Here is a 144179-nt window from a genome sequence, read left to right on the forward strand (position 1 = left end):
ATATTTTTAAAGTCAATTCATGGCAGAGAGGTACATGCAGGATATTCCAAAGCAAAATATTACCCAAAGAAGACATACTTGTTTGAATTTACCGCTAGTTTGCCATGAATGACATTACATATGCAAACTGAAGAAGAAGATGTAGGTGTCTCAGCCTCTGAATTATGCAGAAATTTTGAAAAGTCAGTGGAATTCCCCTTTAATCATGCCTCTCATTTCCATTCGATTAATCAGACAATGTACAGACCACTTTTTACCTTAACATGCTTTTACACCATGTAAGTCAGTTCAATAACGGCAGCACTGTTAGCTCTTTAATTTCCATGTAGGAATGAATTGAACTGCTCTTGACTTCTTCACATCTTTGCAAACATCTTTTCTGTTGTTTTTGTCCTCTTTCTCTGAGGTAACCGTCATCTGCCTGCTTTCCTTCTTTTGTTCCCTGAGCATTCTCCAGTTTGGACTGTACATAATAAATCCATATTTCTTGAACACACCCTGCTTTTTCCTAAAGAGTCTTGGCAGTGAGGTCCAGGAAAAACATGGGAGTGGTCATCGGGAAAGAGTGAACAAACGAAAAACAGAAAAATTATTTAATCATTTTGAGCATTTATATTCCCTCTGCTCATCAGCCCATCTGTACCTACTTACAGCGCTGTGAGGTCAAAGAGAACGCCTCTCATCGTCTCTCTCTCTTTCTCTCTCATCTCCTTCTCTTTTTCTCTCACTGTTTCTTTCACTCTCTTTTTATTCTCTCTTTATCTCTTTTTCTTTCTCTTAAGATATCTCTTTCTCTCCCCTTCACTCTTTCTCTCTTTTTTCTCTTTCTCCCTCTTTCTCTCTCTCCTCTTTTTCTCTCTCCCTCATTCTCTCTTCTCTTTTTCTGTCTTTCTCTCTACCTCATCTCTTTCTGTCTGACCTTTCTCTCTCAATTCTTCATTCCTTTTCATTCTCTCTCTCTCTCTCTCTCTCTCTCTCTCTCTCTCTCTCTCTCTCTCTCTCTCTCTCTCTAACATTCACAGTGCAGTGTTTGTGTTAGAGGGTTCTGGGTTGAGCTGCTCCTCCTCATTCTGCTCCATTCCGACAAATGATTAATGATTGTCTGCTACACAATGAAGTTTTAATAAGAATCTCCATAGCCAGTGTGGGTTCACCACTTTCTTCCCTCTCTCCTACAATCTTACCATCTTTCTCTTTCCCTCCCTCATTTTTTCACAGACACACATTATACAGTGTGAGAACACAGGATCATAGACACGTCTCAGATCTCTACTTTTGCTTTTTTTTGCACTGTAAAATCATTTGAAAATGTCAGATTCCATTTACATTGATAAATGGACTATTAAAATACTCAACATTTAGCTACAAGTAGATACATGTAATAATAATATGACCTATATAAATTATGTACATATAAGACTTTATATGTAATAATAATGTTGCATATATTATGTGTATTAGGGGTGCGGGAAAAAATCGATTCTTAGATGCATCGCAATGTGGGCGTGAACGATTCTGAATCGATTCACAAACGTCAAAAATCGATTTTCTAAATATTTAATTCTGTCTGTGACAGCACATGACAAAAAACACTACTGGATGAGTGAGAAATCCGACCGGCTCCCTCTGCATTAAAGCCAGGTTAGGTCAGGAGTCACAACTCAGATGATAAGAAGAGCCATTTTGTCCTTTCAACAAAAATCAGACCACCTTGGGAGCCACAACATTTAATGTCCAGTATGTGATGATGTCCTAGTATAGACTAAACAATATAAACGAGAGCACAGATTTACTTTGCTCTGCTTTAAGTTTCGCCTACAGCCGTTTTCCTCTCATTTTCGCCAGGACACTTTTCCTTAAAACTAGAACAGTTTCTTGTAAAATGTCTCTCATCGTTCGACTGTTTTACGAGGCTGAAGTCGCTTCTTATTCTCCAGCTTCGTGTTCGAATTTACCCGTTCCACCTTAAATTCTGACTGAGGCGCCGAATGTAAATGCGACACCATTTAAGATGGAGTGAGAAAATTCGGAAGAGAAGCGACTTCAGCTTCACCACTTTTTAATGTTTGACAGTCTCTCGATACAGATTTAACTTGCCAGGAAACCAACTGCGCTGCTTATAAATGCGAATAATGCATCGTTGCTATGTGACCTGCAGTCTGCACGCCAATTCTCAGTCGTTGCGAAACAGGGGTTTTGCGCAATGTTGCACACGTCACATCTCGAAGATATATTACTGCGACACAGCGACACCCCCCCCACAACGAGACCAAAACCGAAGTTATAAAGTCAGTAAAAACGGGTAGGACGGCTGTAACGCGCTGCGTGGACATCCGTTACCACTGGATCTTATTCCACCGTAACTGCGCATTTTATCACAGATGAGCAGCAGCAGCGTCTCATGTGCTCCAAAGGCAGTGAATGAGAGCCTTGTAGTTGACTTGCCACATCACTTCCACTTGATTTATTAATAAAAGATATTGGAAGTAAATTCATAATGGATCATTACAAATACTTTGCTTTAAAACTACCAAGTCCTCACACAGTGAGAAAATAGAAATGATGTATAGAAAAAAAAGATGCATTGAGATGCATCGATAATCATTTTATAATCGCGTCGCAGCCCTCTGAATCGTAATCGAATTGAATCATGAGGTGCCTAGAGATTCCCACCCCTAATGTGTATGTTAGTAACTGTATGTAAAATGTCCCATATTGTTGCTGTCCAAAAGATTTACCACTTTTTTCAACCATTTTTGTCAGTTTTTATTTTTCTAGATCGTTTGAACACAACAACTGTCCTTTACATTGTATCAAAAATTTATGATGAACGAACCAATAGAAACACTCCAAAATCACTTACAATGAAACCTTTGTACACAAACCTACATTAAACACTAAGAAAGTTTTTGGTTTCTCCTGTGTGTGTGTTTGTAGGTGTGTGTGTGAATGTCTCTATGTAATTATACACCGATCAGGCATAACATTATGACCACCTCCTTGTTTCTACGCTCATTGTCCATTTTATCAGCTCCACTTACTATATAGGTGCACTTTGTAGTTCTACAATTACAGACTGTAGTCCATCTGTTTCTCTGCATACTTTGTTAGCCCCTTTTTACCCCATTCTTCAGTGGTCAGGACCCCCATGGACCCTCACAGAGCAGGTACTATTTGGGTGGTGGATCATTTTCAGCACTGCAGTAACACTGACGTGGTGGTGATGTGTTAGTGTGTGTTGTGCTGGTACGAGTCGGACATATTACTACATAACAGTAAAAAACTATTTTAAAAAATGGTCCAGTGTTCAGATAATGCCTTGGCTTTAAATACAGGGTGTTTCTATTGGGAGGTATCTGTCCCAAAGCGTAACCCCTAAATTCCAACTTGTGAAAGTTTTTAAATGTCATTTTAAGAAATATATAGAAAGAAATATGTTTGAGGTTGAAATATTTAGATTTATATGAATTTAATTTAAAAAAAAAAAAAAAGTTTTAGTATGTACACTGAGCCTTATTTTAGCTATGCTAAAGCTGTGTTTGGTAGTCATGTGCTGGCTAGCATTTTTGAGTTATGCTCAAGATTAGCTGAAACTGTCATTACTGAAACATTTAGTAAAGTTTCAGCAGTGCTATGAATGTTTTTATAGTGACGAATGGAATGTTCAATCATGTGTTTTAATAAAATAAACACAATTAAGGTACCGAGTCACTCAAAGCAAAGGTCTAAGGTCCAGGTCAGTTAGAAGTAAAAAATGTTTTTAACCCTGACTTTGAGCCATTTTGGTAGAATGATCCATATAAGTGAGGTCTTATATGTCGGTTTTTCTAGGTCTGATCTGAATCCTAACCTCAACTTCAGGAGCCAGAATTTAATTTTGCTCTTTCAGTTTTATACAAATGAGATGTGCAGCTTTTATAAAAAGCTATGTACAAAAGTCAGGGCCACTGTGTTGGATCTTTTCTGATTTTTCTCCTGAAAGTGTACGAACATACACACTTCACACACACACACACACACACACACACACACACACTATCCATTCTCTGAGCTCATAAGTCTTCTAGATTTTCTCAGTCTGCAGCTGTGATGGTTTTTCCAGGTTGCCAGAGAGCAGAGCACACAGAAAAGCCCACTGAGACTTGATTCAAGGTTAAGGTTCCAGTACAGTGTGTGTGTGTGTGTGTGTGTGTGTGTGTGTGTGTGTGTGTGTGTGTGTATTTGTGTGTTTGTGTGTGTGTGAGAGAGAGAAAGAGAGAGAGAGAGACAGTGAGAGAGAGAGTGCAGAAAAATCTCTGGGGTCCTCTTCAGACTTTTACATTCTTGAAGTCAAACAAGCCCTGTGAGTGCTCATGTAGTCCCTCATCAGGTTTACTCGCTCTTTCAAACAGTCTGAGGGAGACAATAAACCCACTGTTTCCTCAGGCTGCTGTTAGAGCACCTTGATTTGGCCTCATTCAGCAGCACAAACTGTAAACAACAGAGCATCTTACAGAATCAGCTCTGTTAGATACTTAATCACCACATCAGATATTTAACAGACATACAGTCTTAAAAACAAAGGTTCCTAAATGGTTCTTGGCTTGGGTGTAGGATTCTAAGAAAAAACTTTAATTGGCCTATTCATGCTCCGCCCACTGATGCATTCTGACAAGCCCAAGGGAAAGTTTTCATCCTCAAATGTTGCTCTTTGACGGCTCAGGAGACTTCATGATCATTCTCCTAAAGTTCCTTAAAGGAAATACTATTAGACAAAAAGGCGACATGAGATACTTCTGGCCCAGATAAAACCTCCATCTAGAATGTGGAATGTTTGAGTTCATACTGAGGATCTATCTGTCGAGTTCAGCTGCAGGTAATCATTAGCGTTAATACTCTTGACAAATCTGAGCATGTGTGACTTTACTGGGGTCTCTACAATTTGAGATTTGGAGACATTAGATTACTGGGCAGAAATATCTGATGAAACATAATTGTCTAGGATAAACTCCAAAGATATTAAGTAGATCATGTTTTGATTTTTCTTGCCTTTAGGAGTTTTACAGAACCATGACAAAAGTTCCATTTAACCAAATAAAATATTGAAGCGCACTTTGATAAGTTACTATGTAATGTTGAGTTTTGTTAACAAGCTGGATGATGTTGTTGTAGCCCATGGTGACTATTACAACAATGGCAGACTGTTCAGCCATAAATGTCAAGAAAAATGAGACAAACTATATGATAATGCTAATTTCTGCTAGCACCCCTATGGGAATTCTAATAGCATGTTAGTATTAATCTAATGCTGGTGAACATTTAACAATGAAATAAGAGTGCTGCAACAATAATTAGAGTTTTAATACAACAATCATGATGATTTTATTAAATACAAATGAACTAAAATTACAGATATGTATTTTTTATCCCCAGAAACCATTAGGACTTCTGTGAAGGCCTAGAAGGCCCTCAGGGTTCCCCACTGATTGTCGCTAATCAGAATGAGAGAGGCTGTAAACAATGATGATGAATTAGCCACTATGCTACTGTTAGCTCGACACAAAAATATCCAGTCTGCATATCCAATCTTAACAGTGTGACCTGTGACATGCATACAAAATAAATATCATTCATAATTTATAATGCACTCTAAATGTACATGTTGTGTTTTTAAAAAATGAGTTTTCATTTGTTTTAAATGAGATTTTTGCCAACATACTGTAAATCTTGAATTTTTGGCAGAGCATGGATAAGTCAATTGGTATTATAGCCTTTACATTATGCAAAGGTTCCTAAACTTTCAAACAGTTCTTTACACTCGTATACTCTATTTACAGAAAGTTCTCTTTAAAAAAACGCCCATTGAGAGGTCCCTATGGGAACCAAAGTGGTCCTTTTGTGGTGTCGCTCCAAAGAACCCTTTTGGCACCTCTAAATGTACTTATGTACAATCCATTTCCGTTCCTGAGCCAGAAAACATGCCGGCATGCCTGGTGTAAGACTGATCAAGCTCTGACGAAGCTTATATGGTTTGAAATGCCCGAAACATTCAGCAGTCACCTTGTTAACAAGGGTCATGTTACACCAACACTGGTGAGGGGTCACTGACTTTCCTCCATGAATTTAGCCCATTTCGCGCGAAGGCACTGTGGTGGTTTGTTTGAAATGGGGCCCAGCTCTGCTCACTAATCTGAACCATACGGACTGGAAATGGGGGGACGAAACCCACAAACCCACACGGACCACTGGAGCTCATTCCATCCCTGCCTGTTGCCACGGCAACTCGCCGGCACCAGGCTTGAAGTCAGCTCATTCCTGAGGTGGTGATATCATGGGGCCGTGCGCCGCTTGATTGGCTGTGGAATGCTGTGGTTTTGTCGGTGCCGGAGCTGCATTGGAGAAGGGGCAGTTTTGGGAGGAGTGGGGGTTGGGGGTAGTAGAGGGGTGTTGGGGTTGGTGCTACACCCTGGAGTGGCCACAAATGAAAACACTCATATAAACTGCAAATATTTCAGTCGTGTCCTGAGAAAAGCAAATGACTAACAGGAAGATGAGGATGTTTTTCTTCCAGGAATGATGTGGTGAAAGTCCAAAACCATTTGGGCCTGGTGTGTGGGCTCTGTGTGTGTGTGTATATGTGTATCATATGACTGCCCCTTATTCACCCATGTGACCCCACATGACTGCAGGTTTGCATGGCTTCAGTAATGAGAGAAAATACGGAAAGATGGAAAGCAGGGTGGACGAGGAAACGGAAATACAGGGGGTTTACATGGTGAAAGAGAGGGCATTACAGAGTATTTGTGAGCGAATCAGTAGAAGAAGAAAAATATAGGGGTATTGTGATGGCCTGAGAAACACTATATTTAGTATTTCAGAGAATGGCCACATCGTTCTCAAATCTGTTAAAGGGCTCCAGAGACCTGGAAATAGCCATCTTCATTGAGTACAACTGAAATAAAACCTAAACCCTATTTTGAATTGTGTTCAACTAAAAATCAGAAAACTGGGATCTCACTGTTTTTTTTGCACTGAGAGCTGTGAAGCCAATTCTAAGGTTCTGGGATTCAAACCTTGGAACTTGGGAAACTTGGAACAGCAGTGAATCTTTGTAGAAGTGGTTGGCCACCAAAATTCCTCCAAGAGTGCTGCGCCGACTCATCCTGGAAGTCACAAAAGAACCAAGATAAACATCTAAGGAGCTGCTGACCTCGCACACCCCAGTTAAGGTCAAAAGTAAAACTAACACAGAATGGCATAATAAAAACATCATACCAACAGTCAAACATGGTGGTGGTAGTGTGAAGGTTTGGGAATGCCTTGCTGCTTTAGGGCCTGATGGAACCATAAATTCTGCTCTATACCTGAAAATCCTACAGAAGAACATCTGGCCATTAGTTTGTGATCTGAAGCTGAAAAGCAATTGGGTAATGCAGCAAGACAATGATTCACCACACAAGAGCAAGCCCACCTCTGAACATCTCAAGAGAAATAAAATTAAAGTTTTGGAGCGGCCTAGTCCAAGTCCCCATTGAGATGCTGTGACAGGACCTTAAACAGACAGTTCATGCTCGAAAGCCTTCCAAAGTGCTTGAATTAAAGCAATTCTACAAAGAAGAGTGGACCAAAAGTCCTGCACAGTGATGTGAAAGACTGATCTGCAGTTGTATGAAGCATTTGTTTGCAGGTGAATGTGGCACAGTTAAAACAGTTATTAAGTGTGGGGGGCACCTACTTTTTCACGAGTGACAAAGGCATTGCAAAACTTTAAAACAATCATTTAAAAACTGGTTTGTGTTTCTTCATGTTCTTTTTGTGATATATTACATTCTGTATGAGGAACTGAAACCAGATCACAGTCGGTGTGATAAATATGAAACCTAGAGGACATCATGGCACTGTAGCTATAAGTTATAGCAAATTACTGTAAAACCGCAAAAGCAAATAGACAGGAATTTGCATCGTGCTCGTCTGCTCATCTCCCTGTTTTATCAGCAAGGGGTGTTACAGTAAATATTTGGTGAAATATCGATTAATAATAGGATATGAAGGCCTGTTAACTGTTTGATATCTCCTGCTGTGACGGATACAGCTCTATTCTGAAAGTAGCCTATATTAAAAGTGAATGAAAATGCTCTCGAAAGTGTTCATACTGAATAGAGTTTAAAGGTTGATCAATACGTCTCTGACATTAGACATTTTAAAATGCATTCACTTCAGTCACAATTCAGTATTTTTATTATTCAGATCTTTTTTATTTAGGATTTGTACTTTTTTTTAAGTGACAGCACACTTAAGAGAATTTTAATTAATTAATTTAATTTATTTTTATTTCTTTAATAAAACAGTAAGTTTCGTTTTTCGTTTTCTCTAGCATTAGAATAATTTGTATCAATGAATTATCCAAAGGAATAAAAAACTCATGTTACACATGAAAGAGGGATTCCACCATTTTTTCAAGCTTTCTGAAAAATTCAGTCGTTGAGCTGTAAACAGAATCATTCAAAGTGGTTTGATGTGAAATTGGTCATTGTATAGAAACTTATAGACTCAGACGTATTTACAGTGGTGGTGAGAGGAACCAGGAGTCACAATGTCCACAACACAAACCTTTGCATTTTATTCAATATCCAAAACCACCAGTGAACCTACACGTGTCTTCTGAGTTTTTATATGTAATGATGATGATGGTAAAATAGTGGTAAAACATTGTATTTGTAACATTTCATGTAATAACTTTCTCTGAAGGAGCTCTTAGAGGCATTAAGCTATTCAGACGTCTGGTTCCTATCACCACCACTGTGAACAATTCTGACTTAGCACGTTTCTTTAGAATGGAGCTTGATAAATAGTGGAAAATCTGAAAAAATAAGACTATTTTGCCTTACGATGACCTACACATACCTCCCCACAATAATATAATTGATTAATTGATTATAATAAATTGATTAAAATACATATTATACCAAAACCTTAGCATAAAACAATGTGTCTAACACCAGGTAGCATGTATCTAACCATTTTATGTAATAACCTTCTGTGAAGGAGCTTGCAGTGGCATTAAATTCTTCAGATGTCTGGTTCCTATCAACACCACTGTGAGCAACTCTGACTCTTTAAGTTTCTCTGTAACTGAGCATTTCACACCAAACCACTCTGAATGACTTTGTTTACATCTCAACCATTTAATTACCTAGAAATTTTGAAAAATCAACAGAGTCCCCCTTTAGAAGTCCTAGTTAATTTCCTGAGCATCGGTAGGACAGCGCCGCCTTGTGGAAGAAGACACTGACTTTGTTCTGTAAGGTTCGTTTCAAAAGACGAACCGTTAAAACAGACCGAACTAGAATGCTGGTCGGCTTTTCTGTTCATATCCGCTCCTGACACGAGCTGGGGTTCATAATAAAATAAAAGGTCCTTTTAGTTCATCTGAGCTCTTGGCCCAAATGTATGAAAGTATAGGCCGATGTTTCAGAGCCCTATCTAGGGTGTGAGTCTTGCCCTGTGTAGGGCACTAGGGGTAGGGAGCAGGGAGCCGTTTGACACCCGCCCGCGTTTCTCCGCCGAAAAGAACGAGGAGCGCGTCATGACTCGGTCGCACGTGGCTCTGAGTCCGCAGTCACATGACTGTTATTTCCTGAAGTCTTCTTCGTTGTTACGGTGCGATAAAAAAATCGCTGTATTCGCCCGCAAATCTGAAAAAGCAGCGCCGTCGGTTTAACAGAAGAGCCGAGCGTCGCCCACACAAACAGCAGGACTCTTAAAAACCGCCGTAAAGAAGCTGTTAGAGCCTCTCCGCTGCTGAAAAAGTAGAAGAAGAAGGAGGCAGCAGCGCTGACTGTGTGTCTGTGCGTTTGAATGCGGCGCAGCTCGAAAACAAACCGAAACGTCGAGCTGAGTAAAGCGGCAGACCAGGCTGTGGTGACGATTTCAGAGGCGGTTTAAGGCGTGTGTCAGTGTGAGCGGACAGCAGGGTCAGCACCTCAGTTCTCCACATAAAAACATCAGGCGGACAGGTTCGTTAGCCCGCTGTTAGAGCTGTCAGAGCCTCCTCCACACTCAAAATGTCAAAGTACACTAGTTTCCCGGAGCCCAACGACGACCACAATCCCTTCCAGGTGATGTTTTAGCCGTTATTTAGCACTTACAGTGGCTACAGTGAAGCTTTGTAAAATAGAGGGTTTTATTAAGTCTAATTGTTTTTCTCTTATCATGTTCACAGGATCCTTCAGTGACACAGCACAGCAGCAACACAGACTACCCCACTCTGGACCTGTACAACCCCTTCGACACCAGAGCACCAGGGGTAAGAGAGAGAGAGGGAGGAAGCGACTGAGGGAGGGAGAGAGAGAGATAGAAATAAAGAAAGTGAGTGAGAAAGAGAGAGAGGGGAGTGACTGAGAGAGAAAGAAAGAGTGAGAAAAAAAGAAAGTGAAAATGAGAGAAGTGCTTTCTCACAGCTCTGCCTCTCAGCGAAGGCCGTCTGTGAGGAGGAAGCTCTGAGAGATGTCATGAGACAGTCGCCACTCCCCTGCAGTCTTGTATATCGGCCCAGGAGAGCAGCAACTATCACATATTTTCATTTCCTTCTCAAAGTTTAGAATTTTTTATAAGAATAGGGAAAACTCAAGATGTATTTCCCTCAAATGAAATGGAAATACATCAGTGGGGAACAATTATTCTCAGAGCAAATGCATAAAATGCTATTTTGAGCGTTTGTCAGTTATCAGCCTAAAAACTGAAGACAGCTTTTCGGTACATCAGAGTGGGCCACAGTTGTGGATATTGTCAGGACTTAAAAAAACACATTACCTTCAAAGTTTATGAAAAAGAAATCATAATCAGTTCTGTTTGATGTTAAAGCATCACAGTGTGTAGAATGTATACAAATAATTGATACAAAGTTTTTGAAGTGGCACCAATTTGTCTATTCTAACTTACCACATGTGCACTAGGCAAAGGTAGGCAGCCATCCAGGGCCTTCAAGAGCCGAAGTCCCCATGAAACTACAAATTAGATGCACTACATGTTGATGTTACATAACCTATTCTAAAAAAATACACATAATGAAAATAGTAGGAATTTCTGATTGTTATGATTATTTCAGTCATTTTAATGCAGCCCCACTCTCCAGTCATGGTTATAATAGACTATTCCATTTTGTCAAATGTTGGCACAACTATGTGAAGACAGGCTGGTATGGAAAAAGGTTATTCAGTGTGGTTGAGAGGGAAAATCAAATTAAATTATTCAAGTGCAGAGGAGAAATTCAGACGGTTTGTCACTTGACTGCTAAACCTAACTTCATGTGTTCAGTGAGAACAGAGTGCTACACAGGTTCAGCACACTGTACATAATGCTAGTGTTAATGTTAGTGTAGGTAGATACAGTGTTGGGGTAGATACTCAGAAACTGAGCTCTTTAGATTTCTTACAAAATCTTGTGGGATTATGTTATTTATTACTTGTTGGATGTATTAATTTCTCTCTATTCATTATTTTTACCAGGATTTCTCACTATACTGACATAATTTTGCATGTTTCAAGCATTATTTTTTAAAACAAGCAAAATTGTCTGCCAATATAGTGAAGCCATTTTCACTTAATGAAAATCCTTAAGTAAAGAATGACCTGAATTAAGTTAAATGACCATATAATATTCTTACAACAATCTCAAAATGAGAAATATTAGGTATATCAGCTAGATTTAATATGAGGGCACTTGCCAAGATATCATTTTTTTGCAGTGTGGATTGTGGCACCCAGAACCACAACTAATTTAAAAATGTGCATCCAGGAGCCCCAGAATCACTAAATCCACATTGTAGCTTTGTAAACAAAAAATCCCATCTATCAGATAAAAACCAATACACAGAAGCACGCATGCTTGTATAAGAGCAAAAAGTCCCAGTTATTTGAATCGCTTTTTTGTTTTCGAACATTCATAATAATAGAATTTATCCAATTGTGTCAAATATTCATTTGCAATCCTACACTTATTTTTGTTTTACTTTCCCAAACACCAGTTTTGAACCTTAGCCTTTCACAATACGATTTTTCTTAGTACTTACATCATTAGTACTAAGAAAACTAAATGTTTCAGTCACATGTTTTTAATATGGTAGTTCCCTACAGACGACCAGCAGATGTTCGACTTTTTAACAAATTATCTGGAAACTAAGTTGACACATATTGGGGATACATTCAGGGTTAAGTTTGTGTAAAGGGTTACACTTAATAAAGTCTGGTACTTTCATTTTAAAGTTGAATGCAAAAGACAAGGTGAGCATCTACAGTGAACTGAAGTGTTGTTTTATTACAGAGAGAGCATAATTAGGCCTGTTTAATTGGATTTAGTGCAGTGCATTGTGTAAAACGAATAAAAATATAAAAATGTTCTTTGTTTCGACAGTATTTTTAATCTGGGCACCACTGGTCCTTTTTTGTCTGTTCCAACTAATCAAACCTCGGAAGAACTAAACATTGTAATGCAAGAAAATGTCTTAAATTATATAACGTTTCTCCATTTTGTCCACCTCTACAGTCAATGTTTATTGTGCTTATTTAATGTTGAAACATTTAATATACATTTGATAAGTGCTGTAAAAATAAAATTGCGAAACAATTGCACAATATGGATGAATGTGTTCAATGGATCAGTAAATTAGTAGATTTTTTTTTTTAGGCTTTAGAGTCATTCTGTTGTTCCGTTCCATGATTGTAGTTTGCACTGCCTGTTTGAGATTTTGCCGTGCGTGTGTGCATGTTGGGGGGTTGAGGGATCTTTTTAGGTTGGGCCATAATGGGGGCACCGTTCCTGTTTAAGGCTGAAGAACAATCAACCACAGTGAGCTGCACTACTGATTTTGCTCATTCCATATATCACTCACTTGCAGTCATTGTAATATATCTGATCACAAGGTTAATAATTTTGCAACTGCCATATTTGGACATGAAGACTCGTGAGAGTTGAAAAAGTTAACAAGTCCCCTGCAGTGGGGTTCAGAAGCTTAGTCCCCCAGAGAGCATTTTAGTGATTTTAACACAAAAATAATACATTCTGGTGCACTCTGAGAATAAAACACAAGGAAGCAAATAATTACTGTAGTATGATTCACTTCATTGAGTGTAACAGCTATGTCCGTACAGGTCATGTCAAAACCTGTGCTGCTTTCAAAGTGTTTTGTTGTATTTATTAAAAAAATATTGTTAACTTATAGCTAGACTTGGGGGGTAAAGCAAAAATATAACACTGCAATACTTCAAGAAGTTTTGACAATACACAACCTGTCATGATATGTATTTTTTCTGACATCTGATTAGCTGGAACAGTCAGTTCCACATCTAAAAAATGTGATTAAATATCATGAATCCAATGATTTGTATTCAAGGTTTTCACACTGTGCTACACAAAATCCACTTAAAAAGACGGTTTATGCTCTCTTTGTAATCAAACAGGCAGTTGGTCAGTGTTAAAGTACTGACAATATCCACAATATACTCAGAGAAGCATGTTGTGACGTACTGTGACATAATTTATCATACAATAATAATAATTATTGACATATTGCCCAGTTCTGCGTACTGCTATTACTTTGTAATATATAGATATATGTATTTATCGGTAAAGATGTTGTTGATATTTGTAATCATGTGTGTTTTTTTGCTCTTTTTTCTACATGCTATAGCCTCCACCTCCTTATGAGGCCACACCTCCATCTGCACCACCCCCGGCTCAGACTCCACCCATCAGAACCACTCCCACAGAACCCAGAAATTATGGATCCTATGGCACACAGGTACCTTTACAGCCACTGCTTACGTGTTTAGTAGGAGGATAAAATTCCAAGCCATTCATACAATTCGACTGCATATAGTGGATATCACATTTATTGAAGAATTTAGTTTATTGTTAATCTCTGTTAGTATCTTAGCTTATTCTCACATTTAATGTGGAGAGGAAGCAATATTTAGAGTCACTGTATTAAGTGTGCTGTGCAAAAAGTGTGATACAACTCTTTTTCGTCTGTTGAGAAATTTAACAGAAGCTTCCTAGCTGTGACTTTTAAAGTTCATTACTTCTTTATGGATAGTAACAGAAAAAAGTGAAAAAGCTTAAGTCTATTATTAATTAGCAAACGGTAACCTATTAACCGGCTCCTCTCTTTCTGAAGCAGTCTGCAGTGAATGCCACCACAGCGGAGCTCCTGAGGAAGCAGGAGGAGCTGGAGAGGAAAGCAAAGGAGTTGGAGAGAAGGGAGAGAGAGCTGGACTCTCATGCTCGCAGCACTGGATCGTGTGAGTGGAGGAAGGGATAAATGAGAACAGAAAGAAAGTGGTACCTTATTTCTTGGTGCTGATTAGACCACACCAGGGCCTATACAGTTCAGTAAAGTCCAAGCAGAATGAACGTTCAGAGATGTAAAGGAAACAAGGGGACTAGTGGGAAAGGTAGAACAAGGTTATTTACTCTCATTCCCTCATATTCATTGAGTTGCCAGTTTATTAGTTTCACCTAGCTTGTACCTGCACGTATTGGCCATTTGTCAGTTACACTTACCGTGAAGGTGTAGCCCAAAGCCCATTTGTTGCTCCACAGTTTACCTGCCTCCTTCTATTCTGTCCATCAGTGGAAAGGGACCACCATAGGACCACCTTTGACCAGATATTATTTGGGTGGTGGTCCACTCTCAGCACAGCAATGACACTGACAAGGTAGTGATGTGTTATAACCCTAACATTTTCATTTATTAGCTTTATTTCAATGGTCTTATGTGTATTTAAGGAAACACACAAAATGTTTCAACCTTAAACCACTTTTGTTAGCTCTACTGTCATCAGTTAGGATCAGGGTCGGTCGCATCCCATTTTAGACTCTGAGCTATTTTGTGGTTTCTAGCAAAATGCATAGCTATAGTTAATGTAGCCATCTTCCATCAACAAGAAATCTGTAAGATGTGAGCTACTCAGTGCTCCTCACTGTATTGAATGCTGTGTGTGTATTGGTGCCTCTCCACTTGTTGGTTCTTTAGTTATCATTTTACTCCCCTTAACACAGCTCTCCACAACAACTAACAACAGCTTTTGGAAAATGGGATGTTCATACCCATCACTGTAGCTTTAGTAACTCTTCTGGAAGTAATATGTTATTAAGTTGGCTTAGCAGCTCTAATTCTGGAGATGCAGCTGACAGTGCCATCTTTTTGTATTATTTTATCTTTTATATTATTAAATATAATCACGGAAGATTAGAAGCTCCAGTTTCCGGCTTTATTAACTTTAAACATACATACCTGTTTTTCTTTTTAAAGATGATCCAAAGATTCTGCTGTATTTTAGTGTTCTTTCAATGGGTGTGTGCATTGTACAAAACACTCCACAGTATAAACAATGAAAAATGAAAGTGCACACCATTCTGAAGTTGCACATGCTCTGCCCTGATCAGAACTTGTTTGACATGAAGAACAATGGCAGTGTGTGAATCTCACATATGGATGGAATGAAAATATTGATAATAGACACCTTAAGTGATGCCACATGGATCCAGAAGGGATAGAAAGGGGGATGTTTTTTGTAAAGGATGGCTTTTTTTGACTGGAGTGGATGGCATCCCCTTGCATCCCCCCTTATATGGAGCATTCAGAGTGTATATTGAGTATTTTAGAACAGCTTAGAATGCAGTTCAGCCAATCACATTGAGAACAAGAGAAAGACCAGTTTTTTAAAACTCGCAAAGTTGATCTGTATGTTAGGTGTATCTAATAAAATGACCCAGGAGTGTAGATTAGAAGTCTGCAAAGGCAAGAAGTAGAAACCTGAACCCGACCTGAACCTGCTCGCACAACAGGCAAGAGGAAAGATCTGCTCTAATCCCTTTACACCAATCCAACAGATCTCCCTCATCCATGGTGTGAGTGATTGATATAACGTTGAAGTTCATCCCCGGTTTTATTCAGTGGTCTGTTTACACACTTCTCAAACTCCAGTATTCTAAATGTAGCTGTACATTATAACGTTACTTGAGAGAGAGAGAGAGAAAGAGAAAGAGAGAGAGAGAGAGAAGGGGGGGGCATGCAAGAGGGAATATGAACAAGACAGAAAATTTATGAAGACTTATTCCTTCAAAAAAAAATCATTAATTAGAAAAAACAAACCTAAGCCCAATGCGAGCCTGATGTTCTAATGTGGAAAAGCAGCCAAAACCCAGCCTGAAACCTGTTCTTTTGTTGGACCCCAAACCCCTAGTGTAGATACAAGGTGGGTCAACCTACATACATGCAAACTGATTGCAATTACTAGCAAAACCAGCATGTCTTGTGTTTTGGATGCTGGTATGCTGGTCAACCAGCATAATCATGGTAACCAGACCAGAATAATGTGCTGTTCATTTCAGCAGCGTTCTCCAGTAGCTTTCGAACAATGTTGATACCAACAGTCAGCTTCCATTTATTTTTCATCTGAAATTGATGTAGAACACGTTGATTTCTGTGAACTGTCATAACAGCTATGACAGCTAAATGACCTTCTACAAATTACATCACAAGTAGCAGTCTTCGGGTTCCAATCACTTGTAGCTTACAGAGCCCATAGATCACAAATAATGGGGCAGAGTTTTTACAATCGATTAATGATCTCAAAAGACTAAACTTTGCACATATTGACCTTGATATGGTATATAGATTTAAAAAATAGATTAAAATGTCTGGAAAACAGCAAAATATTTGCAGGTGACTTGCATGTCCAAAGATGTTGAAGTCAGTGAACTAAACAATTCCACAGCAATTACCCATGTATTTTATTCTCAGAGTGCACCAGAATTTCATATTAATCATTTTCTCCAAAGAGTGATGCTGCAAGGGTTTTAGTTTATGAACTATGCCACCTTTTTCTGCTCATGAGTTTTCATGTCTGAATCTATTAAACTTGAAACTCAGTATATATTGTAGAAAGAAGAGAGATAAAAGGAGACAGGACAGTTTTGCATATGTAGAGAGATGCAGGTTATGGATGAGGATGGATGATGGCTGAAAGAGTAGAAAAGAAGGGCTGACCTGAGGCTGTCAATGAAAATGGCACTAATGGAATGATGCTTTCTTTCCTTTTTTAGCTCGTCAGAATAATTGGCCTCCTTTGCCCTCTTTCTGTCCGGTGGGACCCTGCTTCTATCAGGACATCAACGTGGAGATCAACCAGAGATTCCAGCGCATCGTCACCATCATGTACTACTTCTGGATGTGTAAGATACTGTTTATCTGTAGATTATCTGAATGTCCAGTTGTGTCTTTTCATGGAAATTTTTGAAAGTGTGATGCTTCCATCTCATGTTATTGCACACTAATGATATTTTCATGCACCAGTAAAATCATAAAGCATCTGAGCTTGCAATAACTCAGATGTACCACTAGAGGTCTAAACATGCAGAGTTACTTGCAATGCATGAACATTTGTCACATTTAAACTAAATGTGATGTTTCATAAAGGCTAATCATATATTCCTAAATTCAGTATGTCTGTCTTTGTCTTCATTGATTATTTAAAATCATTTTCTGTAGTTTTAGACATTGTTGTGTTGCTATTGCTCTTATCATACTCCCTCACAATTCCTGATCACTTCTTTATTTGTCCCCCTCTCTCTCCTTAAAGTTTCAGCTGGCACTCTGATCTTTAACTTAATATCCTGCCTGGCTTTGTTCTGTGTGGATGTCCAAAACGGAGTCGGGCTGGGCCTGGCCATCCTCTGGCTTGTCCTTTTTACCCCCTGCTCCTTTGTCTGTTGGTACAGGCCTGTGTACAAAGCCTTCAGGTATGTACCACCTAATTTTCTTTTTGCAGACATCATAAGCTATGTTTCCTTTGACTTTTTGGCCAGATTTGTCTCAACTTGTGTTTCTTTGGGTTCCCTAACTTCCCCGTAATCTACCAACAAGGAAATCTGTTTTATTTTATTTTAAATATTTTCTTCCAATCAGAACAGTTACACAAGAGATCACATTTCTCTGCCATGTACATTTGTTTGAGCACTTTCCTTTTAGAAAGGCTGTAGCCATTTCTGGACATCTCTCTCTGTAAGTGCTGAAAAATGTCAGCATTTCTTTTAAAAAAAACTCCCATCTCCTCTTTAGTCCAAATTTCTCTCACAACACTAAGTTTATGCATAAATGAGTTTTTGCAACATTTTGGTTATTTAGAGTTTTGCAATATTTTGGGAAAACAGAAGACATTTTTATAACGTGAAGATTGGCTTTTTAAAGCATTAAAACTGAAAAAAATGTTTTTGAAATTTAATTAAGACTTAACAAGAATTGCATTACAATAAATTTGATGCAAACTGGACATTTGCAGAGGAAAAAAAGGATGTTGAGATATTTGCCACAACTGCCCTGTGATGGACTGGTCACCTGACCTGTCCACAGACAGATATATATATATATATATCTGTCTGTGTGTGTGTGTGTGTGTGTGTGTGTGTGTGTGTGTGTGTGAGTGAGTGAGTGAGTGAGTGAGTAAGATATCTTAATCAGTGGATCTCTCTGTCTCAACAGGAGTGATAGCTCTTTCAACTTCTTTGCATTCTTCTTCATCTTCTTTGCCCAAGTGGTCCTCTATGTCATCATGACCATTGGCATCCCAGGCTGGGGCTTCAGGTGAGCTGAATAATGCAGGGCAGGATCCAAGTGTGTTTCAGAATCTGCCAAACTGTAATCTTAGTCTGGTTTCTTTTACTACTTTGATCCATGTCAGCTGTCATTATTCCTGCCTTATTCATCACTATCTCTCCCTCCCACTCTCTTTGTCAGTGGATGGATTGTGGGTCTTTATGCACTAAAGAAGCAAGTGGCTGTAGGGGTGATCATGTTGCTGAATGCTGTGCTCTTCACTGCCCAGGCAGCCATGGGAGTGGTCATGCTCAAGAAGGTAAAGTGAAGTCCTGGTAAGCAGGACTTTAAAGATTCTTTTAGGCATCAAGGTTTTTGTATCGAGGCAGTGTTGACTGATCTCAGAGGTTTTGGGAAGCATCTACCAAACTTGGTATTAATTTTTTTTTGTGTGTTTCCTTTCTTATACAGTGCTTTTTTTTTTATTCTCAGTTTGTTTCCAGTGTATAATCATATCTGTTTCCCTCCCCCAGGTCCACTCTCTGTATAGGCAGACTGGAGCAAGTTTCCAGAAGGCACAGGCTGAGTTTGCCACCGAGGTCTTTTCCAATCAGGCTGTGCGCCAGGCAGCTGCAAACGCCACAACCTCGGCAGCGCAGGGGGCCTTCACTGGAGCCCGGTAGAGTGGAGGAAGAGAGTGGAGGAAGAGGGTGGAGGAAGAGGGTGGAGGAGGGTGGGGTGCGGGGAGGATGAGAATGAAGCTAGAGGGCTTAAAACAAACAAGTACAGCCAATAGAGAACATGGTTTATTCCTACAGTCCAGCTCTGTTCCAGACGTTTATACACTTAGACGAAGCCCTTCTTACTTGTATATAAGGTATGGATACAGTAGATCAGGGTGACATGTAATAACAGGATAATGTCCTTTATTAGCTTTCATAGCTGTGCTGGACTCTCATTTCTAACACAGTTTGGTGTAGGTGCAGATTTAGGAATTCTCATTTCTGACATCACTGAGGCTGATAAAACGGTTGATCGGGAGAGGAGAAAGTAACCAAGCACCTGTATGTTGCCTTAATGACAGAACAGTAATTGGCCACACTGTTCTTGGACGAGGCCTCCAAATAAAGAAAGGGAGAAGATACAATCAAGTATTAATTAAAGGCCATAAAGCAGTATTGTGATGAATATTCTTACAGTAGTTTGGGTCAAGGCCGTTAAGCAGTATGAAAAATGAAAGCAGAGCTGTTTGAAAGCTTGGGAGAAAAACCACATATACTATAGATTCATAATTCAGCTTCGTGATCACACAGTTATGGTGGATGGCACCACCAAGATCTGGATCTCGAGTTGTGAAAAAGCACTGAGTTTAAACCTGAGCTGCGCAGTGCACGCAAACACACACACGACTACTTGCGACATCAGTAAATCTACAGTATGTAGTGTAGCTTAATGCCTTTGAACTGCAGATAAAGAAACATAAAAAGTACAGTAAAGGACAGTGCAAATATGTAAATAGGTATTAAAAAAGCCACATTCTCTAAGATTGAACCGTCTTTTTCAAGGAATTTCTTTGCTCTACAACCTGCCAGAATTAACCTAAGCTTCACTTCTTCTTTTGTGTAAAAAACTGTGGGGATTTTTGTTTTTTTGTTCCAAATCTTACACAATGCAGCTTCTACATGTATTAATTAAAGAGAAACGATGGAACTAAACACTGTTGTCATAATGCCTTGCTCCTGGTACTGACATTGAAACTTTTATTTGCCGAATATTTTGTGAAGCTGTGCCAGATATCGTGTGACCTAAAAGTCATTTTGACTGGATTTACCTTTTCAAAATGTCTTGCATGTAAGATGCATGTGACTGTTAACAGACCTCCAATTGCCAGCTTTACAGGTGTTTTCAGACTCCAAAGATGAAGCCTTAAAAGTCGTTTGCAAAAAGTACCAGTTCTTTCTGAGTATATAGTGGAGGGTAAAAGGAACTACTGTTTAACAGTAACCAATTAGCAAAACTCCTAAATGCTGTAACTTGATCTTGATTCATACCAGTGTAGCATGGGTGGGACAGTTTCAGACTGTTAGACCAGGAGCAAATCAAACTGCCATCAGTCATGCACCCAGGCTACTGTATATATATATATATATATATATATATATATATATATATATATATATATATATATGTGTGTTCATAAACACTAATATTTGCTGTCTTTCTTTAACTTTCACAGAGAATGCCAACCTAAAATTTTGCGTAATGCCAAATGTATATCTCCAAATAAGTGTTATTTTTGGGTGTTTTTGATATTGGTGCTGTAGACTGTGTTCTTGTCATGTTTGTGAGTGCAGTTAATTTGTTTTAATAAAATTAATGAATATGCCTCTAATGTATTACTGTACAGATACAGTATATGGCTGAAAATATGCTATTAATTATTGACTTCAGGTGTTCAAAATCAGGCACATAGCTATGAAATCTCCAAACACTCACAGTAAAGTGGGTCATACTCAAGTGTTTAGTGACTTGAAACATGACACTGTCACAGGATGCCACCTTTGCTACAAGACAGTTTGTGCAGTTTCTGCCCTGTTACATCTGAACTGGTCAACTGTAACTGCTATTATGGTGAAATGGAAGCATTTAGGAGCAACAACAGCTCATCCATAAAAGGGGTAGACCATGCAAACCCACAGAGCAGGGTCACTGATTGTTGAAGCACCTGTCCTCTGGTGCATCACTTGCTACAGCATTGCAAACTGCCTCTGAAGGTAACATCAGCACAAGAACTGTGGAGCAGGAGCTTCATGAAATAGGTTTCCAGGGCTGAGCAGCTGTACGCAAGTCTAAGATCACTACGTGCAATGCCAACTTCACTATCTGGCAGTCTGATGGACGAATGGGTGTGGCAGATGCCAGGAGAACGCTACCTACCAAACTGCATGGTGTCAACGGTAAAGTTTGGTAGAGGAGGCATAATGGGCTAGGGCATTTTTTCAAGGTTTGCACCCTTTAGTTTCAGTGAAGGGTAATGTTAACGCTACAGCATACAAAAACATAGATAATTATATGCTTGCAGCCCTGCAATGGACTGGCGACCTATCCAGGGTGTATCCTGCCTTCCACCCAATGACAGCTGGGATAGGCTTCAGCACCCCACTGTGACCCAGAAGGATAAGCAGTTTAGATGATGTGTGTGTATGTATGTATGTATGTATATATATATGTGTATATATATATATATATATATATATATATATATATATATATATATATATGTATGTATGTATATGTATGCTTCCATCTGTGTGGCAACTGTTTGAGTAAGGCCCTTTCCTGTTTCAGCATGACTGTGCCCCTGTGCACAAGCTGAGGTCCATAAAGACATGGTTTGATGAGTTTGGTGTAGAGGAACCCCAGTGGCTTGCACAGAACCCTGACCTCAACCCAACTCAACACCTCTGGGATGAATTGGAATGTCATTTACGAGCCAGGCCCTCTCATTTAGCATCAGTGTCTGACCTCACATAAATGGCCCTCAAGTGGTTTTTCTGTGTCATCAAGCAAAGAACTCTTTTTGGTTACTGTTATCTATGAAAGGGCCCATATACTACATTTTTCCTCTTCCACTTATAACATTTGTGTGATTTATGTACCAAAATTATCATGATTCCTTTTTCTTGACAATTTTCTAATCTCTCTCTGTCCCTTAGAATTAAACAGGCTGTTTTTGTTACTGCACCTTTAAGAATGATTTAAAATAAATGAGCTGTGTTGTGATTGGATGCCTCATTCAAAACACACCAAAGTTGAGCCAACACTACAACATTTAGCCCGATTTTAACCGCAATTTTCATTTGCCAACCAATTTTTACAATCTGAAGCAAATTTTCCAGGTCAGAAGCTTGATCGGAAGCGAGTGAAGGTGTGGATAATCTGGTAGTGTGATAGTTGAAATGAGTCATTCTTTAGCCTTCCTACTGAGGCCTTCCTAGAAAGTCTGTAGAGAGGAGATTACTGCTACTCAGTAATGTCTTCTGGGTTTGTCAAACGCTGGAGGACGCTCCCAAACAGTCCAAAATGAATAAGTTAATGGAACATCAGAGCAAAATCAGTTTGTAAATGCTTAAAGGTTAACATAAAAGAAATTCATTCATTTCTTGAACACAAAACAGTATAAAACATTTTAACACCACTCTTATATTTTTGAGTGCTTATGAACTCCAGTTATGGGACTTTATAACGGCGCCTTATGTACGTTCATGACTTCAGAGTACCAACTTCACTGAGCCAATAAGCTGCTCTAATCGCTAACCAATCAGCACTCAGTAGCAGTAAAGCCAACCAGTCAGCACTCTGTAGCAATAATGCTAACCAATTGGCACACAGTAGCACTAATGCCAACGAATCAGCACTCAGTAGCAGTAGATGTTTGACTTTTACAACTCAAAATCACGAGTCCTGTAGTGTGACATGGTCAGTGATATAACTGAATGAATGAATGCAACAGCCAGTGAGAGGGCTGGAAGAATGGAGAAAAAAAACACAAAGAGATACATATGCACACCATGTGTAGCGCAGAGATAGAGGAGCTGCCAGATGAACACAAGAAAATAATCACTCTCTGAGTTTCAGTACAGCTGCCAGTGCATAGTAACTATTTCTTCAGAACCTCACAGTGATATCTGTGTTTCTCAACTGCATATTCATCCTCAGTTTGCATTTTTGTTATGCTTCATGTGGGTGCAGAAAAGCATGAACAGGTCTGGTCCAGTTTAGCTTTGTTTATGTTGTGTGAGATTTGGGATTTTGGGGGGAGATTTGTTTTTTTTTTTCATAACCAAAAGCCCACTGCATGTGTAATACCGTCTTTTTTCTGTATTGTCTGGTGTGCACACCCTCACAACAAAAAGATTCTGTAAAACACCAACGTATGTATATGATGTCCTCTGATTGCAAAATCTGTTAGTATTTTAAGTCGTGTAGCGTGCGCACAGCTTGAAAGCAGAAACACTCCTTATAACTTTAATGTGAGTGGGCGGGGCTAAACTGCTGTAGCCTGAATAGGTGGATACATGTAAATGAGTTAGATTTACATATTGGCAGGGCTGGGCAGAATACTTTGAAAAAGTAGTGGTGACTGAAAACTGAATACAGTCTTCTAAATATATTCAGTACTGTATTTCATTACAAAACATTAAAAAGTAACGTATTCAAAATACATTTAGAATACATATTGTAGCGACCTGCTACTGGCTGGCACTGCCTCCAAGACAGTCAGGAGGTGTGGCCATTCAAGTGGCCACATGCAGAGGCTCATGGTATGCACACACACTCCAGAAAATGACTTAAGTGTCTTTTAAATGTCATTGTTTGTAAGTATAGAGGGGCTTTGTGCGTTATTTATGATTTATTGTGTCTACTCAGGCTTTAGCAGAGCTCAGTAACACTGAGATTAATAACTGATCATCACATTGGTTTATCAGTCTACTTTAGGCTTTAGCAGAGCTCAGTAACACAGATTAATAACTGATCATCACATTGGTTTATCAGTCTACTCAGGCTTTAGCAGAGCTCAGTAACACTGAGATTAATAACTGATCATCACATTAGTTTATCAGTCTACTCAGGCTTTAGCAGAGCTCAGTAACACTGAGATTAATGACTGATCATCACATTGGTTTATCAGTCTACTTTAGGCTTTAGCAGAGCTCAGTAACGCTGAGATTAATAACTGATCATCACATTGGTTTAGCAGTCTACTTTAGGCTTTAGCAGAGCTCAATAACACTGAGATTAATAACTGATCATCACATTAGTTTATCAGTCTACTCAGGCTTTAGCAGAGCTCAGTAAGACTGAGATAATAACTGATCATCACACTGATTTATCAGTCTACTCAGGCTTTAGCAGAGCTCAGTGACACTGAGATAATAACTGATCATCACATTGATTTATCAGTCTACTCAGGCTTTAGCAGGGCTCAGTAACACTGAGATTAATAACTGATCATCACATTGGTTTATCAGTCTACTCAGGTTTTAGCAGAGCTCAGTAACACTGAGATTAATAACTGATCATCAAATTGATTTATCAGTCTACTCAGGCTTTAGCAGAGCTCAGTGACACTGAGATAATAACTGATCATCAAATTGATTTATCAGTCTACTCAGGCTTTAGCAGAGCTCAGTAACACTGAGATTAATAACTGATCATCACACTGATTTATCAGTCTACTCAGGCTTTAGCAGAGCTCAGTGACACTGAGATAATAACTGATCATCAAATTGATTTATCAGTCTACTCAGGCTTTAGCAGAGCTCAGTGACACTAACATAATTGATCATCACATTGATTTATCAGTCTACTCAGGCTTTAGCAGAGCTCAGTGACACTGACATAATAACTGATCATCACATTGGTTTATCAGTCTACTCAGGCTTTAGCAGAGCTCGATAACACATTAATTACTGGTTCATCACTGAGTTATCAGTCTACTCAGGTTTAAGCAGGAACTTGAGCATTTGTAAAGAAGTTGTTAATTGAGTTCTTCTGTATGGTACTTGTATGGTACACGCTATGTACTCTGTTTTTAACATAGTTAATAAACAAGTACTGATGGTGTTCTTTTTTGAAGAAGTGGTTAAGTATTCTAAAAGTATTCTCAAATTGTAAAAAGTGACTCTGAATACTTCCTTTACAAAACGTAACTTGGACTGAGTACAGATACTAATACAGATCTGTATTCTGAATGTGTATTCCCAATACTTGTATTCCATTACATCCCAACCCTGCATATTAGTCTTTAGAGCGAGGGAAATTCGGTTTTCCATGATATGGCCCTTAAAAAGTGGCAAATTCTGCTGTGCGCTCATTGAATTGGATGAGGGCTGAAATGTGTGTAGTAGTGGTTCTCGCTGACTGCAGGAGTTGGAGCTGAGTTAGACTTTGGTTCACAGGCGACGTGGACTGATGCGACCCCGCTAACGGTCGACGCCCCCCTGAATCGCGTCACACTTCTGTGTGTGTGTGTGTGTGTGTGTGTGTGCTGTGTGAAGATGGCGGAGGCCGCTGAGAGTCCGAGACGCAGATTTTTCTGTCACTGCTGTAAAAGTGAGGTGGAGCCCAAAGTGCCGGTGAGTTCTCTCTCTCTCTCTCTTTCTGTGTGTGTGTGTGTGTTACACACACACTGAGTGTTCTCTCAGATCTGACTGTGTGTGTGTGTGTGTGTGTGTGTGTGCGTGCGTGTGTGTGTGTGTGTAAAGCACAGCGGATCACTGACTGACCGCCTGAACATTCACGTTTCTAACCCGTTTAAACTCCCTGTCAGAGCCCAGACACTGTGTTTATCAGTGATCAAAGCTCTGCGCTGATCATTAAAGTGAACAATCGGCTGTATCAGGGTGGTGAGGTGGTCTCTGTCTCTGCTCGGGAGCCATTGGTGGTCTAAGTTTGGGAGTGACATCGTGTCCATATTTAGCGCGGACAGAGAGGCGGTGAGCTGGGCGACTGTGAGTAAGTTCACGAGGGCGAGCCGTGTGTCCTTCTTTACTCTGATGCGCTAAACCGACCGATAAGGCTGCCCTGCTTTAAAGCAGCTGTTTTGACACCTCTGAGCACGCGCACCTTGTGTGAAACCCGCACCACGCCCCCTAAAGCACGAGCACTACTGAGTGAGCACTCACTGTAGAATTAGCACCCAGATCTCGGGCCAGTCTGTGCAGTTCTCTCCTGACACTGTGGCCTGTGGAGATGTTCAGTATGTGGAGCATTCTGCTGTAGTAGGACAATGAACTATACAGACCTTAGATATTTACAGGGATTATGTTATGATCTATTTAAACTCAAGGCATTAATTGAGATGGTAATAAGCTAAATATACACAAAATCATCATGTATAGGGTACTTTAGGTTGGGAGGTGTCTGTCCCAAATCCTAACCCCTAAATTTCAACTTGTGAAAATAATGCTTACATTTTGTACATTTTTAAATATCTTTTTGATTTATTTTAAGGTGAAGTTGAAAGATTTAGATTTATCATGAGTTTAATAAAAAATAAAAATGCTGTCCCACGTCACTACTGCAGGGGTCGGCAACCCAAATATTTAGAAGAGCCATCGTATCCTTCCAACAAAGATTAACTCACCCTGGAAGCCACAACATTTTATGTCCATTTATTAAAATAACGTTTTACCCTCTTGGCTGTAAATATGTCTCAGCATGTGCTAATGTCCCAGTGTAGACTAAAAATCTAATATAAACGAAAACGCAGACTTACTTTGCTCTGCTTTAAGCTTTAGCTCAGCTGTAGCCACTTTTCTCACATCTGTGGCAGGAAACTTTTCCGCAAAAGTAGAAGAGTTTCTTGTAAAATGTCTCTCAACATTCACTTTTTATGAGGCTGAAGGCAGTTTCTCATTCGCCAGCTTCTTGTTTGAATTTTCCCATTCCACCTTAAAAGGTGCCTGAGGTGCCAGAACGTAACTGCTGCACCAATTAAGGTGGAACGGAAAATTCGAACAAGAAGCTGGCGAATGAGAAGTTCAATGGTTTCTCGCTGCAAACTAAACATATCCAGAAACCAGCTGGAGTGATTATAAATGCAAATAGGTCCATTTGTCTCAGAATTATTGCTGTTCATCTTAAATCTTTCTCTTTTCATTAGCTACTAGCTAGACAAGATTGATGCTGTAGTGACCAGCAATCTGTACACCAATCTTCAGAGGTAAAGGTTGGTGATTTAGCAATTATACATTCCAGCATTTAAGACCAGTGTTTAAGACCGATCAGCAGAGCTTTATTCTACTGCAGGATTATATTATTTTTACCTAAAAATCTAATTCTGCTGTGGAGCCGCAACAGGGCAGCAAATGAGCCGTGTGTTGCTGACCCGTGCACTACCAAAACACAAATGCTGTGTCCAAAATGGTCCCCTAATCACCACATTAGAAAATCTAGATCTCTATATAGAACACTATTATAGAACACTATTATAAAACAGAGTTTGTGATGGTGGTAACACTACGTCGTACGCGTTTGCTCATTATCGTTCGACAGCTATAACACTGTAAACATTATGCCACCAGTCCATTATAACCTCTGAGTTTGACTGCACACATGAGAAGAGCTTTCCAACATCTGTAACACCTCGGTGGAGACGCTGCCATTGTAGCTAGGCTCGATAGTCCTTCTCAGAGAAGTTGCATGTGAATCTTCAAACCAAACTATGCAATGCATTATGGGCATCCCATATCCACTAGGGTAAATCAGTTTTACATTACTTAATGCAGTGCATTGTGGGGTTGTTTGAGTGCATTGAATCTTCTGCACTATGTTTTCAGAGATCACCACAAAATGGAGGAACCTCAAAATAGTTCACTCCATAACGAATAGGGCGCAGTTAAAGAGTTTTAGTCCATGGGCGGAGCTTATTTTAGCCACACCCCTGCATTTTAGAGCAGGAAGTGAGACTGCATCCCAGTCCCTCATAGCCACACGTTGAGCAGTTAGATCCCATTGTTTTTAAGTAAATGTTTTAAAGTTCAAGAAACTTATAATCATTTAGACTCAACAGTGATAAACTCAGAAATATTGAACTTGGTGTTATTCCATAAAATCGTTAAAAATAATTTTTTTTTACCTGCATACTCAAGATATTATGATTTCTTAAAGCTGGTCATGCTAACTGGACTTTAATAACATCACAGAAAAAAAAGTCATAAATCTAATGACATACCTGACAGAAGTGATGTAAAATGCTTTATAATTGTTTTCCCACAGAGAAACATACGTGTAATTTTAGATAATTTTTATGGACTAGTGTAGTAAATGTCTTCGGTGTTATCAGTATTAGCTATAACACCACTGATTGTAACACGACTGAAAAAATTACTCAAATCTGAATGCTCATATAGCTCTGAGACTGTCCCTGTTTTTATGATACGTGTTTCATGGTATGCCACAATATGAATGGAAAATGTGTCATCATTTCAGATTCTGACGATTTAGACATCATCGTAGTTTGTACAATGCTAATTGTACCTTATCCTCTTAGTTCCAGTGCAACATTAAAAAGTGAATATTCAGCTACATTTTAGTGTAAAAAATGTTGCTGGTTTAAATGTGAGTAAATGGCAACCTGCTGACCATCCATACAGGAATATCTGTGCCCCAGGTGTGAGTCTGGCTTCATCGAGGAGGTGACTGAGGACTCCAGGTGAGAGGTTTCCATTGTGTAATTACTGATGATGTTTCTATGGCAGTCAGTCTTTATTTTGTCTGCCCACACAGGCAACATACTTAATAAATACAGATGGCTATTGTTGTTATGTTGTGTTTTTCATTCAAAATGAATAAATGTTGTTCTTTAGCATTCTACAGAGTGGTGGTGTTGCTAATGATGGAGTATCGGGCAGTGATGGCATGGCCTCACAGTTTGCTGAGGTAACTTTCTTTATCTTCTATGAATAGTTCATTTTCCAACTGTCATGTTTGAAGAACAAGGACAGTTATAGCAGCATTATCTTGATGAGAACTAGGCATTAAACTCTTGTGATCATCTATGACAGCTACCAAGAGCCAGTTAGCATTAAGCTGATAAGATCATTCAAACTGGTCCCACTTTCATTCCTACCCATTCTTACTCATAATCCCTTTAAATTGCTTACAGCACCACACCTATAAGGAAATTTGCCTACAGAGCAGTAAGAAGCCTGATGCGTTGAGCAGGAATGTTGTACCATGTGGAAATTGCTGCATTGTGCAGTTGCTGCCCTTTCCACCTCATCCCAAAGATACTAAACATGGTTGAGATCTGGGATCTGTGCAGTGCACTGAAGCAATGAAAACTTGCTGATGTTTCTGGAACCATTCAGTGAAGAAACGTAACTTGCAGTATGGTGAATTTCATTCTGGAAGTGTCAGTCCGAGTGAGTATAAACAGTAGCCAAGAAGGGATAAACTTGGTCAGCAGTGATATTCAGATAATTAATGCTGTTCAGACATTCATATCAAGGGCTCTGATGTGTTCCACAAAAACATTGCTCTGCCATCACTGGCCTATACTGTTGATGCCAAACAGGATGGCTCCATGGACTCATGTTGCTTGAATTCTGATCCTTCCCAAAAGGAACCCTGATTCTTTCAACCAGGCAAATATTTTCCACTCCTCAGTGGTTCAGTGTTGATGCTCCTGTGCCCACTCAACATGTTCTTTGGCTGCTGTAGTCTGTTCAAGACAAAGTTTGATAATTGCTATGTCCTGAAATGAGATTCTGCACCCCAATGTTGAATTTGAATGTGGTTTCCTGATTGAGGTCATCTGTTTGCTTGAAGCTCCACAACTTGTTTTTGTCCACAGGATTGCTGATTACTGGTACTTTTTGCTTTTGCTTTTGCTTTTCGTTAAAACTTTGAAATGATTGTGCGTGAAAAGCCCAAGATGAAAACTGTTTGGGAGATGTTAAAAAGGACTACACCACATTCACAATCAAGTTAATCAAGCTGAATCTTACAAATGATTTCCTGCCAGCTCCATTATTATAAACTCTGTGGTAAACACAGATAAAAAAGGACACAAAAACTGTCTTTACGGTTAATTATGTGAATCTCAAACTGAAAATATGAGAGAAAATTGACCTCTAATTGAAGTAAATTTAGTCTAAGTTTTCTTAAACTAAGTTTAAGAATTCTTTTACACAACATGTATCATAATTATTGGCACCCTTAGAGATTTTTATAGATAAAATGTGACTGAAGCATGTTCTCTTTTATTTTTCACTTTTATTAAGTCCACCTGAGTGTTCAGGAACTTTCAAGTGCTCATCCATGACTTCCTGCTTCACTGAGGTATAAATATGAGGTTAAGATTAGAGAATACACAAGTTAGACTAAAGTGTTTTAACCTTTATAAATCAGGCAGTGGCAACAATTACACACCTGAAAATGCCCATCTCAACTGTCGGGGCAATAATTGAGAAATTTAAAACTACCAGAGCTGTAGTGAACCCACTACAGAAGAAGAAGCCACAAGTGTATTTTGCTGCCATGCACAATGAAGAGGATGGTTTGAGAGGCAAAAGTCATCAAGTGCCTAAAACTACAATTAGATGCTATCTCCATACCAACTGTTCAGTAGTTAACGTAAGCACCTGGAGTTCGCTAGCTGCTGCTGAAACTTTGACTGGAATCGGTTTCCAAAAATAGAGCTCTTGGTAACAAACACTCAAGGTAGGTTTGGTTTAAAAAAAAAAGAATAGTTACAGAGAAAATAATCTCATCCTCCTAGTATGGTGATCTGTTTTTCCTCTAAAGGCCTTGGAAACCTTGTTAGGATACATGGCATCATGGCCTCCATGAAGTACCAGAAAACTGTAGATGAAAATCTGCCTGCCTCTGCCAAAAAGCTTCAACTGGGTTGTGGTTGGATCTTTCAGTAGTATAATTATCCAAAACATACATCCAAATCCACATAAAAATGGTTCAGTGACCACAGAATCAAGCTTCTGACATGGCCACCCCAGTCCTCTGTCATTAAATCTTCCTGAAAACCTGTGGGGCGAATTAAAGGGAGTCTATATAGGAGAAGCTCATGGAGATATTCTGTATTGTATTATGTCTCAGATTCCTTGCTCTGTGTTCTTGTTGCTCTGTAGACTTGTTGCTGTTATGTTGGCGAAGGGAGGCTGCATAAAATGATCAATGCAGGGGTGCAGGCAAAAATTGTGACACCAAATTTTAATATTAGTTTTTATTTTCCTTGCCTAAAATTACTTTGTCAGATTTTTTTCTCATATCTTCAGTATAATATTGATCTTTATTTGATGCTTTGGTTGATCTTTACCTTCATCCTTTCATTATCAGTTGTGGCAGCTGCTCTTCATGGAACGGTCTGCCCTCCTCTCCGACCCCACTATCTCAGGCTCAGAACCACTCCATGGCAGTTCTGCTGTGCAGACTGTAGTTGCTGATCATCCACCAGAGATGTTGAGGCCTGTAGCTGGTCCTGAAGGGCCTTCAGAAGCCACAGCTCCTGAGCAGGTGCCTCAACAGCTCAGTCAACGGAGGCACTCTCGACCAGACCGAGGACCAGCAGTGGAGGGGTGGGTCCTGATATGTTGTAAAATGTGCTACATTAACTCTCAGTATTGATTCGTTCAGCCCATTATACACCATGCAGAGTTAAACACATTTGAGCGCTGTAGGAACTAATGAACCCCTGGTGATTTTATTGCATTGTATTTCTGCCCAGGATCCGCATCTATAAAGAGCTATTCCTGTTTCAGGTGATTAGATGAAGGTGTTCATCAAGATTCTTTTTTTTTTGCACTTTATCTGAGACTAAACAAGCGATCCCAAGGGCAGACATGCTTGCTAACTGCTTTTAAGGCTTAACAGAGGCAAGTTTTCTATTGCACAGTGAGGATCTGATGAGTACATAAACCATGCTAAACTTAGATGAGGAGGATAACCAGAGCTTTGTCTGCTTTTTGTTCTGTCCAATCCCTTAATTACCCAGATTACATCAATTACCAGGCTCCCTTAATGGCTGTAATCATTTACTCTGCACTTTACTGGGGGATTTAACAAAAATCCACAAGATTAGTTTCACTCTTGGTTTAGAGTTGCTCATGCCACAGCCTATATCCAAACTGCCTTAAGAGCTGACCTTTTTTCTGTTTCTCTTAAGAATTGTTCAGCAGTTCTTGGCTGGCCTGTTCGCCAACTCTGGTAGTATGAATTCCCAGTCAGCATCATGGTATGTAGTTTTACATATTTCTTTTGTGTGTGTGTCTATATTAGAGGTGTCATTATCGATTATATTAGTAATCAAGTAATATACCAATTATTTTGGTAGATAATTGAGCAATCTGGGATTTAATAAAGGCCAAATGGATTGAACAATAACAAACCCTGTACAGACTTTCCAATATTCCAGAATACTTTATAGGAAAAAGTTTGGATGCCTTAGAAATGTATATAGAGACCACTCTTTTGTTTATTGAATCTCTGTGTTGCATATATATATATATATATATATATATGTGTGTGTGTGTGTGTGTGTGTGTGTATGTATATATATATATATATATATATATATATATGTATATATACACACATAGGAAACATCTTTTTAAATTTGTAAAATTTATAAATGGTCATTTACTACTCTACTACTATTTCAAGTAATTGTACTATTTTACAAGTACGATTACTTGAAATGTCTATTGGTCTGATTACAGTCCTGACTAAAGTTTTGTTTCTCAGGTCTGGAATGTTGCACTCAAACCCCGGAGATTATGCCTGGGGACAAGGAGGTTTTGATGCTGTCATTACACAGGTAGGTGACGTCAATGCTGACCACATCGACAGATGCGATGATGACCTCAATCTCATTTCCCGCACTCCTCAGCCCTTTCACTTTCCCCTTTAAAGGGGACTTGTCCCTCTTTTATCTTTTCCTGTTATAACATTTATGTGGTTTTATATTTCACAATGAGTCATTATTCATTTATACACAACCATTTTCCTACTTCTCTTTACCCCTCAGAATTAAACAGGCTGTTTTTGTTAATGTGCCTTTAAGGCTGAAATGTAAATGATCTCTTTTCTGATTGGCTAAACTAGGGTGTCCACACGTATCTGCAAAGGGCCAATGTGCAGGCTTTCATTCCACCAATGACATGACCGATTGTCTGACTGAGACCATTTGAATTAACAAGCGGAATCAGGTGAGCTCCTTCTTGTTTGGAATGAAAACCTACAGGCACATTGGCCCTTTGTGGTTAAGACTGGACACCCCAGGGCCAAGCAATTGTGCCTCATTCAAAAAGCATTCCAGACTCTTCAGAACACTCCTTATAACTTCAGTGTGGCTGGGCTGGCTGAACGACTATAGGCTGAATAAGTGGATATATGTGTAAAATGATTTTCCATATATATAAACTGGTGAGTTAATGCTACTTAAACAGTGGTTAAAGTTTAACAGCAGTTTTGAAACATTGACAATGTTGACATGCAACAGCAAAATCTTTTATTAAAGCTACACTATGTACATTTTGGAGATTTGGAGACCTCTGTGGTTGAAATGTGTAATTGCATGCAGTGTGATGGAGAATATTTTGTAACATTTGGTTGTGCTTCGGCCTCTTACGAGTGGATGAATGTGATATTTGCAAGATCGCTGAAAGAGAATTAAAAGAGAACACAGTCAAAGCTTGGCGCACATCATGTTTTCTCAGGATGTAAGTGAATTATCTATTAGTGTCATCAGCTCTTCAACAGAATAATGTTGACATTGTGTATGAGCCCTAAACATGGAGCCAGACCTTCTTTTTGTGCCTGTATGTGTGACGTTAATACATGAAGCTATACAATGAGGTCCGAAAAACACCTGCGGTATCCAACCCTGATAATTTTTTCAGTTTTTTTTATTCACAAGATTTACAGACCTACAAGAGTTTGATGTATATTAAAATGGTTTGTAATAGGTAAACTGCCAAAAGCAAGAACAAACCAAAAACATCCTCAGTGGACATCACACCTTGCATTATAATACTACATGATCCTACATGAATATGAAAAAAGAAGAATCCCCTGGAGCCCCCCCCCCTCCCCGCCCAGTTTTGTAATATTTCAGAGCAGTGAAGTAGTAAAGGTAGGGCAGTTCATTCTGGGAGGTCAAGGCTATTTTTGTCCAAATGGGACAAGAAAGATAGAAAGATATTTACTTTCTTCTTTCAATTTTAATAAAAAATCCTACATAGAGCAGAAGATGTTATGGGCCCTTTAATCCCTTGAAAAAGTATTGATTATGTAAGTCCCAGCTAAAGAGGTATGGTCCTCTTTTTTATGTTGTCTAAAATGGCAAGAATGATCTCATTTTCTGTTCCTCTCCTGCATCCCTTTGTCCTGCAGTTGTTGGGTCAGTCGGAGAACGCTGGTCCACCGCCTGCAGAGAAAGAAATGATCTCATCCCTCCCTACCGTCCACGTCTCATCAGAACAGGCTGGTGAGTTCCCATAATCTCCTGAGTCATCACACACAGCACCGTCCTTCAGGCCTTACTGTGTCAAAAAGAAAAAAAAGACCCGCCCACATATTTCTTGACGGCTTACCAGAAGGGATTTTCCAGCTTCTGCTGACTTCTGATAGTCTCTCAAAGGCTTGTAAGGCTTGTAGAGCCAGTCAGTGTGAATTGGGGGCGGGGGGTCCTTAGGAGTGAATGCATTGTTTGTAGTGATGCACCGATCTGATCTACTGGATCGGTATCTGCAACCATACTGACCTGATTAAACGGCTTGGATAACAGTCAGACTGTTTCAAACACATACCGTGTCTTAGTCATTATACAATTGGAACAGCACATTAGCAGTAATACAACAAGTAAGATGTGAAACTGCTTTGTCACACATGGGATTTGTTTCTTATCTTATGTAGGGGAAGCAGGGCACAACTTGTTCTGGTTCTTGCTATATCATTTCAGAAGTATTTGAGAATGATTCATATTTTTGATACAAACAGACTGCACATCTATAGTACAAATGAAATTGTATGAAACAATTCAGCCTAGAAGGTGCTAGTATAAATGTTGAAACTTACCATATAGGCGGGGTGAGGGGCTATTTGTAGCAGGTTCTATAAAAGTCTGTTAAATTTAATGGAATTAATTCAGTGCTGTATTGCACTGTTTGAACTAGAAATGTTTTATGAAATAGTTGCATCAAAATAGATCCAGCTAATATCAGAATGATACAATTCAAACAGATTTATTTATATGAGATTAACAGTAGTGATGTATCTGTGCATAAAAACATCCAAAACGTGAAGTGTTTTGCATTTATACGGTAAGCTAATGCTGTGGTTTAGTGGTGGTTGGTATGGGGTACTGTGGTTCAATCCACCGCCTGGGCAAGCACCCTACACTATACCAATAAGAGTCCTTGGGCAAGACTCCTAACACTACTTTCGCCTACCTGTGTAAAATGATCAAATTGTAAGTCGCTCTGGATAAGCACGTCTGCCAAATGCTGTAAATGTCAAAGCAAATGTAGTTGTATTAAAACTACGCCACCCGTGTGGAGGCTGTAGCCTAAATAGCTCTTAATGTAAGTGCAATCAAAGCCACCAAGAGGGTGAATAAAAGCATAGGTGCAAATTCTGTGACTTAAACACACTGATGAGGTTGGTATGAGAAAACAAGAAGATAAACAAAATCATATCAGTTTATACTTAAACTGTGGAACTATATAACATTCACATTCTCCCCTATTTATCATTTTTTATAGTTAAAATGTAATGTGCAGTTACGTGAGGTACTCAGACTGTAAACTGGAGAAAAATATCCCTGCTATCAGATCAGTACTCAGTATCGCTGATACCCTGAGTTGAGGTATTGAAATCAGTATCGGGAGAGTAAAAGTGGAATTGGTGCAGCTGTTATTGTTAGGATGCCGTATTTAAATGTAAATCTTCCTTCAAATGGAAAAACATCTCACTGCCAAAGTGGCTGTTCTTGCTCCCCCTTGCTTGTCCTCTCTATCTCTCTCATGCCTTCTTGTTCTCTCTCTCTCATCTCATCCCCCAGCATGTCGTCTGGAATGTCCCGTGTGCAGAGAGGAGTACTCGGTAGGGGAATCGGTCCGACAGCTGCCCTGCCTGCACTGTTTTCACAGTGACTGCATTGTGCCTTGGTTACAACTGGTGAGAGCCAAGTGCAGCAGCTTCCAGACTTTTCATATCTGTAAAAAAGAAAAAAAAAGGGGGGGGGGGATTTTAGCCCAGGCTGACTGCATTGTTCTTCATGGTCTTTATCAGTTCAGTGCCTCTTAAAAGCTCCCGAGGGTCTTATCTGGTACAGCAGTACAAAGATGAGTCTCCCAGTCTTGGCATTTGAATTGCAGTTGCGAGTCTGATTACTGCTCTGGTGACACTCTTTGCCAGTGTAATTGATGTGATAACATACGCTGTCTTCTCCTCTGAGCAAGTTGTTTTTTGCTGCCAACTGTTCCTGGGCATCAGTGCATAGGTTTTAGTCTAGTATCTAGTATCAGGCCTTTTTCACTGTATCAGTAACACCAGTGACTCAACTAATTAAAGGCTTGGTCATTGACAATAATGGTAACACAAGTTAATAGTAAAGGTTTTAAGGAACCACCACAGCACAAACTAATGCAACCACAGCACAAACTAATGTAATGTGACATCTGCTGTTGTTATGAGATAATCAACGTTATTCGCTTCATCTATGACAGGGGTCGCCAACCCAAATGTTAAGAAGTGCCATTTTTTCCTTTCAACAAAAATTAAACCACCTTCTGAGCCACATTTCATGTCCATTTTATTGAAGTAACATTTTACCATCTTGGCTATAAGCATGTCTCAGTATGTGCTAATGTCCTAATTTAGGCTAAAAAATATAAATTAAAATCCAGACATACTTTGCTCTTACTTTGCTAGCATACCTATAGCCACTTTTCTCGCATCTCCAGTAGGAAACTCTTCTGCCAAAGTAGAATAATTTCTTGTAAAATGTCTCTCAATGTTTGATTTTTTACATAGCTTCTTGTTTGAATTTTCCCATTCCACCTTAAATGGTGCCTGAAATGCCAGAATGCAACTGCTGCACCATTTAAGGTGAAAGGGGAAGATTAGAACAAGAAGCTGCAATTGAGAAGCTGTCTTCAGCTTCATGACTTTTTAGTGTTTGGCAGTTTCTCGTTGCAGATTAAACATATCAGAAAACCAGCTGGAGTGATTACAAATAAAAAATAAGTCCATTCATCTCTAAATTATCAACGTTCACCCTAAATCTTTGTATTTGCCTTATTGTTAGCTACTACTTAGGTGAAATTGTTGTCTGCGTTGCTGTGTGACCAGCAGTCTGTGCACTAACCTTCAGGGTTAAAGGTTGGTGCATCAGCAGTTATGCATGCAACTCCAGTGTCAAGACCATTTAGTGTTAAAACTGTGTTAGATCGATCAGCAGAGCTTTATTTTACTGCAAAGGAGGATTATTTTATTCTAATTCTGCTGTGGAGCCGCAACAGGGCAGTAAAAGAGCTGCGTGTGGCTCTGGAGCCACATGTTGCCGACCCCTGATCTATGAGTTTTCATAACGATTTGTCTGAAAGGTGTATAGTGACGTCTTTTAAATGGTGTTTACTGTGATTGACTTTTTATTTTGCAATTAATTACTATTGGGTTTTCCCTCAAGTAATTGGTACAAAGTAACATATAAGTAATGATTAATGAGATTACATTTTCCAGAAAGTATTAAGTAACATAATCCCCATTACATGACAACAATTATTAAAACACAATTATTAAAACAATTATTAACTTGTAATGAATTACTTTTTTGAGCAACACTGGCAACCACACTCAAACTTTGTGGTCAATACTAGAAAATTAAGAGTTTTAAGTCTTCAGATCTACATTTTGAAAAACCCACCTTATTGGTTCACCTTGTAGGGATACAGTCATCCATCAGTCCTTCATCAGTGGTCAGTTTCTAGTCACAGGACACTGTTGGCAGGATATTTTGGTTGGTGGATTCTCAGTCCAGCAGTGACACTGAGACCAAAAAAACTTGCTGATATACTCATAATAGTGCAACACACACTAGCATGTTGGTGTCTGTGCTGTGCTGAGAATGGTTCACCACCAACCAGATAATATCTGGCCAGTGTTGGTCTTATGGAGGTCTCTTTCCATTGATTCAGTTGTGCAGCAACGGATGAGCTACAGTCAGTAATTGTAAACCTGCAAAGTGCACTTACATGGTATTATATGATTAGTAGAAGTATCTCATAATATAACCAATGTTACATGGTATCTAATAAATTGGCACCTATACCCTTTGTCCACAGCATGATACATGCCCTGTCTGTCGCAAGAGTCTGAATGGTGAAGATTACAGCCTCCAGAGCCAGCCTGCACCTCAGGAGACCAGTACTCTCACCATGGAACCCTACAGGACCCAGCATTTATGATGATGTTTCCTTATCGTCTCTCTTTTGCAAGCCGTCCACCCGAGAGAGACATAAAGCACTCCAGGGGACACCATTTGGACTCACTGTTTGGGGAGAAGTCTCTGAGCGATCTTTCTGAGGGGGTCAATAAACCCTGATTCTTACTGATATTATGCACAGCAATAATGCACACGATCACTTTTTTCTAAAGTGAGCCTACTGTATGTATTTTCTGACAAGAGAAGCTTACATTTGTACAGCTCAACATGGAATTAAATTTTCAAGGAAGCCATCCTTAATTTATGAGTCCATGTTAATAACAAGTTGAAAGACAAACACATATTTGCTGTTAGATTTTTCAGAGCCCATAATGTTTAGTGTATCCCAAAAAATCGGCATAACTCACATTGCTTTACATGTGAACGGCTACCACTTTGGGAGACTCTGCAATCTGCATAAAACATGAAGGAAACAGCTTCAAAGAGTGAATGATTTTTGATCTTTGAGAAATCTATTGTATTCTCAGGCAGTGTCCTCACTGAATGTATCGACTGATTAACTCTATCAGATCTATTTTTGGTTTAGTTTAAGTAATTATTATAACGTCTTCATGGTCAGCGACTCACAGGGCCTAGTTCAAGTAGTCTGTCCTTGATGAGCTGCTTATATTTGTCTGTTTGGCTTTGATTAGTCTTATCTTGAAGCTGATGTGCTGATAATTCCTGCAGTTTAGCTCAACGGCAGAAACCAGAAAATATGAAATTCAGGACACAACAAGCTTATACAGTATTTTTAAGGAAGTATACAACACCTTCAAACACTGTACACCTATTGTTTCCTTACTCAGGTTTTTTTTTACAGATCTGTTGTACTTCTCCTGCCTCAGCATTATCTTTGGACATAACAATGCTCAGGACAAATCCTAGGACAGTTCACTAAGTTTAGATTGAGAAAGAGGAGAATTTTCACACTTTAACATTATTCTTGAACATCATGTCATAAGCTATGGGGAACCGCAACCCAAAATGAGTTTATAAAAATAAATAAATAGGAATCTTGGTGGTGTTTGTCTTGTATGTATATATATGTCTGTATTAGGGGTCACATATCCTATCCACAAAGGGTCAGTGTGGGTGCATGTTTTCATTGACACCTGATTCGACTTGTTTAATCTCTTTAATCAGCCTTCAAACAATTGACCAGTTTTATGAGGTATGCTCCTGCTTGACTGGAATGAAAACCTACACCAACACTGGCGACCCCTGGTGACCCCTGGTCTATATGTATAAACTTTTATTTACATTAGTAATATTGGACATTCATTGCTGAATGTCATAGTGGCGGCCCATTCACAAAAAGAACTCCACTGTTGAGAATAAAACTGGTATACATTTCTTGCATGATGTTGGGTGGCATCACAGGGCAAATGACACCTGTTGGAGCTGTTTTTTGTTTGATGATAAATTTCCTCTTTTGAAAAAAGGGGGGCTTTGTGTCTCCTTTGCTTTGTTCTGCTTTGTTACAGTTAATAGCCAACAGCTCCTCAAAAACAGTCCATAGAAAAACTGAATTGGGCTAATTTGCTTTACAGCGTCTGCTGCTGAAATATGGTAGTGGGATACACATCATCTCCATGAATGTAATAGAGCTGTTGCTATGATTATATGAGTTATTGAGTAATGCAGTGATTATTTTGAGGAATAATCAAGTAATTTTCATAAGCTAAACAATAAAAATAGGCTTAACTGAAAAGTAAGGTAGAATTGTTCACTTAAAAAGGTAAAAAAAGTCTTTAAAAATGCTTAATATATAAATAAAACACTGCAAGACAAAAACGCATTGTAAGTCATTATATAGCTGTGTTTACTCTAGAAATCTTTACTATATAAGCAGCCTGAGTACCACTGCTAAAGCTCTGTGGAACTTTTGATATGTTGTTTGCGCCAGCTAGTGATGGTTCTACACCAGGGTTCAATACTACTTAGATCGGCTCTACTTAAACATGGACATCTGAAGCATTTTGAAGCTTGTAGCACACATTGAAGTGGCTTAGTCTTTACTTTGTATGTTGTACTTTTATAGTGAATCTTTATTGGAGTAGTCTGTTAACATATTGAGTTTAGACCTTGTTAAATGAACCCTTCTACGTTACATACACTTTTACTTTGTTTACATGTAACTGGTAACACATACATGCATTGGTGAGATCCTGCTGGTGTGGATTTCCTCTTTTTCACAAAAGGCACAAAAAGGCAACTTGAGTACACAAAGGCTCCCCCCCTTGTGGAGAAACTTAAGGATGCTAAACATGGCTTTGTAATGATGCGTGTATACAGTTTTATCATTCAAATTGCAAAACAGTTACTAAGGCAATAAATTTTTAATGATTTTTTGTGAGTGATCAGTTTTAATCAAGTAATCGTGACAGCCCTAGTGTGAAACCAAGACTCTTTCCACTTTCCTTTGCCTTAGTACCTTCAATTCTCCTGCAAGGTTTTGATATCACACATTTAACCCATCAAATTGCGTCACTAGGAGTCAATACAATATAAAATCCACATCACAGAAAGTTAATTCAGGAACCACAGGATACATTAGCTTAACTGCCTTTTTTATGCCAAGTCCCTCTGTAATAAGAAAATAATAATAATATTATATAACTATAGATAATATGGAATGCTATAAAGTAATGTAAAGGAACGCTCACACTGGTTTGTGAGCTTGTCATGTGACCAGCGGTCAGTCTTTAATAGCCAAGCAAAACAAAAATGCTATTTAAAACCTAAATGCTTAAGCCTAAATTCTCTATAAACGGGCTGATGTCAACATTCTTAAAATATAAATTTAGAGAAATACACTTGATAACTGGGATATGAGTCACAGCTGCATCATGTACCATCTGTGGTTGGGTGAGGTCCTTCTCTGCTTTAATTATACTACATATCAGCCAGTCGGACGGTCGATTATTTGGAAATAAAGCCTCAAGCACAAGCAGCAGCGAGTACAAAGGCCATGCCCTTTGAGATGTATTGCATCTAAAGACACATACACAAACAGCTAGACTTCACGTCTGGCTTCAGATTACTGTAAAACTTAATGTCATACACTAGGGGTGCCCAACTCCAGTCCTTTCCCTCCATTCACCTCCTGCGCGGCAGATGGGCACTCCTGTCATAAACCATTGATGAATGACCTTTGACAGCTGACTGCCATAGGTTATATAAAATGGGAAGATGCTTTCAATTCCTGTCATCACATGGTCCAGCCCAAAATATTCCTGACTTCAAAAGTAAGTTACTATCTGATGCACTGTGGAAGTGGTTCTCAAACCTGTTGTGAATTGAGAGTATGTGGACCATCTGGGGGTCCCTGGGGACCGGTTTCAGCTCTATGGCACATACAGACTGTTTTGTTGTTACACTTTTATAACATGAAATCACATATTCAGTTAAATACAAAAGTTTGAACACCTCCATGTTTTGTTGATTTGTCAAGTGACAGAAATCTTCTATGGGAAACAAACTTAAATATGGCATTTTCTGGACATTTTAGTGCACTGCTTCTATCATTTCCTGAGTTTAATATATTGGGGAAAATATAAAATGTGCCAAAACTTCTGCACAGGCCACATTTTTTGTCTGTTTCTTTTCCCAATATGATACATTCAGCAAATAAATAATATTTGTGCATTAAAATGTGCAGAGGTGTTTTTCTATAGAGAATGTGTTCACTTATTGTCATTTAGAAAACCAACAAAACATATAATTTGACCAGAGGAGCTCAAACTTTGCATACCACTGTATTAGCATGCAATCAGTGCTAATGAATGTGGTTATATTGAATGTAATCTGAAATAAAAAAATAAAAAGCATGTCTCATAGACAACAATTGAAAATTAGCCAACTGACTAACACTGGCATATTTACCTCTGTGACTTGTCCTTGATACAGAAATAAAAAAGGCCTGTTTTAAAACTGAGCATTAAGTGATATCTCTGTTTAACATGAAATCTTTGAAAAGTCTTATTCACATAGCACCACAATGGCCCCAACAAACTTACCTAGGGACAGATCATGGTCTCTGTTATATGGAGTTATATGAAGTGTTTCAGCCTGGACTGTGTTTGGAATGAGGCATAACACAGGGCAGCAAATCAAAACAGAGCTCATTTACACATATCAGTCTTAAAAGCAGCCTGTTTAATTTTAATGCTAATGTAAACATGAATTATGTATCACACACACAAATGTTATAAGCTAATCTCAGAGGAAAAAAAACAGAAAAATGCAGAATATTTGCATGATATGGGCTAAAGGGTTTTTTAAGGGGATTTTATTATTTAAACATGACATATTCAAAGACTATTTGTACATCCAACTTTGGCATCTGTGGTAGACTGTACCCAGTCTTTCAGCCCCCTTGAGCCTTGTGGTCTGTGGTCCCCTGAGGCCTCTGGCAGTCAGAGGAACCTGCCCATACAGAAATCAGATATATGGCCATATATGGACATACATCATAAAAAGTCAGGCACCTACTTTAAATTATAGGTACATATATATTGTGTACATATATGTAAGCATCAAATAATGGTCATATATGCATGATATATGGATCATACATATATGTCTGATAGGTCAGTGAATTCATATGCATAATATATAGATTATACATCTATGACTGACACATGGTTGAATCCATTCCAGTGTAGTTATAATTGTTACTATTAATATTATCTGTTTGTTTTTGAATATTAAACTATTTAAATTTGCTAAATTTCCTTGGGATCAATAAAGTATCTATCTATCTATCTATCTATCTATCTATCTATCTATCTATCTAAATGTGTCAGGGAACAATATTTTGAACTATTTTTTATTGGTTTTATTGCATAGCTTACAATGTGCACATTTTAGAGTTTTGTTATGTAGCTATTATACTAATTTTCACTTCATTAGAAAGCATGTTGAAGAAACAAAGACGCATTACAACCTTATACAACATGACACTAACAAATATGAGAAATATATGCCATTCATATATGAAAAATGTTTTCTGTTATATACTGTTACATATATGTGTGTTACACATAAATATTTGTATATATTGATATAGGCTGAAACATGTCCTGTATTTGAAAATGGCCCATGTTTGAATAGATGTCACACACATGTCTATATGTCACTAATATAAGTTGGATATAAGGGAAATCCACGTATGCTAATACATGTCATATATTTTAAATGTGTATATAAATTTCCAGATATTTACCATTAACTATTTGCTTTTGAATATTAAACTATTTAAATGTGTCAGGGAACAATATATCGATTGCTTTTGTTTTAATGGTTTAATTGCATAGCTTATTTACATTTTAGAGTTTTGTTATATAGCTATTATACTAATTTTCACTTTATTAGGAAGCATGTTGAAGAAACAAAACATGCATTACAGCCTTTACAACATGACGCTAACATACATGAGTAATAGATACCATTTGTTTTGTTATACATTGTCATATATAGATATACGTGTGTGTTACACATATATAACATTATAATTACTATAATATTTGTACATGTTTATATATGGCTGAAATATGTCCTATATTTAAAATAGGTGTCACACTGATGTCCACATGTGACTAATATAAGTTGAATATAAGAGAAATCCACGTATGTTAATATATGTCATATATTTGAAATGTATATATTTCCATATAATAGATTTCCGTTTGGGCGGACAACGTGTCCAATGGCCCGGTCAGTAATCCACATCTGATCTGACCATCTTAACTGCTCAATAACAAACAGGTAGCACGTTCAGGTGGATCAATGTGGAAAACAATCCTCGGTTTTGGCTCCAGCGTCCCGCCTCCTGATCGCGCGAGCCAATAAAAAAACTCGAGCGTGGAGAAAAAACATCAACAGAAAAAAGAGCGGTTTCGCGCAGCCTCGCGACGTTTCTGCTGCAACGTTTAGTATCAGACCACTTAACGGGCAGTTCAACAAGCCCTCCTCAATCCTGCTACAATTCCCACGGGAGTCTGGATATTTCACTGTGGGGCAACAGTGACACGGGGCGCACGAAAACACGACCCTCCTAACGTCCAGAGGCGGCCATCGCGCTCCGTCCTCCTCCCTACAGTGAGAAAGATGAACATAAACAAGCGGACATTTTGTCGAGTCGAGCCGCAGCTTAAAGACATCCGAGCTTCTGTTTTAGGCTAACGCTAAATAAAAAAAACGCAGCAGAAAGTGGAAACACCAGTCGACATTGTGCCCTCCGTCCCTCCATCCCTCACTCCCTCCCTCCTCCTTCTCTCTCCCCCTCCTCTCCGTGTCTGCCTCCCTCCCTCCTTCCCTCCCGCCTCTGACTGGGAGAATGCCCGTGTTGTACTGACAGAAACGATACGGGCTCAGCAGACATGGAGGCCCGACTAACGCCACAGGCCCGCTCGGACACCTCTGAGCTCGACTAACGCGCTCCCCGGAGAGGGAATACAGCGACATTTCGGGAACATTAACGGGTAACGACTGTTCGGGCATGCACAAGAGGGAGAGGACGAAGAAACCGAGGGAGAGAAAGAGAGAGAGAGATCCATTTCGGGTTTCTGTTGATTCAACGCAGCCGCCATTTTGTTGACAGTTGGTGTTTTTTAATAACCTGTGCGGGGCTTTATCCAAACAGCACTCGATGGTCATTCCGCTTTTGTTCACGCCTCGGGAGACGCCAGCATTTTATTACTGCCCGTTTTATCGGCGTCCTGGGTGTGAAGGAGCACTTTGGCTAAGCTAACGTTAGTCGAGTCCCACCACAGTGGGCGCCTCGTTTAGCTAACCTACGTACGTGCGGACCGCTCGCAGTTAGCCAGCTAATGTTAGCCATACCAGCAGTGTGTGCCACTGACAGGACACGGCGCCCCAGCTTCGCTCGAATGTTTCTTCCTAGCAGGCTGTACATTAGATTTATTCCTTTATTTCAGTTGTAAACTGAATTCCACTGTCCGTGTGGCTGTCGTATTCACGGGCTACAGCCACGTTGCTGGAAAGCCACCTTACCCTCACAAGCCAAGCCTGAAAAATGAGAGCTTAGCTCGCCTGTAACGTATCGTTAGTAGAAGCTACATAGAAAGTAGCGCAGGGTTTTTCGTGCTGCCCACCTCACTGCAAATTAAACGTTGTCTTTGCACAATGAATGAATTTTCGTCCAGCGCAAGACAAACAGAGGCAGAAGGCATGGCTCGCGCTGCTGCGTATCGCTTGCCATGTTTTCGTTGGCGGCAGTTTGACGTTAGTGTATTTTCCCAAGCAGCATTAGACTCTGTCTATTAACTGGCTATTTAGGATAACAGTCCGTATTCCTCTATAATAGGACTCAGGCTGGGCTCACTGGATGGTGGCTGTCCAGCCGTGTTACTAGCTTCGTTTGGCTCATAAGACAGGCCGAGTGGAGATAAATAGGCTCTATTTCCAGACTCAAGAAGAGTTTTATCTTATACGTGGTTGCCGGGGTTTGTTTTTCTCCACATTTTTGATATTTTTTTTTCCCTTTCTGTCTTTTTTTTCTCGGGACCTCTGCAGTTTCAACACAGATTTCCCGAAGGAACCATGTTGGTCCGCACGAAGAGTGGATTTTGATCCGAAGTAACGTTATGTGATCGCCGTTTTAGACCGTTAATCACGGTGAGTTGTGTTTTCTTACGTTGCCTTTTGCTGTAAAGCTCTGTAAGGTTGTGGGAGGTAAAGCTACGTTCATGTCTTGTGGTTCATTCGATGTCATGGAATGTCAATACAAAACGCAGTCAGGATTTAGGATCCACATGTTTGTGTTTGTATTTCTTTTTTATGACTTCCTCGGCTCCTGCCAGAACTAACGATGGAAGTTAGCAGCTAGTCTCTCATTACTGCAGAAAAGAAGGTGTAGCCAAATTGCACAGCTTGCTGTTTTCATTCTTGAAGTCTGTATTCAAGATCCAAGACTTTTATTAGTCATTTGTAACAAGTAGGCTGTGTTGGAATTCAGACTGGCAGCTCTCTTGAGTTAACAGAGAATATGAGCCGTGCTAAAAGTTCTCCGGGGACAGATGCCTGTTTTTTTTTTTGTTAGCTGCAGTTTAGAGGTAGATATTCACCGTGCTTTAAACTTACTGCTAAAATCCCTGCTACTGTGAAGTTCTGTGGGGCTCATAATGTTCAGCCTTGTGTGTTTACACAGTGGTTTAAGTGGCTTATTTACCAGCGATTTGAAACTGTTTTTTTATTGACAGGCAAGGAAATTGAAAGGAACTTGAAAAGTGTTAAACAATAATGTGATTGTGCACCTGTCAGTGGTTTGGTGCCTCTGTAGTAGAACAAGTCATCCTGAAACAACCTCAGTTATAGTACGGGTCACTGCACGTGCACACTCGCCCCAGCCCTGTGTTGGCTGGTTTGCATGAGAGCAGAGAGCAGCTTTTCCTGACTGACCGCTCAGCAGCTGATAAGGGAGAGTCTGTCTGGAACCTCTAAGCCACCCCTGACCTCTGACCTGGAGCGAGGTTATTTGCTGCCAAGGAAGCAGGAATTCCCACCATCTACACCAGCGGCTCTGCTTAGTCTCCTCAAGCAGATAAAGACATGTTTTCAGTTTAGATCTCAAGTTAGCCTGGTCTCAAATGGATTGCTGATTGCCTCATTATTATTTAAAAAGAGCGGCGTTACCTTTGGAACATGTTGCAGAAAATGCATGCATCAGCTTTGTCCAGCAGTAGTACTCTTTACATTGTTTGTTTTAATGGGGTTCACTTAACTGACTGAAACTAAGTGACATACTCTGTGAAAACGTTCTCAGAATGATAAATGATAAGGATGCCACTGACATCTGTCCTCATTTTTCGTTGCTTTTCAGCATGCAGCGTAGTAAGCAATTAAGGTTGACCTCATAGCAAAAGAACAAAAAAATCAGTTTCATCATTTATGCACAATGCTGCACAGAAGAGGGAGTAATAGTTAGAGGTAGTTGGAGAAAGAAAGTGTCACTAAGTTGTTAACTGCGTCTCCTCTGCAGTGTAATCAGTGGCCTTTTTTTCCTCCATCATTTTCTCAGTGCCATCTGGTCACCTCCAGCCTCACAGTATGTTGATGAATTCCTGGATCTGCAACTCCTCCTGTGTGTCTCAGCCATCAGCATGTTTTGTTTTAGACCTCACTTCTTGTGACATTTACAGTGGAAACAAGTGGATGTGGTCTGTAGTGGAACATAGTCTATCAAATTAAAAAGTCTCAGCAAGGCCAGCTGCAGAAGTTGCAGGGAGGAGAGGGACTAATGCAGTGAAAGCCAGGTTCCACTTATAAAGTGCAAGTGAGAAAAAGAGGGAGAAGTTGCAGTATGGCTTACCTTTGTTATTGTCTTAGCTAAAAAGCATTGGTTTTATTCTTTGTATTAGGAAGCAGTGGAATCTGTGCTGAAATATTTGCTAATAGTATAGTATAAAGTGTCATATTCCACAGACAGTATGTTTGTAAACTTATGGTCCTACCAAAGAGGAGCAAAAACTACAGTGATTCACAGTCTGATGTGTCCTGTTACGAGTGTTTGTTTGCAGCTATTTTTCAGTATGTAGGTTTGCTCATGCTTTTCCTTTTTTTAAACAAAAGGAGCGTATGAATGTGAATGAATAACACTAACAAATAAGTTTGTAAGACCCTGAACACTTAGGAAATAGTGAAGTGATTGTCACTGAGGGAGGGACGGACAGAGGAAAGCGAAGGAGGGAGGGAGCACTGGAGAAAATGTGTTTTCGATTAGCAGGAACACAGCGACTCTAGTTTGACCGCTGTACTGTGAGCTTTCCAAGCGAGCAAGAGACGGAGGAAAAGGAGAGGGAGGACGGGAAGGTAGTATTGTGAGGGGGGAATGTAGTTAAAGAGAAAGAGGGATGATGTGATTGTGGCGGGCGGTATGTGAAATGGGGGGATCATTGAGAGAAAAAGGGGGTTGGGTTTTTAGAGATACGGAGTGAGTAATCGTAGTAAACATAGAAATGTGGGCGTGGGGAAAGTCAGGCAAGACTCCAAGTTCTGGACCACAGTTTATAGTGGCAATGATCCTGCAGAAAGTAATTTCCCTGCACAGAATGCAGTCACTAATGAAAGTACGTTTTTCCATCAGATTTCACATAGAGCTTTCCTTCTGCCCAGATCAGTAAACAGCCATGCTCACAGGCATACGATTTAGATGATCCAAGCGCTCTTAATAGACTCTTTGCGCTGCCGTTAAGCTGTTGGTCTCAGTGGGGCATGAAGAAACCGTCTGCATGCCTCTTCTCTCTTCTTGTGCCTTTCTCTCCGTCTCTTGCTCTCTCGTTTTGATTGGCTGTCGCAGAGGGTTGGAGAACGCGGCCAGATCCTCTGACTCCCAGAGGGCCGTATGTGCTTAGGTCACAGCTCTGACTCGCCTCTCAATGACTTCACCCACAGAAAGCACCTGCTCTGGGCAAGCCCTGTGCTAAATCACTCTGTAGCTGGAGAGTTGGGGGGAGCATGAAGCTAAGCTAAACATGCTAATGACCGTGCTGCAAAATCAGATTTGCTAACCTGACATTGTAGGTGGGTGCTATGGCTGAATTGTGTCATGAGATTTGAAAACATTTCCACAGTGCACACTTTGTGCCATGATTTTTTGATCTTCAACAATTTAGAACAGATACGGTACAATTATTTTTCTTTATTTGCTGTTTCACTCTTGACACATGCAATCTCGTAACAATATGGCAAAACTTTAGATAGGTATGCCCCATTTCCAAACCTCTTTTTAATGGAACAGGCAGTTGGTCAGTGTTAGCAATGTGTTAATTATGTCTTTGATATGCACAGAAAAGTCTGTCGTAACAAAATTTATTGTTATCATGAAATCTTATTGTGAAATTGCCTATCACAGATAAGAATGCAGGGGTCCAATAATGTCAATACAGTATGAACAATTTTGTTTCGAACGGCCGTGTCTTCTGAGCGTCTCTAATTTTCCCTCTTTCATGAAGACTACTATCTAAGTAGGGGGTGGGGGGTGCTTAAACTGCCATCATACTATAAATTTGCAGTTGACATCACCTTGTAAAATCACTGTAATCACATCTGGACTGGAAGTGTCATAACAAGAACATTCCTACATTTTGTTGTATTTAGCAATCTGTACACAGATGTAAACAGTAAAAACACAAAAGCAAAGGTAACTGTGTCAGACAGGTATATGCTCATGAGTTGTAGGCAATTGGCATGGTTGGGTGGCATGAGCAAGAGTGCTTAGTCAGGCAGCTAAGCAGTTATGAAGCTGCCAAACTCATCTACCATAAACAATGAAAACTATAAGATATTTCAAACCGTTATTTCATGTATTGATTGTACTCCAGATAAGTGGAATGTTTAGGTGACACTGGGCTACAGAGCTAAAACATCGAAATTTTGTGCATTTTACTGCTTTTGTAAGCTTCTACAAATAGGTGTTACATTTCTCTGTAATGCTAATCCAGGTGGATTTAGTCCAAATTTCTACATTCTATAAATGTTGATGTATTGGCATCAGTATCAGCATCAGCAAAAATGTGCATAAAAAAGATCAGGTATAGGCAAATTCCCATATCAGTGCATTCCTAAAACATAATGTTTTGCTCTGAAAGTCTGTGATGCAAATTTGGTAGTTACAGCAGATTCTGTTGAAGCAAATGTAATTTTGCTTGTGGTATTTTTCTGACAAAAGCTAGTGTGTATGCTGTCCAAGCACCCACATTCAAATGTTTGGACTTCTTTTATGAAGTCACTTTTGGGATTATTTGTTTTTGAAAATCAACCCAAATCTTGACCTCAGAATTCAAAATTGTATTGAACCTGACAATATGTGTGTTGTTACAGCCTAACTGACTGACTAACTGACATGCAGACAATCTGAAAGTTTGGTTTTGTGCTGGCGGACGTTTAGTCATAATTTGCACTAATCTACCATGTGGGCTGTTAACTGTTTGGCCGATCTGAAAAGTGGTGGAAGTGTACAAAAAGAAATGATGATATGATTTTATCAGAGAATAAATGGTCACTAGCATTCTGCTTAGAGGATCAGGTCAAGTCACAGAATTGTCTAAAAGTGAAGTACAATTGTGCAGTTGTCCTCATGTGCGCATTTTACCAAAACAACTATTTGTAGTGCCTGGCTTGCCCTCATTACCAAGCAAATTTGGCTAGCGACAGTGGAACCAGGCTAATGAGCTGCCAATCCTCTGGCTTTGTTAAACACTGGAAGATGATGCATAAAATATGTGAGTTACAATGGGAAGAATAATCTACTGTGTTTGAGTGTGGTTTGGAGGGTGAGGGCAGTCTGAGCATTGGCTATTTTAACAAAGTCAGCAGTTGTTCAGAAAGTTTGCCTAAAATCATTGTGATAGAGAGCATCCAGGCCACCAGAAATTGCTAAAGGGCAGGCTATTATGAGAGATGTTTAGGTTTTTAGGGTTTCCATGTTTCCTTTTCCATGAGGTCTGCCTTTGACCCTGTGCATTATTGTGTGACAGTTTGCTCACTGGGAAAGTCATCCTCATTCAGGCATCAGTTTTGGGGTTGCTGTTATAGTAGGAGTTAATGTGGGTCTCCCTTTGCAAGGTGGCTTCTTTGCCACTTTTGCACAGTCCCTGTAAATCACTGTGGCTGCACATTGGATCTGCTATGGTTGCAGCTGGACTGCTTAAATACTGCTTGAGACAATTTGCCTATAACTTGGTTTCAGAATACCTGATAATTATTTAAATAATTTGATAATTGACTTACTGGAAGGTTTGAAGTTATACCTTTCTGATTTAGAGTACAATGTTAGTTAATGCGTACGTTGTGGGCTGGTAGGCCCTGCCTAGAGTTAGGGTTGGGTGATAAAATGATAACGTTAATTATCGCGATAGAACTTTTCCTCGATAGAGCGATACGACATGTTCGATATAATACACCATTCTCACACTTCCACGTTCTAGCGAAAGTTTTGGAGGCGTTTTCTACTGCAAGGAAAGTGACACTACTCTGCTGTCACCAGGAGAGGGCGCACTTCCGAGTTTTTCGACATGATTAGTGAGGGAGGGGGCCACGAGTAAGATGAGTCTTTAGCAACGGCTGAAACGCGGAGATATACATTCCCTGTTTGAGTGGAGCGACCGGTGATCTGTTCTCCTGTGACCGAGTGTGAGTGACGAGGTCAGTGGTGTAACTGTACTGTCCTACAGCGAACTCACCTCTTTCCTAACATCCTAACCAGCTTTAGCAGCGTTAAATCACAGTCACAATCCTCACAACTACAGCGCTGTTACAGCACTTGGACAGCCATATTTAAGTATTAGTGTATTCCCAAACAACAAAAGTGAAAGAAAGAAGTGGGTTCATGTAAATTACAGCCCTGATTTAAACGAAAGTAAACTGAGGAAGCTGTGAGGCATTGGAGAGCGGGAGAGCACTAGCATTCCAGGCTAGCTGTTTTTTAGCAGCTGGCTAACTTGAAGCAGCGCTCCATCAGCACCGCTTTCAGTTTAAACGTACCTAAAAAGTGGGCTCTGTTTGTCTGGTGTTAGATATTTTGCGGTTCACCACTTAAACTACTATGATAGTATAGAGAAATCCAGTCATCGCTAGCTGGTGTCTGTGAATACTGAATACAGTGATGTCATTTGTAATGGGGTAGCCGAGCGCTCGTCACCAGCTAAAAATAATCTGTTTTCTTTCTTAAATTATGACTATTACAAAATAGCCATGCTTTTCCAGCTGGTAAAAACAGCTCACCAGACACTTTTTCCCCACTCTCCCATGACAGATTTGTGAAATGTTCCACTGTTTGGCGAGTGTTTGTCATGATCTGACCATAAAGGATAGTTTAAAACAGCAATTAACCACCCAGGAGCAAAAATCAGCCTTCAAACTTGAAAGAATTAATGATTTGACATTTATCGCGGTATGTATCGATATCGAACAGTATGAATTTTGTTTATCGTGATAACATTTTTGGCCATATCGCCCAGCTCTACCTAGAGTGCTAAATGTGAACAACACAGGAATAGTAATACTGTCAAAGAGTCTATATTGTAAAATGAAATGAAAAATGTTGAATATGTTCTTGTGAGAGCAAAGTCTACATGGTAAACACTCAGTGTAGCAATAGGCTCAAGAATATATAGCTTATGAGACCCTAGGTGGACCATGTTTCATTATAAATTGTAGAAATTTGTGGTGACCCATGTTTGTATGAGCAAGCAGCTGAGTTAATTACTTGATCTTTAGACGTTGGTTAATGTTGTCCAGTGAAAATGAGTTTGTCCTTTTGAATTCCCTACTCTGTCTTCATTTCTCCAGTTTGAAGGCGAAGAGGGCTGGGCAGCCAGGAAAGGACGACATTGCTGCAACCCAACAAGGATTTCTTCTCAACTATTATTACACCCCCCTTCCCCTTCCCCACTACCCCTTTTCCCCCGTCCTACTGGACTTTTAAACCCAACTGTATAACTCGTGAGCACATCCTGTCTTGCTCAACCTTCCCTGCCAATGGATCAGAGGACACAGGGGGGGCCCACCACGCCACCCCCTCCCCCTGCAAATGCTGTGCCGGTAGAGCATGAGAAGGAGGGAGTAGGCGGTCAGAAAGAGGATGAGGAAGACAAGAGGAAGCGTGAGAAGGAGAGAGAAGGGGTGCCAGCCAACCTCTGCAGCCCTGAGAGTGGCCCCGGTGATCAGCAGCAGCAACAGCAGTCTCCACAGTTCTCTGTCAAAGAGACTAGCTACTCAGAGGGCAATGTCAAGCTTAAGATAGGACTACAGGCCAAACGAATGAAGAAGCCCCCTAAAATCCTAGAGAACTATGTATGCCGGCCAGCCTTTAGAGCCACACCCAGACAAGGGGCCAGAGGAGGGGGACGTGGCAGTCGTCGGGGAGGATCCAGCGATGGCAGTGGCAACACCCCTAGTCCACCTCATATTAAAGAAGCAGAGAAGGGCCCCACCATTAACCAAGGAGCACCACAGTCGTCAGGTGTTCCAGCTGCTACCGCACCCACACCTTCTCTTTCTCCACCCACTTCCACCAGCACTGCCCCTCCTATGAATGGGAGTACGCCAGCTAAAAGGGTAAGTGGGCTCACTGTGTCATCCCAGAGTGGGATTTTGATTATGGAGTGGGAAGTGGAAAAGAGCTATGTTTATTGGATCTCTAAGGAAATTTAAAATAAAGAGACTGGAAGGAGTTATGTAACAAGCTTTCTGCTACAGGCTCTGCTTAACAGAGCCAAACCAGCATTTAGGAGAGGATCTGTTGAACTGTTCAATTTTCCTGGCTTATATGCATTTCGAAAACTATTCTATTTTGAGATCTCAGATTTTTAAAAAATTGTTTTCCCAGAATCTCTGACTAATTTTTTATAGTGTCTGTGTCTTGATTTCTCTCTCTCTTTCTCTTCTTTTTTCTTTTATCTCATTTCTCTTTTGTGTAGATATCTCATCTTTCTCCTATATTTCTTTGTGTCACACAAGTTTTTAAATAATTACCAAATAATAACTGAGTAATAGTTATGAAGTGTGGTGTTATCTCCATCATGCAATAATGCACTGTTGTGCTGCTGCTGCACATCTTAATTTCATGTTGATCATTCATTGGTGTTTTTTCTAAACTAGGGTCCACCAAAGCTGGCCTGCAAGTCAGAAGGAAAGGCAGATGTAAAATCCATTGCACCTTCAGAGAGACCCCTTAATTTGCACCGCTCTGTAACAGACAGCAAATCACACTCCTCTGGGAAGAAAAGCCTTGTACCCCAAACCAACCCTACAACCCCTTCTCCACCAGCTCCTACTCCCACTGCAACAACTCCACAGGACCCCAAGATGGACAGCGTCACGAAAAGCCCTCAGTACACTTTCACAGATAACCAGAAGGAACAAGAAAGAGGAGCTCAGAACTGGGGTACACCTACAGTCACTGAGAAACTTGCGCAGCTCATAGCCACTTGCCCACCTACTAAGTGTCCTAAGCCCAAAGCCCGTAAAGTGTCCCCAGCTCCAACACACAGTAGCTCTCCCCCATTAATCTCCAATTTGCAGCGGCCTGAGCGGAACAGGAATACATATTCCAGAGCGGTTCATCTCGCTCCGCCTCCACCTGTCTCACGGCCACCAGGCCGTCCATATGGCTCACGAAACAAAGATAGCATCCTGGAGAAGTTATCTAGCATACCCAGAAAAGAGGAAGCTGATGGACTTTCAAAGGGGATTACAGGCAACAGCAGCCCCACCACCATTCCAGCAGTATCATACAGCAACAACCGCTTTGCAAACACCACAAATGATAGCAACGACAACAATAACAGTAATGGAGTGAAATCACAGTCCCGTCTTGGGCACTGCCCTGCTCATTCCTCTGCACCTCTTTCGTCCTCTTCATCGTCCTTGGAGAGAATAGGGAGTGGGAGCAGCCACCAGGGAGTGCCTATGTCCCTTGGTTCACGAATCAGAGTGAGCCCATTACAAACAGAGGAGAACACTGAGAGAGACAAAGAGCGGGACAAAGACATTGATAATCCCAGAGACTTAAGCAAAGGTTCTTCCCCAGTAGTGTCAGGGAAGCAAGACACTAAAGAGAAGCTACCTGTATTGATACCTCGAGGTGAGAGAGGAAAGAGCTTAAGTCCAGCCAAAAGAAGTCCTGCTCAGGAATGTTGTGCTAGTGGGGAACCTAGCCCTGCCGAATCCACCAAACATGCTGCTTCTCCTTCTAACCCTTCTGGTACTAGCAGCAGCCCAGCACCACCTTGTGATGAACTTGAGCCTGCATCTCCTGCATCACCAGCAGAACAGGACTCAAAGCCCTTGAAAAAGCGACGAGGTCGGCGACCTCGCTGGACTAAGGTCGTCAGTCGCACACAAAAGCCAATGCAAGATGTTGCTTCTAGTCAGCCCAAATCCATCACACCACTGGATGCAGGTCTTGCTTCTTCGACACCCATCCGCAGGCCTGTGGGAAGGCCTCCCAATGCTAATCGTGTACCCCCCGTTGTCTCCGAACTCTTTGCACCACCACCCAAGAAAAGGGGCCGCCCTAAGTCCAAAATGCCAAGGCTTGATGCCCCTGCGCGTGGTCGCCCGCCTCTCAAGGCAGCTCCCTCGAAAGTCTATTCCATGCTTAAGTCCAAAGAGGAACAGGATCCCCCTGTCTTGCACCCAGAGGTGGACCTGAACCCTCCTAAACCCATGCCAAGGAAACGAGGGAGACCGAAACGCTTGCCTCCAACCCTGCCACAGGAAACCCAGCCACCAACGCTAGCTCCAGAGTCAGGGGATGCCGCAACAGGTGACAAGGGCTTTCGCACCAAGGGCAATGGACAGCTCATAATGAAAACGATCATAGGCAAGATCAACAAGATGAAGACGATAAAGCGAAAACGGTTCCTTAGCCAGATCCTGTTGGGATCAGGTTCAGGAGCTGATCAAGATATTACTAAGAACACAGGCATGCCAGGAGCAGTGGCATCTGCAACACAGTCTCTCTCAACACTTGCTGCAACATTCGGTGGAAAACTGGGACCTCAGATCAATGTAAGCAAAAAGGGGACAATATATATGGGTAAAAGAAGGGGTCGCAAGCCAAAAACTCCTTCCACCCCATTGCCAGGTGCTCCTACACCACCACCTGAACCTTTCTTGACCCCAAACACCTCCTCCCCTCACCACTCACACCAGGCTTCTCAGGCTTCACAAAACCAGCAGCATCAGGTGCCCCCCTCTGATATCTTCCCTTCTCCATCACTTTCCCAGTCCAGTGGGGGCCAAAGCCCCATCAGTGATGCTAGCTTTGTTGAGCCAGGCTCAGTGCACTTCATGTCCCACCCACACTGTAGCCACTCCCATCAGAGCCACCACTCATTTTCCTTTACCCCACCAACTTTTTCAGCACCATCCCCTCGTACCCTGGGAGGTACCACCTCTGCACACTCCTCTCAAAAGAAGCCTTCTTGCAGAGGCCATCACCATCACCACCACCACTACCGGCAGCACTACCATTACCGTAAACTCTCACCTCCCAGGCCACTCTTACCCACATCCCCTGCACCACTTAGTGAGTTGAAGGAAGCTACACCTTCCCCTGTCAGTGAGTCACACAGTGAAGAAACTGTGCCAAGTGACAGTGGCATTGGAACAGATAACAACAGCACCTCAGATCGTGGTGAGAAGGCTGGGAGTGCCAGTGGATTAACTGGGGTGGGAGTCCCACAGGGTATAACTAGTGGCCTACTGATACCTGGCTTGATGGGTTCATCAGTGGGTGTTGGAGTAGGGCTTAATCCCAGAGGCAGTAGGAGACATTCATCGTCAGTGCTTCTTGATCGACCCTCGCCCACACCATCCCCACTTGGAACAAGGTCATCACCTGACCCACGCCGGCCACACCCAGTGGCTGCTCCCTCAGCGCTAGTTGGGCACAAAGAGAAGCACAAGCATAAATGCAAACGCCGCGGACATGGCTGCCCAGGCTATGACAAGCTGAAAAGGCAAAAACGCAAACGCAAGAAGAAGTACTTGCAGCTGCGTTCACGGAGACAGGATCCTGACTTCTTAGCTGAGCTTGATGAGATTTGTGTCCAGCTTAGTGAAATACGAATTTCACACCGCACACCTGCCCTTCGCTTGGGCAGCAGCTTGGGTCTGGGTGCAGGCCCAGCTGGCACAAGTCGTGGGGCTGGCTTGGCTAGTGCCAGAGCAGGCAGTAGCATTGGTAGTGGAACGAACCCCCCACCGCATCATTATCTACATAGAGACCTTCTGCCCACCATCTTTAGGATCAACTTCAGCGGGTACTATTCTCCCCACCCAGCCTACCCTTGTGATTCTCTGCACTATGTTCGTAAACCCGATCTCAAGAAAAAACGTGGAAGGCCTCCAAAGCTGAGAGAGTCAATGTCAGAGGTGCCTTTTGTTCCTGGGCTAGGTTTCCCCCTTTCCAGTGGAGGGTTCTATCACCCTTCTTATGGTGTACCATATTCCTCTGCTCCTCTTGGACTTGGTTATTATCGGGGCTATCCCCCAGCCAGCGCACTATACCCTCACCCTCACCACCAGGCTCCTCATTCAGGCCCATCCCACCATGGGCACCATTCTCCTTCCTTCCCCCCTCCTCCTCCTTCATATGTTCATCACCATCACCCTTCCCACCTACTACTTAATCCTTCTAAGTTTCACAAAAAGAAGCATAAGCTTCTAAGACAAGAGTATCTAGGTGGGGGCCGTTCACCAGTGCTCTACCCAGCTATGTCCTCTGAACTGTCATTTGGTTGGCACCACAAACACAAGCACAGGCATAAGCATCGTGACCGCTGTGGAGATGAAGAGGGTGATGAAGGTGCAGGAGCTGGAGGTGGTGGAGGAGGAAGAAATGGAGGTGAGAGCATTGGGACAGGACGAGGGGACCGAGGGAGAAGAGGAGGGAGTCTGGAGTCTCTCCAGCGGTGTGGATATGGTCGGGATGGCTCAGCTGATTCCAGTGCTAACAAGCAGGCAGCTGCCACCTCTGGCAACTCCCCCTCTTCTTCTTCATCCTCTTCAGCAGAAAGGTACAAGCGTAAAGAAGCCTCTATGTCCTGTCTGGGGCCTTCACGGCTGTCTTTGGGCCGAGGGAGTCGGGGACATCACCCTGTTGACTCCTGGTTCAGGATGGGCAGTTCTGATGTTGATTACTCCAAGCTGTCCCGCAACCAGATCCTTGGCCAGGGTGCATTCTCTGATGGACATGTGGAGGACCCTATAGGCTGCTCAGACAGCGAGGAGGAAGATCCCACTTCAGCTAACGAGGAAGAAGATTCGGGCTCCCACCACACCAACCTGTTTGCTTCTGCCCTCACTCGGACTTCCCTTAAGGGCAATCGAGGCAGGAAAGGTGGGAACTCTGAGGGCTCAAGCCTGATACGATTGGACAGGTCACAGAGAAAGGATCGCTCCACATCTGCAGAGAGGAGAGAGTCTGGTGAGTGAGTTTAATGGATTACTGCTGATGTTAAACCACCAGTTCAATAATGATTAATGTGCTTCAGGTAGTTCGTATATAATAAGATGATAACGAAATGTAGTATGCTGTAGTTCACCTAATTTAATGTTAAGTTGCGTTGTAGTTTTAAAACATTGACAAGTGACCGAATGCATATCAGTGCTTGAGCCTTCTGAGGTGACCCAAATTCAGTCTGACATTGTGAAGGTTACGGAATTAATGCAGTAATATGTAGCCATATTCCAAATCTAGCTGTTACTTGTGTGTCCTCCAGAATTCTTTGCTGTAATTTGATTGGACGATAGCCTTCTTTGCCTCAGTGCTCTCCACATGCTGATGGCTAATCTGTTATTGAAGATCAGGCTGCTGTTGGCTGTATTGATTTCAGTGCAAGACTGTCATCTCAAAGAATCAGACAGTGTGGTTGACATCTCTCTGCTTATATCTGCAGTTTGCTTTCAAACATCTAAAGCCCAAACAACATGAAATGCCTCCCACAGCACGAGTGCTGCACCTTGCTTTAAATAGCAACAAGAGGGAAGAGTAATGGCTTTGCGGCAATGCCAACACTGCACTCCAAAGCTCTTTTTAAAACACTGGACTTGGAATATTTAATTATTTTGGTTGAATTTGAATAGACCAGAATGGAGTGGCGCATAGAATCCACGCAAACTGACTTACACCTGCTCAGTAATGCTGAACTAGGTGACATAGAGAGCTATGGGTAATGATCCAGGCTATTCATGCTGACTGAGATAAATGAAGTGTTTGTGTGTGTGTGTGAGTGTGCGCATGTGTGTTCAGGCATCTATGTGAATGTGAAGGGTTTCTTGTGAGATTGAATGTAGTGTTGTGTAAATCCAGTTGAGTTGTTTCAGGATTAGACTGCAAGATGCTGGGTCATCCAGTGGTCAGTGACAGCACCTTTGAGCTGTTGTGGCTGGAATAGTGTAGGTCAGAAAGGGACAGACTATGATTGGGTTTGTTAAAAGACGAAGTGGTATCTTTTAGAGGATGTAATAAAGAGAGACTGAGTAAACGTCTTCGAGTAAGTGGCAGAAGTAGTGATGTAATAATGTATTTATGTGTAAGGCACTTTTTTACTGCTTCATTCAGAAGCAGAACTGATAGTTAAGCTAAATGGTTCTATGAAACTTTTTGTTGTTGTTTTTTTTATTTTTTACTTTTAAAAAAAATATATTTAACATTCATATACTTCTCTACCTAAAATTGTGTTTTTAAAATATGGAAAATAAACTTAATCCGTTATTACATTTGCATTCCTTAAATATGCGCAAATTAAAATAAAACTGCAAATAAATGATACAACAGGAATCAGCTTCACATTTTTCCCTTAAACCTAAAATATTCTTAGTTTTTAATAAGGCTGCAGCTGATGGCGCCCCCTTGTGAAGAATTTGTAGCCTTTGAAACAAACTGTGAAACGTGAGTGAGTTCCATGTAGTGCTTTAGTCTGTAAAAACAGTCAGAATCTGGCTGCAAATACAAATATATATGGATATTTTTATTTCAGTGTAGGCCTGCACAAACAAATAAATATGTGTTTCAGGCCCTAAAAGGCTCTTTGTGAGGGTGCAGATGTGTTGTTTATGCACAATACTTGAGAATGAGTGAGAATAGTCATTGTGTTGACTGGTGAACTCTTATTGTGATAACGCCAAAACTGTTTATCCACATAGAGAAATGCTCACACAAGAAATATCACAGACTGGTTTGTGAGGAAAAATTTTCTTCACACCCATAAAACTTTAAGTGCTTTTTTAAAAGTAGTCCATAACTACAGTCAGACTACTAAACATACTTTATTTAGCGGTCAAGCAGTATGACATATGACAATGGTAATGGTCGCAGTATCTTGTAATGGTAATAGTACCTACCAAGACTTGCTTGCGGCATAGTTATGTCAATATTATGGATGTAAAGTGTTACCAGAAATTATTTATGTTCTTTAAAGTGTCACGCTTTTAGGTGTGTAGTCAAGTGTGTAGCTTTACAGTTTTTAAAAGCAGTGCCGCTCATAGCAAAAGGAACACAGCTTGCACATAGCAGTTTATGTGGCATTTTTGTACACACTGAAGTAGTTCCATGTTACAAACAGTTTATCACTGTGCAGGTTTAACTTCATAGGCCAACATTGTGTTGTGTGTGTGTTTTATTCTCTTTTATAGAGGCATTATTGGTGCTCATCATTAGTTTTTATATAAGCAGCTGATTTTTTTTTTGTTGTTGTTGTTTTTTGTTTTGACTGTGTTTTGTCATTGTCATTGTACATCATTATAAGCAACAAATAAAGATTTGGGGTGCTATCAGTTTAGGAGGCAAACACAGCAGTAGGGAAGAGAAACTTTATCAGAAAGAGAATGAGACTGGGGGGAAAAAGCTGTTAAATGTTGTACTGGGAGTGATCGAAAGCAAGATAAAGGATGGATAGAAGGAGAGAGTGGAACATAATAGTCTTGGTAGACACTGTTGAAATGAGTGTGAGAGTTAATTAAAGAGATAATGGAAGAAAGAGCGGGATAGTATGACGTACACACATGCACACATGATTGTCGTCTTTTTTTGCCGATTCTGCAAGAGCAGAGTCTGTGTCTTCAGCCTTTTTAGGCTTTGGACAGTAATCATTTGATATTTTTATCAAAAAATAAATGATAAAAATTAATTATGAGCAGATAAATTAGGTAGACTCTATATATATATATATATATACTTAATTCGTCATGCCACTCCATATTCTTCATGATAATAGCGTTACATCATAAGAACATTTTAAACGATTGTAAGTAGGAATGGGAGTATGGCTGTTTTATAAGGATTGAACTGACCAAAGTATCAGTTTGTCTTTACATACTGATGCAGAGAACATTATGTAACATTAAAACACCCTTTAAAGCAGTGCTGATTTTTTTAACCACTCCTCCTCTTAATTGCAGTATGTGAGAAATGTAATAAAAACAAAAGATTATGCAGGTTTTAGACCATATTAGGCTTGTGTAGCTATCTATTAAAATAGGATTACTTGGAATCTGTACTTTGCAAAGTCTTAATCCTGTCACTTGGAATTCAGCTTTCAAGTTGTACTGTCATATGTTTAGAGGAGCATGTTATATTAGTGTAAGTTTGTTTTGATATGACATTACAGTGCTTTTGGATGCACAGGATTATTGCTGGGTTGAAATGTACTGTAATTTTACCACTGGAAAAGAAAGCACTACTCTATTACAGGATGACATCTATGTCACCTTTGAGCAGTCCCAAATCAAGCACAATTTGCCACTCTTCACCTCTCATCTTTCGTCTTTCGTCCTCGCAGGAAACTCTGGTGTGCAGACGCGAGGCAGCCACTCGGGCACGCCTGAATGTTCGGAGTCTCCTCTCCATCGACACCATCACCATCCCTCCCTGTCCATCTCCCATGCCTCCTCTTGCTTGCCCCACTGTGGTTTGGAACAGCCTGGGGGTGGAGTGGCACCCCATCCCTCCAGCCGTCAAGCAAGTCCCTCCACGCGCCCCTCCCAGCCTGCATGCTGCCTGGACTCCTCCCCCTCACGCCCCTCCCACCGCTCAGCCCCGCCTCCACCCAAGAACAACCTGCATCATGTCAACAAGATCCTCCGCGCCAAGAAGCTGCAGAGGCAGGCGCGTACAGGCAACAATATGGTAAAGAAAAGGGGTCCGGGGCGCCCCCGTAAGCACCCGTTGCCCTCTCCTCCCCCATCTCCGCTGCCTCCAGCCCCCGAACCGGAGAACCACCCGCCCCCTGGTAAGCACAGAGTGGGCTGGGAGGGAGACACGGTGATTGATGCCATTGAGTCCGTTGTACAGGGTCAAAAGCGAAAGGGCCGGAAGAGGAAACACTGGGAGAGAGAGCGGGATGACAACGAAGAAGATGAGGAGGAAGCTGAGGAGGAGAGAGAGGAAGAGGAGGAGGAGGAGGAAAGGCCTGAGGCCAGAGAGGAGGAGGTGATGGCGAGAGCGCGAGCAACAGGTGGGACGGGATGGCTGACGCAAGAGCAGTGTTTTCAGAGGTATGCAATTTTATTTATTTGTTTATTTTTTAATGTGTTTTAAGGCTGAGCTCATACAGTTGATTTTCATTCTGCAGTTAATGAACTGACTTGAACCTTCAGGCTCATGTTAGTAGTCCCCAGTGTTTATGGTAGCCATTTTGCGTTTAGACCAAATCAAATACTGATGTGGAAACTTGATTGTGTTTACTTTCCAGTACTTTGGAGGGAAAATCTGATGGCCACTCCTCCCCAGAACGCACAGGTCAAACCCCCATACAACAAGTTCCACCCACAACAATGACTAATCAGCGGGAGAAGAGACCTGCTAGGCCGCCTAAGAAGAAATTCCAGAAGGCGGGGCTTTATTCGGATGTTTATAAAACAGATGAGTATGTAAAACACAGAAAGACACTTTTTTTCTTTGTTTGGCAACGTTTCTGTTTGTCTAAAAACACCAAACACCAATTTCCCTGTCTCTTTATGACTTTCTTGACCCCCTTAATTCTCTTTCTCCCTTTCTGTCCCTCCACCAGCCCTCGTAGTCAGCTGCTACAGCTAAAGAAAGAGAAACTGGAGTATATTCCAGGTGAACACGAGTATGGCCTTCTTCCTGCTCCCATCCATGTTGGTAAGTCTGTTTGTGCTATAACTACTCACAAGAGCCTTGTGCTTCATTGATTGCATTGCTTTCATGCTAAATATATGGTTAACAGTCTGCTTGTCTTTGTTTACCATGTATTTTTGGGTTTGAAATGGAGATCAGTCTGTTTTTTTGTAATCCTCCTTTTATGTCTAGCCTGATTCAAACAGGTTTTGAAAGTATTAAAGACAACCTGCATTCAAAAACTTGGTTTTTAAATAGCTAATGCTACAGAACATGCCTGTGCTATCGAAGCTAACTTGTTTGAGATGTTTGGACTGTACAGTTAGACAAATCAGAGAAATAATGGTGGTGTTTACAATTACAAAAGTGTCATTTATGTTCCACATCTGTCTAATAAACTGTCAAATATGGTGTGTAGAGCTCTCGCAGTAGCAGGTAGCAGTGTCTTGTCGTAGGTTTGATTCCGGCTCACTGAAGCTCCACTGTTACATTTAGAGTAAAGACTTAAATCTGAGGGGGTGAACTTTATATTTTGTGTGTGGCGCTGTTAGCTAAGCTATTCCTACCCCACTATACTGTCCTCATTACCCTTGGAATCTAGCATTAGTTTAGCGAGCAGGCTAAAAGAGCTTCACACACTACAGCATGGACTCGATTCCAGTTCACCTATGCTTCACTGAGGTTGGATGATTGAGATTTAAATCTGAGGGCTATGTTTTTATATGTGCTAAACTAAGGTACTTTTGCTCCATTGTGCTGTCCTTGTTAGAACCAGTAGCTAGCATTAGCTTGACAAGCAGACTAAAACAGCTTTAGACGCTGCAACACAGGTTTAATATCTGCAACTTCAGAGGATAAAGACTGAAATCTGAGCAACTGACTGGTGTTGGAGTGACAGAAAGACAATATCTAATCTGTTCTGTGGTGTACTGAGCTAAATTATTGGTCTGCTGGCTAGCACTAGCATAATCAGCTTCACTGTGCTTTCCTTATCACTGTTTGACATTTAGCAGTTGCTGTTTGATTTTGGCTTAACACTTGGGTGACGAAATGAAAATCTCACTAGTTTATTTTCCAATTGTTAATGTTACAGCAGGAGCTTATTTTACTTTCTGCTGTGCTCCATCTCAGCTTTGTTGTGCATATACATAAATCTTTGCATTTTTATTGAGTGTTAGAATTTAGTGAGAAGTATTTACCAATTTATTATTCAGTATTGCCATTTTTCATCGTTTAAATTGTGACTATAGGATTACTTCAGTGTTCAGCTCACGCTGGACATCCATTAGTTCAAAGTACCCTCAATGCTTACTCTGAGCTCTCTCATCATTTGTTACTTCCGCACATTTAGTGACTATTAGGTTATGACATGATTGGTTGTGGACTGGACATGTATTCAGTTGCATGCGATGCTGTGTAATACCGCAGCCTGCAAAGTTAAATGAGCAGTACATTATATCACCCCCAGCCTGCCTATTATTAACTTCTATCTCTCTTCTCTTCTCTCCAGGGAAGTACTTGAGACAGAAGCGCATTGATTTCCAGTTGCCTTACGACATCCTGTGGCTTTGGAATCATGACCAGGTATCTTGGTAGTGCTATTGCCATTTGTTTAGTAGAAGTCAGTAAAGCTAATTTGCTAATTTAAGCCAATTTAAATGAGCTAATTAAAAGCTAATTTAAACTTAATTTGTACAGTTGTTAAATGTTAAGATTGTCATATACCAGTGATGAGTTTAGTAACCTCTCACTACTCTTTCCAGCTTTATAAGAGACCAGATGTGCCTCTCTACAAGAAAATTCGATCCAGTAAGGAGGTTTTTCATTCATATCATTCATTACATATTTAGTCAGTCTGCAGTAACCTTCATCATTGGTTCTTTAGTTTGTGGGTTGTCTTTTATTATTCATACCCTTTAATATCGTCCCTCTTTAGATGTATATGTGGATGTGAAGCCTCTCTCTGGCTATGAAGCCACTACGTGTAACTGCAGGCACCCTGAGAAACACAACGATAAGGGCTGCTTGGATGATTGCCTGAACAGGTAATAGCACTTGATGCTATTTAACAGGGCTTCATTTAGAAGGCTTTTGCCTCCATCCCTGTTCACCAGACTGGTGCACTTACAGTTAATGAACACAGTCAGTCTGTTCTGTAAGTTTGAAAGGTTGTACGTTGTTGAAAGGTACTTTAAAAGACCCCATGATGTGATTGTATTCTCTTCATTATAGGTCAGTTGTGGAAATCTGAAAGTAGTGTAAGGTAGACTGATTGTGTGATGCCTCTCATTATATTCAAGTTAAGAGAAGGACAATATTAGGATTACAGTAGTATGCAGAAGTTTTGACAGACCTTGTCAAATTGTTTTGATAATTTTCTAAGTGAAAAAAATAAATACACATCCATTATACGGAACACATTTCTCAACATTTGATTCTCAGTTACTATTTGCTGAATTTAATATATTGAGGAAAATAATACATCAAGTGTTGCCTGTGCAAAAGTAATGTCAGATTTTATATTTTGTTTTATTTTTTCATGTTAAACTTTGCAGAATTTGCAGAGAATTGCCACGTTAAAGTTTCCTGTAGAGCATGTTTACATCAGTTTCAATCCATAAAACGTGATTTGAGCATGTGTATTTAAACTTTTGCATACGATCATATATGGTGAAACTTTATTTTTTACATCGCATTTCTTCCAACTCTTAACACTATATCATCATCTCCCACATGGTGTTCTCACCCTCTCTTTGTATTCTCCTTCTCTTTTCTATCAGGATGATCTTTGCTGAGTGTTCTCCAAGCACGTGTCCGTGCGGTGAGCAGTGTGATAACCAGCGCATCCAAAGGCATGAGTGGGTGCAGTGTCTAGAGCGCTTCCGGACAGAGGGGAAGGGCTGGGGCATCCGTACGAAGGAGCCACTTCGTTCTGGCCAGTTCATCATTGAGTACCTGGGAGAGGTGGTCAGTGAGCAGGAGTTCAGGTTAGCCTCATAGTAAAAGGGTGGACTTGAGTCCACCAGTTTTTCAGAAATCTTTATGTTCAGATGGGATGATTCGTTCTCTGGGTGTTTTTTGTACCTTGTTGAAGATTTAGGAATGTTTTATGAGTAATGTTTTATGCCCTCTGGATAATAGCATCTGCCAAATGCCAGAAATTTAAATGGGTAAATCCATCTCGTATCACGAGATTTTAGAAAATTTACTTTTCATGCAGTAGTATCATTGTGCGTAATGCATAGTTTGCAAAATTCTAAGCTTATATATTCTGTAGTTTTTGAGATGTAGAAAACAAGTGCTGATAAGTCTGTATCTTGTTTAAAGTTACATTTTTTTAAACAAAGTAATTTTTTAATCACGGTTTGAAAATTTAATGTGTTTCTTATAAAATTCTTGTCAGTTGGAATTTAACTACGTTACTCTTTAAAACTTAACAGCAGTTGTGAATGTTTAATCTTTAATACAATTAAAACAGTTATTTCATTGTTTATATTTAATATGCGATTTAAAACAGTGCAGTAATCTTACCATTCATGCACTCTCTTCAGGAGTCGAATGATGGAACAGTACTTCTCTCACAGTGGTCAGTACTGTCTGAACCTGGACAGTGGCATGGTCATTGACAGCTATCGCATGGGCAATGAAGCCCGCTTCATCAATCACAGCTGCGAGCCCAACTGCGAGATGCAGAAATGGTGAGTTCAACAACAGCCTTAGATAACTCGGCACTACCTTTAACACCAAGTTGTCATGATCCCTTTTGACCCACACATAAGCATAAGTAAATCAGCTTGACTAGAAGTTTTGAAGTACAGTTAGTGTTTTTTTTTTTATGTTGTGACATTTTGTTTGTAAATTTTGACCCTGAGGTGACTGCAGTGGAGGTCGATTATATATTGTGAATGGTGATGATTAGATGAAACGTAAACATCCTCAGGAGTAGGGCAGTGCACTCAAGATGTAGGTCACAGACCCAACATCTGCTTGGTACCAAAGGACATACATGTCCACACCACACACACACACACACACACACACACACACACACACACACACACACACACACACACACACGCAAGTGAGAGAGCTTTCAGGCTAGGTGGTGGTGGGTCATCCGTCTTGTCATGGAAGAGCAATTATGTATAGCTGGTAGAAATGGGTGGAGGACACAGCTGTGCTGCCCACTAGATATGCATACCCATGCACATTCTCTTACTTACACATACAGACACAAAAGCCATGCTTGGCTATGACTTCAGCCCTTTTTGTCTCACATGGTCTTTTATCAACTTAAACCAGCTGCAGCTTGGGAAGTATTACATAAAATTTCAGTTTAATGGTCATAATGCTTCTTGATCATTATCTTTTTACTCAGTCTCTTTATCTTGTCACAGTTACTTTCCATCTTGCTTGTAATCAGATTCACTTTATTAACATGTCAAATAATTTGAAGGCATTACACAGATGAGATGGTTGATAAGTGATATTAACCAATGTCCTGTCTCAGGTCAGTGAACGGGGTGTACAGGATTGGTCTGTTTGCTCTGAAAGACATGGACAGCGGGACAGAGCTCACCTACGACTACAATTTCCACTCTTTCAATACAGAAGAACAGGTGTGTTTGTCGTTTCCACCACTCTTGTCACACATTTGACATGCGCAATAATATGAAGCACTCTAAAGAGTCGGGATGGGCATGGTTATTTAAATATATGGATATCCGAAGTCATCATACTGTAATTTACACAATCAGGTATTTAATGCATGTGAAGTTAGGGAAAAAAGAAAAATTATGTAGCATCTTGTAATTTATAAACCAACTCTTGTGTGAGCTATATATGGAAAAAATTCATACAAAACGTTATAATTAAGTTGTGTGATGCAATAAGCAATTGGTAAATCTTCAAGTGATAGTATGTTAAATCGCATACCTTTTAGATGTTAAATCAGCTGAACGATCAATAGTGGATCATGCTCTGCTTTACATGGCCCAAAGTGCGTTGATACCTGAACGTCACACCTATATGCGCTTGTTGAACATCTCATTCTGAAACCATAGTTATTAATATGAAGTTGGTACCTCTTTGCTGCTGTAACAGCCTCCAGTCTTCTGGGAAGGCTTATTGCTTTTTTCCCGTTGTACCGAACTTGTACCAAACAGTGATGTCCAAACTGTGGTGGGAACTGACCCGGGACTCCTGCATACCATTACACCCCTAGTAGCCAGCTTCGCAGCTTACCTGTAGTTGCTCCTAGATGTTTCCACTTTACAAAATCAGCATTTAGAGATGATTGGGGAAGCTCTAACATGGTAGCAATTTGATAAACTGATTTGTTATAAAGACAGAGCCACATTAAAAGTCACTGAGCTCTACAGTACAATCTATTCTACTGCCAGCATTTGTCTGTGGAGATTACCTGACTGAATACTTGATTTTATGCAATGCGTGTGGCTAAAATAGCCAGTATGTTACATATAACTTATTAAAGCACTCAATAATTAGGAGTGGTGTCCACATACTTTTGACCCTGTGCAATAAGTGATTGTTAAACCTTAATTCATAATAGAAAACGCTGGGATATCTCATTACTTTTTGTTTAAAAATGCACATATTCAAATCGAAAACCTGTTAAAATGCCCATCCCTACTGTTAATATGAATTTTCACTGATTATCTGCCTGTCAGTGTTTTTATTTAAAATTTGATTGTTTGTGGTGTTGTTTTTTAATTAGTTTGTCTGTGAATTCATGCTGTCTTCCTCATTCTTCATTTATGCTGTCATTAATACATAAATCTCTTTTTCCTGTACAGCAAGTTTGTAAGTGTGGCTCAGAAGGCTGCCGTGGTATCATTGGCGGCAAGAGCCAACGAATCAACGGCCTACCTGGCAAAGCAGGAGGGTCAGGGGGCGGTGCCCGGAGGCTAGGCAGACTGAAAGAGAAACGAAAGTCAAAGCACCAGCTGAAAAAACGGGTATGGGGATTCTTTGTGAGTCTTTGTGGATGGGTCATTGAGGGCAATTATTATAGTTTTCTTGTTATAAACAGTACTAAGCACATTGTTTAAAACCATTTATCTGGGCAGTGAGTGTGTATTTGCTTGCAGAAGCAGCATATATTATAAAAATAGATGCAAATAAGCATAAATGCGCTAAAAATATGTGGTTAAAAAATTAATAATTTCTTATTTTCAAAAAAGTGTTTGATATCTGATGCTCTCAGCCATCACATAGATTTCACCAACTCACGTGATTTAACATAATGAGGGATTGATCAGCCCAGCCAAACCAGTTATTGGATGTTAACCACGTATAATACTGGGCTGAATTTAGGAGAGGTTCGAAAATGGTTAAACAAACACAGTGATGTGTCAAAGCAGTTTCTTCTATTAATGCTATTTGTATTTACTGTATTGTTAATGTTTTTCTGAGCAAGTAAATGCTTACTGTCCAGATAAATGTTGTTGTTTTCAGATGCCCAAAACTTTTGTACAGTACTGTAGTTTCAAAACATAGTAACAATAAGACTGACTCTCTCTCAAACACTCTGACAGGAGGAGGAGTCTAGTGACAGCAGTAAGTTTTACCAGCACCTTCTGATGAAGCCCATGTCTAACAGAGAGAGGTAGGTTACCACACATAATAACATTCAGTTAATCTTGTAAAAAAACAAAAAAAAAAAAAAGTCATACATTCACATCCACTCCACTAGAAGCAAACGTGCACAGACTCTCATTTATTCATGCTTTTCAATAGCGTTTTAACAGATGTTCAAATGCAGCTGCATATCCCAGCTTGCTTGATGAGGGCTCTTCCCGCTTGCAGGAACTTTGTGCTGAAGCACCGGGTATTTCTGCTGCGGAACTGGGAGAAGATGAGGGAGAAACAGGAGCTGCTGAAGAGGGAGGGAGAGAGGGAGCGGGAGAGGGAAAGCACTAGCCTCTCTCCGTATGCTCGCTGGGGAGGTGTCATCCGCGACGACGGCAACATCAAGTCAGGTGTGTGAGTGTTCATGTGTTGCACCTAGGTCACTTCCAGAGTAATGTACAGCCAAAAATAATAAGTAAGTACTTGTCATTCATTATGCTTAATTATCAATAAGAATTGCATGCATAATTACATAAAGGGGAGAGAGGAGCGCAGTCTTTGCAGAATAAAATATAACTGATAATTTAAGTAGTTCAGCAGGCTCAAGTAGAATGTTTTTGGTTGTCTTCTTTTATTCCCATAGCAGCCTAAGCTGTAAATTTGGTCAGATATTTCTCAAGATCCATAGAAGGTTTTACCATAAAAGTTTTTTTTTTTTGATCATACCTGTTTTTTGATTTCTGAATTGTGTTTGAAAGTCACAGAAAGCACACGTTTTTATTACTCCTTATTTAGTAATTCTCTTGGTGGCTGTAATATCCACCATTTTGATGCATGTAAGTAACTCAGAGTGAGAGCTAGCCATGCTAAAGTACAGCCTCCACACAGCTGGTTTAGTTGTAATGCAGTGAGAGAAGTCCATACTCTTCCATACAAATACAACGTCATGTAAATAAGATATATATTACTGATATTTTCTCTTCTGCATTGTAGGCAGAATTAATTTGCCAGTGTTTGACGCAGCTTCTTTTCAGTTATGATATATAATAGTGTATGTATATAGGTTGGAAAGCTCAACGCCGGTTTTTCAATGCTAGTACAAGTAGTTTTAGCTCAGTGAATGGGCGTTTTTTGAACTTTTTCTGCTTTTTGAATGTTCAAATATTTGAACACATCACATGTGATAATTGTATTCCCAACTTGAAAAAAACAAATTGTGTTATGAATAAACACAGATGCACAAGAACTTTGAAGATGCTCTGATTCCACACCAACATAAAATAAAGCATGAGATGCTCACTCGTTTTATCTGATTAATGTACAAACGTTCACCTTTGAGTGGTCTTTTTACCCATCCAGAGCCGAGCTTGCTTGCTTTACTTCCACACGCTAGGTTTAGCTTAAACATGAACAATTGAAGCGTATGATACATTCAAACAGTATATTATTTACTTAGTATTCTGCTGTTGTACAGTTTTAGACTCTATAGAGTTATTACCTTTTTACGTGTTAGTTGTAGTCCTTGGTGTGTTCGCGTGCAAATGTCTAGAGGCAACAAGAGGCGACGGTGAGCACTATTTCTTAACCATGGTCTTGGTGTGTCCCACCTCTAATGAGTCAGGTGTTCATAGCTGGCAACTGCGCGCTTAACAAACATTTGTTTCCCCACTGGTATTCGAATGGCTTTTTCATTTCCAAATATTTAATTATTGAAGTTATCAAATATTACCAAATATTACGTGAAGCCCTAGCATATATTCGTTACCAGCTGTTTGTCAATATTTTTCAGTGGATGTCGCAAAGTTTTCTAAAACTAGATCAAGAAAAAACAAACACTAAGTGGAACTAAAATTTATTTACGAGAAACTAGGCTCTTTTGCTTTGTATGCCAAACTTGAAGTATGAAACCTGTAATCTTAGATTCTGAGCTCCGTTTTATCTCACATGTAAACGCTTTTTATCATTTGAGAAATATTGCTACAGTTCGGCCTTTTCTGTCTCGTTGTGATGTAGAGAAACTTGTTCATGCATTTGTTACAAGCAGAGGCGATTACTGCAATGCTCTGTTTACTGGGCTTACAAAGAAAGCAATCCATCCTCTACAACTTGCACAAATGCGGAAGCACGGACCCTAACAAAAACAAGAAAAGAGAGCTCGAACTACATTGACTACCTGTATCTCTTAAATTTTAAAGTTCTGTTACTAGTTTTTAAGGCTGTGAATAAACTAGTACCCACTTATCTCACAGAATGTCTGCTTATGTTCCAAAATGTGAGCTTAGATCTGCAAATACTGGCCTTCTGCAAATACCTTCTGTAAAATACAGAAAACGTAGAGAGGCCTCTTTCAGTTATTCTGCTTCTGAACTGTGGAACTCAGTTACATCTTTTATCAATCAAGCTTGGTACATCCTTTTTAGAAATATCTCTTTAATTTTGCATTTAATTAAAATTATATGTTTCTTTTGGTATTTATCTTTTTTAATTTGATCTATGTCATTGCCTCATATGCTTTTAATTATTCCTCAAAATATCTTATTTTAAGATTAAGCTTTATAACCTGTCTTTAAAGCACTGTGAGCTGCCACTGGTATAAAAATGCTCACTAAACTAATGAAGATATTATTATTTGAAATGGTATATCTTATTGTATTTTGTTAGAAGTGTGTGTGTGTCTTGCTTAGCCTACTTTTGTTTTTATTATTTATTGTTACACAAATTTATCTCTGTGTTTCAGATGTGTTCCTGACACAGTTCTCAGCGCTGCAGACCTCTCGTTCAGTGCGCACACGCAGACTAGCTGCTGCTGAGGAGAATACAGAAGTAACCCGCACGGCACGGCTTGCTCACATCTTCAAAGAGATCTGCGACATGATCACCAGCTACAAGGGTCAGGACACATACACACAAATGTGCACCATGTAAAACTGTGCCTGGCTGTAATCATCAGTAAGATTAATAAATATAAAAACACTTTTTTGCATCATAGACACACACACACTCTTCGTTCTTTTACATCACAGTCTTTCAACACCTCTAGCTAATGTGTTATCTCACTGTTAATGAGTGACTAATGACAATCTGTCTCTGTGTCGTTGGCACATACTGTCTCTGACACATACACGCACACATACGTACACACACAGCATTAGAAGAGCTGTGGTTTTGCTTGTGGGTAGGCCTGCTGAAACTGGGTGGGTTCGGATTGAGACTAACTGACTTGCTGCTTTTGGGAAACACGTAAACTAATGTACAGCTTTACGGAAGCACATGGATGAATTAAAAGGCCGTGTCCTGAAAAACCAGATTTCCTGATTTTTTCTATTAATAAAAAGAATTTGATGTTGTGTCAGAAAACTGTTCTCAAACCGTACCATTCCCTACTCAGTCCATACAGTCCATATACCGAAACTAACCTACAAAAACCCCAGCCCAGTTTTAATTTATTGTTCCTATGTTCTCATTGGAACCAGCACATTTACATATGTGTGCATATTTAGCCTACAGACATTTAGCTGTCAGTTATAAGCAGTGTTTCAGCCTGAACTGCTTTTTGAATGAGCCACAATACAGGGCAGCCATGTCTTGGTATCAGCCAGCCCATATGTAACTATTTCATGTGATAACTCTCTGTGAGGGAGCTTTTAGAGGTGGACATCTGGGGCCATATTACAGAAAATTCCTGTTGTCTTAAGTTAAGATCTGACAAGTCAAGATAAGATGTTTTTAGATATTTGTGTTACAGAAGCAAATCTTACCTTTTATTTAGAAATGTTATCTTACAGTATCTTATCTCAAACTAGGAAATCTTAATCTACTTGATCAAATTTGGTGATCAGCTGTCATATCTGTTACCTAGCAACCGATAATATGTGCACAGCTGATACGTAAACATGTAATGAAAATAATATTAAAAATGTAAGTTACAGCTACCATTACGTATGTAAAAAGGGTCAAAACCAAACCAAAGTTCAGATTAAAGATATTGTGAGTGTTCCCCCTTGCTGTTTATCAGAGTTGCCACTCCACAGTTTCAGTTTCCATTTCCCGAACACTTTAGCCGACCGTGCTACTTTGTTCCTTCTAATAAACAGCCATAGTTCAACTCATTATTTACCACCATCCTTGCAATATTTTATTTGACGAGTTTTCATCAACATTAACATAGAAAGGTGATAAGATGGAACGGTGGAGATTGTGTCAGCACTGTCTGGGATTTTTAAAAAACAGAGTTAGAAAAGAAAAACTCTCAAGTCTCACAAGTGAAATCATTGTTTTGCAATATATATAAACGTAACATGTAACAATGTTAACTATGCTGCCTGTAATAGTTGCCTAAAAACGATATAAACAAACAGTTAAAACAGAAGTTAGGACACTACTGGTGCTGTCTTAAAGTTATGACAGAATTTGGGAAATTTTGTGTAGTTATGATGTTTCTGTAATACTATTTTCTTATCTGGAGTTAGGATAAGTTATGAACTTGAGAACTGTTGTTCTGTAATAGCTACTGTCGTAAATTCATTTCTAACTAAAGACACTATCATGGTGACTTAACTGATAAGATTTCAGAGTGAAGTTGTTTCTGTAAAATGGTCTCTGGTTTCTATCACCACCACTGTGAACAATTCTTACTTGGTTAGTGTCTCTAGAACGAAGCAACTCATATCAACTCTGATTAACTTTGTTTACATATTAATGGTTTTTTTTTTTTAATGGATGGAAGCTGTATTTGAAATCGTTCCCTATAAGTGAAATAGTGCTCTATGTAATGTGCCAGACGTGTGATGAATTCTTAACAGTTAATCGTTCAGCCATTTTATCATTATTCCCCAGTCAGTTTCTCAGTGAACCATTCCAAACGCATTGCTATCAACACGGGTGCAAAATCCGTAATGATGGGTTTGCACAAAATGTGCAACATGAGCATCCCAACATTTCTTTAAATGGGGAGTGTGTCAGTATGACACAGGCACTCACTACCTGTAAAGCTGGACAGGTTTAGTTCATTAAAATATGACAATATTTCGACTGGTTTGTCATACAAGCACATTTGCCAACATGCACTGCTAATTAGAGAAAAAAAATGATGATGCTGTTTACCACACTCTGCAGCAGGCTTTATATATCTCTCTATGATAAACATGGATACAAAATGCTAACGTTGCACTGTTCTGTTATAGTTCAGATAGGCAGGTGCTGGATTCCTTTGTGTAAGAGCTACTTTAACTGAAAGGCCTCATGAGAGGGAGGGAGACTGCATGAAGATGGTGGCTTCATATAGATTCATCTGAACAGTCATTTTATTTTTTGACAACCATGCTGACCTGCTACAATTATGAAACAAGACATGTTTGACTTCACCTATTATTACAAGCATTGAAATAAATCATCATGTCCCCCAAACACACACACTCACACCTTGTTCTGAGAAATTTTCTCATTCTCTTTCTCCTTTCTCCATCTAGATTCAGCCGGCCAAACGCTTGCTGCTCCCCTGCTTAATTTGCCTTCTAGGAAGAGGTATACTTTTGATCATTTACTGTTTTAATCTGCTCTGTTTGATCACTGTTGTCCTAAAATAGATGCATGGGGATGTTTTTTGGGTTATTTAGCCTGTTTCTTGATCAAACATAATATTCAGTCTGGAATACAGTATCTTGTCTTCAGTATGAAACTTACAGAACCCATTAGTAATGGGCAGTGTGGCCAAAAAATGATATATATTTCTATTTTTTTTTAAATAAAAGACATTAAGATGCTCATGTAAACCTCTTTTTGTAGATTAACAGTGGGATATTATTTTAGGATGTCCCTTCACTTTTAAATAAGAACCATGTTTAACAACCAGAGTGAACCTGAAATTTGTTAAATTTTGTACAAAATAGTAAAAAGGAAACTGAACAATATGTAGATAAACCTAATTCAGTATTGCTTTAATATACTAGCCCTGTGGGTCTGGCAAAAACATTAGTAAAGGTTGTTTTACATCTTAATTTCTACAAAGCTGAGCTTGGCTTATTCACCAGCTTTTTGTTCAAATTTTACTTTCCCCCTTAAATGGAGCAGTTTTGATATTCTAACACCTGTACAGGTGTCTGAATGTAATTGATGCATCATTTAAGGTAGAATTTAAATAAGAAGCCAACTTCAGCTTTGTTGAATTTCTCAAGTCATAGTACCAGCTGTTCCATGGCTTTTTGCTTGCACAAAACCCAAGAACTTGGTTTGATGCCTCTGAATGCTCCTTTTCGAGTACCAGAGTAAACAGAAGTGCTTAGATGTACATGTTAGGCTTAGGCTAACCCCTAAAGTCCACCCATTCCTTTATGCCTGCTGCTTTGAAAACAAAGCAGACTACGCCAGATAAAAAAGAGTAGACAAGCAGAAGGTTGATCGAGGGATTGCTGTGTTTTGAATTTTCTTTTTCATTTGAAACCTGGGGGCGGCACGGTGGCGCAGTGGGTAGCGCTGTCGCCTCACAGCAAGAAGGGCCTGGGTTCGATTCCCGGCCGGGTGACCAGGGTCCTTTCTGTGTGGAGTTTGCCTGTTCTCCCCGTGTCTGTGTGGGTTTCCTCCGGGTACTCCGGTTTCCTCCCACAGTCCAAAAACATGCAGTCAGGCTGATTGGACATGCTAAATTGCCCCTAGGTGTGAGTGTGTGTGTGAATGTGTATGTCTGTCTGTCTGCCCTGCGATGGACTGGCGACCTGTCCAGGGTGTATCCTGGGATAGCTGGGATAGGCTCCAGCACCCCACCGCAACCCAGAAGGATAAGCGGTTTAGATGATGGATGGATGGATTTGAAACCTGGTAGAAACATCCCTGGTTTTGCTATTTGGCTAAACATGCTAATGTGGTTTACATTGCTTGTACATCTCGTTGGCTCCGTTTGGTATAACAGTTATGACAAAAGTCATATCTGAGGAAGAATTTCAAGCAGTGTACTGAATAAAACGGTGCTCCCACACCCACTGCTAAGACCCATACAGAAGCAGAGTAGGTCAGTAATTAAAGGAGTGAAGTGTGTTGGAGTAGGGGAACACAAAACTGCAGTGAACCAAACCTAGAAACAGTGCAGTAGGCAACACAAAATCAGCACCTTAACCTGAATCAGCTGTAATAAACCAAACAATCAGAGATGTACAGTCACAGTGATGCATGAATCATTATCAGTTTTGATGTTTTGGTGGCTTACAAAAAAAAAACATATATATATAAATGTGTGTGTGTGTGTGTGTGTGTGTGTGTGTGTGTGTGTGTGTTTACAGGAACATGCAGTATTATGAGAAAGTTTCTGACCCTCTGGACCTCAGTACCATAGAGAAGCAGATCCTCACCGGACATTACAAAACCGTGGAGGCCTTTGATGCAGACATGCTCAAAGTGTTTCGCAATGCTGAGGTCAGTCTGACGCCAGCAGCCTTTTTTGTGCAATATGGATGTATTCATTGATACAAGAGAAAGATCACTGGCAAGGCTGCTGACGTCCAACCTCATTCATTTCTCTCGTGTTTGCTAGTTGAAAAAAGTGTAAATGGTATTGCATGGCCTTGTAATGCATTGCATTGCTTTAGTCTCAGTTTCAACTGTTGTGAGTAAAAACAATGCAGTTTCAAATTGGTATGGAATGAAATAGACTGCGTAAAACTCATCCAGTAAGAAAAGACAATTATTGGCAAACATAGCTGTTCCCCAATACCCTTTGGCAGCCACAAAAAATTTGGTTAGAGGTCTGATCTTGCTACACCATTAGTTTTTAGGGATGCACCCACATGGAATGTCAGGCCAATACCACTAACCCATAATCTGGCTTTTTTCCAGTTTATAGCAAGTTTAGACTATAATATATGAAGTTCAATAAACGTAAGACAGGTTATGACTCTCTAAAGACAGACCATTGATTAACTTTGCATAGTCATAACATTAACATTCAGAGTACAGGGTACATTCAGAGTAAGTACATTGTATGAGTGTATTGCAGTGGTGTTATCCACTGCTATCCAAAATGCCATTACAGTAGTGACATTTTGCGCATCACTGTTTTGGCTACATACGTACATTACATATCTGCTACCAATATACTGTGTATTGTTAGTGTTCTTTTCAGTTGAGTTCATTTTAAAGTTTAGTCATATAACATTTATTAACATTTAAATGTTACATAATTTCTATGAGTTAATACATTACTCTGTGCTCTCTTCTCTAAAGAAATACTACGGCCGCAAGTCATCTGTGGGTCGGGACGTGTGCAGGCTGCGCAAGGCCTACTATGGCGCACGGCACGAGGCCGCTGTTCAGATTGACGAGATTGTGGGCGAGACAGCCAGTGAGGCGGACAGCTCCGATTCTCTGGAGCGTGACCACGCCCACCACCATCACCATCATGGGCCTGGTGGCCATGACAAGGACGACGATGTAATCCGCTGCATCTGTGGCATGTACAAGGACGAGGGCCTCATGATACAGTGTGAAAAATGCATGGTGAGTCCTGCTAGTGTACGGCATTATTCTGTCATTGGAGTTGCATTTATGTGAAACAAGACTAGTCAAGCTTAGTTTTGCTGGATCGCTATCATTTATGACAGAAGTGTCTATGGTACAGTGTGTATACATTTCACACAAATTCATAATGGTGTGTCTACTGCTATGTCCTGACTGAATCTATGAGAACAGATTTAGCTCTCTAGCGCTCTAGGTCTAACTAGCATAATAACCGACTGTTGATAGAAGCGTATCTGTCAGACTCTACAATGGTTTCTACTCATGCCCTCACTCATACTCTCTCAGAAATGTCTACAGTTACTCAGTTTTATGTAGGATCAAGCAAAATGTGCATTTTCTTTTGAGATTTTAAAAATGTGAGCCAAAACCATTTGTTCTCTAACTGCTAGTATAATTGCTAATAGCGTTAACTTTATAGCTTTGGAGCTAGCCTACTTTAACTTGCCAAACTCTTCACAAAGTGATAATTCACACAAACGTCTAAATAAATGTGAAGCAAACTGTGCATTTCCTCTTGGGCATAAAAATATGAGCAAAACCACTCATTCTATAGCTGCTAGTATACATACTAATAGAACTGGTAGTATACTTACTAATAAAGCTAGCATTATAGTCTTGGGGCTAATTAATTGGAGAACTCTTTACTGAGTGATTATTCTAAAAATGGCAATCGACATATGAAAATAGGGTTCCTTTTTACATTCTGATGCATAAATTGGTCATGAACCAACACTTGGTGATTTTATCCTCACCTGGAAGAGTTAAAAATAGCTAAATGGAGCTGCTTATGCAGCAAGACAAAGGATGGGCTCCCATTGAATTCAGACTCAGCTCAAACTCAAAGTACTTGTCGACGTGTTATTTTACATGATGTTAGGTCATTGTTTTTGTAAGATTCATAGTGTGTTTCTGTGAATGCATTTCTATTAATTTATATGTAAGCTTTACACTGGTAGAGTTCGGACAGTATGAGAGTGACATTTATGCTGTTTGCTGTCGGGTGTCGACCAGAGGAGGATGGGTTCCCCTTTTGAGTCTTGGTTCCTCTCAAGGTTTCTTCCTCTTGCTCTTCAGGAGTTTTTCCTTGCCACTGTCGCCTTTGGCTTGCTCATGGGGGCTCAGACCCAGAATTTTCTGTAAAACTGCTTTGTGACAACACCTGTTGTAAAAAGTGCTATATAAGTAAACTTTGACTTGACTTGACATTTAATGGTGTATACTACCAATTACTGTTTGACATGAGCAATGCATGTGCATTTCTACAATGGCAGTCAGGAATGCTTGATCTGTCACTCAGTCAGTGACCCAGTAAATGACATTGACTCTTGTAGGTTAGTCGAGAAGTAATGGTAAGTAAATGATTTGTGAACTGGAAGCAGTTAAGTTTTTTGTTTGTCTGAGGAGGGGTCTTGCCCTTAAGCAACTAAAGTGCTGTCAGGGTGTCATAGGTATTTATAAAAAAAATTAGTAGAAATCCTGTTTTGTATCCAGTAAATGGAGGTTAAGGTTGGTCTACAGAGCTTGTTGGGTAAATAATGTACCCAGTGTTTTCTAGGAGCTTACTTGTGTTTTAAATATTAAAACAATATATATTTTAATTCAAAGTTGTCTTCTGCCTTTTATTTAACTGGAGTGAACAAATGTTCACTAGCTGTTTTTTGTTATTCATGTGATATGGGAGTAAAGACTGATTATCAAACAGTTCTCCTTTCATTCCTGTGTGCTTGTTCTCAGGTGGCCCATGTAAACGGAGCAAATAACCTGCTAATGATTGATAACCAAGCTTTGCTAATTATAGGCCAGTCAAAGTCCTAGACTCACAGCTAGACCAGATAGTTAAATCTAAGGTACTATTTTAAGGACAAGCAGAGAAAGGTCATCCGTAGGTCTCAGGAGCTTTGGCCAGACATGTAGTACTTAAGATTAATTAGCATTTGTAACATTTTTGGAGATCCTTTTCTCGGCTTAACTGAAAACTCTTTTTAGAATCTTTAACTGTGGGTAGGAAAGAGGAATGTGACAGCAGCCATAAAATCTGTCCTCTTTTTTTTAACCTTCTCTTTCTCCCTTTCTCCCTCTGCTAGGTCTGGCAGCATTGTGATTGTATGCGTCTGGAGGCGGAGGTGGAGCATTATCTTTGTGAGCAGTGTGATCCTCGCCCAGTGGACAGGGTATTTAACCTTTTCACCCCTGTTACCCACGACCCTGATCCTTTTGCATTCTTTGACCCTGACTATCATTGCCTCTGCCACAAAAAAACCTACTGAGTTGTATGAACTGAGTTGCTACTAAGCTTCTTTAGTACTTAAGTATTAAAAGGACATTCAGTAACACTTACGACTTGCTATATAAATGTGACATACCATATAATGTGTCTTCCTCATTTCCTTTGTTGTCTCATGTTTTTCTTCTTACCCAATAGGAGGTCCCCATGGTGCCTCAGCCCAGTTACGCCCAGTCAGGCTCCATCTACTACATCTGCCTGCTCCGAGATGAGCTGCTGCTACACCAGGGTATGTGTGTGGTTGTGATTGTGTGTACGAACATACAGGTGACAGATCTGTTACGAACTGATGAATTACATCACATTATATCACTGTAAGCTTTTCTGAGCATTTTTTGAATATCAGCAGTACTTAAAGAGCACTGACCAACCATGCCTCATTAAAAAAGAAAATATTTAGGCCTATTTTAATTTGATTTAGTGCAGAGCAGCATGTGAAACATTGAGTAAAATATTTTAGTATTAGAATAAATTTTTTTAAATGCTGTAGTAGTCATTCCTTTTTTTGTCTGTTCCAACTTACCAAACCTCTGAAAACAGCATATTGCGATACATATCTTGTATCGTAAAAATCTCTTAAATTATTGTTACATTTTTGCCATATCGCCTACCCAATTATAACCCTTCCGTATGTTTCACTTCTGTATGTCTGAGTGTGGTTACTGAATCAGTGTAGGATGTTGAATGCATATCTAACCTGGTGAAGATGTGAAGTACTGATGTTTTTTTATAATGGTTTTTGACACATGCTTATTTTTTCTGTGTTTGTTTTGTGTTTGCGTTTAACAGGTGACTGTGTGTACCTGATGAGGGACAGCAGACGCACTTTGGAGGGCCAGCCTGTGCGCCAGTCCTACCGCCTCCTGTCCCATGTCAACAGAGACAAATTGGACATCTTCCGCATTGAGAAGCTCTGGAAAAATGAAAAGTAAGCTCTTCAGTTCACGTTTATGGCATTTTGCAACATCAGACATTTGCTCCGATTAAAAAAAAAATTAGCTACAGAAGTTTGTTGGTATGTAGTTCACTGCAAACTACTTCGATTCTATAAAGATAAACTTTCAAAGAGGGGATTTAGAGACCTCTCTGGTGGAAATCTGTAATTGCATGCAACGTGCAGAAGAACATTTTGTAATGTCGGCTGTGCTTCGGGCCCCTTCCCTGAGTGGTTGAATCTGAGGATGATTGCTAGCTGGACCTTCTTTTTGTGCCTGTGCATGTGACAATAAGACATATGAGTTACGTATGATATGGTCTTAAAAAATCCTGCAGCATCCTCCAGCATGAAGCCTCTGACTTTTAAATGCCTTTTTCAGGTTTTACCAGGTGGCTCACAGCAGTGCATGGACACCATATTTATCAAAAAATAAAAGAATGTTAAAAAAATTAATCAAAAGCTTACTTTTTGGTACTTTTTTGCTTTTGAATGTGATGTCATTTTCCTTCTCTTTCTCTCTCAAAGAGGTGAGAGATTTGCCTTCGGTCATCATTACTTCCGCCCTCATGAGACCCACCACTCGCCCTCACGCCGCTTCTACCATAATGAACTGTTCCGAGTGCCTCTCTATGAGATCATTCCTCTGGAGGCGGTGGTGGGCACGTGCTGCGTTCTAGACCTGTACACCTACTGCAAGGGTGAGACACACTTTTCACTCTCAATAACACACTGACTTACAAAAATAACCTAAAGAAACTCACTTGCATATTGGCACGTTTGTGCTGGAGTTAATGTACTGTGCTTACTGCCAGGGTGGCATTCTCTCCTTTACACTTTCTCAGTCACACAGAATACCAATACCAATGCCAGAGGGACTCTTCACTGTTATACGAGAAGAAGTCATGCCTGGCAAATATTTCACATGCGTGCAAACACACATTCTTTTACACTTTAGTTCTCTGACTTTGTCTCTCTCTGAACCTGTGCGCTCAGGTCGGCCGAAAGGTGTGAAGGAGGAGGATGTATACATTTGCGATTATCGATTAGACAAGTCTGCGCACCTCTTCTACAAGATCCACCGCAACCGATACCCAGTCTGCACCAAACCCTACGCCTTCAACCACTTCCCTAAGAGGCTAACACCCAAGAGGGACTTTTCGGTGAGTAGGCACTTTCCTGGCTGTATGAAAGTTCTGTTGATCTTGATTTAGTGATGTGATGACAGTATGAGTCAAAGATTGACACAAAAGATACTCAGTCATACAGTGGGCTTATTGACCACTGCTGAAATAAAACATTGCCATTCTTCTGATGGTCACCTTCTGAGACCACTATTCCTACGTAGACCTTGTTTTTGTCAACCCAGCTTGACTAACCTTTTGGGTTGGATTGAGTTTGAACATCATTTTGCAAATATTTGTTGGACTTGGTTTCAAAGTTGGGCTTCTAACATCCCATCTCTTAGCATTAACAGATATTTGGCCTCCATCTACCTCTGCTTTGGGTTTTCTCCTCACTTTATTCTTCCTGCTTACTTTTTATTTTATATAACTGCGCTGGAGGTCCATGAGGCCAGCGTAAAAACAATGCATTATGTAGTTTTTGTTTTTATATTTTATATTTACATTTTTGTGATTAAAAAAACTTTTGCAATGATGTTCAATTAAACTGATAAATCAGCAGAAGTGCAGTTGAAACTTTTAATATTTTAGATAGCTGACAATTAGAATGTTGATTTCCCCCATTTTGTTTATTGAAGATCTGATGACTGTCATTTCTCTACACTGTGAGATATTTTAGCAGGTGCTGTCTACATTTTTATTCAGAGTTTTATTCAGTCTGGTTTGTGGTGGTTGGGCTTGGGGCAGGTTCAGACAGAATATAGATGAACTTCAGCCCAGTTCAGTCTCATGTTCGCAGCTCTAAAGTGCCCTCTTGATGACAATTTCAAGTGTTTTAACTTGCTTTTTTTCTTTTTTGCAAACCTGTAGAGAAATTGAGGTGCAGTAGATCGTCTTAGCCTGTTAGGGAGACCCTGTTTATAAATATGTTTAGTAGGCCAACATTTACGACAAGTTGGGAGTTGAAACACACTTATTTAGGTATAACCATTATACTCAATGTCTGGCCCATGTTGTACTTGGTGTAGGTCATATAAATGGTCTTTTTTCATGAGATCAAGTTATGTTATGAACTTTATTGGTCCTACAGCAGAAATTGTGATTTTGCTGCCTAATTATGCCTAGTCTGGGAGTAGAGCAGCACCACCTGAGGCAGTGGAGATTAAGGGCTTTGCCCAAGGGCATAACTGGGTATACCCAGTGGCCTGGAATTTGAACCTGGAACCTACTGGTTGCTGGCTCGCCTCTTCGACCACTAGTAGCCTATTAAACAGAAAAGCTTAAATGTTTTGTACACTCAGTGTATGTACTACATATGTTCAAAAATCATTTTTTCACTCCACAGCAATCAGTAAGTATTTGCAAATGTGTCTTAGCTGTCCTTTGCCCAAAAATGGTCACGTCAGTCAGGTTCATAACGCCAAAGTCCTTGTAAGAAAGTGTGTTAACTCCAGCATCCATCTTGGCAGTACCTGCTAGCATTTTTGGATGGAAAGAGTCCTGTAACTGAAAGACACGTACATGTTTCAAAAATATATACTTGAAATCGCTGGTAAAATCTGGCAAAATTACATAAATATTTTGTAGCATTTGGCTCAAATAATGCACAAGAAATGTGTTGTTTTTTTCTTTTTTTCCCCAGGTTGTTCTGACTACTGCACGTGTAGTAGAGTGGCTTTTCCCATTTACACCTTTAGCACTAAGGAGATTGGCTCTTTTTATTGAATAGCAGGACTTTCTGTAAAACAGCAGCCATGTTGAGCATTACAATCTATTCCATTTCATTTTCCAAACAGTGAACTGTCTCTCCCTATTATAATATCTGATATCCCACCTATACAATACACATATAGTCTTTACCACAACACTTATCACACTTCACACCTGTCACCTTTTTTCCTCCTCTGACTCGCATGATCTCATGTCCTCGTCTCTTCTCTCTCTCTCAGCCTCACTTTGTGCCAGATAACTACAAGAGGAACGGTGGGCGTTCAGCCTGGAAGAGTGAACGGTCCAAAGGGGCAGCAGCTTGCGATGAAGACCCCTCTCCCAGCGGATCCTGTGACCAGCTGTCTGTGGCCTTCTCCAGAGACACAGAAGAAAGTGGGGGAAGAGGAGCAGATGAAGAGGTGGACAGAGCCCATGAGGAGGACTCCTCTGCACTGACCACGCTAGCACCACCACAGGAGAGGAGAAGAAGCGCAGAAGAAGAGGACGAGGAGGATGACGAAGAGGTGGACGAGGAGGACGAGAGAAGGGAGATAGAGGAGGGCTCCACGGAGAGGGCAGGAGGCACAGAGACGGAACCTCGCACCTCTTCATCGCTTTCTTCTTCACCCCTGCATCCCTCTATCCTGGGAAGAAAGGAGGCACAGAGGGAACGACTTAACAAGATACTACTACACCTGCTTCATCGGGCACCCAGCAAGAATGGTGAGAAAGAATTGTTGACAAAGTTCAAAAGACAAGGATTTGGAAACCCTATTACTAGTTTATTATGTACATCCACCTTGTACCTATACTGGTCATTTTGTCTGTTACTCCTACCATATAGGTGCACTTACTGTATTATTATTGACTAGTCCATGACGTGATAGACCCCATTTACGTCTGGTCATTTCATGTTACTTGTATCTGGGTTGTAACCTTTTTGACCACATGCATTTGCACTTGCTAATCAAATGTCTCCAATTAGGTTGAAATCCAATTGCTATATGATGTGTAATATGCAAATCAGCTCATATATGACCACCAGTCAAAAAAACTCACACGTAAAAAATAACAGCTTTTGTCTGCTATTTATTTCCTTACACTGGCTTTACACCAATATTTAGATAAGAAGATAACAGGTTAGAATAATTAGCCTCGTATATTAGTCATCGTGGTCATGGATAATGCGTATTATAACGTAATGAATTGTAGTGGGACGATGAATAATGAAGAAGCAAAGTAAAGATCAACTAAAACCTAATTTTAACTACCTTGGTCCAATAAAGGCTACTGAGTTAGTACTATAGTGGGAATTTTATCCCGAGATGCAGAGTGCAAAGGGAGGTGCGGTCAAAGTGTTGGGAGAGGCAGATGCATTGACCCTTTATAGCATCTCAGACCACCTCCTGAAGTGGTCTGAATGATCAGATCTGTTGTAATCTTTTTTTTAAATGTGTCTTGGGGATATTTACACCTACATTTCTATATGGATAAGTTTGTCTAGATATAATCTTGATGCTCAATGATCAAGCGTAAACAGGGTCAGTGCTCTGCAGAAAAGTAGGTCTCCATGAGGAGGGTTGGTGACCAATGCTAAACATGTAAGGAACCTGTGATTCAGCTCATTAGCTTATTCACAGGCGCCTTGTTGGCTGGGTCATGTGTGTAGAGGAGGGAAAATGCAAAAACGGGGTCGTCAAGACTGGGAGGTGTGGGACCCCTACTCTACTCCTTCATCAGTGGTCAGTTTCTCACCACAGAGCCACTATTGACTAGATATCTTTGGTTGCCCAGTAGTGACATTGAGTAATTATAAACCTACAGAGTGCACATATGTGGTAGCTGATAAAATGGTGTGCAAGTACAAGATAGATGTACTTAATAAATTTGACAACTACATGTACAGTGAAAATCTGTCTGTTTTTTCAGCAGTTTAATGCACTTTAAAATCTGTCCTACAGCGATAGACGTGACTTATCTTCTTGAGGAGGGCTCCGGCCGTCGGCTACGCAGACGGACGCTTGGGCTGAGTGACTTTGTGAGCAGGAAGTGATGTCATCAATGCTGCCTGAGGAGCACATCCCCCTTTTTCTTGCACAGCAAAAAAAGAAAAAAGAAGATATGCAGGAGGGGCAACAAAACAGCAAAAAGAGGGAGGAAGGTATGAGAGGAGAGACGCTGGGGGGGCAGTAATGTCCCTGCATTTCATACTTCAGTCCTTCTGTTCGCTCTCTTTCTAAAGGAGGTTAAAAAAGGAGACTAGCCTAGCCTAAGTGCACAGGACACAGCGATGAGAGAATCCTGTTATCACCTCGATGCGTTAAAAAAAAGTACGATGCAAAGACTCAAGTGTCAAGGACGCAAATAAACATAGGAACATATACTCCAGGCGCTTTAAACTGAAGAAAAAGAAGAAAAAAACTATTTAAGCCTTGAAATTCAAATGAACTTTCATGTATGAACTATGAGCTGTCATCCAACGGTCTTACAGTTTCTAAGCATCACCAGAGGTCAACGTTTTCGAGGCAGCACGTGGTACTATATACATTCTGAGGCCTCTGTGAATGGACTGGTCAGGACATGTAAGTGGATTTAAAGAGAAGACTAGGAGGACGGCGCCCCCTGGCGGTCGGTAACGGCAAACCCACATTTATAGAGAACTGAGAAAGAGAAGGAGGAGGAGCGACATAGGAGGTGCAGTGTAGCGCACATTGACACTGCCCGTGGACTGGGAGGAGTGGAGAGCGAGGAGGAAGAGAGCAGCAGAGAAAGAGCAATGGCTAACTGCACTTTTTTTAAAATTTGTTTAACAACACGGACATTGTTCGCTCCCAGAGGTGTACGTACGGACGAGACACACTAACACTAGACGCAGTATTGAATAATGCTGTGTGATAAAAGCAAAACAAATGAGTATATTCTCTTTTTTTTTGTTTGTTTGTTTGTTTTTCTGTCATACTGTAATTACATTAGGAATGAAACAGGGCGGCTGAGGTTGGGGTGTTCTGTATTTTGCAAGCTCTAAATTGTGGGCTATGGGAAATGCGTGATGGTTAACTTAGTTTAGCTTCTGTCTATGAAAGTGCGGAGATTGGTCCGTGAAGCAGCCAGCCCTGCCCCGTTTTTGAGTGTTTGATTCACCAGCTCAACAGGATCGTTAACCAGTGGGGGTGCACTGACTTTAACTGTAACGCCTTAGAATGCCATGGTCTTGACCTGTGAGTGTGTGTGTGTGTGTGTGTGTTCGTTTGTTCGCGTGCTGGCCCACTTGTATGTAACCTGTCAGAAAAAATTTGTCAGACAACATTTAAAAGATTAAGGGCTTGACGGCAGTTGACAAAATTGGTGAGATATAACGCATCCTGTGATGTCACATTTTCTGTGGGAAGTTGGGACGAGTGCGAGCGCAGGAGGGATTAGAGCGTTACTTTTTATTTCGTCTATCATGTTTTTTCGATGGCCATGGACAACATTTCTCAACTAATTGTAATGAGATTTTTGCTTATTCTTTCCCCCCTGCATCAGCTTTTTTACACAGAGAGATATTCCTGCCCCTTTGATGGACTGACAGAAAAAAAAACAGAGAATAAAGGAGAGATATGGGGGGAGAAAACTGACAAAAGAAAGGAAAATGTATAGTGCCAAGCTATGTATATATACAGACAGGAATATGTGAGAGTTGTCTCCAAAAGCAATATCTTGATAATGGATTTTGTGTATTGTATTGTACAGGACTCAACCCTATATGTATTATTATTATTATTATTATTATTATTATTATTATGATTATATTATTATTATTATTATTATTATTACTATTATTATTATCATTATTATTATTATTATTATTATTATGCCATTTGTATTGATATATTTGTTCATTTAAGCTTGGGCTGGAGGACGAAATGGCTGGCGAACGTTACGTACATTTCTGGTCAATGAGCAGGAAATGCAACTGAAATCTTAAACTCACAAAAAAACAAGAAGAATCCCTGAACTGACAGAGGAACATGGTCAGATGAACTCGAGTGGACATCACAGTGACCCCAGACCTGACAACTGTCATTGTAATTATTAATTTTTAACATTATTCTAATTATTATTATTACTTTTGAAGGGGGGGAGAAAGGAAAAAAAGCTACCCCTCGTTTCTTGCTGCAAAGTGTTGAACACTAAAAAAACAAACCAACGTAAAAATGTAAAAAAACGATATTTTAGATGGAAACAAAACAAAAAAAAACAAAAAGAGAAAAAAGAACCTGTCAGCTGAATATCATGTTCTTAATCTCCTTTTTCTTTTTTTTTCCTTCAAATTGGAAAAAAATGGTTCCTTTTTTGTGATAGCGGTCATAATTATGATGCTTGTATTTCTTGTATTTGTGTGTTTTTGTGTGATTTGTTTAGTTATTTTTAGACAATCACAAAAATAACATGCAAGCATTGTATATGGACAGACTGACAGACATTTTGTGTTGTGTACAGTTTGTCAAAACTTCTTCCACTCTGGTTAAAAGTTTGTAATTATGATTCTAAAAGTCATGAAAATGCTGTTGGTTTTTACTTTTTTTGTTTTATATTCTATTTGTTTTGTTTTTTTGTTTGTTTGTTTGTTTTTTAATAAAAAGCACTACATTGTTGTGAATATACCTGCCTGTTGCTCATACATTTAGCCAAGAATCATGTGATAGTTCTTTACTAGGTCATAACTATTGATACTCAAGGTATACAGTCAAAGCATATTTTAATTGTATGGATAGTCAATTAATACATCTGCAAATAAAGTGAATTTTAACTATTGAATAGAACATTTACATTGTGTACTGTTATTTGAATTACTCAAAGTCCTGTGCTCTGATCTGTGATGCAGCGTTAGAGGTGTCTTGTTCGTCTGTTTCAAGTTTTCTTACGCTCACTTTACCTGGTCTATACATCCATTTCATGTGTGGACAGATGTTGGCAAAACAGTTTGGAAAAGCACATTTCTACAAGATGTTTCTTGGTTTTTAATGTTAACTGCTAAATTAATCAATGCTTAGTTTGGGGAAAAAAGCCATAAAGTCCTCCTTTGTGGGTTTTGGGCTAACAGCAGCAACAAAATGGTTTCTAGTTGTTTCTTTTTTTGTTGAAGCGAGTTATTAAAAGTTCCACATATTTTTCAAAATTTTTACATAATTCAGTCATTTGAAATATAGGGTAACTTGGGAGAAAAAAGCCCCCACCACCTAGAGCAGGGGTGTCAAACTCAGCCACTAACTGGGCCATATTAAAAAATCTCAACAAATCTGTGGGCCAGAGAAAAAATGTTATTTCATTTTTAATTAATGTTATGCTATAATTCCAACTAACCATTGTTTATTCAAAATACGCAGAAACTTCAGCAGTAAAATACAGGCACTTGTAGTAGACCTTGAAATATTACATGAATACTAGAAAAATTAAACATTTAAATGTCCTCAGGACCTAGATCTTTTAAACCTACCTTTTTGCCTAAACTAGACATCTGGCATCCTTTTTTGCTGCAAGTTCATTAAGTCAAAATTTCTGAGCTGCTGAGCTGATGATAGGTGTTTATGTTGGTTGAACTGCAGCTGAAATGCAGCTAGTGGTGATATGACTGGTGTGAAGTTGTGTAGAATTGTGTAGAATTGAGGTGTAACTGCTGTCCCATAGATTGCTGTTGGGGTAGGAGAGTCAGAGCGCACATTACATTGCAGTGCATGCTGGGGACTGTAGTGCAGCGCATTATGAAACGGGCTAATATTTATAGAAAATGAAAGCACTTCTGCAGGCTGGATAGGATTGTGTCACGGGCCTGATCTGGCCCGCAGGCCTTGTGTTTGACACATGGGACCTAGAGTGAGACGCCCTCCCCCCTTTTTCTGTTCTTATCAAATGTGACAAAATTTAATCTCATAACAGGTTTACTGAACTGTTATGCTTGAAGGAGTTCCAAATTTTCATGCGTATAACTGCACTACTGGAATTCTTTCCCTCAGTTACTTTTTGGGATCTACTTGTTTGTTATTGTTGATGTAAGCGTTTATATAAAAATAGTACAGAATAGTTTGTATGTATGTATGTACATACACACCGACCAGCCACTTCATTAAAACCACCTTGTTTCTACACTCATTGTCCATTTTATCAGCTCCACTTATCGTTCTGGTGCACCTTGTAGTTCTACAATTACAGACTATACTCCATCTGTTTCTCTGCATGCTTGGTAAGCCCCCTTTTATCCTGTTTTTCAAAGGTCAGGACCCCCTTAGCGTGTATTGTGCTGGTACGAGTGGTACGAGTGGATCAAACTGTTTTTAAACACTGTGTCCACTCAATGTCCACTCTACCTTGTTGGTCTACCTCATAGATCATCTTTACCCATTCCTGACTGATAATGCACACAAACTTTGGTTCATGCCTTCATTATGTCTCGTATTGATTACTGTAACTCCCTCTTCGTTGGTCTCCCTGTAAAGTCTATTCAAAAGCTACAGTACATTGAGAACCCCGCAGCCAGAGCTCTTACCCATGTTAAGTGTTCAGCTTGCATCACTCCATTCTCTCTCAGCTACACTGGCTACCGGTCCTGTCCTGTATGAAGTTAAAATTTTACTTCTTACTTTGAAAGCCCTGAATAACCTTGTTCCTCTCTACCTCAGTGAACTCTGACCTCTTACACTCCCTCTCGCTCTTTCAGGTCTTCTTGTAATAAATTATTTGTCCCACGCACCAGACTTCCCACCTGAGAGGTAGGTCCCTCAGTGCCATGACCCCAAACTCTGGAACTCTCTTCCTCAATCTCTCCATGACTTCTCTTCTTTTTTTGTTTTTTTGCAGTTAGGAAATATACCATCCACACCTCTTCAATCATTGGAACTTATCAATTGAATATTGAATATTTTGCATTGTTTTTATATCCTCACAACTTGCAAAGATACATTATTATATATTTATTGACCAATAGGTCAAACATTTTGTAAAAATCAGAAGACAGTTAATGCAAGATTTGCCAGAGAGTCTTCTTAGCGCAGGTAAGGGGGCATCATGCCCCACTTCACCTGTTTTCCCCTAAACAAAGGACTTCAGAGTGGTTTGATATGAAATGGTTAATGATAAAGAAATGTTGTTGACTCTGATGTCTTTACAGTGATAGGACTTTACAGTGATGTGTACTATTTCGTGTGTCTCAGCCATCAGGCAATGTATTCACAACCTTTTCATGTAATCACTTTCTGTGATGTAGCTTTTAGAGGTATTAAAAACCTTCGGATGTCTGGTTCCATTCTCTACCGCTGTGAGCAGGAAGTTTCTCTATAATGGCACATTAGAAATCAAACCACTCTGGATGACTCTTTTACACCTTATAAATTGAATCATCCAGAATGCCTTTTTTAATGCTCCAGGGAGCTTATAGTGGCCTATCTAATTGTTTTTTAACTCCTGATGACTGTATTCAGACTGAATAAGCCACTCCTCTGTAACGTATTTAGACCAGATCCGGTCGGCTTAATACACTCACTACGCACGTTGCGTAGGGCCCCACAAATAATGCGAGGGCCCTGCTTCCCTCTCGAGTCACAGCTGCTTATTGTTTACAGCTTTGATGAGAGAATGAAGTAAAACTATCCATCCGGTCACGAAAAAAGTGACCTGCAGGAACAGCAATCAGGTAAACTTGTGTTCTCTCTTAGTTTGATGTCAGCAAATGTGCTGTGCTTAACTTTGACAGTATTTATGCTAATGTTAATATTCACTTTTCTTCAAGATTACATAGTAACATATTCAATAAATATTGTTTGTTCATACCACATTCTGTTCTGTATAGGTCTACTTATTCTTAGACAGATGGAGCAAACTGTTTTACAGGAAGGAGGATTGTAGAGGCAGCACTGGGGTGTCAGGTGTGACTGTGTGGAAATTGCAAATGGTTTACAAGGATCACGGGTCAGTTAGGAGGACCTTATATGTAGACTAACGGCTACAGTAATTCTTTCAGACTAGTTCTTGATTTCAGTCTTGTCATAAATATAAAGTCAGACTGTAGGGGGCGCCAAAATCCACCAAAGCGCGCCGGCCTCGACGGGTACTGCTGTTGACAAGGTAACCACATCAACAAAAATAACGTTCCTGACGCCTCAGTTATTTAGACTATTCTTTATTTCTCTCTTTAGTTGCTTTTGTTCTAGAAACTGCGGCTGAAAAAGGATGAAAAAACGAACGGAAAAGCTCACCAAAGAGAAAGGAGACTCTGGAGTTGAGGACGACGCTGTAAAGAGTGCAGGTGGCTGGATTAGGTTAGGAGTCAGTTAGTTAGCTAACTGTTAGCGTTATTTAGCTTCTCTTTTCTTTCAGATTTGCTGTGAGATGCAGATATTTCTGTATGTATCCAAGATTAAGTTAAATGAATTTATCGTTGATCAGCTGCGTAAACAGGAACAAATGTCATCTGTTTATATTACTGTCTGTCCTTCAGGGCTGAACATACAGGACAAATTCCCAGTCCAAACCACAGGTTAGGTGGAAAGCCTTGTGCTTTTTCTTTTGAAGTGGAGTTTATGGAAGCTCGTATATATATATATATATATATATATATATATATATATATATATATATATATATATAGCCATTTATTAAGTCGAAATTATGAGAATGTTTTCCATAATAATGACTTCTAATAATGACATAATTATGACTTAGCATATCATAATTATGAGAAAAGTTTCTCATTATTATGTGGCACTAATTCATTATAGTGAGATATTAGGCCCAGTCCCATTTCTTATTTTTACCCCTACCTTTTCGAGTGTCACCTGCCCCCTGTGTTACAGGGGGAAGTGGTTGAAATCTTTCCCACGAAATGGGACAACCCTGAAATAAAAAAGAACATTACTTCATTAACAGGCTGCTGTAGGCGACCCAGCCAGTAGACTTGAGTAGTGGTAAAGTTCAGCAACCTCATATGTCTTTAGGAGCACGGGTGCGACAATTATCTGTTATCCCATCCTTAATTCTTTGGTGATGAAGCTGAAGTCAGCTATTCACTAGCTTCTTGTTTGAGTTTTCCCGTTCCACCTTAAATGGTGCAGCAGGTCTGACACCTGAGGTGCCAGAACAGGAAGTTTTGCTAGCTAGCTACCAAGACATCAGCACGCTACTAGCGATTTTTTTTGGTTGTTATGAAGAAAAGGACCAAAGTACATTGAGACGACATTAAACTAAGATAATACAATGGTTATCGTAATTTTTAACTGAGAAAATACTTACATTTGTGGGTTTCTTTGCTCGCTCGCGCAGCCATCTTGCCGGTTTTCCTTTGATTCTCATAACACTCCGTTTGGAGCGTGCCTCGGGACATCCTACGCCTAGGCGTGAAAACAGCGGGGTAAGGGCTAAGTGGTAGGGACAAGAAGTGAAATGGGATTGGGCGTAAGTCATAATTATGGAAATATCATTATTATGACTTATTAAATTACTGAATATTTTTTCCAGTGGCGGAAAGGCTTCCATGAGTCTTGCTATACTTGCTCTAACTACGTTTCTGGTCACTCTTCAAAGATGACTACCAGTGCTCCGGCAATTTGGAGATGGACTTCCCAGAGCTGTGTGCGTTAGCTGGCATGAATGAAACCCCCCTCGTGAAGCTGAGACAGCTGACAGCAGCGTCCCCTTCTACAGACAGCGGAGCAATGGGTATAGATTTTGGGTATAAATCAGTTTTCCCTTCTTAAAACATTAATACAGTTCTGGGTTACGCCTGCACTTAAAACGGGAATTCCACCAAATTTTTTAAAAGTTCTGCTTAGGAAAGTCATTGAAATGCAAACAGATTAATTCAGAGTGATGTGAAAGGATTCACTGTAGAGAAACATACTGACTCTGATTCTTTACAGTGGTGGTGAAACCAGGAGTCACAATATCTACAACACAAATTTTATTTACAATCCGAAACCACCAGTGAACAAACATGTGTCTTCTGTGTTTTTACATATAATGTTGATGATGGTAACAAGCAGTGTAATTATAACTGTTTAAGGTAATAAACCTGAAGGTGAGGGAGCTTAAACACTTAAGATGTCTGGTTCCTCTCACCACCACTCTAAATGATTCTGACTCAGTAAGTGTTTCTAGAGCTGTGCACTTCACATCAAATCACTTCGAATGACTACATCTGAACTATTTCATTTCACTGGAAATTTGAAAAATGAGAGGAATTTCCCTTTAAAGCACACAGTAGGTATTTTTCAAGGTTACATTGAAATTTATTCACAGGGGAAAGTCAATGATTTTTTCAAACTTTCTTCACAGTTCAATTGTTGAGATGTAAACAAAATCACTCAGAATGTTTTGGTGTGAAATGGTTCATTACAGTTCAAGTTCTTTACAGTGGTGCTGACAGGAATGGTTTTTGATGTTTACAATGCAAATATAGCCAATTTGTTTACAATCAGTGAGGCTACATTTCTTTACTTTTGATATGTAATTTTGATAATGGTAAAATAGTGGCAAAAAAAGTTTAAGTGGGGACTATTTTGCCTCCTAGCGCCCTCCATGCCCTGCATGTAATGGAGCAATTCACTGCTTTGAATGGCTGTTTACATTAGTGAGTTAATTATGCAGACATTTTTAAAAATCAGTGGAATTCCCTGTTGAAAGGGTTATTGTGACCTTACATTATTTTTTGGTCACAACATGATTTACCTCAAGAGTACTCATCCTGAAGACACTTCTGCAGAGTTTAGTCCCAAGCTTAATTTAAACATCTAATATTAAGATGCCCTAAAGACCTTGATTGGGTGATTTTGATTAAGCTTGGAATTAAACTCTTCAAAAGCAGAGTCTCAAGGTCTTTTAAAAAGAATTGAGGGTTTTTCCACTTGTACATCTACATGTCTTTCTGGCATTCTTTATTATTGCTCTGGCTGTTCTCCTTATTATGTGCAAAATTGTCAAGGCTGTTGTGTAAATGGAGTTTAATTAATCAAATGAATTAAATCAAATTTCTCTGTTTAGAGGACAGTCAAACCCAAATCTCGCCCAGAAGCCCTGTCACAACTTGGTGTCCTAAACCCTGCATTCAAGTAGAGATGGAGAATGGGGACTCTCAGAGTGCAAAGAAAATCATCATATCTGGTAAAACAATTAACTCCAAAAAACTAAACATTTACACAAAACATCACAAATACAGGACTGTACCATTGTGTGGGCAGGATTGCAGGAGAAAAAATTGAAATACAAGGTTCTTGTATTGTTCTGACAGTGTCATTATGTTAGAACAGTAATTGCTGTGTACAAACAAACAAAAAGACAGATAAAGTAATGCACTATGATTTGTGTTGCTCTTTAGGTTGGCAGGTGGATGAGGTGATGGCTCAAGTGCTGAGTAAGATATTACCGTCACTGAGCAATTTACAGAGTCTAAAGTAAGTAGTTGAATGTATGGGTCTGATAAATGATTTGTGTAAGTAAATTAGTATGTAGACTACACTATTAAATATAATACGATATACTGACAAATGCAAAAGTTTGAACACCCCTGATTAAATTACATGTTTGTTGATATCCTAAGTGAAAATACACGATCAAATACATGGCCAAAAGTATGTGGACAGCTGACCATCAAACCTAATTTATCCCTTTCCAAAACCATGAGCATTAATATGGAGTTTGTTGATGTGTTAACATCTTTTCACTTAAAAAATCGACAAAACACGTCATTTGACTGGGACTTGTGCACGACTGTATAATGTAATATATTATGTACTGCATGGTGATGTATTTTACAGGATGTGGCAGGCCAGACTGACTGATCGCATTTTGATCTCCTTGAAGAACACAATTTCTATGTGCTCAAACCTCAGGTGACTGATACAGGAGAGTGACTGTGTATAGAGCCATACTTCAATTGAAATGCTTCACTGTACAAAACAAAACAAAAAAATGAAGTATCAAAGCAATGCTTGAGAAAATATCAAATTCAAATTTAGCTTTAAATACAAGAGGACCTTTAAATACAAGAGTTTCATTATCCAGCATCCTGGACTTTTTCATGTATTAAGCTTGACTGAAATCCTTATGCTCTGCGCTAGCCTGCTGTGCCTGTTACATTGAAATTTACAAGATTGCGTTTAGACGTTTGAGACATGATTTTGCAATTTAAAGCATACACCAATGAAAAAATCTGGTTTCAAACAGATATACTCAAACTTCTAAGTGGTTGTTTTGTTCTGAACCGCATCCATGGAGCACCTTGAAAACAACTTAAATCGTACTCTGTCATAATATTCATGCATTTGCCTTGGAAACTATATGAAAAAAGCCCAATGTTCTTTTACCTTCTCTCTTTTCTTGCTTTGTCTGCGGTAGGACAGTCATTTTGGAGGGAAACCCAATTCCAGAGCAAAGTTATCATATTCTCATTGGAGAGGACAGTATGTAAGTGTTTTTTTTCACACACTGACTGACATAATTAACTCAGATATTAAAAAATGGTCACATGCATCTATAACAATAAAGAGGGGCTTATCGATACAGACCTCTGAGGATGTGTCTTTATATTGTAGTTGATAAATAAGAGGTTTTGACAGTAGTAGACTACAGTGTGTCTAGCTGATGTTGTTATTTTATAGTGTTGAGCAGCCCCATGCACTGACATTTTAAATTGGAGGGGTTCAAGGGGGAAAAAGGGCAATTTGAACATGAGTGGCCAGATTAATGAAACTCAGTACAGATTAATAAAAGATGGTACAGTGTACCATCATGCAAAATGTGCAACATGATGAATAAGAAAAAGTCACCATGGTGGTGAATAGCAAGCCGGTGTTTTTAATGTGGCTTTATTTTCACCGGTGTCCTGGGCAAGAGCCAATCAGAATAGACATGTGAATGACCGCATGCATATTAATGAACCATGTCAAATGATGCTCTTGTTAGCTGCCAAAGGAAAGAAACCAAAGAAAACAGAGCTATGAATTTTAAGGGAAGAAGTGCTGACAAATAGTAGTAAATTGCTTTCAACTTTGTTGCTTAATGAGAAAATATTTTTAGTATAAAAAGAGACCTGTATAAAAAAGCAAATTATAACATCTTAAAATTTATTTTTTAATTGTAAGAATTATATTTTAACATGTAATCAAATAATTATAATAATACATAAAGTAAATGTCATTTTCACATGTGTAAATTCTACATTTGCAAAATTTTGTAAAACTTGTAAAATCCATTGTAAAAAACTACTTGCAATTAAATCAATTCAAACATATTTAGAATCTCAACGTGTCAGATTACTCTTCACTTATTACAAGCTAAACCTTCTTTCCACACTCAGGAAGGGGATTTTCTCCTCTGTTCTCCTACAAACAGCAGTTTTAAACATAAAAACATAATAGTCATCAGTGGTCTGTACACTTGGTACTTACAATACTGTTTCACTGCAAAAGCTGGCCTTTGTCAAAATGTTAAAGCAAACGTCTGCTTCAATGCATCGAGATGGTCAAAGGTAAGACATAAATGATTCTATAGCAATTTTCATATCTGCTGTGGCAGTACACTTTAGCCTGGGATAATTAGGTTTAGATTTTTACGTTTGCTGTGTTGTTTTTTTCTGACTTTGTACATCTCAATTGTCTGATTTTAACTCACTTACGTTGTCTTCATTGGACCCTCTGTTGAAGTAGTGTATAGTTATAAAAGTAGCTTAACTTTTATGTCTATGTGACATCAATTAAATACACAAGGGTGTTAGCTTGCTTGTAGCATGTATATTATTGTCTTTGTATTTTGATTAGTAAATGACCTCATAAATTAGAGGACACTTCGCAGAAAAATATGCACAGGACAAAACATACTGACTTTGCAGCTTATGTTTTTTCCCACATGGTGCTATAGTGACAGTTTTCAAAATAGCATTCATTTTTTCTTTAAAGATAAATGGCTTATTTGGGCATGTCATTGACTATGATGCACATGCTCAGAGGTCTGTAGGCTGCTCAGCTTTTGAACCACTACATAAATACTGTTTTTTGCTTTAAAACTATACCAGCGTTCTTCTCTGCCACTGCTAGGATAACGCACCTGTCATTGCGGAACAACTGTATAGGAGAGGAGGGAGCACATTTGATTGGCTCAGCACTCTCCACAGCACATTCTACCAACAAGAACCTCCTAACACTCAACATGGCCTTCAACTCTATTGGTGATGGAGGTGCCATTCATATTGCACAGGTGCTGAAATTCAGAGAAATCTAAAGAATGCAGCATAATGACAGCACGTCTGTAACCATAGGCACAAGTCACAAATCACTACCTTTATTCTTTACCTGCAGTTATTTATGTCTGTTCTGAGATTTATATGTTGATCAATCTTGAATTTTGTATGTTCTGTTTTGCAAGCATTCAGTAGTTGGTATCTGTGTCTTCACTCTAAGAACTTTATATCTCCTCAAATGGCTGGAACTACCAATGGGTCCAAATGTCTGTTACTCACTTTGGTGGCTTAGAGCTATACAATGTAAGATTTGGGGATTTGGGGATTCCTCTTTGGTGGAAATGTGTAATTGCATGCAACATGTGGAAGAACACATTGTAATGTCAGTTGTGCTTCAGACCCCTTCCCCGAGCAGATGAATCTGATGATTGCAAGCGCGTTGAAAGAGCGTTCAAAGAGAGCTCAGTCAAAACTTGGTGATGTGTAGGTGAATGATCTGCTGTTGTCACCATATCTTCATCAGTATAATGTTGATTTGAGATCTAAACATTGAGCTGGACCTTCATTTTGGTGTGTGACGTTAATATGTAAAGACGTGTAAAGATGTATGACATGGTCTGAAAAACTCCTGCAATATCTAGCCTGACATCCCCAACATTTAAATTAATATTTAGTGTTATTATTTAATGCTATTTCTTTCAATTTAATGCTACTTTTTCAGTTTTAACAAGAACGTACATAGTGCAGCTTTAAGAGTAACTCTTACAGGGTCTCCCCCTCTGGGGACACTCTTTAGATTGGCCTTCATCTAAAATGGCTCATTCCAACTCTTGCACCTCCCTGACTCCACCTCTCCATAACTACACACAACTACAGCCCATTTCTAGGACATTAGCATATATAAACTCCTTTGTTTGGCCTGCTAGTTGCAAAATCTCTGTGTCCTTTATAATTTATAATAATCTTGACTTTTTCTTTTTAAAATCTTTTTTAGGGGTTGCGTCTCAACCGCTCTTTGTTGTGTCTCTCCCTGGCCAACAATCATATTACAGATGCTGGGGCGATCTGTTTAGCTGAGGTACGTCTTTAAATATTCTCATCCCTTTATGAAAAAAAAAAAATATTGGATTCCTCCTTCCACACAGAGTTAAAGCAGCTATGCTAGTTAGCTATCTAGCCACTTGCTAGTCAGAACACAGCAGATGTATTTCTGCTCACGTAATTGTAATTGGATATCCAAAACGCATTGAGGTTACACTCGTGTTCAATGTGGTCAAGATTCTGACCACCTCCGAATGTGGTTTGAGTAATTTGACTGTAATCTGCCCACAATGCATCCTAGAGGTGTTTACACCTGGCATTTCATACGGTGAAGTAAAATCTGAATGTTATCTGTTCACAAAAATGCCTGCTAATGCGGTGTGTAAACAGGTGTCATGGAAAATAACTAAATAAATCAGAAAACTGAAGTTTCAGAGTCACAATAAGTGCTCCAAAGTAATATGTTTATTGAAAAACTCCTGGAAAATACCCAGAGATTTCTGAAGACAGACCAAAGTTACAAAGGGTTATATATTCCCCAAGTAGGCTGTTGCTATTTTTCATTGGTTAACAGAGAACAAAGAAATTACAATTCATTGGTTACAACTAATTTTGATATGAATAAATATGAAAGCGTTAACATATATGCATAATTAATGACAAGGAAGGAAGCTCTTATATGGTCAGAAAGTCCTCACACACCTGGTCCCTTCTAGAGGATTTTTTGTCTGTACCCTCAAAGCCACTAAACAATCATTTACTGTAACCCCTGTCAGCTAGCTAGGCCTCAGGAGAGAAAAACATGAGATAAGGCCTGGGCAAATGTGAGGAGTAGACCGTTTGTCCCCTCCTTGCACTCAAAGAACAGTGATAGTCCACCCTAAATTTTCAGAGTAACATATCTATCATCTTAAGCAAAGACCACCGCTAAGAAGTAAGTATATACCTTCTAAAAGCATACATCAATCATGGCCATATAAGTAGAGTGACCGGCTATAATAAACTCCACACATGTACACCTCTCAAAGGTAAAGCTTTGGTCACCAAAACCACACAGGCTCACTAACTCTATCCCTCTGTATAGGTGATTGGCCCCTTTGCTCTGACGCACGAAGAGATTGTTGAGAGAAGGAGGCAGTTGATGAAGAGGGACCAATCGGTAAGGAATCACACGACATTGTCATTTCTGATTTGTTGTATGGTATGCTTAAAAGGGGAATAAAATATTATGCATAATTCAATCTTTAAAACAAAGTCATTCAGAGTGGATTGATGTGAAATGGTTCATTATAGAGAAATTTACCAACACAGATTTCTTTACAGTGGTGGTGATGGTAACCAGGCATCTCAATGTTTACAGCACAAATATAGCCATTTTATTTACTATCTAAAACCACCAGTAAACCTACACATATCTTCTGAATTTTTGTATGTAATTCTGCGGATGATAAAAAAAGAGCTAAATCTGAAAGAAAATGTTTTCTTTGGGGACTGTTTTGCCTCACAAGTACCTGTCCACCATGAATGTTTTAAAAAGCACATTTTAAGCCAAAATCTTATCTCAAAACTATTGTAAAACAATGTCTCAGGTAGCATATCTGTAACCATTTCATGTGATAACTTTATTTAACAAAGTTTATAGAGACATTAAACTCTTCAGATGCCTGGTTCCTGTCATCGCCACTGCAAACAATTCTGACTCAGTAAGTTTCTCAAGAACAGAGCATTTCACATGAAACAATGCATATATGTTTACATCTTACATTCATCTGTTGGATCTATTTTAGATAGAGATTTAGCTGACAGTGTTTTTCCTGGTATCAGTCAGAATTAGGGCAGACTTTTCATCATCTGTCCCTCACCTCAGCCCCACTCCACACAAACCAAGGCCTCTTTGGTTTAGCCTGACCAATTACCCACGAAAGAGCTATCTAGCTAGCTAGCATTTTGGTACCCACTGTCGAGTTAATTTAGAGTTTGCAAGCATTACCAGGAACTGTCATGACTTCACTTTATAGTGGTGAAGTAGATTGTGTATTAAGGGTATCATATTACTTTGTTATTCAGATATAGATGGTAAAACGATGGCATTATGCTAATGTTGCTTGAGAGGAGTTTTAAATATTTGATATAGTCTACATTTATATGTAACATTGATGATCGTAAAATAGTGGTAAGTCTAAAAATATTTTTGCCACACAAGTACCTCTTCACCATGAATGTGTTTTAAAAAGTACTCTTTAGAACTGAATCTTATCTCAAAACTGTTGTAACACAATAGTCTCATGCATCAGCCAGCGTATTTGTAACCATTTCATATAATAACTTTATTTAAGGGAGTTTTATAATGGCATTAAACTCTTCAGACACTAATTCCAGTTACCACCACTGTAAACAATTCTGACTTTCATATTTTTTAATAACGGAGGCTTGGTTATTTTCTTTAGAACGGAGCAATTCACATCAAACCACTCTGAATGATTTTTTACCACATAATTTCATTATGCAGAAATTTAAAAAGGTGGAATTTTGACCAAAGTTTTTCTCTGTTGTTTTTATGATGCCAACATTTCAGAGCTTGATTTGGTCAGATTTTCAAATCATATTTGCCCTGCTATTTGTCTGCTGTCTGTTAGCTCAGTCTGTTCTTTTCTCTCTCTGTCTTTCCTCCACCATACTCTCTCATTCCCCACCTCTCATTTTATTTAGCCATCTCAGTTAGGCATTGCAGACTCTAAATGTGAGCGCCCTCTCTCCATCCCTAGCAGCTCATCACTGGAACAATGCAGTAAAGGAACCAAGAGTGCCTCTAAAAAAAAGGTACTGTCTGTCTGTTTCTCTCATCAGCTTGTTTAATTCTTACTGTCCCTCAAAACTCAATCTAGCGAGGTATCTTAGCTGTGTATTCTAAGGCTGTTTTTAAAGGGGTTGTCAAATTATTTATTCCCTTAATCTGTTTATGCCTTTAGCAATATGTTCATACATAAATCTAGTCTAAATTGACTGTCGAATAAAGTATTTCAGTTTCAAATTTTGATTGAAAGATTCTTGTACTTTTGTGTTTTCCTCTGTTGGGAAAATCAGAATTAGCCTCTTTAGTTCAGCCTGATCGATTAGCAGTGAGAGAGCTAGCTATCTAGCATTTTGGTGCCCAGATTCAAGTTAATTTAGAGTTTGCAAGCATTACCAAGGACTGTCATGACTTTACTTTCTAGCGATGAGGTAGAAGGTAGAGTCGATATAGCGTATATCTTGATAGAGCACATTGAGGGCAGCCCTTTTTCCTAGCTAACACAACCATTTCACAAGTTGTCAACAGTAATAAATACCATGCTGTCGGCTAATTTATGTCAGGGTTGGGTATGCTTTTTTTTCGGAACATAGCTAAAAGATGTAAACATCAAGAGAAGGCTACAATACTGCTCTCCACCTGGCAAAGAATTGACTTGGTAAATTATGACCATTACATTTCACTTATTCACAGAGACTTTGACTGTTAGTCAAATCATGCTATCCCAGCAAATACTTCTTTGAATAGCAGTGATGTCTGGTCAGAGCGAGCATCAAACTCCTTTGTCTGTTTTGTCCAAGGAGACTGTGTTTTTACAAGCCTGGACCATCAGAAGGTGCCCAGTGGTTGAGAAAACATGGGCTAATGCACCTTTAATGCCTTAAAATCCCAGGCTTATTACATACTAAGGCTTATTGTTCAGTAACTACAGGGACTTCAAGGCAAACTGGCTGAGCTATTCTTAGGTTATAGAAGTGTGTAACAAAACTTTGGGCTCACCATTGGGTGCTGGCCATTTAAGAGTTTAATGGATTGTCACCTATCATAGCCACCTTGCAATACTATAATCAAATGCTGACTCATTTGTACATGCATTAACCCCTTAAAATCCCAGGCTTTTTACACACTAAAGTGTATTACTCAGTAACTACAGGGACAAACTGGTGGGGCTATTCTTAAGTTATAGAAGCGTGTAATAAAACTTTGGGCCCACTCGCAGGCCCTGGCTGTTTTGGAGGTTAATCACACCCCCAGTTGGAACCTAACTTTACCTTCATAATCCAACATCTCATGTAGAATTAAAGCCCAATTTCTGACAAAAAAGCTACAAAAGATGCTGGGTGTTGGCACAACGTAGTGTCTGAATCCCATCCCTCACACAGTCCTGATCAGTTGAGTTTTTAACTGAATTATAGTTCATAACTTACTTTTAACATTTGCAGCTAAGTTGACTTCACCTTTAAATATAAATTCCATAGAAACTGGTAGCAGTGCATATTGGATTTTTCTTTAGAATGTTTTGTGATGACTCAATCAAAGATGACATTTGTTTATGCTTCTTATCTAACCAATCTGTGGTGAGAAATGTAAAAAAAACCAAAAACAAATTCTACTGTACATTACTTACCTACTGCAATAACAATAACAATAACTGCCCTATTACGCCTTTAAAGAGCCCATATCATGGAAAAACAATTTTTTTCAAATAATGATGTTGTATGCAACATTATTAAAGGTTTCGTCCATACAGTCCATATATAAAACAAACTGTTTTGCATTCATTGTTTTCGTGATGTCACAAAAACCAACACATTTACGTATATCCACTGATTCAGCCTAGTGTGGCCCAATTCAGAACAACCAGTCAGAATGGAGTTCATTTACATATCGTTGCTGGAGGACAAAAACCTTGTATCTGCAAAATGTTACATTTTCAGGAGATGGAAAATGTTGTGGAGGATTTTCTGAAACTTCTGTAGCTCTAGTGAGTGAACTGTGTGTCCTGTGCCTTCAGTCACAGTAAACTTAGTGTGACCCATAAGATGACAACCAAATACCGTGTAGGATTTCCATACCTTTCTGTAACTTCCTAAACAGATGGCTCTCATAACAATGAGACGATGTAATCCCAGCCAGGTATGACCTCAATGACCAGTTATTTTTTAATGAGCGCATCTCTAGAATAGAAATAAGGGAAGATTTTTTGAGCTAAGGGTTTGGAAAATGGCCAAGAAGAATGATACAGCTCATTTTCAGACAAAGCTGGACATGGCCCAAAATTAATATGCTGACTAGGACATAATGGTAGTCAATAAGGTCAAGCACTTTGAGAATAAATGGTTCCCAAATGATGCAGAGATGAATGAAATGGAAGGGGCAAAGGAGGAGAGCAGGTGAACCCCTCCTTTGCCCAGAGGTGTATAAAATTGATGTATTTCCTTTGTGTATGTTAGTTGCTTCTCAAGAACTCAGATTAATACTGTTTTTCTTGTAAAGGCTTTCATTTTAAATAAACTTAGGAACAATTCTAACACTCCTCGAATTTCAGAGTTAATGTGAAAAGATTTTATTTTAAGCAAATTTGGGTATTTGTATTTTTCCATTTGTCATGAAACATTCACAAAAGGAAAAGAGCTGGGTGGTCTAGGGCCTTTCCTAGATCGGGGCCTTGTCGTGGCGGAAGGGCTTGTGTGATCTAGGGATCTTCAGAGCTGAGTTGTCAGGAGCAATATGCTCCTGGTAGGGTCTCCCAGGGCGAACAGGTCCGGAGTGAAGACCCAGACTAACTCAATCCAAAAACCCTCCATGAAAAACGGACACAGAAGATCGTGTACCCTGCTTCATTTGGAGAAGGCTTACGACTGTGTTCCCCGAGATATCTTGTGGGAGGTCTTCCGGGAGTTTGGGGCGCCGGGGTTACTACTCCGGGCCATTCAATCTCTGTACGCCCGGAGTGAGAGCTGTGTTCGTATACTCGGCATTAAGTCAGCACCTCAGCACCTCCAAGTCCGAGTCCATGGTCTTAGCCCAGAAAAGGATGGCATGCCCACTCCAGGTAAGGGAAAAGGACTTGCCCCAGGTGGAGGAGTTTAAGTATCTCGGGGTCTTGTTCACGAGTGATCTGGAAGAGGGATCGTGAGATCGACCGCAGGCTGGGACAGGCGGCAGCAGTAATGCGGTCACTGTACCAGACTGTAGTGGTGAAGAGGGAGCTGAGCCATAAGGCGAAGCTCTCTGTTTACCAATCGGTCTACATCCCAACCTTCACCTATGGTCATGAGCTGTGGGTAATGACCGAAAGAATGAGATCGCGAATACAAGCGGCGGAAATGAGCTTTCTTCGCAGGGTGGCGGGCTACATTCGGAGTAGAGCCGCTACTTCTCCGCATTAAGAGGAGCCAGCTGAGGTGGTTCGGGCTTCTGATCCGGATGTCCCCTGGACGCCTCCCGGTGGGGGCGTACCAGGCACGGCCTACCGGAACAAGACCCCGGGGTCGTCCTAGGACCCACTGGAGGAATTATATCTCCAAGTTGGCCTGGGAGTGGCTTGGGGTCCCCGGGAATGAGCTGGAGGAAGTTGCGGGGGACAGGGTCGTCTTGGATTCTCTGCTCTCCCAACTGCTACTGCGACCCTATCTGGACTAAGCGGTTAACGATGATGATGATGATGATGAAGAAAAGAGCTGGCATTTCCAAATTGTCTCAATAAGTGAAAAAATAAACAAGAAAAGCAAACAGATTTAGTTAAAAAAATTAAGTACTACACTTAAAAAGAGGGTTCTTCCATGAGTTCTAAACAGAACCATTTCATGCTTAAATGGTTCTTTGCATTATGAAATGACTCTTCAGTCTGATGGTTAATTCAATGTATTTGGTTCTATATAGAACCTTTTTGAAAATGGTTGTCCAGTCTTATCTCTAAAGGGTAAGTGTGCTCTTGCTTGGTTAGTATGAAAACCTGCAGCCACACCGGCTCTTTGCTGATAAGATTTGGCACCCTGGTATGAGCAGTCACTGAGCCACCAGGGGGCCCAGAGTATGTAATTTTTATTAATTTATTTAATATTATTTGTCAGAAAGTCCAAAGGTGCTCCTGAATCGTTTCTTTTCCTAAATTAATTAAGTCCCAAATCATGTTCTTTTCATGCATACAAAATGAATATTACTAGATTGGGTGGAGTGTGGGCCACCACTGGTAGGTTGACATTTAGGGCTCCCAGATGTTCAGAAATGGCCCTGAGTGACTTTAACATGTTTCCTTGCAGGATGCTCCCAAGAAGGAAGAGAAGCCAGCAGCGCTTCAGACAGCATCCACTGCAGGAAAAAAAGAAGTGACCAAGAAAGGTAGTATGACTTAGATACATTCTCATCTCCATTAATTCTGAACTACATCTCCTCCAGAGCTATGTTGAGACCGTTTGACTGCATCTCACATCCAGTCACAGCAGCTTTACATAAAAATATCCTACCGTTATCTTTGGCAGTCACACTTGTTGGATAATTTACCACAGCATAACTCAAATTTGTGAAGTGTTTTTTCTCTAACAGTGTTTTAAAAATCCCAGACTCTGCAGACACAATCTCCAGCGTCCCCTCTTATTACCTTTGTGAGTTAATGTTGATAAAACTTGTCAGATAAAATGTTAAAGTGATGGTGGTGAATAATGAGGAGACTGAGCTGAACATGTTTCTGCTTATTAGGAGGAAAATCATTAGCACGGTCTGCTAAAGTGTTTGGGAAACTGAAACTGAAACTGTGGAGTGGTGACACTGATAAACAGCAATAAGTGCTGAAAATATTCTTAACTTCAAGTTTATCACACTTTAGTTCTGTGTGACCTTTTTTATATCAGTAACGGTAGCTAACATTAGCTGTCTGGCTAACAACCTTGATTATTTTGATTACATGTTTACGTTTCAGCTGTGTGCTGTGTGTGAGTGGTTGTTTGCTAGGTAACAGACATGACAGTTGACTGTCCACTTCAATAGAGTAGGTTAAGATTTCCTAACTTGAGATAAGATGCTGTAAGATAAGATTCCTAAATTGAGATAAGATTTGCTTCTGTAATACGAATTTGTAAAAATCTTATCTTGACCTGTCAGATCTTAAGACAAAAAGATAGGAAGCTTCTGTAATACAGCCACTGATGTCTAAATCCTGGCACCAGAAAAGGATAGAATAGACTTAACTTACATATGACTAAAACATGATTAGGTGTGCCTAAATTGGTTATTACAATTTTTATTATTACAAAGACGATAAAATAAAGGAATTAACATAAAAAATAAAGGATATGTGTTTTGGGGGAATCTCCAGTCACTCCATTCACTCCTCTCTATCAGGGATCATCAGTTTCATGGCTGTTTGCATGACATTTAAAAGGTGTTAGAGTGAGGACATATGTTCCCATATCATGCATGAGAACAAGTGTCTCTTCATCTCAGCAGTGGACATGCTGGGGCCTTTTGCACACCAGTCCCCATGACTCTAGCCGCTCTCTATTATGTCTACCATGGATCACAGAACGGAGTCTTCATAATCTCATTAATCAGCCTTCTTGCAAAGGTCTTCAGCATCTTGTCTTCGAAGGCAGGGTTCACCAGAAGCTTGCCAAGAATTTCTCGAAATATAAGACATGCACAAGCGTATAATTATTAACCAGAAAAAAAGATTGCCGTTCCCACTATTCCAGAGACAAGGTTTAGGATTCTAATGCTGTGTGCTGATGCTGTGGCTTGGTGATGAGTCCCCTGTCTCCAAGGACCAGGCTTTTCCCGTCTCACACAGGGTTCAGTCATCCATGACCGTCTTCCCTGTGCTAAAGTTGAGTTTTTCAAAACAGGAGCTCCTCACAGCACAGCAACGACATTACACTGCAATCTGCAAGTAATGTGCCGCACATCAAGAAAGAAAAATCACAAAAATCTAATATAAAACTACATAGATATGATAGAGGTGTTAGCTGTCACACTGGGTCATTCTAGCACTGTTAATGACAGACAAACACTGAAGAAAAACAATTTCAGCAGCCGGTAACAGCTTCAGTTTCTATGTCTATGCGTTTGAGCTATCAAAACAGTGAACACTCAGCAGAGCAAAATCCTTTGCTTAAATTGCTGTTTACACTCCAACAGCATTGACTCCAGCCTCATACAGCTCTGCTCCTCCAGATCTAGAACCAGTGTCCTTAAAAATGCACTGTAACCTCAGCTGCAACACATCAGTCCTTATTTCACATTAAAGATGCAGCACAGCAGAAAGGTTAAAGTCCACCTATTCAGGTGCAGGAAATGAAATGGGTCCAGTTCAGTTGATGAAGTGCGTAATGACAACATGCTGCAGGCCCCACGCAGGGGAGCTGTGCTTTTCCAAACTCCTGTTCTAATCCTGTTTCTAATTTGTTTAAAATTACTAATACAAATCCAGTAACACATACTATGTCTTTGTATTCCTTAGTTACTGAGGTAAATGTAGTTAAGGTCAGTTAAGCTGGATAACTTCCTTACCTGGATGAACAGACTTATTGGAGATTGGCATAAACAAGTCCTTTTCTGTGTGCACAGCATCCTTCAAGGTACCTGTCACAGGCATCACAGAGACCCAAAAGCCAAATAACTAACATTCCTAGGTGTTAGCAATATATTCTTGAGCAAAATATTCTATATTAGAAAGATTATAATTTGACTACGGGAGATATTCTACATCCCATCAATCTTCTCTCACAAATCCCACTAATTTCTTTAAAAAAATAAATGCAAAAATACGGGTCTACATGAGTCAGGCAGTAATTGGATTTCTGCTTTGCACCCGGCCAATATACTCACAGAAGACGTGACATGAAGCTAATGTAAAACTCAAATTTCATGCTGCAGCATGCATGCTTCTTTCGTGGCAATGCTGCTTGCTTATTCCCAGTACCACCATCTGTTTTCGCACATGCACAGACTGAGAAATCCAGAAGAAATTCAAGTAAGAGTTTACATGCACTGAGAAATCTGATTACTGAGCTAAAATCCATCTCTCTTTTTATGTATTTATAGACCTTAGTCCGATCTAAGAAATTGTAGTATGCCGTTTATATGAATTTGAATAATCAGATAACTGCAGAAATCTAATAATGATCAGATTATTGAGTGCATGTAAACGCACTCACTGCTATATCTTACTTTATAAGAATGCGTTGCACTAAAAAGCTCAGTAACTTTCAGTGTGGCACTGTCATAGAATGTCATGTTTCTAACAAGCCAATTCATCAAATTTTTGTCATGCTAGAGCTGTCTCACTCAACTGTAAGTACTGAGAAGTGGAAATGTTTAGGAGCAACAACATCTCTGCCACCAAGTGGTAGACTACACAAGTTCAGATTGGAGCTGCTAAGTGCTGAAGTAATGTAAAAACTCTCACATCTTCTGAAAGCACAAGAATTGTTCCTCAAGAGCTGGTATAATGTTTTACCGTTTGCCAGTCCGATGGACAAATCTGGGTTTGGCAGATACTAGTGACGGATGTTTTGAATAAGTAATCTTTATCTTCTGATAATGCTAACAAGTAGTGTTTATTAACCAAAGAATAGTAATCTTCACACTGTAAAATAGGCCTTATCTTCAAATCCTGTTAGTAAAAGGGGCCTCCTGAAGCTTGTGAGAATCTGCTGTGTGAGCAAGAAGAACTATCCTTGAGATAAGAACCAGCCCTGGAACAGGTGAACTTACAATGCAACCAGTCAAAGCTAATGTCCTTGGGAACTGGAACGTTCTGGTACAGCTAAGATAAGATATTTTTTAAAAAACATATTTCATGTATGATTGGAAATAAGGGTTCCCAAATGCAGATGTGACGGTTCCCACGTACATGTAAGGTTTGGAAATAATGGGAACTAAGATGGTATAGAATTCCATAGAAAACGAGGGGCGATTACTTCATCGCCCCAAAACAGGATATAAAAGTGGGTGTTTTTGACATGTTCTTTGCATTGTGGTTGTCCGGGAACCATCTTGCCATCCAAGCTCAATAAAGCAGAAGGACTTTTCCTTCCTTCCACAAGAACTCAGCGACTGAATTCTTTTTATTTTACTTAGCTTTTTACACTTGGACATTTTTCTTATTTTGTTAGAGGAAGTTATATTGCGGTTAGCTCTTAAGGTAACAGTATTAGAACACGCTAGGAGAATCCATCTCTGTCCACGGGCCTTGAGCACAGAAGAGAGGCTTTTGGGCCCGACACTAGCTTAAATGCATAGTGCCAAAATCTTGCTTTTAATATAAATGTATTTGCTGTCCGCCATGGTTTCAGACACTAAGGTGCCACGTGGTCAAGGAGGAAAGTCAGAAGGGAAAGACAAGCGTCTACCAGCATCAGAACAAGAGGTAATGAAAAAGCAGAATGTCCAGAGTAAAAAAGCAGCAAGTCAGGTCATTTCCTCAGTCAACCTGATCACCACACAAGCATAATATTTCTAAAAGAAAATGTTAATGTTCTTTCTTGTCATCTGTTCTATGCATGATGGACATCCTCCCAGGAAAAGAGCAGCTTTGTACAGAAGGTGTGTTCATATCTGCCTACTGTGTTCTATGTTTTTATGCAATAATTGTAAAACTTAGGCTGGCTTTACACAGTGAAATTTTTATGCAACTGTAGTTCCTTGAAACCTACATGAAACATGATATGCATAAAGTTGCATAATGTAAAGCTTCCTGCAACTCACTTGAAACTCAGCCGCAACAGTTGCAAGTGTCTTTAGCTTCGTGGAACAAGTTTCATGAAACAGTCAGTCAAAACACCAATAACGCATCACATGCTCACGTCGAACTACGTGGTTTCATTGATGGAAATGCTTCAATGGACTAGAAAGTTAAACAGAAGATGGTTTATTGGGTGGGTAAAAAGGAGATTTTTCTGACCGACTCAGGGTGGTTGTTCATTTTGTCAGTTTTCTGAGCCATGGCAACAAACATGAGTTTCTCTAAGCTAATGTTTCTGTATCCAGCTGTGTTAACTAGTCAGCTAATGCTAACAGCTGTTTAAATGGCTGCTCATGCCAGCATTTATTCTTCTTTTGCCTGCAGGTATCGTGATTTATGTAGCTTGACTCATTTTCTCCTCTCTTGACGTCCTTTAATTTTACACGGAGCTCAGATTCAGGGATGAAAAATATTACAGAAGAACAGATGGAGATGCACTCCTTGATAAATGTGCTTCTAGGACAGGATAAGCAAGACATCAAGTAAGCTAGATAAATAAAAGACAGATAAAAGACAAACAATACAGTATATCAAAAATACGAGCTGCAAATTTGGCTGTCTAGTGGAGTAACCAAATGTATTGCATGCAACTAATTGTAAATTGCTCCATGTAACTGTCAAGTTGCATGGAAATAATGTTGCATACAACTTGCATCATGCAGCTTGTTGCATAAAAGTTTCACCTTGTAAAGCCAGCCTATAAAGTCAAAATCTATAATTTAATGTGATGTTTGGACCCATAGTTCCCCAAAGGAATCTGAATGTCCAGATAAAGTTTAGAGAATTCTGACCCTGAATGTTGGACAAGAAGCAATTCGAAAACAGTCACATATAATTCATTCAGTTACTCTGCTAGTTGACCAAATTAGCAGCTCATATTTTTTATACACCATATTGCTCTCCCTATAAAGTCATCTGAAAAGTGTAATTTACATATATGCAGCATTTTTTTTTATCATATTTGTAATTTTTTTCAGTTGTCATTGGCATTTTTTGTGCTATATCTGTTTTTTATCTATCTAGACTACTTGATGTCTCTCTCATCCTGTCCTAGATGAGTGCATCTCGGTCTCCCCTTCTGTACTGATTTTCCAAATAAATCTGAGCTCTTTATGAAATTAGGGAGCATTGAGCCAGAAGAAAATGAATCTAGCTATGTAGGTCACAATAACAGCAGGCTAAAGAAGAATCTTTTTATTTTCTTGTCCGTTGGTCTGGTGAAATCAGATGTTTGAAATGATGTCATTTGCTCTGATCATGTAATCCATTATCAGTGCTGTGATTTGCTGTTTCATGAAACTTGTTCCATAAGTTGAAACGCCAAAGTTTCAAATGAGTTGCAGGATTCAATTCAAGTGCAATTTATTTTCATTTAGGTTGAAAAGTGAAAAGCCAGCTTTAGATATAAAGGTCCACAAGATATGAGTATTGGCCAGGGATGCTATATGTTTCTTAAATAAACAGACTCTGTGTTTGTGTGTATAAGACAGGAGAGGTGGTCGAGGCACTGAGCCCTTTGCTGGATCCTGGCATACGGCACATCGATGGAAAAGTCATTCAGCCAGGAAACACAGCACTTGTCTCTCTGAACCTGTCAGGTCAGTCATACACAGCTCATACTAAAGCATGTCTGTGAGCATATTGAGTGTTTAATAAGACCCCTTTCTGTTCATCTAGGTAATAAACTGACAGAACAGTCACTTCAGAAGTTCTTGGCATCTGTGGTTGGCCAAGGTGAAGGAGGTCTCCTGCGTCTTTCTCTCAATGTGAGATTAATTTTCTTTGTTCTGCAATTGACCTATCCATGCTCCGCCCACAAATACATTCATCCATAGCTAGTGGACAAGCTTTTACATGAGCTGGCAAAAATGACATTTATACTGTTACGACCTGGTCTAGGGTCGGGCCGTAACAGAGAATGAGAGTGGGCTCTCTCCCCAGACCTGCTGCCAGACCAGACACCGGACACCGCTTAAACCAGAAAATGACAGGTTTTTTTTTTCAAAAGCTCAAACAAGTTGAGGTGATGGCATCAGGGTCAAGTAATTGCCAAAATAATAAACAAACACAACTAACAATTTCAAATCTAACTAAACTAAAATCAAAAGAAAACAAAAATACATAAGGCTACTCTAACTCCTTCCTTAAAACAGGAGAAAACGATAACCAAAACAAAATGGCACCCTTCCCCTACTTTTCCAATGTTCACACGAGTTTCACAAAATCTAACAAAGCTTTCACAAACTTACAAACTTTCAAACTTTACACACAAAGTGAAGCAAAGAGTGGTGTGAAGAGTGCCAGGCTGGTCTGAACAGATGTTGTTCTAGGTTAGGTCAAAGGGGAAAGAGCCCTGAACGTCTCCCAAGATGGTGGCTCGGCGACCACTTATACCTCAGTGCGCCCCCGTCTGGCCAATCATGTACCTGCACATAAGGGGACACAACAGGGAAAACACAGAATGCCAGCACAAGGCACACAAAGGGTATATTACAACCAGGGGTCGTAACAATACTAATGAAAAACTGTAGTACACAACTCAGTCTATGTCAAAATACAAAAATTACTCACATTAAATTCCTACCATGTTTATTTAGTTTATTTATGTTCACTACATAACGTGTCCAGTTTAAAATACTATGTTACCGAGCTGGACGACAGTATAGTATTTATTATTCAAAACTAGACAAGTTGTAAATGACTAATTGCCATCACACTAGCATTAGCTGGTTTACACAATTGAAAATGCACCTCGTCTATCCTATGAGTGACTTTTTACACATAGAAAATATTAGGGCTGCAACAAACAACTGTTTTCACAATCAGTTGTTGGTGCATTATAACTTGATTAATCAATACGTTGGTAAAACAAAAACTGCAGATTATAGTTTGGCAAAAACATTTCATTCAACAAAAGAAAAAGTACAGTGACTATTCTTTCTTTATAAAAAAACATAAGCACACCTAGCCTATCTTCTTTGTAATATTGTCATATCTTCTTAAAAGGAATTCTATCAAGGGCATCCACTCTGTTCAATTAAGGAACAGCACAACCTAATCTTACAATGCAGTCCAAAACAGACAGTTTTTTCTGTATTTCTCCTCTAACGATAAAGCAAAATTAAATTAAATAGCTTTGGTGTGATTGATAACATCATGTTATAAAATTTGATATTACAGATCAGTCCAGTCATCAGCTGGGTCAGATACAAAGACCTAAGACCTGATCAGTACATGTAAAACGCTGTGTTACGACCTGTCTAGAGGTTTGAGATGATCATAACAAAAAAAGACAAAAGAGAGCCAGTTGACATTTAAACAGGTCAAATCGTGTTATTTTCTTTTTATGCTGCTCTTTTGTGTACATGACACAGGAGAACGTCAGAGTGGGCATGCGCCAAAACAATAAACATAACCAGCCTAGCTAGAGATGCTAGAGAACTAACTTACCTATGCAAACATAAAGAAACAAAAGTACAGTCAGTCTTTCCTAACTCCCTAACTATACCAAAACAAGAGAAAACAAGATCAAAAGAAATGGCACCCACTCCTACAACCTGGTCGGCATAAGAGTGAACATTTACAGAGACAGATCATGAGCTTACAGTTTAACTGCAGAGATAACTGGGTAGGGAACAAGAGGTAAAGCTAAGCTATTCCATTTGGGAGGAGAGCAGACAATCGCTAGCAATAAAACAAACAAGCTGAGTTGCGGTTCTAAAAACAATCGCCCCAAGCCGCCATGGAGGAAAGCCTCGATGACATCCGGCACAGCCGTCGAAGATATACTCCATGCAATTTCAGCCAGCCAATCAGACGCACAAGTGGGCGGGTTCCTAATAAGCGAGAGTATGAGAGAGAGAGAGAGAGAGAAAGAAAGAAAGGGAAGCAAGCTAAACAAAACATACATCCTATGGACGTAACAGCTGATAAACATGTGCATGATGTCATCGTTTTCAAATATATACATTTGTATCAGTATATATTCAAATATATGTTTTTATCAGTCTGCATTCAAAGAGTTTTTTTTAAATCTCAGTGACCTAAAAACAGTCGTCAATTGATAACCTGATCAGTTGCCAACAATTCTTTTAGCAACGTTATCAATAATGTCAATTAGTTGTTGCAGGCCTACAAAATATACATAATTTGAAATTAATGCACTCCTTTATTTGAAGGTATTTTGAAAAACAAGAAATTAGCAGTGTAATTATCTCAATAAAATAATGAGATTTTTGACAACATACTGTAAAGCTTGAACAACTGATCAACAATAACTACAAAAGAATGTGTGTGGGAGCAGGAATAGGCTAATTTTAGCAGCATTTGCCACATTTATTTCATTCAACAATGGTAATTCAATTGCATTATCATTGATGTTATATACTGTAAAGCCTAATGTTGACAGGTTACCATCTGCATTGTGCTCCTGTTTTCATTCATCATGTTTCGAGAGCTAATCTGAACACTGCCAATTTGCTTTCCAGAGGAACTGCTTCCCCCCAGACTGTGAGACCTTCCTGAGGATTCAGGAAATTATGTCACTTAAGGATCCTCTAAACAGAATTAGCCCCTGTCAGGTGGATGATGAGCAGAGACAGGTAGCTTAGCATAGCAGAAAATATGACTTCATTCCAGTGTTTTTAGTTTTTTTTTCTCGTTATTTTCATTGGTCTCAGTCATAAATTATCAAGATAAACATTTCAAGAGATAATAAAAACCTCATTGACCCATTTTTGCTGTTGTTTTATTTATAACTCTTCTATTTATATGAATTTCAACAATCAACTAAAATAGAAAATGGCAATAAAATAAAGTATATATAAAATAAAACAAAAATTGTGTGGGGTTTTAACAAAAAGGGATATTTCAGTATTGGGGAACAAACATTCAATTTAGAAAATAAAATATGGTCTGAAGTTAAATAATACCTTTCTGTGATGAAGTAATCTTGTCTCATATCAGAAAACAGTTTTCTTTGTTCTGCAGCGGCAGCAGCTTCATATATTCTCTGTGTTCATGTACTTACACATGGTGTGTTTCAGGCCTTTTACCTCATTCGCTCCCAAAATGAGACTGAAACTGGATGAAATCACGTGCGTTTGTGAGGTCCTGCTGGTGTGGGTTCATGCCAGTTTTCTCTCTTTCAGTGATACACACGAAAGCTATTTGAGTGCTATCTTAGAGTACGATCTTTAGCCTGATAAACAAGGTTCTAGTACTGGAGTCCAGACTTGGTCTTGAGACTGTAAATAAATAGTCTTGTCTGTCTTAACAGCATTTGGATTCGGTCTTCTCTCAGTATTGGGGTAAAATGGACTCGGAAAATGTTCTGGAGGCCAGCTGGATGCAATGCCTCCGTCTGAAGTAACTCATACTGAACATCAACAAAACTTTTGAACAGAATAAAACAGTCCTTTCTGTAAATGTTTAAATAAAATATGTTCACTGCTGGTTGAGGATCTAATTGATCTTTACATGATGCCTTAAATATAATATTGTATGTATAGGTGGGACGGTGGCACACTGGGTAACACTGTCGTCTCAAAACAAGAAGGGCCTGGGTTCCATTCCCCGGCTGGGCGACCAGGGTCCTTTCTGTTTGGAGTCTGCATGTTCTTCCCGAGTCTGCGTGGGTAGTTTAGAAGATGTGTGTATATAGGAGGATGATTTGAGTGGACAAAGAATCTCCAAGGATCACAGATGGGGAATGGCGGACATTAGTTATGTTTTGGGGTCAAAACGTCTCCCAAACTACTGTCAAACACCACCTATATAACCACAAGTTGTTTGGGGGTGAAACGTTGGGTGAGCAGGAGACGAAGCAGGATGCAAGTGTGAGTTAGTTTGAGTCCATGGCAAAGATAGGAGAAATATGCAGGAAAACAAGAAAACAAACAAGAAATGAAACAGAGCTAAGGAGAAAAACTAAAACAACATCACATCAAAGCTACTAATGATCTAAGAACATCCCACAGGAAACGCACACAAGACTGCAACCAGGGGTATATATACACACTGAGAACACCAACAAAAAAAACACCTGGGAGTAATTACTGGGCAGGGTCTAAACACAAGGCACAGGTGAGGGGTGTGACAAAAAGGCAGAGCTGGAAACCAAAACAAACAAAGGCACATGGCAGATGTAAACAAAAGCACATGGCAGGCGTAAACAAAGGCACATGGCACAGGAAAACAATGACAGGATGTTACAGAGGGGTTGCCTGACGAAAGTCTCTGCTGTCAAAGACCAATAAACTCAAGCATTTACAGTTTGCCAAATGTTACTGGAACTTTCAGTGGGACTGTATGTTATGGTCAGATGAGACTAAAATAGAGAACACTGGAGGTGAGTTTGGCATGGACACAAAGATAGCCATGCCGAAAAGTAAATCAACACCTGCCTCAGCCAGGAAGCTTGAACTGGGTCCTAGTTTGGATGTTCCAGCAGGACAATGATCCAAAAATGTCTCAAAATCAACACAACAATAGTCTACTGACCACTAAATTAACGTTTTGCCAAGGTCGCCTTGCCGTGTGTCCTCCAGTCTCATTGAACACTATAGGAGAAGACTCAGAGCTGTTATCTTTGCAAAAGGAGGCTGCATAAAGTATTAAATAAAGGGGTGCCAACAATTGTGGCACACACAGATTTGAGGAAAACATGTATTTCATGGTAAGAGATAGGGTTCATGCTTCTTTGTTTTGCTCTTCATTGCAACTTTTATAAAATTATAAATATAGTTATTATATTTATAAAAGAAAAAGTCATTTAAGACATTTTTCTTTTTAAAGATATTTTTCTATCCATGAAATATTGTAGGAACTACAGCTGTAAGCTGTCTGGTCTCAGCTCCTCAGCTCTGGTACCAGAGGGCAGCCAGGCTGATCCAGGTCATAAACCCAAGAGGAGTGTGCTTCCCTCACAAGGTTTGCTGCTGTTATGTTCCCAGACCAGATTTCTTCTAAAAGCTAAGGTGCTAAAAAGAAGGTCTTATTAAATGTGAACACATGGGATGATTATCTGTGATACACCAGCAGGGGTGTCAGGCTTGGGGTAATGGTGGACCTAACTAACCAGGGTCCTACATGAATGGGGAGCCATCCAAAGGTCTTGCAAATAAATTCATTTTGGCTTCTAATTTCGCTAATTTTGATATTTTCTGTTATTGTAGAAATAAATAATACCTTCCATAGTAAGTTCAGTTTATCTCCATGTTGTTTCCTTTATCTGCTTATTGGCCTGTTTCCTGCTCCCCCCAAAAGCAAAAAAATGGTTTGATCCTCTGGTGCGCAGATAATGCAACTAAAGAGAGCAGACAGTGGCCAGTTCTGAAACCAAAATGAAACCAAAATCAGGATTTCAGAAGTGCAAGGAGCACAGAGAGCGAGAGAGAAAGCTGAAATTGGGCAGGCAGACAACTGCTGATGAGTTTCTGCCAGAAAAAACGGTGAGCCTAAAGTGCCAAACAGTAAATAAGCTACAGTAAAGTAAGCTGGCTTGCTTACTAGCGGTCAGCTAGTTAGCAGAGATTCATACTAAGCGCAAGCTGAAAAAAAGCAGGATTTGATTTAATGCAGCTAATAGGTAATGTAACAGAGAGTGTGTATGTGAACATAACCCAGCAAAGTTCAGCCTCAGCCCAGCAGCTAACCTGCAAAACACACACTGTTAGCTCCAGGAGCAGCAGCAGAGAGATAGAGCAGCACTGATGTAGCTGAAGACAAGGTGAGCTTAGCAAAGCAGCTAACAGGTGGTCCAGCTTCCAAGCAACCATTTACTGGGCAGTTTCAGTGAAAATTACAGGAAAAGTATTTAAAGTAAATAACCGTCCGATGTTAGATGTTAGTTTACAGTGAAACACAGAGATGTGTGGTCACGAGCCGGAGACTTTGCACTACAACATCTGCGTTTGAGTGGGCATGTGCCAAGGAACTACACATCACTGTCAAGAGAATTTTTCTGCCCTAAAGTGGGGGAACTGTGTGTTTGTTTGTGTGTCTATGTATGCTTTGCTTGCTGTTATTGGGAACTGTAAATTCAATATTATTATTATTATTATTATTCTTGCCTGAATAGACTTTACCTTTAGATTTCTAATATTTCTAATTTCTCATATTACCTTCTTTCAGTTTATCTTACTTATGCTCTGGCTTTTTTTTTCTTTTTCTATTTATATCCTGTCTTTGTGAATGTTTTATCGATGTCTATGTATCTTGTGTCACAGAAGTTCTAATAGATGAGAAAAAAGTTCAAATTTGAGTGATCAAATCTCCATCAGACATTGAGAAAATGAATACTATCTCAGTGGTCTTGGGCTATTAGGAAGATATCACAGTGCTTCCAGCGCTCACACTGTTCTTACAGGGAACAGGAGGGGTTGATCTGACTGGGTGTTGCTGCAGCACACCTAACCGTGCCTTTTGATAATGTTTTCCCTCTAAGTTTAAACTGTTTACAGTTGCGCTGCTCTGCACTGGGTTACAGGCTGTGCTGCCAGTCCAAAAAAAAAGCTAAGAATATACAAACATATATTACTGTAAAAGTGCTGTAGAAATAGCCTGTCTGCATTGACCACAAAAATAGAGCCCTGAGTGTGAAATTTCAAAACCATTCCAACACCTCACAAAGGTGGAGCTCATCAACACAGACAGACAACAAGACTGTCATTAACTCATGGGTGTAACGTAAGTTAGCATGGCTGACAGGTCTAATTAAGCATGTAGATGTGTGTCGCATCTGTGGAGGAGACTCTTGCAAAGGAAAAACATTAAACCAGACCATCCTTTAGCTATAATATATTGTGACTTTAGCTCTGACACTTTGCACCTCTTAGCAATCACACACTATATTGTCCACTCCTGGTGGCCACTTATGATGTTTGTGTGGTTTTATGTACCGAAACCTTTTTCCCCCAACCCTTTTCTCTCCCTTTGAATTAAACATGCTGTTTGTGTAACTGTGCCTTTAAGGCTGACATAGGTAAACCTCTGTTCTGATAGACTGCCCTGTATTGTGCCTCATTCAGAAATCAGTCCAGGCCAAAACACTCTATAGAACTTCACAATAGGCTAATTTATGTAAACATGCTTGTTTTCATGACATCACAAAAACAGTTATCTGAAATGGGCTGTCTTTGCAGATCAGTTTTCATTAAATGGACTGTATGGACTGAAAAGTGAACAGTTTGAAACTTTAACAATGTTTACATACCACATCAAACTTCCTTCCATTATTACTTCCATTAGCCTTTAAATACTGTAGCATTCGGCAAATTGTCACCATCACAGCACAGAGTGAGCATGAAGACTGGAGGTAGTCATAATAATGAATAAATATGATCTGCTGTCTTATAATAATGAGATTCTATCTCATAATTATGATTTAATATCTCAAGATTGTGTCTTACAATCTCATGATTATGTCTTTCTTTCTCATAGTTATAGAAAACTTTCTCTTTATTATGATATTATGAGAAATGGCTATATTTTCCTCTAGTGGCGGAAACGGCCTTCCTTTTGCTACATAGACGGTCCAGTTCAGGTGTGTTGTCTGAACGGGGATTCAGCCGGGTTCAGTCCGGTTCACTGTGGGACTGTTCGGCGATTTCTTCTCCAATATTTTTTAAATTAACCTGTAAAATGTGCAGTTGAAACTTTTTAAATTCAATAAAAGGATTTACACATCAACAAAACATGCAGTGATTCAGTAGTGTTGATAGGCATGTCCTAAAAACATTTAAAAAAACAAAGAGGAGTAAAAACACCAACAGAAACTGAACAGTAAAAATTAAAGATGTTTTCCCCAAAATGCTGTTATTAAAGTCCACTCTCTCTCTCTCTCTCTCTCTCTCTCTCTCTCTCTCTCTCTGTCTCTCTCTCTCTCTCTCTCTCAGTGTCGCGCCGCGCGCTCTTTCTCCGTCTCTCTCTCAATCTCTCTCTCTCTCTCTCTCTCTCTCTCTCTCTCTCTCTCTCTCTCTCTCAGTGTCGCGCCGCGCGCTCTTTCTCCGTCTCTCTGTCTCTCTCTCAATCTCTCTCTCTCTCTCTCTCTCTCTCTCTCTCTCTCTCTCTCTCTCTCTCTCTGTCTGTCTGTCTGTCTATCTCTCTGTCTCTCTTTCTCCGTCTCTGGTTAAAAATTATTCAGAGCTACAGCCCCGGAAGTCCGAGCCAGGCGACGGCCCCTTGGCACACACAACTTTGGACATCCACAAAACTAACAGAATTTCGCGCCGTGTCCCCTCGTGAGACCCGTAGTTCTGAGCCTCTCGGCGGGTGGAGTCTGAACACGCTGCTGAGCCTTCTCCCTACTCACTCCCCCTTCTGCGGACTCCTTCACTACCATCTTACATTCAAGGTACTTTGCCCCATTTAACTGCGTCTACTACACAACACACATAATGCGCGAATAAGATGTCCGGCTCACTGATTAGACGAAGCTGCTCAGGGCTGATAAACGGGGGTCTTGTTCCCGAGGGGAAGTGTGCAGGGTCGTAACTTGCTGAATGGCACGTACCCTAAGGCGGCAGCGTTGGGCTCAGAATTCCGCCAAAACGCGACATCCGCCGAGTGTTTAGATGCAGTTTTGGTAAGAGCAGATTCTGCGCCTCTGCTTGTAGCATCGCTGCGGACTTTTGATCACTTTCTGAGCAGCTCAGTGTGTGAAGGTCTGCGCTGAAGGTACACATTTACTTCTGTGACCTCTTAAACTAGCAAAACAGGCTAGTTAGCCAGTTAGCTGTTCCATGTGTGGGTCTTTTGTTGAGCGAGGCAGCGCAGGTTGGCTGTTGTGATTAATATAAACTGTAACAGAACATGAATGTCTCTATTTAGCCTGGCCCGTTTCTGATGTGTATAGTTTAAACATATCAGCCGTTTTCCCGTCATGATATTACTTGAGCCGCGATGTTTAAATGATGGTGCGTGTGATGGAAATGCACAGATTTGATGTGTTTAAAAGCGCGGCTTTAAGGGGAACATAGGCTTTTAACGCGTTTTCTCATGTACTCCAGTCAGTCTTTCAGACTGTCAGTCTTTTAGTCAGTCTGTCACTCTTTCAGTCAGTCAGTCTCTTTCAGCCAGTCATTCTGTCAGTCAGTTAACTAGTCATTCAGTCTTTGTCATTCTGTCAGTCTTTCAGACATTCAGTCATTTAGTCAGGTCTTAGTTTGTTGTTAGGTGTCAGCTGACTGAAGGAAAGAGGTGTTCTTCATTATAAATCTCAGCAGCCCTCTCAAATTAAACTTTAACTTGCTCAGATTTTGCCTGCTGCCCTTAACCTGTCTGGGTTTCTGCCCTGTGGCAGCACAGCAATGAAGAGTGACGAGGAGAAGGAGGAGCTGAACATGACTGAGGAGGAGCTGCAGCGCTGGGTGCAGGCGGAGGTGAACCGGGATGAGCAGCTGGTGCGGAGGCGGGCACAGCTGGCCCAGGTGGAGGACTGGGTGAAGCGTAAAGAGAGGGAGGCCAGCTACACCCGCCTGCTCTACAGCAACGCCTGCGAGTAAGTGCCTTCAGCTTTAAGCGGGCTGATTCCATTGCTTGTAAACAGGGATGTGGTTGAGGCCTAAAAGCAACTGATTGTATTTTGTGGGTTAGGTCAGTTCTTTTGTCAGTGTAAGTGCTGATCTCCCTGCCTATGTAACTGTATTTGTCAGGTTGTGTAAGGTGAATAAATGATGAAAAAACTTTTCATTGGGATACTTACAGGGCAGTAAAGCACTGCTTGTTACTTTTCTATGGTCCTGGCCCATGGCGGGACTAGTCTGGCAAATTTGGGGCATGTTATGTTGGAAAAGACATTTATCCAGATTAATCTGGCCAATGTTATACTTTTTATACGGGGTAGTATAAGATAAAAAAAGAACAGCAATGCAAAAACCTGTATATTTGTACAAGATTGTTGTCTCCAGTGGTAGACAATATGTTGAAATTTTACCGTGACTGCTTTTGTTACTGTGATAATACACTTTTGGATATGACAACAAAATGCACGATGGATTTGTTATCATACTGGACAGTACCACATAATTGCTGTGCCTGTCATCATTAAGCATTCCAAAGCTCAAGTGCCTTGTTCTATAAGGCTGTGGAGGACTGTGTGACACTTTATGCTCTTGACAGTCTTCGAGGCCACTAGGGGTGCGGGAAAAACTCGATTCTTAGATGCATCGCGATGCGGACGTGAACGATTCTGAATCGATTCATAAATGTCAAAAACCGATTTTCTAAATATTTAATTTAAAACGTAATGTTGACGGAACGCAAAAGGCGGAACTGGAAGTGGGTTAGTGCAGCGCCCGGATAGTCTCTGGCGGCACATAACAAAACCACTACTGGATGAGTGAGAAATCCGACCAGCTCCCTCTGCATTAAAAGCCAGGTTAGATCAGGAGTCACAACCCAAATGTTAAAAAGAGACATTTTGTCCTTTCAACAAAGTCAAATCACCTTGGGAGCCACAACATTTAATGTCCAGTATGTCTCAGTATGTGTTAATGTCGTAGTATGGGCTAAAAATATAAACGAAAACGCAGATTTACTTTGCTCTGCTTTAAGCTTCAGCTATAGCCGCTTTCCTCCCATCTCCGCCAGAAAACTTTTCTTCAAAACTAGAAGAGTTTCTTGTGAAATGTCTCAGCATCCGGCTGTTGTACGAGGCTGAAGTCGCTTCTCGTTCTGATTTTCCCGTTCCACCTTAAATTCTGCCTTAGACGCCGAATGTAACTGAGACACCATTTAAGGTGGAACGGGAAAATACGAAAGGGAAGCGAGTTCATTTTTGCAACTTTTTAGAGAAAGACAGTCTCTTGTTGCTTTTTTAACCAACCGCGCTGCTTATATATGCGAATAAGTCCTCCAAATGTTTGTCTTAATCTCTGTTTTTTCGTTCGCTACTGGCGAGGCCAGACCTCGGGGCTATGTGACCTGCTGTCTGCTGTCTGTTCTCAGTCGTTGAGAACCAGGGCTTTCGCGCTATGCTGCACACTTTGGAGCCGAGATTCAGCGTCCAGTCTCGAAAATACCCCCCCTACACACACACTCTCTACAACGAGACCAAAACCGAAGTTATAAAATCACTAAAGAAAACGGGAAGGATGGCTGTAACGCGCAGCGTGGACACCCATTACCACTGGATCTTATTTCAGGGTAACAGCGCATTTTATCGCAGATGAGTGGCAGCAGCGTCTCTGAATGAGAGCCTTCTAGTTCTCTTGCCACATCACTTCCATTTGATTTATTAATAAAAGATATTTTAGATATTTAAAGCAAAGTATATGTAATGATCCATAATGCATTTACATTATGGATCATTACAAATACTTTGCTTTAAAACTACCAAGTCCTCAGACAGTAGGAAGATGGAAATCCTGTATAGAAGAAAAAAAGATGCATCGAGATGCATTGATAATCGTTTTATAATCGCATCGCAGCCCTCTGAGTCGTAATCGAATCGAATCGTGAGGTGCCTAAAGATTCCCACCCCTAGAGGCCACTGTGATTTCCACTACAACAATTAAATCGAGCACAATTTTTTTTGGATCAGGTCGGTTCTCGAGTGCGAGTCGGTGATGAAGGGACTGTATGGAATGCTGGGATTGGAATATCGAGACACAGACTCGGAGGAGGAAGAAGGGGCCAAACCAAAAGAGAACATTATTCAGATCGCAGATGATGATGATGGAGAGGATGAGTGTGGTGATGATGTCTCTGCTGATGGGGATGATGATTATGTTGTCATTGATTTGGGTGGTAAGAGATAGCAGGGTTTCCGTTTTTTCCACAAGCAATGTTTTGTTTTTCACTATTACAAACATTTGTTTTCATAAAATTGAAGTCGCTCTTTGTCTCTCTCACATACTTTTTCTTTATCTCCGTTGAACCTGCTGCACTTTAGCTGCTGTTCCAGATTCATCATCCGAGGTCAAGCCAAAGGTGAGAGGCTCTACCCCCAACTCTGATCGCTGCTTACTCAAAAATGCAGTTATCTAATCTTATCTTATCTAAATGTCTTTGTGAAATGTTTTTTTTTTTCACAGGTTGAGCCTTCTGAGACTTCTGTACAGGTCCTAGGTCAAACAGACAAAAAGATTAAGGCTGTTAACACTGTGGATTTAGTAACAATGTTGGAAACTAGCCCTTCTAGAAGTCCAGAACCATCCATTATTTCCTTACCAATCAAAAAGGACAGAGAGTCCCCTGTACCCATTAGTAGTAACCCATCTCCTGATGTCCTGCCTTCCACATCTTTCAGACCTATCAGTCCACCATTAAAGAGGGAAAATAGCCCTGCTAGAAATTCAGAATCTTGCAACAGTTCCTTACCAACCATCAAGACCAGAGATTCCCCTGTACCTATTAGTAGTCCATCGCTCAGTGACCTACCTCCCACATCCTTCACACCTATCCACTTGCCAACAAAGAGGGAAAGGAGCCCGTCTAGAAGTCCAGAACCATCGATCTATTCATTGCCAACCATTAAAACCAGAAAATCTCCTGTACCGGTTAGTTGTACTTCATCACCTGATGTCTTGTCTTTTGGAACCTTCAAACCTGTGGCTTCACCAACAAAGAAGGAAATTAGCCCTTCTGGAAGTCCAGAACCATCCAACAATTTATTATCAACCATCAAGACCAGAGAATCCCCTCTACCCATTAGTAGTGTTTCATCACCTGATGTCCTAAGTCCTCTGTGTACTCCCATAAGCACCCCTACACCCAGTTACACAGCTGAATCCTCTCCATTGACCACAGCTCCACCCACACCTTCTGTACCGGTGAACAATGTAGAAACTATAGCCAAAGAAACATCTGTTTCTACAGAACAGAATAGTGAAGCCCCAGCACCGCCTGAGGCATCCAGCAAAACATCTGCATCTTCAACAAAATCTTCTCTTGCTCTCACATCTTCAAACAAGGTTTCAGTCAACCAAAAGCAAGTCTCTAGTGGTACAAGCTCCACTACACCGTCAAACTCCGCTGGTGAAACCAGTGAAAAGGCCAAGAGTGCCAGTGTGACACACGTCACCAAGCCTTCAAGCTCTGTAACTTCTAGCACCACAACACACTCCACATCCACTGCTAAAGCAAACACCACGAGCACTACAGCCAGCACTGCAGCTCCAAGTACAACAACTTCTACCAAGCCTTCAGATGCTAAAGAAGGTTAGGTGTTTTGTCTTTGTTGCTTTTCTCCTTTATGTTGAACTGTTTAAGCCGTCTAAGTTTCACACTGTTCTTCTCCATCACTGTTCTCCTCAGCGTCCCAGGCTCAGCCCGCCCGAGTTCAGAAAGAGGTGGAGCTGAAGGTTGACATGAATGTTTTTGGAAGGCGGAGGACTAAAACATGGCATCAGGGCACCATTTTAGAAATCAAATCAACAGGTAACAAAAACAACAGAAAAATAGATGGTTCATTTGATGAATTAAGAATATACCTAGAATATGAATTTTCTTCTAGGTACATTCTTTAAGATGAGTTTTTAGGATGCAAAATGAGAACCTTTTCTTATTGCAGTGGCTTTGGTTAAGCATTAGTCTAAATAGTTTTGCTGGAGCCGAGTTAACCTTTTCTGTTTTTCTTTCTCTGTTTGTCTCAGCGTCTGGGAACAGGTATAAGGTCAAATTTGAAGGGGATAAAGGGAAGAGTGTTTTATCCGGTCATCACCTGGCGTGTGTGAACTGTCCTATGCTAAAGGATCTGTTTGTTGGTTGTCGAGTTGTGGCCCGCTACAAAGAGGACGACCAGTCTTGGTTGCATGCTGCTATTATAACAGAGATGCCAGATCGCAAGAACCGTATGAGGTGTGTGTGTTCTCATCTTTATTTGCTTCTTTACTCTGTAGTTTGACTGGTTTGGGCAGGTAGAAGTATGTTTATCATGTTCAGTGTTTGTCATGTTTAGGATCATCAGTGTCCCATCATGTTTGGTGTTTTTCATGTGTAAGTACTAGAAATGTTGGTCTTTAGACAAAAATTATGGTTATAAACGGGCAGTTTTACACATTATCATGAGCACCCTCAGCACCTCCAGGTTAAAAATAATAAAACGTTCTGAATTGTATAATGATTTGAATGTAGCAAAGGCACGTGTGCTTGTTTTAGAGTGGAGTTGGTATTTTTACATTCTATTTATGTTTTTTCAAAACCTCCAGTAACTTTTGATTATTGTCAACTGAATAGCTTCCCACAAAAACTGTGGCTTTGCGGGTGTGTCACTAAAACACAAGCAGGTTGAGGTGCGAAGAGTATATGCTAAATTATAAGCCAGTTCTTAACCCCATTAAAAAATCTAACTTAAGGACATAGTGTTAAATCTCACAAAATGACTGTGGGCGTGACGCAGTTACCACACCTCATATGAACAATCTGATTGGTCAGCACTCAGTTAATTTGCATAAAGTTTGTCCAGAACAAGACAGCAATGTAATAATCTACAGTGATCTGATGTGTTAGTAATATGTATATATTGTTGTCTCTTGCCTAATTATAGCATGTTATGACATGTTCTGTTTGATGTGAATTTTATGTAAAAAATCAAATGAAGAAACACATCATTTTGCATGACGTCATCGTTCAAGGCACATTTCAGCACCCCCAACTTAAAACACCTTCCCACATCCCTGATGATTGTTGTGATAGATTCTTATTATTTAAAGGTTTTAAAGCATGAAAAAAAGCAAAGACAAAAGCAAAGAAGAAAAAAGTATGTAAAATGTAAATAAATACGTTTATAAATTTAGTAGTTTTGACCAATAGAGTCTGGCTTCAGACATACACTCTCAGCCAGATGCACTCTCAGCCCCGGTGACGTCATGTGCACGTGCACTCTCTGCCACAATAGCAGAAACAGCCCAACGGCACGGTAACGTTTGGCTGCTGCTGCTGCTTAGCGATATCATCACTTAATCCATTTTTTGTCCATAACACAGCTAGAGAGTTACATTTAATGTACCTCCCTGTTGAAAAAAAATCATAGAACCCATTAAAAGTGTCTGTTGGTCCTGGTGGTTTTCAGTAGTCGCTAGTGGTATTCTGTGTTTTCCTGATGGGTTGATATCACAGTGTAAAGGATTCTGGTCATTTAATCAGGTGTTTTGAGACTGATTCCAGACAAATTTGATTGTTTCCCAATGGCCTCTAACGACAACCATCAAGCCAATTCCCGTTAGGAAGCAAAACCGTCAGGTTTTATTCGTAACAGCCCTGCAAACACAGCTACGTTGTGATAACGTACTGTTTTGGTGCCCACAACGCTGTCTGCTTGGTGCCCTCTACATTGTCACAACGTTGAAATGTAATTCCTCAGAAAGTTATGAACGTTGTCTGACAGCTTTCTAGGAGGTTGTGACGTTGACGAGACAGCAAAACTAATCAGTGCCACATTGACTATTTTGTCACAACCTCCTAGAATCCTTAATAAGTTCTATTTTAATCGGTATTACAGTTTTTAATAACCGGTTCTAATCGTCTTCAGCATTGCTTTCATGAGTTTCAGTAGCCTTTTTGTTTTTTCTGCGAATAAACCCGACATTCATGTCTTATCGTCATGGTACGTTTTATTTTGAAAGTTTCCATATTTAATTACCTTATTATCAGCATGGCAACGTTAATATATGTTCAGTGTAACTCTTGTTGCCCAACAGTACATGGTTCGCTGTTTTCCTTCATAAAACCGACAAAAAACACTGTCGTGGCAGAGTGTGCACTGACATCATCAATAGGCTGGCGGCGCATGTAGGCTGAGAGTGCATGTCTGCAGCCCTCTCAGTTTTGAAGACTAGGGGGAGAATTAGACTTCCATTCCCTCAAAATGATCATTTTTATTAACATATCTATCTGAGAAATATGTGTTTCATAATATTACCAGTATTTCTAGAACAATAATCAATGATGTGTTTAAAAAAAGATCAATTACCAAGAGGCTGTAAGCAACAACATGCAGTGTGTAATAACTGCATAAATTGCTAAACAAAATAATGATATCTTTCCAAGTGAAATCACCAATGGATTAGTCTTATTTCATTGGCAGATCATTTTGCTTGCATTATTTCTTGAAACAAGCAAAATTGCCTTGCGTTTTTTTTTAAACTAAATTAACTGCCAATAGAATAAGAAATTTCTCTAGGTAAAATTACTTTAACCACATAAGTATTTTATAAAAAGTTTTATAATCTTACTGTAACAACAATCAAAATAATTTATTTATTAACTTTATTTTTAAAAATTTTTTTCTTCCTGTACACATTGTTTTTCACAGCCACTGTTTTGCTGTTGCATGAAGTATTGTCTACCCTTGATGTTTCAGGTTCATGGTGTTTTTTGACGATGGCCGCGCAGCCTACGTTTCCCTCCCAGACCTTCATCTGGTTTGCAAACCATGTAAGGGACAGACATCATTTTACCTCTTTTCCTTTTGTATTTCTAACCCACTCCTGCCAGTTTTTCTCACTAACTCTGTTGTCTCCACAGTGAAGAATATATATGAGGACATAGAGGACGATGGGCCTCGTATAGAGGTGGAGGAATATCTAAAGGCGTATCCAAATCCCATCTTTGTGGTGGTGCGGGTAGGGCAGGAGAGCAAGGCAGAGCGTGATGGCAAATGGGAAGACTGCACCATCTCTCAGGTGGATGCCAGCTTGGTTCAGATCTGCTACACGGTAAGAGGCTGGCTTTAGGCTGGATATTGCTATTGAAGTTTTCATCATGGTTGATATGATCGATAGGAGAATTTTGCCAAAAGAAATTTTGAGGAGGGTGAAAAACTGACGTGGCCAATCCCGATGGCAATAAAATCACAGAGGAGTACCTGTAAAAGAGGAGGACCCCACATAAATTGAATCATGTCTGAATAGGGATTAACTGCTTCAAACTACCTGAATAATTTTGAACCAATGAAACAAACAAACTTTGTGATTGAAATCCTATGATTAAAGCATTTTGTGTTGAAAGGCTCATTGTCACAGTATGCAGAGTGTCTGAGCCTGACTAATTGAAAAACAAGAAATTCTTGTTTTCAAGTTTCAAGAGGTGTGCTTTCAGTGTTGCTCAGTTTATTACTGTTGTTCTGGGTGATGCCAGTGTCTGTCTGTAATGAAGATAAATCTGTCTGTGGGTTTGTTTCTCATTTCAGAAAGACAAAGAAAAGGAGTGGTTTTATAAGGGCTCAAATCGACTGGACCACATCCAAAGAATTAAAAAGCGAATGGCCGGGCAGAAAACGGAACAGCCTTCAAACAAAGGTTGTGTATATGTTTGTGTATAAACACGGTTGGGATGTATTGGGAATACATATTCAGAATCCAAAATTATACATTTATTTTCAGTCCAAGTTACATTTTGTAAAGGCAGTATTCAGAATATAGTTACTTTTAAAATTTCTTTAGGAGAATACTTTTAGAACAAATACAATAAGAAAGCATACAGTATTCAGAAGAAATACCATCAGTGCTTGTTAATTAACTATTTTAGAATCTGTGCACATGTAGCAAACTCTAAAGAGGACCTCAATTAACACCTTTTCAAACACTGCAGTTCTTGCTAAAGCCTGAGTAGACTGATAAACCAATGTGATGAGTCTGTTATTAATCTCACTATTACTGAACTCTTTTAAATGAAGGATAAAACTAGTAATCTTTTCAGTAATGGACATGTTTGCAAGTGATAAGTTTGGTATCGGTGTTGTACTCTTGCTCAGGGGTTTGTGGTAGCATCAGTGGACTGATGAAGGAGGGAAAAAAAAAAAAGTGTGTGTGTATATATATATATATATATATATATATATATATATATATATATATATATATATATATATATATATATATATATATAATTTTAATGATGATAAGGGATTTTTCATGAAACATATTAACAGAAAACTGCCAACCAGTAACAGCTAGGAACAGTATAAAATAAGTGAAAAAGGTTTTCCCAATGTGCCTTATAAAGATGTATTCTAAATATGTTTTTTTTTTGTTTTTTGTTTTTTTTTATGTAAGAGAATGCATTACTGAATATACTTGGACAGTGCATTCAATATTCAGCCATCACTACTTTTTCAAAGTATTTTACCCAAACATACTCTTTTCTCAGACGTTGTTCTTTCTCTCCCTCTCTCTATGTCCATAATTCAGTCGTAAGTGTCACAAATCAGGGGAGCACAACAACTACTGCAGCCACTACCACTACTGCATCTTCCACCACCACCACTGCAGCCCCCGCCACTACTGCAACTGCCACCACAGCTGCCAACGCCACCAGTAAAACCACCTCATCAAGAGTAACCACACAACCTGTTGCCCTAAGACCTTCCACTCCTAAAAGTGTCACAAGGACAGCTGCCAAACCAATATCACAGCCTAAGATCGTCCTTCACAGAATTAATAATCCTGAAGCTTACTTGTCAACTGTTGCTGTATCAAAAGCCACCTTACCCACAGAACCCATAGTAACCAGTCCATCTAACAAAGGGTGAGTTTTTAGACTGACGTTTTTATCTCGTTTTTTTAAATTATTTTTTTTTCTACACCGTTTGAGTACAGCAGCATCCTTTACATTATGAGGAAATTTCGTGATGTATTGACCAAGGGAAATGGTCCAAAATTGCTTGGAAAAAATCCAATTTGCATTAAAAGTAAATAATGTGTTTGACATTTCCTGTTATCCCATTTTGTAGATATTTTTTTGTTTTGTTTTTATGTAATTTTATGTATGATATGCATTACAAATCAGGTGGAAAACTCTTCTCTCCAAAAAATCGCTCTCTGTCTTTCTCTAGTATTTTACTGAAATGCTAGTCCTACCAAAATTTGCTCAACAGCTCAACAGCCTAAACGGGAGATTTGTATATGTTGGCCCAGGATTCATGGGTGATGCAACTACCTAAAGCCCTATTTGGAGGGGATTAGTATTTCATGGGCAGGCGGAGTCATGCCAGTTTACCAGAGGACGTCTGTAATGTTTGAAATAACTGATTCGCCTGGGATAAGAAATCTTAGTATAAATGAAAGACGTAAATTCTCCCACCACCTTTACTCCAGAAAAGAGTAGAAAACGTCCAAACATTTAATTTAGCCATCATTTCCTTTGTCCTATTTACTTTGCTGTCTGAAGTCAGTGCAGTGTGTCATTAGTGTCCTCACTATCTAGGGAATTTACAGAAAACAGTCAACTTTATCACATAAAATCACCACGTGTGTTTTGTGCCTTGATCGTGTCTGCATAAACACCGTTGCAGACACAGCAATGCTTGGACATTTTTCTCGGCCCAGAGTGGAATTAAGTCCGCTATTTAGTGCTCTGACACATTTCTGCTCTCGTATTTGTATACGAATAATGAAAATGCGTTCCATTTACATTTATGTTAAATGAGGTCAAGATCCGTCTCTGACCACCTGGGAATGTGGTTTCAGTGGTCCAATCCACTAATGCCTCCTAGGGGTGTTATCTGGATTTTTAAATGTGAAATCTGATCGTGATCCAATCACAACAATGTCGATGCTAAGTGTAAACAGGCTCATAATGTCACATCCATACCCAACTGCACTCCTCCAGGTGGGTTTAACTGCCCAGTGTCATTGAGCAACAGCTCAAAAAGTTGCAATGATGGGTTACATGTCACCAATGAAGGATGTCTTTACCTAGAATTGGCAGTCACTAATGGTGCCAGTTTCCTAGTTAAATAGATGTGGTAAACCTCTACGTTCCATAGAGTTAAGTTCCACTCCAAATTTTTTTTCTTAGATACCACATGAACACAGTTGTCCAAGCTGGTGAACACCCCTCCCCACACACACACACACACTCACACACACAGTCACTGTGCAGTGCTAGCCAATGTGAGCTTCTTTTTGGTGTAACAGTGTTGGCAACTAGTGTTCTCCTCTAAGTGTGTTGAGCTGCACAGTGACATTGCATTAGTGGCAATTTGTAAAGATTGGTTGGCATTATGTGTCTCAGAAGAGGCACTAGTGTTCGCTTTCCCAGCTTGGTAGCATTGTGTGAAAGGGGGGAGATCTATCTAGCAGGTGGGAATTGACTATGACTAAATGCAAAATGATATTTTTGTTATGCTGGTGTGGCAGTTTTGCCTCCCAAATGCACCTTAACACTAAAACATTTATGTTGATCCTGTCTCTCAACAGTACAAAACGTCCTGCAGAGGTAGACTTTTACCAGAACGTTCCTCCCCCGGTCGTTGAGCCTCGGCTGAAGTATGTGCCTCACCGCTGCTGCCCAACCTGTCTGGATCAGGTGAGGCCAACACAAAAGGACCAATACCGCAGCCAGAACCCTCTGCTCATCCCTCTTCTTTATGGTTTTCGCCGAATGACAGGTAGAAAACGCCTGGAGGGCAAGGTGAGTGATGGGAAATTTTAATCTTTTTCTTTTTTGTTAAAAGAAGGGTTTACCATAATTTTATGTATTTACTTCCACAATTTGCCAATTGATGAAGGTAACTAAAGCTTCTTTTGTTTTGCATTGGAGCAAAGAGGCTAATGTAGATAACAAGTAAAGAAAGCTAATTAGCACCAGTTCAAAGCTAAAGGAGCAGACAACAAACATGTCCTGGCTGATTCTTGACAAAAGTATGTGGATACCTGACTGTCACACCACAGTAAGTTTTAAATTTAAAACCATTACTATGGAGGTGCCCCCCACCCCTTTTGCAGCTGTAACAGCCTTTACTGCATAGGCTTTCCACAACATTTTGGAGTGTGTCTGCGAGAATTTGTGCCCATTTGAACCTTGCTTTATGCACAGGGGCACAGTCAAGCTGGAACAGAAAAGGGCCTTCCCCAAACTGTTGTCACAAAGTTGGAAGCGTATAATTATCTAAAATGTCTTTGTATGTTGTAGTATTAACATTACCCTTCAATGCAAATAAGGGGCTGAGCCCAACCCCTATAAAACATCCTCAAACCGTAATCCCTCCTGCCCCTCTGCTGGAACTAAACAATCTGGTAGGTAACATTTTCTTGGCATTCACCAAACCCAGATTTGTCTATCAGACTGAAGCGTGATTGATCACTCTCCAGAGAAACTCATTACACAAAGCTCCCAATGCACAGGTCTTGTGCTGATGTTACTTCTAGAGGCAGTTTAGAGCTCTGTAGTGAGTGTTGCAACAGAGGTAGGCAATTTTTAAGTACTGTGCGCTTCAGGACTCAGCAGCCTCACTCTCTGAGTCTCCTAGATGCTTCCATTTCACAGTAATAGCACTTGCAGTTGACTGGTGCAGATCTAGCAGAACAGAAATTTCACAAGCTGTGGCTAAGGTGGCATCCGGTGCCATGTTGAAAGTCTCTTCAGTACGACCCTTTCTACCACCAACTTTTGTCTAAAGAGATTGTAATGGCTATGAACTTGACTTTGTACACCTTTTAGCAATGGGTGTGGCTAAAACACCTAAGCTTAATTATTAGGGGGTGTCCACATACTTTTGACCATATGATGTGACTTTCGTTGAGTTTTTGTGCCTTGTACCTCTTCTTTTTTTGTAGTAAGTAAGTATTTATTTATAAAGCACATTTAAATCCAAAGTGCTGTACAAAGGGCATATGTAAAAATCAATCAATCAATCAATCAATCAATCAACATAAGGTATGTAACAAAACAAGTTCCAGACAATTCACAGAATCTAAGGCTAACAGATAAAAATAGGTTTTTAATCTAGACTTAAAAGCCTTAGTAGAGGGTGCAGACCTAATGTCCAGAGGCAGACTGTTCCACAGTCTCTGCGCCCCAACAGCAAAGACCCAGTCATCTGTGAGTTTCAACTGAGTCCGTGGCACAGCTAGTAACAACTGATATGATGACCTCAAGGACCTGGAGAAGGAATAGGGTTGGAGCAGATCTGCTATATAAGACGGCGCTGACCCATAAAAACAAATAAGAGAACTTTGAATTGGATCCTGTAGTATACAGGAAGCCAGTGTAGGGATGCCAAGACAGGGGTGAGGCGGTTTCTCTTTTTCTCAACAAAAATTTGGCCTTTAGTTTTCCATTCATTGTAATAGTCACATGTCAATCTCTCTGTGTCTTTTAATCCTGTTAGATGTCCTTCCATGTCTTCTACCGTGCTCCATGTGCGCGGAGCATGTGCAAGATGGAAGAGGTGCAGGACTTCTTGTTTGAGTCACGTTGTGACTTTCTCTTCCTGGACATGTTCTGCTTGGATCCTTTTGTGTTGGTGAAACGAGCCATGCTCCCCTCCTCCATCAGTAGTCGGCCCAATCTGTTCTTGCCAGACATCTCGCAGGGGAAGGAGGCGGTACCTGTGCCATGTGTTAATGAACTTGACTCTGCCTGTCCACCCCCTCTAAACTACACCAGACACAGAGTTCCTGCCCCTGGTGTCGTCATCAACACCAGCCTTGACTTCATGATGGGCTGTGACTGCACCGATGGCTGCCGAGACAGGTCTGTGCATAAAGTGTCCTGTGTGATTAGGACGGCAACTATTTATTAATCTATTTATTATTCTCAAGACTGTTATTCAGTGAATTGGACTATTTTGCTCTCTGCCATTTTTGTCAATCAGTTCATTTTGCACACTAACAATTTCTACTTTCATGTGCACCGAAACAACAGAAGCCAGTTTACCCCAACACTTTCTGTAGTTTATTGCAATTTGTTGGAATGACTTTGTGTGTCATCTGAATGCCGTAGAGCACTGTAGAATGCCTTCTTTTATTTAGGAAATAATGTGGCAATTTTTATTCCACTGTCACTGTCGACATCTGATCACCTATGTCAACTAATCCTAAAAGGCTCATGTGTGATGTAGGGCTGCAACGATTACTTCTATAATCAGTTAAACGGGGGCAGTCACAATTGGCTACTTTTATTAGCAGAAAATGGTGCATCACGCGAACGCATCATCAGTTTGGAGAAAGATGTTGGGGAAAACCAGACCAATGACAAAATGCTGTATCAAACAGAGAGAGGACTCAGCCCCAAAAGATCAGTGCAGCAGCATGACACGCCTGGTCTATTCATTCCCATCCATTTGCCCAGTGCTTCCCAACCCTGGTCCTGGTTTACCCCTTGCCCTGCACAATTTCATGCCCAAGAGTGTCCCAAGAATTTCATGTCAAGAACCTGTCAGTCAGTTGTGGATTTCAAATCATTTTTGAATCGGTGACGATGGGAAACCTAGAGACAGCTGTTATTAAACGTTTCATCCATGCCGTTCAGGCGACTTGTGTAGGCAAGTCTTTGTTGGACACAGACAGTGGACTGCTGCTTTTGTCTGATTGGACAGTGCTGTTGCTTGTAATTTGCGAGTTGAAGCAGGGGTGGGTAATACGAATATTTTATTGTTACCATGATTAATTCTGTCACAAAATGCTTTTCTAACTACATATTTCATTAAAAAGCATAATTAGCCCTGTTTTATTGGGTATTGTGTAATGCAGTTGTAAAACAATGAAGAAAAATCATTGTACTTGTAGGCACTAAAGGTTCTATTTTGTGTGCTCCAACTTCAAAATGTGAAATATTGTGATGCACATTGTGTATCATGAGAATGTCTTAAAAAATATATAGTGATTTCATATTGTTGCCAATTTACCCATCCCTAAGTTGAAGCCAGCTCAACTTTTCTCGCCACGCTTTGAGTCACGTTTGTCACTCGCTGTCCCACGATCCCTCACACATTTTTTCCACTACTCCAGAAATGAATGGGGGTGCAATGTGGGATGATGAATTTGTGGGCAGTGGACATGTGCTGTGAGTAAAGATGTTTGGTAATTTAGCAGAAAACTCAATTACTGTACTACTGTAAACTACAAACTATAGACTTGTGGGAGATGGTAAATCAGTAGTACACTGCTGTTTTAGTTTGTGTGGGAGCAGAGGTTTGCTGGTGCAGACAAAGCCCTGTCCCCGCTAAACAGAAACAGCACAAAGGAACTCTGTGACTGTGTATCAGTAATACAGTATTTTTACAGTAAATAACAGTTTTTGAAAAAGTTCAGTATCTATAAAATGTCATGTTTTTTTCTGTTTGTTTAGTGGACTGGACAGTTGGTCAATACTATATCAACTTTTTTATTTATTAATTGACTAATTATGCAAGGCTTTGATGATAATAATCCATGTTGAAATTTTTTCTGTCACTGTTTGATCTTTGCAGCCCTATGTGTGGTGGTGCGATAAGCTATTTATGAGCTGGTATACTTGTGAATTTACTGGGGTTTTTTTGTGTCCAATTCTGGTGCTGTATTCTCATTGTTCATGTATGTACATGTGCCACAGGTCAAAGTGTTCCTGTCAGCAGCTGACAATAGAGGCCACATCGTTGTTCACAGGTGGTCCAGCAGATGTTACTGTTGGATATGCAAACAAACGACTAACCGGATATGTGCCCACTGGGTTAGAACCATCACTCTGTCTCTCTGTGCTCAGTTTCTCATGGGGATGATGTGCTGTTAATGCAGTTAAGTAGCTCAAATATTTGATGGTGCTCATTCCTTATTCATTCTGTTCCTCTGCAGGGTGTATGAGTGTAATCCTCTGTGTCGCTGTGACCCGTGGATGTGCAGTAACAGGCTGGTGCAGCACGGTCTGCAGCTGCGTCTGCAGCTTTTCATGACTCAGCACAAAGGCTGGGGCATCCGCTGCCTGGATGATATCTCCAAGGGAACGTTTGTTTGCATTTTCACAGGTAGGATGAATTCATTAGCAGTGAGCCTAAAAGATGAATGTAGTTAAATAAAAATGAAAAACTGAAGTATCTGTAGCAGTATAATGTAGCTGAAGACTAAGCTCAAATGGTATTTATCTGTCAGAACTAAGGGAAACTGTGGAACTCCACGCTCTACCAGTGGATAGAGGCTGCTTTGTCTGTGTAGTCTATACATATAAAAAATTGATAGCTTAAAGAGGAATTCCACCAATTCTTCTGCCACCAGTTGCTGCATAATGAAATAGTTAAGACGGAAACAAAATTGGTTTGATGGAGTAACCTGCCGGGTTAGAATTGTTCACAGTGGTGGTGACAGGAACCAGATATCCCAAGTGTTAAAAGCTAAAATTATAACATGAAACTTTTGAAGGTGTTACCTACTGTCTGAGGCATTTTTTTACAAGTTGCAGTTAGTAGTACATTGGAAAAATTTGCACTTTTTAGTGTAGTTTTTACTAGGTTTGCATGATTGCAAAGAGCAGCATTAAGTCTGAAAGTTGGAAGTAATAGTAATAGTTTACCCGCACAGATTACCAGAGTTAACGTTCATGCTATAGACACAGATTATGAAATTAGAGTGGAGCCACGAAAAGTAGTAATATGCATCCATTTTTATTGGTGAATGAAACCATGGTAGTAAGGACATTTTGATATGCTCTCAGGAGATGACTGAATTTTAGAACTAATGAACATCAACAAACAAATAATACCCAGTTAAGGCATCATGGAAAGGATCGATTAGATCCTCAACTGACGGCCAACAGATTTTATTTATACATGTAAAGAGAGGAAAGTTTTCATCTGTTTAAAGGTTCTGTTGATATTCAATAATAATAGAAAAAAAGTTCAGTTTCCACTTATTGTACTTGCCTCACCTTCCGCTGAGTCAAATTGATTTCAGCGCCATTCAGGTTTTGCTACACTACTAATAAGTTTTTAGGTGTGTAGATTGTTTTTTTAGTTTTTAGAAACTACAGATTCAGAAACAAACGTAGAACACATGCCCACCTTTTCCAGTTTTCATATCGTCCCTGTCCAAGGAAAAACATGTATCTCCATTTTTTCCATACATACTTTTCTGCTTCATTTGAGCCCAGCAGCTGCCTTTCACTTTCTGTGAAATTCCATGATGATTGGACCAACAGAAATGCTCCAAAATTGCTTGGAAAAAATACCTTTACATTAACTTACATTGAAAGTAAAGGATGTTTTTGCCTTCTCCTGTGACGTTACTATTTTAGAGATACTTGCTTTTCTTTGGACAGCAATGATATGCATTACAGTCTTCACAATACAAAGCAACCTCACGTTGTGTCTGCCATTACCCTCACTGTTTCAGTTGTGTTCTTTTTCATACTGAGTCAGCAGTTTATCCAGTGAACAACAAACCTTAATGATTAATGCTCCTGTTCTTTCTTCATAGGTAAAGTAGTTACAGATGACATGGCTAGCATGGAGGCTAGCATGTCTGGAAACGAATACTTGGCTAACCTGGATTACATTGAAGAAGTTGAAAAACTGAAGGAGGGTTATGAAAGTGAAGCCTATTGCTCTGAAGCGGAGCAGGAGGGTGAGAAGAAGGTTCTCGTAAGGATGACAACAGGATCATTAAAGAAGCACGACGTGTTCACAAGAGACTCTAGTAGTGGTGAAGGTACTGTGGGTCTGTTTGTGTGCAAGTGTGAGAAAGTATAGAAGCACTAACACAAGAGTCTTACTCTTCTGTTGGAATCGTTTGTTTGTTTTTCTTCCATTAGAAATGGAAGTTTCAGACCAACAGAAGACAGAGAGGAATGAGAGAAGCGGCAGATGGAAGAGTAAAACAAATGATTGTGAGGATGAAAATGTGTCTTGTTCTGGAGATGAAGATGAAGATGATGACATGGATGATGAGGATTACAAAGTAAGCTCAGATGAAGCAGATGTGAATCCAAAACGCTTGAATGTTGACTGTCAGAGGACCTACATCACACGAAGGAATGCTAAGATCCTGAACGGTGAGAACTAGACGTTTCTTGAGCTGGAAAATAATTATTTGCTTTTGTACAGATTCCAAATTGTCTCTTTGCCACAGTATGTAAGTAAATGTAAATTGAGAGTAAATTAAATCTGAATCCATTGCCTTGTACAGCATCCATGCAGAAAGAACACATTGACGGTTTACCACCAGACAGTGTGGTACAGCACAGTACATGATCATACAATTTGTCATAATTTCCATTGCCATGTAAGCTGTACTGTAAATGAGTAACTGGGCTGAATTTGGTTACACTTCATGCCAGAGTACTGGGCAAGGTAGGCTTTGGCCTTTTGGGGGGCCCTAAGCAAGATTTTGGGAGCCCCCCCGTTTGGTAGCTAATATACTATAAAATTTGAGGCTAACTAATAACAATGGTTACCACAAGCTGTCTAGATGATGTAAATTTATATCTGGCTAATTTGTCGATTGCTGATGATTAGATGCTTTTTAGAGCAATTACAGAATTACCTCCTCAGCATTCTCGATCCAGGGGTCACACTTGTTTACCCAGTTAACTTGGTTAAATGCTTACTCCTTTGTTGCTTACCCAGCTAACTTTAAGCTTAGTTCTAACCATGGTGGCAGGTGTGACAGTGTTGCTTTTTATCCTTTATAAATGCTTTGCTTCCTGCATATTTAGGTAGCATGATTTCTTTTTCCATTTTTGGTGGTTCGTCCTCATGTTTCACGTGATTGGCTGTTTGTGATAAATGTCATGCCTTCATGTGCACGCAAACAAGGATTAATCACAGCCTGAGTGTCTAAACCTGGATTAATCACAGCCTGAGTGTCTAAACGTGGATTAATCACAGCCTGAGTATCTAAACCTGGATTAATCACAGTTTGAGTATCTAAACCTGGATTAATCACAGACTGAGTATCTAAACCTGGATTAATCACAGCCTGAGTATCTAAACCTGGATTAATCACAGACTGAGTATCTAAACCCTGAATTAATCACAGCCTAAGTATCTTAACCTGGATTAAGCACAGCCTGAGTATCTAAACCTGGATTAATCACAGACTGAGTATCTAAACCTGGATTAATCACAGCCTGAGTATCTTAACCTGGATTAATCACAGTCTGAGTATCTAAACCTGGATAAATCACAGCCTCAATTCCGTGTTTGTTAGGTTTTGTGAAGCTTGTTGTCCAACTAAACTCAAAACAGATGTTACACAAACACTACAAAAAAGCAACATAACTTGATTTTTAAACTTTTTCTTCTCATCATCTTATTTTCTTGCTTTTTCTTCAATAGGGTACAGTAATATCCCTGAAGTTGTTAGGGCCCTCTGGTGGCCATGGGGCCCTAAGCAGATGTTTATGTAACTAAATAGGTAGAACCAGCACTGGTACTAGGCATATCGGATTGGGACGTGTAGGTGGAGCAACAGACCAAGCTTTTCTAAACCATAACATGTCATACTGCACTGCCTGGTGGAAAAGCGTCTAAACAGTAGCTATGTTTCCATCGACTTTCTGTGCAAATTGCAAGATAAAAAAAGACTTTCGTTTCTTAAAAAAAAACTTTTGAAAAATTTGTGGCACCTTGACATGTTGTTTCCATCTCTGATTTCATGTATGTTACAACTTGTTTACCTTTAAATGCCCTAACATCCCATCACCTACTGATAAGGAAGTGTTGTTTTATATTGTATTATTAGAATTTAATTATTTATTTCTTTAATTATTTCCCATCAGAATCGTTACGCAAGAGATCACGTTTCCATATAGAGCTGTTGGAGCTCTGGAAACACTCCAAAGACTAAGCACTCTCTTCTCTCTATTAGTCTAACTATACCTCTTAGCCCTGCTGTTTGTGTTTGTTGTAAAATGGCGCACAAAGGAAATCTGTCACATGACACTGAATTTATGTTTAAATGCATTATTTTTTCAAAAAAAAAAAAAAATTATTCACTATTTCAGATATTGGTAATCAATTTTCTGCTAAAGTTAAATTAAAACTTTGGTGGAGACTCATAAAATATTACCGACAGTTTCCATTTTCTACGTCGACAGAATTTTAGAGCATTGAAACATTCTTCATTTAAAAATCCTTAAAATGGAAATGTGACTGGTTTTTAACAAGTGTTTTCTATCTTTCATGCTTACCCAGTTGATGAAGATATACACAGTGACCTCAGTCCACCCCTACCTCCGAAACTGGTGGAGGACCAAACAGAGGTGTCTCCTTCCATGGCCAAACAGATGAGGAAAGAGGGTCAGACACTCTGTTGTTTATGTTTTTGGCAGATAAAATGATAGCACAAGATAGCACAATAGCTTCTAAGAGGAATCCATTGTCTAGATCTGTTCTCCCTTGATGTGTTTCTCTTCAGGCCCAGGGGAAGCTAGAGTGGGGTTTGCCCGGAAGACCACACGCAATTTTGCCATCAAATCCTTCCACAGGAAGGTGAAGCAACCAGAAGTGCCCAAGGAAAAGCCACAGGAGAAGACGACACACTGCAGAAGGAACACCCGAAGCCTGTTCAATAATGAGAAGGCCTGTTACCTTATTGATGCCAAGGACAAGGGCAACATAGGACGCTTTATCAATGTAAGCACAGTGAGGCTTTGAGGAAGGATGGTGGAGCACAGTTTTTTGTTGGGTTTCCACAGACTCTAGGCCCAAAATGTGCAAAGTATATAATCAGTCTTTCATATTTTAAATACATTAAAGTTGAGGGGGCAACTTTTTTCTCTAGCAGTGATTGGACAGGATTCCTAAATATGTTATACAAAGCAGGCCTATTTTTCAGTGAACTGTTATCTGGCTTTTATTAGATGGGAGTTCTATTGCTACCCCTCATGTTTTACTAGACAGTGGTAGAGGTCTAGCAAGATAATTTTCCCAGCAAAAAGTGAGCCAGGGTCTTATATTCAAGTAAGCTTAACTACATTAGGCTAACGACACAGCAGGTAACAGTGGCCCAAATCCAATGTTTTTCTTCATATGCGACATGGATGTGTCATCTGTTCACCCACTTCTCAGAAGAGAGAGAGTGTGCAGCGTGATACACAGAGGGAGAGAAAGTGCACAAGCACCTGAAATTTATGTTTAAAAAAAGGCAAATCCACCACACTGTAAAATAATAATCATTAAAAGTAAACAGTAAAAGGTTATAAAATTTCAAGTTCACTGAACATCGAAAACAATAAGTTGACACAACAACGCGTGTTGCCTGGTTACCTACATAAAAAAACACTACATAAAAAACACTTACCTGAAAATAAGGCCACCCTGACCCCGATATTGTATGTGAGAAATTGTTTAGTCAATATTTTGTAGAGCGTGTAGCCCTCTAGACCTCTAACAGTGTTTGTCAGGACACAGAACTGCCCAGACAAAATGATTTGTTTTAACATGATCTTTTAGATTTCAAATATGTTTTCTTGTTTGGTTTTAGGCAAGAGGCATTTTACTGAATGACTATTTAGCTTTAAAATAAATAAAAACTACAGATTAAATGTTTGTTAGCAGAGAGATGTGTAGAAGAGATCTCCCAAAACAATGCCAACTTGTCTTTGTACACACATACAATTATAGCAAAACAATGTGATCTAACTCCTCAACATGTGGCCATGAAGGAAAGGGACTCACTCTCACTTCCTGTTCTATAATGCAGGGATGTGACTAAAATAAGCCTCGCCTATGGACTCTTTGTTTCGGTGACGTGAAAACACGGACAGAATTTTTAAAGAAAGCTCAAAACACTCTGTCCCCTCCGAATTTGCGCCAGTGTCTTAAATGAATTACTGCCACTGATGATAAGTCAAAAAGCTTTCAGATATATACAAATAGTGTCCACTGTTATTGTTTCCTTTATTTAAATGAAACGTACACAACAAGGTATGCTAAAATATGATTTTGAGGACTTTGTTTAATCCATGAAAGTGTTTCATGTATAAGAAATATAACCCTAAAAATGCTTACTCCATAAAAAGTATGTTAAAAATATTTAAACATGCACACCTTCTGGATTTTCTTCATGCACTGACCTCTCTCCCACGCTCCACAGCATAGCTGCAGTCCCAACTTGTTTGTTCAGAATGTGTTCGTGGACACGCATGACCTCCGCTTCCCCTGGGTCGCATTCTTCGCCAGCAAGTTAGTGTTTACCACCTGCTTCGTTTTGATGTCTTGGATGTGAGACACTTTTGAAAAAGGCATACATTGAATCCTGAGTTAATTACCCTTCCCCTTCTCTTTCTTGCTCTCAGGCGGATCAGGGCCGGCACTGAACTGACATGGGATTACGGATATGAAGTGGGCAGCGTGGAGGGAAACGTACTGCTCTGCTGCTGCGGCTCGGCTGAATGCAAGGGGAGGTTGCTC

General features: G+C 39.9%; 5 protein-coding genes across 12 annotated transcripts in view; all 5 read left to right on the top strand.

Moving 5' to 3' along the window:
- The first annotated feature begins 9593 nt into the window (after window positions 1-9593).
- On the top strand, window positions 9594-20966 carry scamp3 (secretory carrier membrane protein 3). Of its 2 annotated transcripts, none has more exons than XM_036567188.1 (9): window positions 9594-10097; window positions 10202-10285; window positions 13667-13777; window positions 14153-14276; window positions 17086-17214; window positions 17622-17781; window positions 18521-18622; window positions 18776-18893; window positions 19108-20966. In XM_036567188.1, exons 1-9 carry the CDS (start codon window positions 10044-10046, stop codon window positions 19255-19257), a joined length of 1032 nt encoding a protein of 343 aa, XP_036423081.1. In that variant the 5' UTR covers window positions 9594-10043; the 3' UTR covers window positions 19258-20966. The 2 variants fall into 2 exon arrangements, with proteins under 2 accessions (XP_036423081.1, XP_036423083.1); XM_036567190.1 differs by having other exon boundaries at window positions 14156-14276.
- A 4637-nt stretch (window positions 20967-25603) lies between these two features.
- si:ch211-81a5.1 (E3 ubiquitin-protein ligase RNF115) lies at window positions 25604-40110 on the top strand. The gene is made up of 9 exons (XM_036567191.1): window positions 25604-25713; window positions 28735-28793; window positions 28948-29020; window positions 31439-31677; window positions 32265-32333; window positions 32843-32915; window positions 34493-34586; window positions 36162-36277; window positions 38446-40110. The coding sequence occupies exons 1-9, from the start codon at window positions 25636-25638 to the stop codon at window positions 38566-38568; spliced, it is 924 nt and encodes a 307-aa protein (XP_036423084.1). The 5' UTR covers window positions 25604-25635; the 3' UTR covers window positions 38569-40110.
- A 4786-nt stretch (window positions 40111-44896) lies between these two features.
- Window positions 44897-87671, top strand: ash1l (ash1 (absent, small, or homeotic)-like (Drosophila)). The gene is made up of 27 exons (XM_036567192.1): window positions 44897-45073; window positions 46128-46229; window positions 52902-53669; window positions 54213-58548; window positions 61904-62618; window positions 62816-62989; window positions 63134-63228; window positions 64715-64788; window positions 64968-65013; window positions 65141-65249; window positions 65985-66191; window positions 66756-66902; window positions 67715-67823; window positions 69021-69182; window positions 69762-69832; window positions 70033-70205; window positions 72533-72685; window positions 75264-75318; window positions 77067-77199; window positions 78007-78279; window positions 80385-80471; window positions 80723-80813; window positions 81374-81512; window positions 82047-82219; window positions 82515-82681; window positions 84592-85075; window positions 86314-87671. Exons 3-27 carry the CDS (start codon window positions 53091-53093, stop codon window positions 86403-86405), a joined length of 8844 nt encoding a protein of 2947 aa, XP_036423085.1. The 5' UTR covers window positions 44897-45073; window positions 46128-46229; window positions 52902-53090; the 3' UTR covers window positions 86406-87671.
- Window positions 87672-92426: 4755 nt separating this feature from the next.
- lrrc71 (leucine rich repeat containing 71) lies at window positions 92427-115861 on the top strand. Of its 2 annotated transcripts, XM_036565713.1 has the most exons (18): window positions 92427-92452; window positions 92524-92633; window positions 92826-92864; window positions 93908-94042; window positions 95363-95482; window positions 95697-95772; window positions 96136-96210; window positions 96716-96784; window positions 98413-98572; window positions 99550-99633; window positions 100681-100755; window positions 102306-102416; window positions 106653-106731; window positions 110682-110755; window positions 110908-110931; window positions 112617-112728; window positions 112808-112896; window positions 115618-115861. In XM_036565713.1, the coding sequence occupies exons 2-18, from the start codon at window positions 92558-92560 to the stop codon at window positions 115738-115740; spliced, it is 1521 nt and encodes a 506-aa protein (XP_036421606.1). In that variant the 5' UTR covers window positions 92427-92452; window positions 92524-92557; the 3' UTR covers window positions 115741-115861. The 2 variants fall into 2 exon arrangements, with proteins under 2 accessions (XP_036421606.1, XP_036421605.1); XM_036565712.1 differs by having other exon boundaries at window positions 92439-92633.
- Window positions 115862-121395: 5534 nt separating this feature from the next.
- setdb1a (SET domain bifurcated histone lysine methyltransferase 1a) overlaps window positions 121396-144179 on the top strand; it is a 22884-nt gene continuing 100 nt past the window's right edge. Inside the window, exons 1-21 of one of the 6 annotated variants that reach the window (XM_036567197.1) lie at window positions 121396-121484; window positions 122433-122630; window positions 124674-124879; window positions 125025-125062; window positions 125167-126292; window positions 126389-126511; window positions 126727-126931; window positions 129435-129508; window positions 129599-129789; window positions 130263-130371; window positions 131263-131599; window positions 133273-133486; window positions 135186-135550; window positions 137390-137506; window positions 137629-137798; window positions 139243-139473; window positions 139577-139816; window positions 141960-142064; window positions 142183-142400; window positions 143863-143951; window positions 144065-144179. The exon at window positions 144065-144179 is cut by the window's right edge and continues 100 nt beyond it. In XM_036567197.1, coding sequence (XP_036423090.1) covers window positions 122440-122630; window positions 124674-124879; window positions 125025-125062; window positions 125167-126292; window positions 126389-126511; window positions 126727-126931; window positions 129435-129508; window positions 129599-129789; window positions 130263-130371; window positions 131263-131599; window positions 133273-133486; window positions 135186-135550; window positions 137390-137506; window positions 137629-137798; window positions 139243-139473; window positions 139577-139816; window positions 141960-142064; window positions 142183-142400; window positions 143863-143951; window positions 144065-144179 — 4464 coding nt within the window. In that variant the 5' untranslated portion in view covers window positions 121396-121484; window positions 122433-122439. Of the gene's footprint in view, window positions 121485-121657; window positions 121808-122385; window positions 122631-124673; window positions 124880-125024; window positions 125063-125166; window positions 126293-126388; window positions 126512-126726; window positions 126932-129434; window positions 129509-129598; window positions 129790-130262; window positions 130372-131262; window positions 131600-133272; window positions 133487-135185; window positions 135551-137389; window positions 137507-137628; window positions 137799-139242; window positions 139474-139576; window positions 139817-141959; window positions 142065-142182; window positions 142401-143862; window positions 143952-144064 lie in introns of those variants that run through there. The other 5 variants (XM_036567199.1, XM_036567193.1, XM_036567194.1 and 2 more) reach the window with 5 other exon arrangements.

Source organism: Colossoma macropomum, unplaced genomic scaffold (genome assembly GCF_904425465.1).
Source record: "Colossoma macropomum unplaced genomic scaffold, Colossoma_macropomum, whole genome shotgun sequence".
Taxonomy (NCBI): domain Eukaryota; kingdom Metazoa; phylum Chordata; class Actinopteri; order Characiformes; family Serrasalmidae; genus Colossoma; species Colossoma macropomum.

Excerpts from the sequence above, each read along its gene's own strand:
- scamp3 (XM_036567188.1), top strand. The coding sequence starts at position 10,044 with ATGTCAAAGTACACTAGTTTCCCGGAGCCCAACGACGACCACAATCCC. Across the intron at positions 17,215-17,621 it reads CATGTACTACTTCTGGATGT|TTTCAGCTGGCACTCTGATC; the intron begins GTAAGATACTGT and ends CTCTCCTTAAAG. Across the intron at positions 18,894-19,107 it reads GAGTGGTCATGCTCAAGAAG|GTCCACTCTCTGTATAGGCA; the intron begins GTAAAGTGAAGT and ends TCCCTCCCCCAG.
- ash1l (XM_036567192.1), top strand. The coding sequence starts at position 53,091 with ATGGATCAGAGGACACAGGGGGGGCCCACCACGCCACCCCCTCCCCCT. Across the intron at positions 64,789-64,967 it reads GGCTTTGGAATCATGACCAG|CTTTATAAGAGACCAGATGT; the intron begins GTATCTTGGTAG and ends TACTCTTTCCAG. Across the intron at positions 77,200-78,006 it reads AAGTGTTTCGCAATGCTGAG|AAATACTACGGCCGCAAGTC; the intron begins GTCAGTCTGACG and ends TCTTCTCTAAAG.
- si:ch211-81a5.1 (XM_036567191.1), top strand. The coding sequence starts at position 25,636 with ATGGCGGAGGCCGCTGAGAGTCCGAGACGCAGATTTTTCTGTCACTGC. Across the intron at positions 31,678-32,264 it reads CGAGGACCAGCAGTGGAGGG|AATTGTTCAGCAGTTCTTGG; the intron begins GTGGGTCCTGAT and ends GTTTCTCTTAAG. Across the intron at positions 36,278-38,445 it reads TTGTGCCTTGGTTACAACTG|CATGATACATGCCCTGTCTG; the intron begins GTGAGAGCCAAG and ends CTTTGTCCACAG.
- lrrc71 (XM_036565713.1), top strand. The coding sequence starts at position 92,558 with ATGAAAAAACGAACGGAAAAGCTCACCAAAGAGAAAGGAGACTCTGGA. Across the intron at positions 92,634-92,825 it reads CGACGCTGTAAAGAGTGCAG|GGCTGAACATACAGGACAAA; the intron begins GTGGCTGGATTA and ends TCTGTCCTTCAG. Across the intron at positions 99,634-100,680 it reads GGGCGATCTGTTTAGCTGAG|GTGATTGGCCCCTTTGCTCT; the intron begins GTACGTCTTTAA and ends CCCTCTGTATAG.